Source organism: Panthera leo, chromosome B3 (genome assembly GCF_018350215.1).
Source record: "Panthera leo isolate Ple1 chromosome B3, P.leo_Ple1_pat1.1, whole genome shotgun sequence".
Lineage (NCBI taxonomy): Eukaryota > Metazoa > Chordata > Mammalia > Carnivora > Felidae > Panthera > Panthera leo.
Window position 1 is genome coordinate 172367 of NC_056684.1, and position 140927 is coordinate 313293.

The window sequence follows — 140927 nt, forward strand, 5'->3', positions numbered from 1 at the left end:
GGACCAAAAAGGAAGTGAAGGCAGAAAGGCATCTGAGGTCAATTTATAAGAGGCCTTCAATGCCAGAATTTTTTTCGTCAGTAAGAGGGAGGATCAAAGTGATGTTTTAGGATGGTGAGGCCCCACAATCTCCCAGCCCACGTGTTCCTCTTACAGTGTGGTGTGAATGCTTCCCATTCAGAGGTCCTGTGTCTCCTTGCCTTGCATCTGGGTAGGCCTGTGACTTACACTGGTCGGTCATAAAAGATGATATATTTCTGCCTTGTCCTCTTGGGATGGTCATTCTTAGAATGCAGAGAGGTATTCTGCCACAAGCCGAGACGAGGTCCCAGGATTACCTGCCAGGTATGTGAGTGAAGATTGCTCCAGAAAGTTTTAGTCCCCGTGAATTTCCCTCAACCATCAAATCTCCCTTAGTGCTCAAGTCTTCCCGACTGAGGGCCAAGCATTTGTAGAGCAGAGACAAGCCATCCCAGCGCCTGTCTGAATTTATACCTGCAGAATCCATGAGATAATAAAATGATTGAGATTTAAGCCTACGATTAGGGTAAGTTCTTGGTTAAATTGTCACATGGTAGTATATGTAGCTAGAGTTGTTATCTGCCTCTAGGACGGTGGCTGTAGGTTGGAGAGATTAAGGATAGGAATATCGGAATGTAGGGTTCTCTTGCAGTACAAGAGGGTTTAAGAGCCTGGACAGAAAAAGACACTGGCAAAAGCAGAGTCTCTCTTGTGCATGTGGTACTGATCCCCAAATCTAGGAATGGGTTTTCTCCTCATGGGTTGTAAGGACCAGAGACTGGCACTTGTAGAAATGCACTCATTCCAGCCGTTTATTAAGGGTGTGCTCTGAGGGTGAAATTCAAGATTCAGTTCATTTTTTCTGGTCCCTAATTTCCTGAATGTCAAGCTTGATTAACAAACAAACAAAAAATGGCAGTGCCAGTCTGATTCAGTCAGTTTGATCTCAGGGTCTTAAGCTCGAGCCTCACTTTGGGAGTACAGATTACTTTAAAAAATAAATAAAACAAAATCTTTAAGAAAAATACAATGCCTTAAATTGGGAAGTGTGAGTGCTTTCATGTAAGTGATCTCATTTGATCCCAACACAGTCGTGTTCACGTGCATACGCTTGCATGGGGGGTAGGAGGAGAGGGTTGGGACCCTGGCCCTCGCTGTCTCTGAGCAAATCCCTCATCTGAAAATGGGGATTAGAGGCGCCTGGATGGCTTAGTCGGTTTAGCACTGACTTTTGCTCAGGTCATGATCTCACAATTCGTGAGTTCGAGCCCCGTGCTGGGCTCTGTTCTGACAGCTCCGAGCCTGGAGCCTGCTTCAGATTCTGTGTCTCCCTCTCTCTCTGCACCTCCCCCGCTTACACTCTGTGTGTGTGTCTGTCTCTCAAATATAAACTTAAAAAAATTTTTTTTAATGGGGATTAATCATAGCACTACTTCTCTCATGGGTTTGTTATAGAGATAAAATGAGATAATGCATGTAAAATAATATGACATAGTAAGAAATACAGATTTAGTCTTCGTCCAGGTTCTGGCACAAAGCTTCTAGAACCCTTGTAATCTCCGGAATGGTAGGGGATAAACCCCTATCAACTACACACTAATAGGGCGACTGCAGAGGCAGGGAAGCAACAGCTATTCATATAGACTGAAAGGGACAGCTATTGAACGGGGGTTTGCATGGCAAGGGTTGTAGACTTGAGTCGTCTTAGAGAACGGATAGTTAGACCCACAAGAATAAGTAAACAGACACTTAATAAATCACACTGAAGGAGAAGTGCAGAGAAATCAGTGAAGGAAACAGTGGTATCATTAACATCAAGTATACAGTGAACCACTGTTCACCAACATCACATTTTCCCTTTTTTTTTAATGTTTTTTTAATCATTTTTGAGAGTGAGACAGAGCATGAGTCGGGGAGGGGCAGAGAGAAAGAGGGAGACACAGAATCCAAAGCAGGCGCCAGGCGTCAGCACAGAGCCCGACACGGGGCTCGAACCCTCATGACCTGAGCCAAAGTCAGACGCTCAACTGACTGAGCCCTCCAGGCGCCCCACCAACATCACATTTTCATATGTAAAGAGCCACAAATGAGACAGGTTTGGGGGACATCTTAGAGACTCTCTTAGTATCAGTCGAAAACTGACCGTTGTATTTGTGCCTCGGGAGTCATGGCCCTGCCTGCGTGTCCTCTCACCTCCTTGCAGGTCCGGTATCTTCCAGCATCGATCTCTAGAGTTCCAGCTTCAAACGTCCTCTCAAATGCAGACTTTTTCTCAGGAACACCATCTCTGTTTCCTCCTAAGGCATCTTAGTCTCTGCCTTATCTCCTCCAACCTTTCTTTTAGCATACATGAATTTTGCAAATATTTTTTGAAACCGTGGGAAAGCACTGTATCGGGTGCAAAAGAAAAAAAGACGGGAGACAAAAAATTGTTTCACAGTCTCTGCCCTCAAATAGCTCTTGGGCCACATGACTACGCAGCCATCATCTGTGATACCGAGTGATGTGCCATGGAAAAGACAGTACAGGGTTCTAGAGACACAGAGCAATAGGAGAAGTCTTCGCAGAATTGGTGATATGACAGTGAGGCCTCTGTGCTACACTCGGTAATTTAAAGTGCGTGAACATGTCTACGTTTGTGTTCCTTTCAAAGTGTAAAACAGTCATTGATCTTGGGCTGGAATACATACACCTTGAGAGATTGACTGAGTCAAAACATCACTCTGTGTTTTATACATGAGGCAAGCGAGACCCACAGAAAGACACGCTTGCTCATGGGGCACTTTCTTAGATTTAAAAAGTGGTTGTGAGAGTGCTCGGAGGGTTCATGTGCACCAATCAGTTCTATCAATTCATTTTTCACTGTGCAGGGAAATCCTTCATAGAATTAGATTTGGTCCTTCTGGGTTCTTCACCATCCAAGCTAATGTGAAATTTCGCCTAGTCACATGGCGATCCCAGAGTCGTAGGACCTGGCAGTTTGAAACCAGATTTCTTCTACAGCTTCCTGGCCCATGTCGAACATCTGCTGCAGGTGCTTCCACCCAGTTTTGGCAGTGATCATGAGATATTCTTTGTTCTCCGGGTGTAGCTGGCAAGAGTGTGCAGCTATGACGAGTGACTGACAAAAGCGACCGCACACGAGGAGGAACAAGGCGCCCCTCTCCACAGGTGTCAGTGGGATGACGCTCTCAAATCCGGCAAGGACGTGGCCTCCCACGTGTAGGGGACTCTTGCTCTCAATCATCATGTACATGATGGTGATGGCCACCTCAAACACATAGTAGCCGTAGCTCATGTCACCGAAGTCTAAAATCCCAGACACGTGATACGTGGCACCTTCAGGGGCTGACTTGATGGCCTCCACTAAAATGTTATGGTCATTAAGGTCTCCGTGATTGACACCTGAAAGGAGAAACATTAAGCCACGTGAAAACAGGTATTTAACCGCCAGTTCATTCTTCCCACTTCTCCTTTCTCGGGCATGGCCACTCAAGCAATGCGATGAGCAGTCAGAGGTACAGCTGAATCCTATTTTCCCTGAAATAAAATAATTTCCTCTGAAAAGGAAAAAAGCAGCTAAATTCGGTGGTTGAACTTGCCTTTGCTTCTGATCAGTACAAGGCCAGACGATGGAGGTTATAGTCACTGCGAACACCTGGTTCTGACTGTTAGCGTAAAGGGACAGGCAGAACCACCCCAAACCAGAAATGTTTAAAAACAATACATGTATGTTTGTATTATTATAAGAGGAGTCTAGGAGTGCCTGGATGGCTCAGTCAGTAGAGCATGCAACTCTTGATCTTGGGGTTGTGAGTTGAAGCCCCACATTGGGTGGAGAGATTAAACAATATTGGAGAAGAAGAAGGGGGGGGGGGGAAGCGAGGAGGAGGAGGAGAAGCCGCCACCAAGAGTCCTAGAATGAACTAGATGTGTCTATTTTAACTTAGGATTTCCAAAAAAATTTCTTATGACGGGGCACCTGGATGGCTCAGTTGGTTAAGCGTCTGACTCTTGATTTTGGCTCAGGTCACGATCTCACAGTTCATGTTCCTTCCAGGAATGCGCTGAGTTGCACTTCCCTGTTCCTCAAGATGTCGGTGTATGGCCATGTGACTTTTTGGTCATTGACATATGAACAGAAGTGATGTCACTTTAGGGCAGAGATTTAAGGGCCAGTGTACAGTGCCCTACATTCTTGCTCCCCATACTATAGCAATAGTCCAATTGGTGACAATCCCATCCATCTAAATCCCAAAGTGAGAATAGTAGAACAGAACTGTAGCCAACCCATGATAGGCATGCAGCCTGAGTTAGAACTAAACCTTTGTTTTTGTAGTCCACATGATTTGGGGGCTATTTGTTACTGCAGCATAGCCTTGCATAGCTGATACACAGTGTGGTATGGGAGGAGACCCAGGCAAATAGAACAGGGGAATAAAATGGAGCCCCAAAACATTTAGTTTATAGCAGAGGTGTACTGCAAAACAAAGAGAGGAAAGATGGCTTTTTTTTGAGAGAAAGAGAGAGAAAGGGGGCGAGTGAGGGGCAGAGAGAGAGAGAGAGAGAAGCGGGACTCACCTGAGGCAGGGCTCGTGTTTACCCAAAACGGGGCTCATGATCACCCCATGCAGGGCTCAAGCTCATGAACCATGACATCATGACCCGAGCAGAAGTCAGATACTTAACCAATTGAGCCACCCAGGTGCCCCAGAAAGATGGATTTTTTTTTAAAAAACGTTTATTTATTTTTGAGACAGAGCATGAACAGGGGAGGGGCAGAGAGAGAGAGAGACACAATCTGAAACAGGCTCCAGGCTCTGAGCTGTCAGCACAGAGCCCGACACGGGGCTCAAACTCATGGACCGTGAGATCATGACCTGAGCCGAAGTCAGACACTTAACCGACCAAGCCACCCAGGCGCCCCAAAGATGGCTTTTTAATAAATGTTGGTGGAAAAAAATATCAGCCATGGGAAAAATTCACACCATATGTAAATTCCTGATGATTTATAGACCTATTATGAAATGCAAAAGCTATGACATTTTAGTAAGATCATATAGGAGAATATCTTCATGACCACAGGGTAGAGAAAAATTTCTACACAAGACACACAACACTAACCATAGAGTAAAAGATTGATGTATTTGAAACCAATAAATTAAGGATTGTTCATCAAAATATATCATAAAGAAAGTGAAAAGGCAACAGAATGGGACAAAATATTTGTAACACATATAACCACTGAAGGATTTGTATCCAGAAATCAATGAGAAAAAAATCCCAGTAGAAAAACTGGCAAAAGACTTGCATAGACACTTCACAAAAGGGTTTACCCAAACGGCCAATAAATAGGGAAATGTATAGTAAAACCCCAACAGGAAATCATCACAGGGGTGCCTGGGTGGCTTAGTTCGTAGAGCCTGCGACTCTTGATCTTGGGTCGTGAGTTCAAGCCCCACATTGGGCATGGAACCTACCTAAAAAAAAAAAAAAATCATTACATTCATATCAGATGGGCGAAAAGTAAAACATCTGATGATACCAAGGGTGTAGAGCCATGAAAACTTTCATCCTCTGCCGGCAGTAGCATAAAGTCGACATACAACCACTTTGGAAAACAGTTTGACATTATCTCGTAAAGCTGCATATAGACATGTCCTATGACCCAGCAGTCCTACCCCAGGACCCATGACGTCACACACTCAGTAATCCAGATGAGAAATGAGGGTAGCCTGGAACAAGTGGTAGTAGTTAAGGTGGGGTAAAGTAGGTAAAAATGGGGCACATTTGAAGTTAGAGCTGGTAGAATTTGATCGGATGTGAGGCGTGAGAGAAAGAACAAAGTCAAGGCTGCCAAGTCCTAGGGTTGTGGTCAGACCAGCTAGCGAGTGGTGGGTACATTTACATGAGACAAATATGAGTTGTGGGGACAGATTTGAGGGCAAATCAACTCTGTTTTCTTGCTACCACCTTGCATTGCATGTTTGATTTTCTTTTAAGTAGGCTGCACGCCCAGCATGGAGCCCATCATGGGGCTTGAACTCATGACCCTGAGATCAAGACCTGTGCTGAGATCAAGAGTCAGATGTTTAACTGACTGAGACACACAGGCGCCCCACCCCCTTGCATTATGTTTACATAAAGTAAACGCTATGGATTGAAATGTGACTGCCCCGCCGCCCCAACAATTCACATGTTGAAGCCCTACCCCCCAGTGTGGTGGTATTTGGAGATGGGGTCTTCAGGACGTTGACAGGGGTGAGATGAGGTCATGAGGGTGGGGCCCTCATGATGGGATTTATGCCCTGATAAGAAGAGACACCACAGAGCATGCTTGACACAGAGAAAAGGTGGCTGTGAGCCAGGAAAGAAACTGCCCATGACGGCACCTCAGATTTCCAGCCTCCAGGACGGTGAGAAATAAATTTCTGTTGTCTACGCCCCCTGGTACTTTGTTAACGCAGCCCAAGCAGAGGCCACAAGGGACACGTACCGCCTAGGTTAGGCTTGCTAGAAATGCCCCTTACTTTCTTGTCCTTTGACTAAGGCTTCACGCTCAGTCAAGAGGCTGGTTACCCCCTAGAGAAACTGTTCTCCGTGTCTATGAGGAGATATGGACTAGCGTGCTCACCAGAGCCCCGTGATGTAGCAGGAAAAAAAAAAGGGAACCCACACAAAATTCCATTAACGAAAGAACAAACCAGGCTAAAAAAATTACAGTATGTTCGGGGAGCCTGGTGGCTCAGTTGGTTCGGCGTCTCGATTTTGGTTCAGGCCGTGATCTCACGGTTCAGGAGATGGAGCCCCGCGTCGGGCTCTGAGCTGACAGTGTCGAGCCTCTCTCCTCTCGCTCGGCCCCTCCCCTGCTCACACTCACCCTCCCTCAAAAATAACTAAGTAAAAATTACAGTACATTGAAATAAATGGTGGTACGTACATACTCTGGAATACTATTCGGCAGTTAACAACGGTGAACTAAATGAACTGAACTGCAGGTGTCAAGTGGGTCAATCCAGAGACAACACTGAATAAGAAACGCAGGTTGCAGGGGCGCCTGGGTGGCTCGTCGGTTAAGCGTCAGACTTCGGCTCAGGTCCTGATCTCGCAGTTCGTGGGTTCGAGCCCCGCGTCGGGCTCTGTGCTGACAGCTCGGAGCCTAAAGCCTGCTTCCGATTCTGTGTCTCCCTCTCTCTCTGCCCCTCCCCCTCCCCTGCTCATGCTCTGTCTCCCTCTCTCTCTGCCCCTCCCCTGCTCATGCTGTCTCCCTCTCTCTCAAAAATGAATAAACATTAAAAAAATAATTAAACAAGATAAACTTTAAAGATAAATAATATAAATAGCAAAAAAAAAAAAAAATACTTATTCGATCAGAGGAATACTCACATTCTCGAAAATCACCTAACTTGGTCAGGACCTCGCCCTTGAACAGCTGAATGACCTGTGTGACGATCTCTCGGTTTCGGCTCTGGCCCAAGGCATACAGGTACTTCTCCAGAAGAGGAACGTTTTTCAGATTCCAAATGAAGTTTTCTCGACGAAGGCAACTTAACTTTGGGTGATGGAATTTCTAAATCAAAGGCAAGAAACTCTTTAGAGTCTGGACAGTCGGAGCGACCGCTACCTCGAGCTCCACAACCCCCCCCCCCCCCCCAGTGCTGGTCCCAGGAGCACACGGGAGGGGCGCCACACTCACCAACTCCCCCCATTTAATCCCCCCACAAAACAATGACTGCATATTCGCACAGGACCTTGTAGCTCTGAGGGCACGTGCCCATCTCGCTTCGCGCCCACGATGGTGTGTCAGGGATTAGCCACAGCCTACGGCAGGGCCAGAGGTGGATACAGAGAACCCTATTCTCCCCACATGACCTGCCGGCCCCTCATCACCTCTCTGACTTCACCTTCTGCTGCTCTTGCTGACTGTCCTCCAACCACCCTGGCCTCCCTGCGGTTGGAGAACACGCCAAGCACGGCTCCACCTCGCGGCCTCTGCGTGTGCTGTTCCCTCCTCGTGGGATACTCTTGCCCGGACCTCCGTTGGTCCAGGGTCTTCATTGCTACCAGCTCCTTACTCAAAAACCACCTTCTGTGGAAGGCACCCTGACCACTCCATCTAAAATCTCAGCCCTCTCTCCGATGCTTCAGATCCCTCTTCTCTGCTTGTTTTTTCTTCTTAAGGTGCGGCACGTATTGCTAACATCCACCATACTCCACCCTCGCGCCTGCCTGTCCTCCCTAGAACGTAAGCTCCACAGAGAGGAGTTTTGTGCTTGGTCCCCACGCCTGGAACGGTGCCTGGTACACAAAAGACACTGCTCAAGCAGTATTTGCCGAATAAATGAGCATTCTTACAATAGAAAATTCTAGAACTGCCAGGGCCTTTAGATTTTGACCACTCTATCTGAGGTTTGAAATGGCTTTGACCATCGTTGCACAAAAGGGGAAACTGAGGTTTGGAGCAGGATAATGAGTTACTAGTGGGGGGCTGAGGGAGGGCTGACCTGTCCCAGAGTGGGGGGATCACCGGTGGAATAGTGTTTCTCCTGTGAGAAATACACTTTACATGACAACCCAGGATATTGCCAACACATAGAGAGGGGAAAAAAAGTCCATAAACAATACATAGACTACTATGTGTGAGATATTCTGGTGTTTCTCCATTGTATTCTATTTCTTTAAAAATGTCCCTCTAAATTCATTCTAACGTCCACTCTCGAGCCCTGGGGTTCCAAATCCTTCCCCTGATGTCCCCGCTTTCGCCACCACGTCCTTGAAGTAGCCTCGGTTTCAATACCTCGCACAGGAGGTACTTTTTACCCTTGAACGGTTCTGCCCTCTTCCTTCCGCTGAGCTAAACTGTCTCAGCAATAGCGTCCCTGCCGTGGGCTGTCACTGGGACATCCGTGCCAACAGTGTCCCTGCCGTGGGGTCTCGCTGGGCCGTCTGGGGCCGTCTGGAACACGGTCAGTGCTTCTCCCACATGACTGTCTTCCATGTACTCCCGGACAGGGCTCCTCCCCCTCAGAGCCTTCTCTTCTGCAGAGTCAACCTTTCTGGTTCCTTCCGTGAGTCCTCACATGACAGGGTTTTGAATTCCTGACCACTGGTGTGTTAAGTGCCACTGCAGATCACAAAAATACTCTGCATAGTAAGCACTAAAACACTGTTAGAAGCTGTGCCTTCTAGGGGGTAGAACTGGAACTAAGAATGGAGATGATAGGGAAGAGAAAAAAATGTTCATTTTATGCCTTTCAGTACTGTGTGAAATTTCAACCATGCATATTTCTTACTTTCATTTTTTTAAGTTTATTTATTTTGAGAGAGAGAGAGAGAGAGAGAGAGAGAGAGAGAGAGTGCAAGCATGGGAAGGGCAGAGAGAAAGAGGAGAGAGAGAGAATCCCAAGCAGGCTCTGTGCTGTCAGCTTGGAACCTGACGTGGGGCTCGAATCCACGAGCCATGAGATCATGACCTGAGCCGAAACCAAGAGTTGGACGCCCAACTGACTGAGCCCCCCCAGGCGCCCCTCTAACTTTCATTTTTAAAGAAAGTAAAATATAACACTCTTGCCGGGCTTCCAATGGAGCAACGGTCCACTCGGGAAGGCTCTGAGTCGGCTCCTAAAACGGCGGCACTGTTAGCCATGCAGCCCACAGGAGGCCCTCTCGGCTCCGGCAGGAGAAGTGGGAGACCACCCGGAATCCAGGCCAGGAGTCAGTCACACACGGCTGGGTTTCAACAGGCTCTGCCACTTAACATCTCGGATCTGTTTCCTTGACGGTGAAATCAGAGTATCAACACCAGCCTCCCAATCGTCTCCGATAAACTAAGACGCGAAACAAATCAAGACCTCACACGTAGCGGGTGCTCAGCAAAGGTTTGTTGAACATGAATGTTGCAGCCAACGCGCCCGACTTCTCTGGGCTTTGTCTCCTGGCTCCTCGGTGCGCCACGCCGAGCTCCTGAGGGTTTCATCACTACTGCATTAAATGTAAACATCCCGACTGAAGGGCACAGATGGTTAGACTGGATAAAATAGCAAGACCCATGTACACACTGCTTGCAAGAAGGACTTGTAATATAGAGGCTGTGGGCATAAAGCAGCCAAGAATTTTTTCCACTCAGTCTCAGGAGATTGTAAATATCAAGTCTCTGGGACAGAGGGCATAAAAATCCCCTAAGTCTTATTGTTGGGGTGTTCCCAGCCCCGTCCCATCTCTTAGCTCCTGCTAAGTCTCCACCTTACTCTTCTCGCTAAAGCACCAGCCGGATGGAAAGAAACTGTGGGCAGAAGCAAGGAGTGACTCGGGCAGGCTGACCACAGTAGCCACAAGAGGGGCACAAGGTTAGCTCAGTGGAGGCTGCTCTGCTTCGTCTACGGCAAGAAGCCTTTGCCGGCACAGATCTCAGCACCCACCAGCCCCCATCTCTGATAGTTCTCCTAGTTCTCCCCCTCTTCATCCCTCCTGTCCTCTGCTCCGGGCTACAAAGGCCACCTCGTGACTGATGTCAGGGGAGAATGCTGCCTACTTGTGCGCGGGGCTGTGACCCAGCAGACACAGGTGCGAACCCACGTCTCGCTCAGCCCCTCCCTCTCCCACAGGCTTCACATTAAATCAATCACCAACTTGGCTCTGTCTCCAAAATATATCTTGAACCTTTCCTTCAAGCTTGAGGAGACCTTCAAGCTCTCAATCCGCGTTTATCTGATTATTCATTAGCTTCCTAGATGCACTCCCTGCCTCCATTCTGGCTTTCTGCCAATCCATCCACCACACTGATCCACAGAGTGCTATAAACTAGAATTCTTTGCCTGTTTAAAAACCCTCCAAAGTCCCTAAGCTCCTCAGTATCGTATATGCTGATGTATCTTATAATCTGACCACGGGATGTTTCCAACTTTATCTTTTTTTTTTTTTTTTTCAACGTTTTTTATTTATTTTTTGGGACAGAGAGAGACAGAGCATGAACGGGGGAGGGTCAGAGAGAGAGGGAGACACAGAATCGGAAACAGGCTCCAGGCTCCGAGCCATCAGCCCAGAGCCCGACGCGGGGCTCGAACTCACGGACCACGAGATCGTGACCTGGCTGAAGTCGGACGCTTAACCGACTGTGCCACCCAGGCGCCCCTCCAACTTTGTCTTCTGTCTCCCTCAGGCTTAACCCCTGTGTTCCAAGCATAACGAATTACCAGAAGTTCTGGAACATGATCATTGTACTGGCATGGCTGTTCGCATGCTCTTTCCTCTAGCTAGAAAGCCCTCCCTCCTTCTTCTCTGACTGATGGGTTCCTAACTTTAAAGAACCAGCTCATAAATTGCTTCTTTTTTTTTTAATCCAGTCCTCCTTGAATACCTGCTATGTGTTTCACACTGTTAGACAGCAAGGGAAAAAGATGACTAAGGCATAAACCAGAGGCATCTTGGTGGTTCAGTCGGTTGAGTGTCCGACTTCGGCTCAGGTCATGATCCCGTGGTTTTGGGTTCGAGCCCCACGTCGGGCTCTGGGCTGACAGCTCGGAGCCTGGAGCCTGCTTCGGATTCTGTGTCTCCCTGTCTCTCTGCCCACCCCCTACCTCAAAAATAAATAAACATTAAAAAAAATTAAAAAAAAAACAATTAAAGCATAAACCATCTCTTAAGAAGCTCACTGCTTCTGGGGCGTCTGCGTGGCTCAGTCGGTTGAGTGTCTGACTGATTTCAGCTCAGGTCATGATCCCAGCGTCATAGGATAGAGCCCTGCGTTGGGCTGCGTACTAAGCATGGACCCTGCTTGGGATTCTCTCTCTCTTCTTCTCTCTCTCTCTCTCTGCCCCACCCCCTGCTCACGTGTGCTCTCTCTCTGTCTAACAACAATAATAAAAAGAGAAGCTCACTGCTTCCCATGAACCATATGTAACAGGAAGTGCAAATATGCAATAATTACGATACCATATGTGGTAGACTGTTGTTCTGATGTCCCCTATGAATCATGCTTCCTTTATTCACACCCTATGTAGCTTCTCCCAGTTGACTTTGGGATTAGACACGTCACTTGCTTTGGCCAATGGGGCACTAGCTAGCGTGATTCAAACTGTCTCAATAACTCAATAACAGGCTCAATATTATTGAACATTGTCTGTGAACTGGGATTTGTCCCCTCGGAGCACTCTCTCGGAAACCAGCAGCCATGTTGTAAAGACGCCTCAGCCATCCTGAAGGATGAGACACCATGTGACAAGCAGAGGCCCCATGGAGGACTGAGCTCCCAGCTGGGTACAGCTGCATGAGTGACCCCAATCAATACCACGTAGAGCAGGAGATCCACTCAGTCAACCCATGGAAACATGACAAATAAGTCATTATTGTTTCAAGCCAGTAAGTTTGGGGATGACTTGTTACACAGCACTAGCTGACTGGAACATAGCCCAATAAGTACAGTGATAGAAGGATGTCCAAGTTCAGAAGTAGCAAGAGAAGGAAGTGGTCAATTATGCACAGCACGGGAAGAGAAAAGGTCAGGGGAGATTTCACAGACCTGGGCAGAAAGGAGCCTCACTGTCATAAAATTCATGCATCTAAGACCCTATTTCCTTCATCACAAACCTTAGGAGGCACCACACATAAAAAGGGAGTCTGACACTGGGTCTATCTTTTAAGTAAAATAAATCAAAACTAGGGGCACCTGGGTGGCTCAGTTGGTTAAGCATCCGACTTTGGCTCAGGTCATGATCTCACAGTTCATGAGTTTGAGCCCTGTGTCAGGCCCTGTGCTGACAGCTCAGAGCCTGGAGCCTGCTTCAGATTCTGTGTCTCCCTCTCTCTCTCTCTGCCCCTCCCTCACTTGTGCTCTCTATCTTAAAAAAAAAAAAATCAAAACTAAACAAAAAATTCTTATAAATAAGATAAAACCCCAAATCTTACCTCCAGTGTCTTATCCAATTTGCCAGCTAGCCTTCCAATTTCATACAGTAGCTGGGGGCTGATGGGAATCTCAGCTATAGGCCTTCCTGGGAGGTAAGTCAGCAGCCTCACCAAGTAGCTTGCGATTTCGGAGCCACTATCTAGAGGGATGGAAGGTTATATCCTGTCAACTATTCTCCAGAAAATGGACTTTCTGGCTTTGTAATTATTATCATAGAGAATAACAGAAATCACAGAAGAAGAGAAATGCATGAGCTAACCTAAAACCAGCCAGCAGGATTTTATGAAGCAGGACTGAGCAGATCGGTGCAAACAGAACAAACAAACCTCACAGCCCCGGAACCAGGCACTTACACACCAGCAGTGCTCCAGCCCCAGCTTTGCCGGCCTTGGCACTAAACATAAATTGCCTGGTCTGGCAAATGGACCTAAAACATGTTTTCATAAGTTTATAATTGAGGAAAGTGTGATATAGAGAAATGACAGTTTCAGAGGCTTCTTCAGGGGCAAACGGGGGGGAAAGCCTGTGTGTCGGGGCCTGGATGGGGCCTCACTTGTTTGGAGCCATGCAGATTATGACAGAATGGGTGATCGTATAAGAGGGAAATAATGGTCGAGATTTAACCTTTAACAAATTCCAGGGCTGAGCTGATTTCAGGCTGCTGCTTAGAGAACTCTACAGGTTCAGCTTAGAATTTTGGCAAAATTAGAGGGAAATGGGCCAGAGTCTCACAGACGAGGACTCCAGTCGTAGGAATATCAAGCAGTGGGTCCCAGGTTACATACACAGAAATGACAGAGCTGGGATCTAAAATCCCTGATTTCTAGTCCTGTGTTCTTTCTTCCACACCACAGCACCAAGATACACAGCTGGTCTGATGAATAAAAATCTTTCATTATTTTTCTGTTAAAAACAATTTCCCCTAACTCCACGTGTCCTTAGTGCCTCATCCATCAAGTCCTTCCTAAGGGGAGGAGTTACACCAGATCCCAGCCCTAACCACTCCGGAATCAGAGCCCCTGATCTGCACTCGGGTGATGCTGTGGCCTCCCCCAGCCACTGAACAAATAACCACATCCACACTGGGAGCTATAAGCCTGTTCTTGATATTCCCACCTGTAGCCAAAATGCAGTAATGTACGTGCACAGGCGATGACGAGTGACGTGGTAATTTTTTACCTATGGACACAAGAGAGGTTAGGTTGTCTCCTTTAGTGCGACACACAGAGGCTGTTGGGAACCCAGCGTCTCTCAGAAACATGATGATGTGACTCTGAACTTCAATCAGCTCTGGAGTTTTGCTCGACTCAGTGTTGCTTATTTTGAGGACATACTCAGTCGGGCCATCTGTAGTGTCTTTGGTTCTTGAAACGCATACGTGAAAGTTTTGGTCATCGTAGCTAGGAAGTGGCTGGATCTTGGAAACTTTTAACCCAAATACCGATTCCACTAATGCAGAGGCTTGGGTTTCACTGAAAGCGGGCTTGGTGAGAGCCTGTGACTGAAGATCATCTCCACGTGACATTATGTCTAGAGAAAACAAAAAAACTAGAAAGAGACATATAATGAATATATTTAATGAAGTGATGTTTCTTAAGACAGACCAATAATGTTGCTCAATATTGATTCTATAGTTCTTATTATTTAAAAAATTTTTATTTTGATGTTTATTTATTTTTGAGAGAGAGAGAAACAGAGTGTGAGCAGGGGAGGGGCAGAGAGACAGGGAGACACAGAATCCGAAGCAGGCTCCAGGCTCCGAGCTGTCAGCACAGAGCCCGACGCGGGGCTTGAACCCACAAACCGTGAGATCATGACCTGAGCCAAAGTCGGACGCTTAACCGACTGAGTCACCCAGGTGCTCCAATATAGTTCTTATTATTAATTTTCACTCATAAAGTTAAAAATCACATCAGCAAATGAGATAAAGAAGTGGGCGTTTTGGCAGGTGAATAAATTTCCTTGCACCACAAATTACTTTTAAACTCACCTTGCAAACAGAAGGTATGTTTCCAGGGACAGAATACAGATGAGGAAAGCGCCTGGTATCACCTCATCCAATTCCTGGTCTGCTCCCCCACTTTATTTATGGGGAGATTTGGGTCCTGGGAGGTGAGAGGCCTCACCCAAAGTGACATACGATGTAACAGTAAGGACTCGGCTCTTGACACTCCTAAGCCAGGGTTTTGTCCCTTTGACTATGTTGCCATCAGTTTGGGGCTAAAATATAAACTGAAACACGGTGGTCTTACTCTCCTAGCCCCACTTTGAATTCTAAGGCTCACCCTCCAGCTTACCACGCATGCTCCCGGTACGCAAGTGTGGGCTGGCGCGCAGAGCATCATGGGAGGCACAGGTGGCGATGTGAAAGCGCGCCTAGCGGGCTCTGTAACCCCAGAAACGTTAACTCTGGCTTACAAATATCTGAACAATAAAAAACTTAAGAGCTATTCAAAACAGCAGGTTATAAGGCAGTAAGTAATAAACGGAGGGTGCCAAAGAAACCCTGGGTTAAGTACAAACCTGACGTGTCTGAATTAACACTGAATGACTCCATTTACCTTAACTCGTAAAGAATACATTTTCTACGGCTAAGAGGAATAAGGGCTTGAAATAAAAATGTTACGTGGGGCACCCGGCTGGCTCTGTCAGTGGCGCGTGTGACTCTTGATCTCGGGGTTATAGGTTTGAGCCCCACGTTGAGGGGGGAGGTGAGTAGAGATCACTTAAAAATAAAATCTAGAGTGGGGGCGCCTGGGTGGCTCAGTCTGTTAAGCGTCAGACTTCGGCTCAGGTCACGATCTCACGGTCTGTTGGGTTCCAGCCCCGCTTCGGGCTCTGTGCTGACAGTTCAGACCCAGGTGCCTGCTTTGGATTCTGTGTTTCCCTCTCTCTCTCTGCCCCTCCCCTGCTTGCACTCTGTCTCTCTCAAAAATAAATAAACATTAAAAAAATTTTTTTAGTTAAAAAATAAAATAAAATCTAGGGGCACCTGGGTGGCTGTCGGTTGACTGTCCAATCCTGATTCTGGCTCAGGTCATGATCTTACGTTTCATGAGTTTGAGCCCCACATCAAGCACTGTGCTGACAGTTTGGACCTGGTTGGGATTCTCCCTCCTTCCCTCTCTCTCTGCCGCTCCCCAACTCTCAATGTCTCTGTCTCTCTCAAAATAAATAAATAAAACTTAAAAAAAAAAAAATCCTGGGATCCCTAGGTGGCTCAGTCGGTTAAGTAGCCAGCTTTGGCTCAGGTCATGATATAGTTTGTGGGTTCGAGCCCCACATCGTGCTCTGTGCTGACAGCTCAGAGCCTGGAGCCTGCTTCAGATTCTGTGTCTCCCTCTCTCTCTGCCCTTCTCCCGTTCATGCTCTCTCTCTCTCTCTCTCTCTCAAAAATCAATAAACATTTTTAAAAAATTAAAAAAAAAAGAAATCCTTTAAATTCTAAAAAAAAAATTATGGGCAGTTACGTAAAATGAAGTTACAACTGAGTCTCTAAAATGGTGTATGAAATTAATATATGATAGAGATTCGGAGGAGAGAGAACTGATACAGCCTGAGGAAGACATTCTTGACAATAGGGATCTGAACTGAGCTACTGAGTATGACTTGGGGAGACAGGATGGGGGAGAGTGTTTTCTTCTCCTTGCTGACACGGCCCTCTGCTCACACGCCCGGCACCCCCAAAGCATCTAGTGACACAGATACAGCGATGTGGGGCTTCTGAACACACTTCAAGGGCCAAGTAGTTAGGGTCCTTGTATCCTCACTCCCCTCTTTTTATAAAATAGTTTTATTTCAATCCTCCCTTCGTACTAAGTTGTAAATAATTAATAACATATTGGGGTAGGTTGCATTTTAGGGCACGATTCCGACTTGTTCAAGGGATGTAGTGTCATATAAAAAGAATCTCATGAACAGTTAGCTCTTATTGATAGAAATAAGAAGCTGTTGCTTCTGGCAGGGAGGTGGCAGGAGAAAACTTTCTGGAGGAAAATGTCTATATTTTTACTGTGCTTTGGTTACATGGGTGTATACATTTGTCAAAACTTAGTTTAAAACTTAAGTGAGCGTAAGATCTGTGAATCTCACCAAATGTAAATTTACATGAAAAAAAAAAAAAACAAACCACAGCCTGTGTGAGAAACTGGCTAGGAAGAGGGTTGAAGGGGCGTCTTAGAGCTTTCTCAGAGTCCCCAAATCACCATACGCCTGTTAGTGTGCAATCACTTCAGATCTATGAAACCCAAAGCCCAGCCCACCGCAGTGAGGACAGCGAGGTAAAATTCAGGGAGGCACACACAGGATGTGACCCCTTCCTGCCTCAGCCCAACACTGTTGCCTGATGACTCCAGCAATAACAGGAATATTCGTCTAACATGCCATTCCCCTCCGCGTCCCCGCCTTCCTCGACCCTCTTTCCCGCACTGATTTCTCCCACCTCCAAGCCTGACCCAGCTGCTCAGTTTCCACCACCTGTTATAGTTCCTACGGTCTTGCTAATCACTTCTCATGTTTACTTTCGGACCAGAATATTTGCTTTCAGATTTTGTTCACTAAAGATGTTGTAAAAACTCCTGAATGGCGTTTCGAAACTTAATCTTTGCACCTGAAACCTCTGGGAACCAATATATCCTACCACACTGCATTTGAGCTTTAAAACTACATGAGATTTTGAAATTCCGGACGAAACAGGGGAGTTATTCTGCATTTTCCCTCCTCTCCAGACGTTACCCCAGCGCGCCCTGCACACACCCCCTCCGATTCCTTCTGCGCTGTCCTCGCGCCAGGCCCCGTGCAGGTCTGCACCCCAGCTCCCAGCCCAGCCCCACAGCGCGCCGCCGGGGATTCCGGTGGTCTTCCCGCTGCGGCAGGGGACTGGTGGGGGGGCGCCGAGGACGCGGAGGGGACGAGGAGGAAGGGGCTGCAGCCGCGGACCCCGCCCCTCCGCCAGGGAGCCCCCGGAGCCCCCAGTGCACCCCCAGGCCGGTGGCTCGGCCCAGACCCCTGCCCTCCCCGGTCGGCTCACCCGCAGCGACCCCGGGTCCCGAGAGGACACAGCTGACCCGCACCCAGCAGTCCGGAGTCGGCCCCGGCCGGCGCGAGCCTGCAAACCCCAACTTCTGATTGGCGCCTCGCCATCCCCCTCCGCCAGTCAGTACACAGTGCTGGGGGGCGGGTCCGCCACGCCCCGGCCCGCGAGATCCGGCTTCTGATTGGCCCCTCGCGATCCCCCTCCGCCAGTCAGCGCAGAGTGCTGGGGGGCGAGGCTCGGCCGCCGTCCGCACCGCCCCGGCCCGCGAGATTCGGCTTCTGGATTGGCTCTCCGCAGCTCTGTCCCGCCTTCCCTCGGTGGTGACCCCACTCAGAATCCGCCTACCTCTCACAGAACGGCACCTCTTGTTTCTGATTGGCTTTTGTGGATTCCGCCCCGCCCCCTTTCTGCCCCGGAAGAGCACCTCGCGGTTGGGTCGAGTCCCTCCGCGGCTCAGAACGCAGTTTCCACCAGACTTCGGGGTAATCTGCTTTCCCTCGCCTCGGCCTCCGTCCAGCTGCCGCCGGAGTCCGTTCCCGCGCGGCCCGAAGTTACCTCCCTAGTGCCGCGGGCCCACGCGCCCCTCCGCCGCGCGCCGACCTCACCTCCGGCTGGACTCGGGCCGCGGCTCCAACTTGCACTCGCTCCCAGGCCGGCGGGCCGAGCAGCAGATGGAGGGGGCGAGAGGGCGGTCCCCGGCTTCCCGCGGCTGGGCCCAGGTCGGGCCTGAATCCCCTGCAGGAAACCGCCGTGTGCCCGCGGAGTGGGGATCCCGGTGGTCGGGGGCGCCAGGCAGGACTTCTCGGTGGGTCAGAGCTCTGGCCTGCGGCGCGGCCTCCGTGGTTCTATGCCCCCTCTTGCTCCCTGCGGGTACCGCACCCCTCCCCGTGCGGGTACAGCATCATCCCCCCTCCCCCGTGTAGGTACTGCACCCCCACTTTGGGTACAGCACCTCTCCTCTGTGCGCCTACAGCATCCCCCGTGCAGGTAATGCACCGCTGCCCTGTGCGGGTACAGCACCCCGCCCCCACCCCGTGTGGGATGAGGGATGGGGATGAAGACTGAACCGCCAGAAAATGGGGACAGATTTAGAGTCAGGGCTACTAGCTCCACAATGGCCTCCTTTCCACCCACAGTGTCTTCTTTAGAAACACTGTTATTTTGTCATTTGCCCTTTCATTTTGGGGCTTGAACTCACAACCCCAGGATCAAAAGTTGCATGCTCTAGGGACTGAGCCAGGCAGGTGCCCCCGCCCTTTCATTTTAAATGAGCATCTTTGTCTTTAATAAATCCTCATACATAAATCTTTTGTGCGTTTCCATTTATGTCCTTGAAATACCCTGCTCGGTCCTATCACTGGGTCTAAGAGAATGAACATTTCTAAGGCTTTTCATATATGCTGCCAAGTCATGTTTGTCCTCAAAATGCCAGTACTGGATATCATAATGTAAAAATCTCCACCAGTCTACTAAATGTCATGTCAATGTTGGATGAACAATGTTTTTCGTCTCCACCTGGCCACCTGGGACACTTACGTAGTGGCTCTTAGAGTTCAGTGATCAAAACTTGGAAGGAACAGAATGAACAATCTGTAGGCTGAGATTGCAGCCACGATTTTGTATCATAAGATGTCCTGTCACACATAATAGCCGTTTATGAAACTTTCTTTACAGTATATTGCAGGTTGTTACAAATGTTCAAAACTCAGTGACCCCACAATCGTCACCACACAGTCACATTTTGTGGGGATTACGTAATACAGCTGCTTTTGCAATACATGTTCCAATTTTGAAGTACACTGAACACAAGCCTAACGGTTTGGTATTTTGAAAAATTATCAAACAACTCACATCAAACCAAAACAAATAGGCTGGAGCTACACTAATTTATAATTTAAAACCTAGACTGGCACCAAGTGGAAACTGGCAACAGAGGCACACTGTGAGACTCGCTTTGTGCTCTAGTATCCAAACCGCCAGCCCGTGCCTGTGTGGGATGAGCCTTTGTAATGCAAACTTCACAGAACGCTGAATTGGAATCTTCAGAACATCTCTAATCATGTGCCAATCTTGGTTCCCGAACACCAGATCTTAATAAAGTTGACTCACTCGCTTGGGTTGCTATATTAAGAGTGGTAGCAAGGGCAGGTTATTTTTATTTTTTTTCATTTTTTTTTTCATTTTTTAAAATTTACATCCAAATTAGTTAGCATCTAGTGCAGCAATGATTTCAGGAGCAGATTCCTTAATGCCCCTTCCCCATTTAGCCCATCCCCCCTCCCACCACCCCTCCAGCAACCCTGTTTATTCTCCGTATTTGAGTCTCTTCTGTTTTGTCCCACTCCGTTTTTATATTATTTTTGTTTCCCTTCCCTTATGTTCATCTGTTCTGTCTTAAAGTCCTCATATGAGTGAAGTCATATATTTGTCTTTCTCCGACTAATTTTGCTTAGCACAATACCCTCCAGTTCCATCCACGTGGTTGCAAATAGCAAGATTTCATTCTTTTTGACTGCCAAGTAATACTCCATGGTATATATATACCACATCTTTATCCGTTCATCCTTCGATGGATATTTGGGCTCTTTCCATACTTCGGCTATTGTCGATAGTGCTGCTATAAACATGGGGGTGCATGTGTAAGGGCAGGTATTTTTAGACCAGTGGGCAGCTGACCATATTTACAAAACATCGCTCCGGGACAGAGGCCCACAGCCCTGGCTCCCAGCTCTGGATGACCTGATTCACGGGTCACTAACGAGCGGCCAGCACAGGGAAGAGGTGTCACCGTCAGCTGACCCTAACATAGAAGCCGATGAAAACACAGCATCTCCATCCTGCATCAAGAGAAAGCCATTTCTGGGGTACCTGGGTGGTTCAGTCTGTTAAGGGTCCGACTTTGGCTCAGGTCAAGATCTCACGGTTCGTGGGTTTGAGCCCCGCGGTGGGCTCTGTGCTGACAGCTCAGAGCCTGGAACCTGCTTCAGATTCTCTGTCCCCCTTCCTCTCTGCCCCTGCCCTGCTTGCACTCTCTGAAAAATAAACATTAAAAAAAAAAAGCCATTTCCTCCTATAATACAGTTTATAGCATGAGACCGCCAATTCAGTCCTAAGCGTTCACTTTAACATAAAATACCTCCATAATGAAAGATGTATAGCATGAAAGTTATGTGCAGAGGTCCGACTCCTTCACTGCTATGTATTTAATGTTTACTTTATACATGAAGTGCTTTATGAGGCATAGACGAATCAGGGAGAACCAGAATCGGTAGGTTTAAGTTACATTTTCAGCTTGATATCAAGACTCAGTCAACAGGACAGGGTTGCTTAGCACAGCGGACAGTCTCCACCTCATGAATGTTCAAGAGCAGGTTGCCCAGCTGGCTGTCACCTGTAGAAGGGATCCTGCTGCCACTCAGAGTGCAGGCTTCTCAAGTATAAAATGGGATTCCATGAACTTACGTACCTGTTGAACAACCCCCAGATCGAGTTCAACTTCACCGATTGTTCCCACTGGCGGGCTATGCCCACCGCACACTTGTCACCTCTTCATTCTCCTTGGCCCCAGACTAGAAAGGAAGGCTGGACAGAGGGACAAGGACGACCGTGGCTCACGCTCTGGCAGCCACACTGGGAATGACTAACGTTTAGGGAACATCCTCAAAGAGGAATTTCTGGATGCCATCCTATTTAAGTTATGGTGTTTTAGTTTTAATCACCACAAAACATTTTATAACGAGATGTGATAATACAATTTTCTTTATTAAAAATAATTTACAGCATCAATAACATATACACAATTGTCATCAACTGAACTTTGCCTCCAATATATTTTTATACAATACTTAACATTATTGAATTTAAAACTGTTACACTGTTTTGTTGGCTTTAAATAATAGACAATGATTTATAGTTACTTGAGATACGTGGTTTCATAGCCATATATGTAAAATTGATAGAAACATCGGCACTATCACACTTCAGGGGAAAAAGCCACTAACAGAGCCTAAATCTCTCCCCCTCTTTATTACTCCAAATCAAACGAAGACAGAGTCAACACCCAGCATCTCAGTACCTTCTCCTAAACCTAAAGGCAAAAGACAGATGTCTTTTAAAACCACAGTAAGACATCAGGTCCTAGAGTCGCGTCATCCTGTCACCCACCACCGGGAAGGCGAATTCACGCGACACGGTCACCACGTGCTGGCACCCTCTGCTCTGGCTTCCTCTTAGCTACGTGCACTCTGCCTTTGGAGCCAGGAGGTCAGCTGCCCAGCAAACACTGAGTCGCCGAGGCGACTGGCATCCCTCTCATTCAAGTGTCAGCCTAGAGGCAAAAGAGGTAACAGCAACCACCGTCACCCTGGAACCTTTCCAGCTGTGATAATGGCCAACTCCATGGCTGGACGGGAACCCCCACGCACTTTGCTGCACAGGAACAACGACCACTGAAGGCAGGAAGTATGGCAATGGCAGGTGGCGTCATTTTTTAAAAGATGAAAACAATGCTGCTATTGGCAATACCTTTGAAATTGTACTTTAACTTACAACATTAATTTGCTGCTCTCGTGTGCCTATTATACTTCCTTTCCACAACACTGTGCATTTTTTTAAACAAAATTACTCAAAGATAGTCAACAAAGGAGGTAAATGAAACAACAAAAGCCAATAGACGTCACATCTTCGCCAACAGAGGATGTGGCCAGAGGCAGGACCACGGGGCGCACAGCCGGACTCTGTGCTGAAGGTGGCCGCGCTCCAGAGCCTTCTGCCCGCCGCACGCTGGCGAGGGGCTGAGAGCCCGGACTAGGCGGGCTGGAAAGTGACCGCTCGGTTCACAGTGACCACCTGTGTCATCGTGACCTTGTGTCTCGGCTGCTGCCGATAACATCCAGGCCTCTGCCCACAGCTACGTGATACAGCCCGGCTGAAAAATGACACAGAGGTGTCTCCACGGTCTGGAGTCACCACTTCTTCCAAGCATGTAACAGGTACTTTAACATTCGACGTGTAAACCCTCCCTTCCTAATTCATGTTTTCAGGTAAATTAAAAACACATGCACCGACAGATACACCGGCATAATAAAACATCACGAACACAGTATGAAAGTACCAAAGGAAAACGGTTATAAAAATTTAAATAAAGAAGAAAAATCATTCCGTCGGACTCCAGTCCATGTAACTGTCTACAGACAATCCGCAGAATATTTTGAAAAGATTTCGACTGTGTGATTGTTCGTGTGCAAAGCTCTCCATGGTCACACCCGGCCTGGCGGCTTCGGCACCCTAGTAACACGGCTCCTCCCGTCTGACAGGAGCCGCCCCCGAGCCCCAGCGGCCTCACTGGGTCAGAAGAAGAGCCCCATGTAAAAAAACACCTCTACAATTAAACTTTCGCCTGCTAGGTTCAGTTTCTGAATTTAAAAAAAGGCATAGGACTTTCTAGAATTAATTGCCCAACATTTTTCTTAAAAGTGGCCAAATGTCTTGTTGACAGAACACTTGCTGTGGCAAACAGACACGTACAGAGAGAAAACGGGATATTCAGACAGCAACAATTTAAGTGTTTTATCCTGATAGTCAGCTTTGGTTAAAACAAAAACATAATTAATAGAATCATGCATCCCAGATAAAATAAGGATTCAAAAAGACACAAAACCAATTTAAATAATTAAGAAATAACCAACATTTAAAATATTCTTAAGAGTTGAGCAACCATAGAATTTAGGGTGGATAATTTAAAAGTCTAGAGGAAATAATTTCAGCATTTAACGATTAAGTAAAGTTCTCTTTAACAACTACAAGAGTGTGGAATTTTGGTTAATGATACCTAAAATAATAGGTTATAGGAAGTAACAGTATCACACGAAGTGAGCGAAATAATCTAATCCAATTAATATAATACCATCTGAGGCCGGCCAGAGGGTCACAGGAGCAAATTACTGAACGGTATGTGATCTGTACTTTCGCCGGTAACACGTGATGCTATACAACCAGCTCTGTCTCCGGGCCTGGAGGAACCCTTGGTAACACCGGACAGGGTGATCTGGTCAGGGACAGGTTCTGTCCCTTGTGGTTTGACTGGGACTAGGAGAACCCTGGCTTATAGTACAAACATGAATGCCAACTATGTCCAGTTCGATTCTGAAAAGGAATTAATATATCTGAAAGTCCATTTATGATCAGATTCCAATTTCCACAATTTTAGAGTCTAATCTGGCTTCTTACATTTCAACCCGCTGGTCTTAAACCAACAAACAGTAGTACACAGTTTTGTAGGTGCAAAACTAAACAAACAACTTCAGGAAGGTTATTCATATAAGAATCTTCAACACAAATTCAAATTCTGCCTTTATTTACAAAATGGTCTGATAAAATACCCCCGTACTTACAGCCTCTCCCACAGCACACCTCACACGTTGATTTTAGCAATGTTAATAGCACCATTCGTATATTATTTAAAATCAGAAAGATTTCATCTCAGTCACTATGTTGATTCCTAATCATTTACACCCACGGTGAGATCGGGGAGCGCACGGGACCGTCTGAGGCTCCACGGCCAGGATTCCTGGATCCAGCACAAAAGGCTTTTTGTATTTGCAGTTACCAGTTCGGAAAGGTATCTGTGTTGAGTAGATACTATGAGAATTTTCGTGCCACAAAGTTTAATAATCCTCCATGTTTGTATAAGGTTACTTCCACATCACTTTCAAACGAAGCAATCACGCCGAATACTTTTCCAGTGCTTGTCTTTAAACAAACAGAAACATCTCGTATGAGCGGTGAAACCTTCCCCGTGTCCCTCAGACCAGCTGTCCTCACATTCAATGACTATACCTGCCAGACTCTGTCTGAGAAACCTCCTGCCTGGAAAAGACCTGACATATCTAGCCACGGGCTTCATGGCCAAGTAGAAAATCAGGTCATCTTACCCATATTTCTAAATGACAGTTACCGTATCATCCAGAACACCCAAATGACGTAGATTTTGACTTATAACTCGAGAAATGTTACTGTTTATTTTATTTTTGAGAGAGAGACAGAAACAGAATGTGAGCAGGGGAGGGGCAGAGAGAGAGGGAGACACAGAACCCGAAGCAGGCTCCAGGCTCCGAGCTGTCAGCACAGAGCCCGACGCGGGGCTCGAACTCACGAGCCTCGAGATCATGACTTGAGTGGCTACTTAACTGACTGAGCCCCCCCAGGTGCCCCATTCATCGACATTTTATATTAAATATTCGTTGCATGTTACATCGGCCACTTTTCTTTTTTTCTTACTTGTAAGGTCTGTGTTTCTCTAACCCTGAACACTCAACTCTGGCTTCTCCTGCAGCCACGTATAAGCCTGGATTAAAAGCAGATCAGGACAGGGGCACCTGGGTGGCTCAGTTAAGCGTCTGACTCTTGACTTTGGCTCAGGTCATGATCTCACGGTTCATGAGTTCAAGCCCCGTGTCAGGCTCTGCTCTGTGAGGAGCCTGCTTGGGATTCTCTTTCCTTCTCTCTCTGCCCCATCCCCATTCACACACTCTCTCTCAAAATAAATAAACAAACTTGAAAACAATTAAAAAAACAGATCAGGACAGAAAGAGCGGACAACCAAGAAAAGGGAGTGGGCACGTATAACTGGAAGCCCGTGTGTCTCTTTTTTTTCTGGACCGTCTAGTGCTTTCTACTTTTCCTCATAGAGTACCAACTACATTAGCGTGGGTCTGAATAAACAGGAAACAGTCATCTTAAACTACAATTTATGCTGACATTAGTATTCAATACACAGTGATTGTTTTTATTCAATTTACAACCATCTAGTTACGTATACACCATGTACTCACATACTTGAGGATCTTAGAGATACCTTTATATTTAACGTAACTCCAGGAGATAGTTCTTCAGGAAACGTTAAAGAAAATGTTTCTCTGCCAGAGAGGCCCAAGGAATCTGCATTTTCTCCCGGAAGGAACTGAAGCGGAGCTATGCCAACTCCAATCAAGTGGTCTTTGTGAATTTTTTCATAACTTTCAGCCAAAACAGCTTTCACACCCTGTAACAAACGTGCATTTTATTTCTTCCAATCATCTCTTGAACACTGCCTTCTTGGAGCATTTTAAAGGGAAAAAAATTCTACCTGTAGCCTATGAAACTTTCTTAACCGAACACTGCATACTAAAGGCCAGTAATGTATGAAAGTATTGACAGATTTTTCTGTCTCTTTAAGTAGCTCCCTAACTTCTACCCACCCCTCTGCCTCTCCAGGGCTGAGCTCGGCCATCATCGACCAGAGCGAGAGCCCTGCAGCGGGGCGGCTGCTGGGACTCCGACAGGGCTCAGGAGGGTCTGTTTGATCCTGGCAGACCCCACGTGCACGCTCCCCAGCACTGGCTCTTAAACGGCCCCTAGAACACAGGGGTACACAAGGACGTCCCCACAGCAACAAGGAAACCGGGTGCGTAAATTCTGAACATGCTTAGAAGTCACAGGTAAGTGACTCGTTGAAACCACAGAAATCATCAAGTGTAACATTTAGAGAGTGACATTGATAAGGCTCAAGTCCATTTTCAACAACTAAAAACCTATTCTCTGGAGAAAATAAGCCGGAGAGGCTCTAGCTCCAAGTTGCCCAACTTTTCCACCGCTGTCCTCCTAAGGAGCGCCTCACGGATGCCCACCCCCAGCCGTGACCTCCTCCTCGCCGCCGTGGCTTGAACGCCACAATCACAGCCCGTGGATCTGTTTAAGAACCTTGTGTACACCGGGGCTTTCCACACAGGAGGAGTACAGTTCCCACCCCTCTGTGGCTGCTGCCACCCTGTGGAGAACAGGTGTCCTGGACTGAGGGGCACCGGGCACCGGGGCAGGGGTGAGAACAGCATCAGAAACGGGAATTAGCTGGAAGTCTGTGCCCAGAGTGCTGCTCCTTCTTCGGGAAAACTGGCCTCAGAGAGAACACCTGCAGGTACGGACATACGAGGCTCTCCCAAGGAATCCAACCATCTATGCCAAGGCCCGACAACTGACAAAACCCAGCCCGCACCCCCAGCTTGTAATCAGTATTTCAGTGTCTGACCGAAGAGACAGCCTAGGATCAAATACGAGGAAAGCCTCCAACAAAGAAAATGATGATAAAAGATTTCTGAAAAAAAGGAACCTGTGCTTATAATTAATATTCATATTAGTTATAATTAGTATCTCAGAAAGATAAGACAATTGGGCTCATTCCTACAACTATGAGTATTCACATTTTTAGGGGGGAAAGTAAAGATTCAAGAAGAATGAAGTGCGCGTGACCATGACAGCTATGAGGGCTGTCCTGACCGCCTCTGTGCACGAGAGCCGGGTAGAAAGCACCTGTCCGGACGATCCTCTCCAGCGGACCCCCATCTGTGCTTCGGCAAAGACACAGGTGCATGAGAAATGCCCTCCTGGCAGGCAGCCAGGTGCCATCATCTCCTACTAGTAAAACTGGGCCGCTTGGCCCACTGTCTGAGTCTGTAAATGGAAAGGGGGCCCGTAAACTAGCAGTGGGCACACGTAATCCGTTACAGAGCACCCACCAGTTTCAGACCGGATCTCCTTTCCCTCTACCACACCGACTTCTTCAGTAAGCTTGATACAGGAGTATTACAATGCAACCAGGTTGAGTACAAAGTGATTACTTAAAAAACCCCATGAATATGAGATCCAAATAAGCATGAGAAATCCAAATGAGCAAAATATACTTTGATAGTATGTTACTGATAAAAGGGAAGATCTGAAACTCAAGTTTAAGAAAATAAAACTTAAGGGGCGCCTGGGTGGCTCAGTTGGTCAAGCGTCCAACTTCAGCACAGGTCATGATCTCACGGTTCATTGGTTCAAGCCCCACGTCAGGCTCTGTGCTGACAGCTCAGAGCCTGCTTGGGATTCTCCCACCCTCCGTCCCTCCCCCGCTTGCACTCTGTCTTCAAAAATAAATAAATAAACTTAAAAAAAAAAAAAAAAAGATAAAAGTAAGAATCAATACCAGCAAATATGGTCCTTTGGCAGCCCAGTCTCTTGAATTTCCTGAACCATATTTCTTTCCTGCTAAAATAATCAGCGGGACACCTTCTTTCTGGTACAGCTCTGCCGCCTCAAACACATCTAGCTGTTTAGAACAAACACAAAAATCTGTAACACAAATTCGGATCTAGTTAGCAAGCAGTTGCCTAGATGCTTTGTAAACGTCCTTACCGTCTGTCCCGATGGAAAATGAACTGTTTTGGGAGCTGGTTTCCCAATGAACTTATTGAACAGCTTGATGTTTGCAAAAGTGCCTCTCGTCATGACCGCGTCATTGCCCCTCCGGGCTCCATAGGAGTTGAACTCACGAGGAGTAAGGCTACAAGAGAGTCGTGAAGTGGGTTTCATTCCAGATGGGAAATAATCACACGTTACTGATTTTTAAAACTTACTCAAAAACACTTCTTTTATGATGGAAAATTTCAAGCGTGTGCACAAGTAGAGAAAACAGCACGGTGAATGCCCAGCTGCCCATCATCAAACTATAGCAACCAACCCACTCTCCCCGTCTCCTCTATGATCATCCCCTATTAGACTATTTTGAAGCAAACTCATGTAACGTATATTAACACTATATACCTCACTATTTTTCTTTAAAATATATGAACTCTCAAAAAATATTACTCAATACCAAAAAAAATAGCACAATTTCTTAATACCAATCAAACAGCCAGTCAATATTCCAAATGCCTCCAAATCTGTAATCAACCATTTCTCCAAAAAACGGTGGCTTGTATTGGCTTCCCTGCTGAGAACAGAGCACTCCTATGAAACCTCGCCTAAGTCGAAATGGTGTAAAGGAAGATTATCCACCTCCTTCCAGAAATTCACATTGTGCTGCTCTGCTTTTACCAAAGACCTACATGGTATGTGGGTGGTAACGGCCTTTCCCCGTAAAAGCAAAAACCTTTAGATTTCTTTCAGTTAGAGAAAACCGGTACTACCATCGGTCCTTCATACAAGCGAAGTGCAACGCCAGCTTGCAGGCAGCGGGGACAGCGACACTAGGAAGCAGCAGACACCGCAACCTGGTCGCTATGGGTTTTCACTGCTGCTGGACTGGTCACAACACACGTGACCTTCTAGACACCAGAAACGACTCAGTATAAGGAACAACCAGCAACCGACTTTTAGGAGTCTCTAACCTGGTTTCTTATGTAAAGGCAATACGTTTTGTAAACCCGTACATTTAAATTTCTTACTTCAAAATAGAGATGATGAGAGTTTCGAAGGATCTTAAAAACAACTCTAACTGATGAGAACTATTGGATTAAATATACTGACAAATTCATACCAGAAACTAAAAAACACGTAAAAGTTATGTATGTGCGAAGAGTGGGGACTTTCTTTTGGTGGATGCTATGTCACAATTGTGACCAAGACAGAAATGACGACCAAAAAATATTTAAAAACTTGTATTTCACACCACTATAAATAAAAGCCATGTGTATAACAAACAGATTCACCTTGATCAAGTTATATCAAATGGACTTAACAACTCCTACCAAAAAGTGGCTTTTTAAAAACATTATTTTTATTTTTTTTCATTGGGAGGGGCAGAGGGAGAGGGAGACAGAGAGAATCCCAAGCAGGCTCCATACTCAGTGCAGAGCCCAACACGGGGGCTCGATCTCACGACTGTGAGATCATGACCTGAGCCGAAATCAAGAGCCAGATGCTCAACTGACTGAGGCACCCAGGCGCCCCCACAAAATGCGTTTTAATTCATACCAAACTTAGTTAATCAGAAAAAATTTAAACACAAAAATATTTAAACACAAATTTCAAAATAGCACCGGTGAGATTAGAGTAGAAGCTTTGCAGCATCACTACATGTGCAACCAAGCTATACGGCACTGACGTTTACACGATACTTTGACAAAAAGTCGGCTCTTGAACAGCTCAAGCTTCTAAAGCTAATCAGGCACCAGTACAGGAAATTCTGCCCTTACCAAAACTTTGTCTCTGGTGTCTAAACGGTTCTGGATAAGAGCAACACCGTATTATTAATCATGTAGAAATGAAATAAAATTTTTCTAGGTTTAGATTTCTATCTCCTCTATCAGTGATGTTTACATCCACTTTTAGTAAAAATATAAGCTCAAGGAGCAGAAATTCATTGTCTTTTGATCTGACACAGACCAAGCCTAGCTTCACGCACGCAGGTTTCAGAGTCCACAAAACACACACTTAAAAATTCTGCACTCCGGCAACGGGAGGGTGTTCCAACCAAACCATCAGACTTCGTGTGGTGGGTCAAACCAAGCTGACTGTCTGGCAAAGTAGAACTGAAAAGACAATTCTTGTTTCCAATCAGGTGTTAATTTAGACTACAAGGGCTTAATTTAAAACAGCAATTTCCATTCCTAAAGTTAAAAGCAAGAACAGGCCAGTTACTGCTGAAGTCAGATACAGCGACAAGACACGGTCTGTGGTGATGCCTGTGCAGCTGAGCCCTGGACAACAGGGGGGCTGGGGAACCGACCCTGCACAAAGTCAAAAGTCTGGCTCCCCAAAACTTAACACCCTTCTGTGGACCGGAAACCCTACCCGGAACAGAGAGTCGATGAACACCTGTTCTGTGTTGGATGCTTTCTCTCCACATTCTTACAAGGCAGCTAGAGAACAGGAAGTGCTACTCAGAGCATCACAAGCAAGAAAAAGAGACTTACGGTGCTGAACCATGTTTATCAAAACAAATCGGAGCTGTTCAAGGGTCAACTGTGTCTACCGGGCAAAGGAACGGGCCCAGTACGTAAGCGCTCTTCGTCAGCGAGGCGGCTGAGTGCGCGCCCGCGGCCACACACCTACCCTCTGTGGGTCAAGTACTTGGCCGCCGAGCTGCTCCTGGCGATGCTGCCCGCGGGTGAGATGTGATCTGTCGTCACGGAGTCTCCCAGATACAGGAGGACGTGGGCATTTTCAATAGGCTGGAGGGCAGCTGGCTCTTTGGTCTAAAAGGTGAAAACAGTTCAAGGCATTTACTCCTGATGAGGTCTTTTAGTTCGTAACAACCCTGGAAAGATCAAATAGTAAAATCGTACTCACAAGCTTGTCGAAAAATGAAGGACATCGGATATAAGTAGACTTCGAGTCCCACGGAAACAGAGTGGAATCCGGTGCCTCTAAGCAGTTCCACCGCTTGTTTCCCACCTGTGAACGTGGTTTGGCGGGTGAACAAAGAGCAGAGCGAAAATGGAGTCACAGAAAAGAGGTTTATGAAAATGACTGAGAGAATTAAAAGGCACTTACGTTAGAATGACCAAAAAAAGGCCTTATTCATTTGGAAAGGAAGCTAAGATAGTGCATTCTATAAAATTAAGACATTTTCGGACAGAATGAATGAAAATCTGCTCAATGAATTCTAGCACTCTGGATTTTCATGAGTCCCTGAAGACTAAGTTTTAATATAAACTGGACATCGTTTACAGAATCCAAACAAACGTAGAGGATTTAGAAAGAGTCCTATGTGCAGCTAAAGAGAGACTGTGGTGGGCACACTGCTGGTCTTTAAGAACGTCATCACGGGAAGGCCTGGGGGGCTCAGTCCGTGAAGCGACCGACTTCAGCTCAGGTCATGATCTCGCAGTTCGTGGGTTGGAGCCCCGAGTGGGGCTCTTTGCTGACAGTATGGAGCCTGCTTGGGATTCCCTCCACCCCCCACCCCTCTCTCTCTCTGCCCCTTCCCCATTCTCACATGTTCTCTCTCTCCAAAATTAACAATGAAAACTGTATGTTCAAAATCATGTAATTTTAATTTTTTTAAAAATATTTGAGAGAGAAAGCACAGTGAGTGAGTGAACAGGAGACAGGGAGGGGCAGGGGCAGAGAGAGAGAGGAGAGAGGAGAGAGGAGAGAGAGAGGAGAGAGGAGAGAGAGAGAGGAGAGAGAGAGAGAGAGAGAGAGAGAGAGAAAGATGGGAGAGAGAGAGAGATTGAGAGAGAGAGAGAGAGAGAGATTGAGAGAGAGAGAGAGAAGGAGGGAGGGAGGGAGGGAGGGAGGGAGGGAGGGAGGGAGGGAATCCCAAGCAGGCTACATGCTGACAGTGTGGAGCCCAACGCAGGGCTCGAACCCACGACTGTAAAATCATGACCTGAGGAGAAACTAAGAGTTGGATGCTCAACCAACTGGGCCACCCAGGCACCTCATAATTTGAGTTTTTATTAAATTCAGAAAGACACACGAAATAAAGAAATACTGCCATTTATTAAGCTATTTAAGAAACAGATGAGCCTCTTACCTCTATTTTCTCTTTCAATGTTTTAAACATGGGCAATATAACACGCTCTTCCTCCATCTGATGAACTTCCTCTCGACTGGGCCAAATATCCTGCAGGTAAATGTTCCTGCCGGTAGCGTCAGTCCCTGGTGAAAAAATTGTAATACGAAATTTGGTATAAAAAGCAATTCCCTCGGGGCACCTGGGTGCCTCAGTGGGTTGGGTGTCTGACTTCAACTCAGGTCGTGATCTCGCGGTTCATGGGATTGAGCCCCACGTCGGGCTCTGTGCTGACAGCTCAGAGCGTGGAGCCTGCTTCGGATTCTGTGTCTCTCTCTCTCTCAACCCCTCCTCTGCTTGCGCTCTCTCAAAAATAAACAAACATTAAAAAAATTAAAAAAAAAAAAAAAACAGAAAAGCAATTCCCTCAAGGTGTTCACATCTTCTCACCAATCTATCATAGAAACCAAGTAAATTATTCAACACCAGAGTGAGTGCTTCAGACATAAGCAGCTAAAAAAACTAATTACTTGCACATTTTATTATTTATTTATTTTTTTAAAAAGTAAGCTCCACGCCCAATGTGGGGCTTGAACCCATGACTCTGAGATCAAGAGTGGCACACTCGACCCACTGAGCCAGCCAGACACCCCTACTTCCACATTTTGTACTCTTCATGAGTACAGAAATGAAGAGTTGCATGATAAGATTTCCTGAAATAATTCAGAGTGGACGGTCTAAGGAGCATTTCAGAAATATAACTTGTGGAGAAAAGCGTGCGCAGGTTTGTACGTAAAGGCAAAAAGATACCTAAGGGCTCCGTCTGGAAATCTATATTCACCGTGCCGGCGATGGCGTATGCCACCACTAGGGGTGGGGAGGCGAGGTAATTGGCACGCACACAATCACAAAGCCGACCTTCGAAATGTCTGTTTCCAGATAAAACTCCGCAAGTGACCAAATCACCCTGAAAAAGAAATGTATGTAAACAAATATATATTCAACTCAAGACATGGTAATCTATGTTTTGGATGATCTATGTGTAGAAGCAATCGAAATATTGTACGTGTGAGGGCAAGATAACCAAAAGCATATTACCACAACTGTTATGTACAGAACTACCGAATCCTGTAATTCAACTAAAATAATTGCTTACATTACTAAGGGATTATTTCAAGGACCTAAAAATGATTTTTTCAATCATTTTAAGATGGACTCTTCCCAAGAGGTGCAAGGACTACAGAAATACAAATACATCAATATATATATTTTATAATTTAATAATAAAAGACAGTTATGAAAACCCCTCTCCGTGTCTTACTGACCCATGGATAATTTTACCTGTTTTATTGCATTTAAAACTGCTTCTGATAAGGGTGCTGTATTCCCCACACATGTTGAACATCCATAGCCAACTATTTCAAATCTGCATTTCAAAAAATAGATGTTATTGAAGAGAACATTCCAACACTTGTACCGAAAGCACAGGTCTTCATCTCCATCACTGTAATGAGATCACCTGAGGGAACGTTCCTGACCCTCGGATCGCCCCGTGTCTACCTGTCTCACGGCTTCTGAGCAATCCAACCTGACCCTCAGGCATGCCACCTGTACTGGACGCCCGAACCCCGATATTTAGAACATTCCCGAGATCTGGTGACCTAAATCCGCCACAACACCTGCACCCTGCACAAGACAATTACCCAAATATCACCGTCAGGGCTCTAAGTTGACCATTTAAAAACTGATACTGTACTTCTATCCAAAGTCCTAAGAGGGACTGGTGGGAGGAGTGCAGCAAGGCCTCGGAAGGGACACCGTGACGGGAACCCCAAACAGTAAACCGCTTGATTCTCAACCAACCAAACTCAAAGAAAGTCTCTGACAAAAATCCCAAGACGACAGAACTAAAAACTTACAAGCAAAACCCTCAAAATTACTCTCAGCCACTCTTCTAAAAGCGCAATTTTTAAATTTATCACTCTTGCAAAGGAATTGATCTCTGTAAGTTAACAGGTTCCAAAATACACCCTGAAAACAGAGGAGGCCTCCGTTATGTTTTTTTTTTCGAGTATGTAAGAAATGAACGAGTTCTCTCCGAAGTTCAGGGACAGACGAACCTGTGCTTCACAGGGCCAATAGCCTCACAAAACACCAACTAAGACAACCTGCCCCAGTAATAATGCAGCTGGTATATTTCACTCTTTCCGAAACTGACCTGCCCCTCGCAGAAACTATGCACACTCGGTGCCATTCCTCAAACCACCCGTTACTTGGTCTCACGTTTGTCTTCCCACCCTTCAAGGAGCTAGAGACCACGCCTCCGACCTCTTGGCAGCCGACACGCTGCCTCGTTCCTGGAGTCTGCCCATGCCCAGCAAATTTCTGCCGAGGGAGAAGGCATCAAAGACTGTGTTGGATCGGCAAGGTAACAGGTAGAACAAAGCGTATTTTTTCTATCTTCTCTTTGCCTATGAAAGGTTCTAACAAGTGGCTCCGATCACTGCTGAACACAAGGTCGATATAAATAGCAGACCGTCACTTACCCAAGCTTACTGAGATATGGTAATACTCCGCTCGAACTGAGGTAATGTGTGACCATCCCACTGCCTGGAGATAAACTTGTTCTTATGTAAGGGTTAACACGCAGACCGGCATCTACGGCCTTTTTAGCCAGAAGACCTGCACGGTAAACAATGGCGTATCAGGGCAGCACCCACAACCTCCAATTCGTGTGAGGGTAAAAGTCCGAATTCATCAATTCGCTGCCATTATTTTGCCCATCCTATCATGTTGATTTGTTTCATTTAAAACAAATAAAAAACTTAACACTGTAAATTATTCAGGTACAGCCTGATATCATGGCATCCTACACACACATACACACACACGGAAAAACAGGATACATAATTAACATGACACACACAGGTAATACCTATCACTAGCTGAACCATTTGTTTACTTTCTAGTAAATGAACCATTTTAAATTCCCCCGTAAGAAATTAAAATTTCACATTTATTATACAGGAATCTGTACAATTAACGAATTGTTTTATGAACATACAACTAATTTCATTTACAATCCTTGTCAATAATCTTTTACTTCCTTTACATTCTCAGTGGACTCTAGCACAGTGCTATGGTAAACTTCTAGTAGATTATCAAGAGATTTGTTAATTAGCTATACTTCTAAATTAACAGAAGAAGCAGATACAACCTAAAACTAACAGACATGTAAGTAATAATAATAAGAATTTACCTTCTGTGTAATAAAACTAATAGCATAAGTCAAAGTCAGGCTCCTTTTTTTTTTTTTTAATATGAAATTTATTGTCAAATTGGTTTCCATAAGGTCAGGCTCCTTAAGACCCAATTAAAATCTCAGAAAGTCGGTTGAGTGTCCTACTTGGGCTCAGGTCATGATCTCAGGGTTCATGAGTTCGAGCCCCAAGTCGGGCTCTGTGCTGAGGGCTTGGAGCCTGGAGCTGCTTCAGGTTCTGTGTCTCCCTCTCTCCCTGCCCCTCCCCTGCTCAAACTCTGTCTGTCAAAAAATAAATGTTAAAAAAAAAATTTTTTTTCATCTCAGAAAATCTCTCAATATCAAACAGAGACACTGATATACATGCATAATCTACGACACAAAGCATCACAGGAAAGGAACAAATGGCCGTAAGCGAGGCCTACCTGCAGCGAGCATGACGGACGGGTTGCAGTTATTGGTGCAACTGATGACCGCGGCAACGACCACAGACCCATGGCACAGCCTGAACTCGCTTCCTTCGTACTGAATACACACAGTATCGTTCTGCTTTTCAGCTGCAATCTGGAAGCCTTTAAACCCGACCTACACAAGTGTGCACATAAATACAAATACTCTGGGTATGTATAGAAAAAAAGACTGGTAGAAACTACAACAGATTCTTGACAAATGACATTTAACACTTTAAGTTCTGACTACGTGTGAGTGGTGTTGAAGCTGACGTTCAGTAGCTGTAACTCAGCTGAAGCATGAATGTGACAGTCACGATGGAAGTCTGCTGGCACTCGTAACCACCCGGGATCCAGCTCTGTTTTTCTCTACTCCTCCCACTTACGATAATCCTCAAGAGATGATGCAAGGTCTCTGTTAAAATGGCCCTGACAACTGGATTCAACAGGATCCTCTGGGTGAGAATGTGTGTGGAATGGATGAGACAGGACTGACTATGACTTGGTAACTGCTGAAGCAGGTATGTGGGAATCCGTGAGACCACTTTATTCCTGCACAAGTATGACATTTTCCGCAATAAAACAACAACATAATTTAAGAAATTATAAAAAGAGGGGCGCCTGGGGGGCTCAGTCGGTTAAGCATCTGACTCTTGATTTAGGCTCAGGTCATGATCTCAGTTTGTGGGTTCAAGCCCCGTGTTGGGCTCTGTGCTGACACTGAGCCTGCTTGGGATTCCCTCTCTCCCTCTCTCTCTCTGCCCCTCTCCCCATTCACACAGGTGCGCTCTCAGAATAAATTGTAAAAAAAGAAACGATGAAAAGGCTCTGGGAAGAAAGTCAGACACTAGTTCTTAGAATAGAGAAAGTGTTAACATTTTAGCCACACTTTTCAGACAGAAAGTACAAACCCAGAAAGTCAAAGAGGTCACGTGCCATTCAGTTACATTTACCAGATTTTATGAGAATAACTACACAGTTCAGAAGTCGAGAACAGTGTGCCCAACAGAACTTTCTGTGAGGACGGACACACTCACGATCTGAGCTAACACTAGAGCACCATGACCACAGGTGGCTAATCAGCGCTTGAAGTGAGGCGACCAAGAAACTCCATCCTTAACTTGAAATAACAGATTCAGGGTCTGATCGTCACAGCAGGCCTGGGACCGAGCTAATCAAATGACCAACTCGCACATGGGACGGCAGGAAACCGAGGGGGCTGCCAGTGCCAACATGCGAGAGCACAGTGGCCGACGGTGGTTCCGGGCCACCGGGCGGATCTTTACCCCTGAGCACAAGACGCACAAAGACAGTGGCGAGGAGACCTGCCTTTTCATTCAAGCAAGCCTGGAAGTCACGTTTCATATCCGCCACGGCAACTCTGTCCTGAGGTCTCTTTGGACCGCTGACGGACGGAACTATTGAATTCAGATTAATCTGGATCACCTAGGGAACGAGAGAGAAGAGGAAGACGAGGAATTAGAATCTGTTCAGTACAGACTGCAATTCAGCACTACTTTCTGAAGCGCAACAAGTCCGTTCATGTTTGCTGTAACAGGACACACACCTCCAGAAATAAAGATTTGAAAACAACCCAATTTATGAAACGGAACACACAAGCATCTGCTAAAAGCAAGAGTAGCAGATCGGTACGCAAACCACCCCAACACGAATCAGCCGGTCTACACAGACTACGGCGTCCCTCCCCATCTCTCTCCTCTGTCATCCAGATGCCTGACGATTAAGACAACGCCTGTGCCAGCCACTGATCTGCGGCCTCCAAGCTCCACACGCACCCTTCCTTGCTCTGTGACGATGAAGGTGGCTCAGGAAACACCGCTCCTTCCTCAATGTGCTCAACACAGGCTGCTGGAGGGACACAGCGGGACTTCTCTCTTCCTGGTCCCCAAGTATCTAGCTGGGCAGGCTCCTGTGAGACCATGCTTTCATTGCTTGGGTTAAAAAATGGTATTTTCTTAAAACCCAACCTCCCAACTAGGTTCCTGTGTTTCTACCATTTTCCTCTGTCCGTTTGGGTCTTATCAGTTTAAATGAAGTTTGCCTACACTATGCCTTTCACCAAGATTTAACCGCCCTGCTTACCCTAATCAATCGTAACTGCTACGCCGCTTTGCTTGTACATCACTTCATGGACCCAGTGATTCTCATCTTTACATACTTAGCAAGTTTACCTTGAAATCAACATGCTAATGGGTTTTAGTTTTATTTTTTTAATTTTTTTTCAGTTTACATCTAAGTTAGTTAGCATATAGTGCAACAATGATTTCAGGAGTAGTTTCCTTAATGCCTTTACCCATTTAGCCCATCCCCCCTCCCACAAACCCCTCCAGTAACCCTCAGTTTGTTCTCCGTATTTAAGAGTCTCTTCTGTTTTGTCCCCCTCCCTGCCTTTATATTATTTTTGTTTCCCTTCCCTTATGTTCATCTGTTTTGTTTCTTTAAGTCCTCATATGAGTGAAGTCACATGAAGTTCTCGGGCTAATTTCACTTAGCATAACACCATCTAGTTGCATCCACGTAGTTGCAAATGGCAAGATTTCATTCTTTTTGATCGCAGAGTGATACTCCATTGTATATATATCTACCACATCTTTATCCATTCATCCATCGATGGACACTTGGGCTCTTTCCATACTTTGGCTACTGTCGATAGTGCTGCTATAAACATGGGGGTGCGTGTGTCCCTTCGAAACAGCACACCTGTATCCGGTGGATAAATGCCTAGTAGTGCAGTTGCTGGGTCGTAGGGTAGTTCTATTTTTAGTTTTTCGAGGAACCTCCATACTGTTTTCCAGAGTGGCTGCACCAGCTTGCACTCCCACCAACAATGCAAAAGGAATTCTCTTTCTCCGCATCTTCGCCAACATCTGTTGTTGCCTGAGTTGCTAATGAGAGCCATTCTGACAGGTGTGAGGTGGTATCTCATTGTGGTTTTGATTTGAATTTCCCTGATGATGAGTGATGTGGAGCATTTTTGCATGTGTCGGTTGGCCATCTGGATGTCTTCCTTGGAGAAGTGTCTACTGTTCATGTCTTTTGCCCATTTCTTCACTGGATTATTTGTTTTTGGGGTGTTGGGTTTGATTAAGTTCTTTGTAAATTTTGGATACTAACCCTTTATCTGATATGTCGTTTGCAAGTATCTTCTCCCATTCTGTCGGTTGCCTTTTAGTTTTGCTGATTGTTTCCTTTGCTGTACAGAAGCTTTTTATTTTGATGAGGTCCCAGTAGTTCGTTTTTGCTTTTGTTTCCCTTGCCTCCGGAGACGTGTTGAGTAAGAAGTTGCTGCGGCCAAGGTCAAAGAGGTTTTTGCCTGCTTTCTCCTCGAGGATTTTGATGGTTTCCTGTCTTACGTTTAGGTCTTTCATCCATTTTGAGTTTATTTTTGTGTATGGTGTAAGAAAGTGGTCCAGGGGCGCCTGGGTGGCTCAGTCGGTTAAGCGTCTGACTTCGGCTCAGGTCATGATCTCACGGTCCGTGGGTTCGAGCCCCGCATCGGGCTCTGTGCTGACAAGCTCAGAGCCTGGAGCCTGTTTCAGATTCTGTGTCTCCCTCTTTCTCTGACCCTCCCCTGTTCATGCTCTCTCTGTCTCAAAAATAAATAAATGTTAAAAAAAATAAAAAAAATAAAGTAAAACCCTCAAAAAAACAAAAAAAAGAAAGTGGTCCAGGTTCATTTTTCTGCCTGTCCCTGTCCAGTTTTCCCAGTGCCATTTGCTGAGAAGACTGTCTTTATTCCACTGGATATTCTTTCCTGCTTTGTCAAAGATGAGTTGGCCATACGTTTGGGGATCTATTTCTGGGTTCTCTATTCTGTTCCATTGATCTGACTGTCTGTTTTTGTGCCAAGTTTTATTTCTTAAATTTGGTCAAGTCTTTAATAGGTCAAATTATTCTTTTTTATTATACAATGCAAGGTTTTTCATTTAATTTTTCTTATTCTTTCCCTTTATGTCTTAAAAAACAAAACAAAACAAAACAAAACAAAACATGGCACTACAATAAACAGAGCTGAAAGGGACCAGAGAACGAGGAGCTCACACAGGTGCGCTCCCTATGATCTGCTCTGGCCCTCCACACACCTAGGTGGGCTCACATATGCACCCAACAGTCACCACTGTGCCAGGCGCACCAGGGCGGGGGGCACGGCACCACACAAAACTGAGCGTTCCTCTCCTCTTACTGGCATTCTGGCAGGGGAGGCAGGCAGACACGTATAGAAATTAATACATTTCAGGCAAGGACACATGCTATGAAGAAAAATAAAGCTGGGTTGAGAAAGTGGATAACCAGACCTATGACAACACCAAGTGCTTTTAGATGCTTAACACGCTGCTAGAAAATGAATTGTATTAAAATTCAGACTTCCCTGAAAGTGAATTTTACTTACTTCAATATAAATTTCCAACAGGTAAGAAATATTGGCTTAGACTGATCATAAAATATCTTTAACATGTAAGACCATATAACTGTATACCCCTTTCATAACATATTTTTATAAATACAGACATTAACCAGGCAGGCCTCATCAGAATTGATATTTTCAGAGGATATCTGACTCTTTTTTCATAAAGTAGAAAAAAAATTAATTTGACAAAATGTTGTAAAACTACTGAGTAAAATCTAAGCAGGGTCATAAACAACATTTACTCGTTAAATGTTAAATAATGATAGCTGACACTGAGCACTTTCTGGGTCCCTAAAACCGTTCGAATACATTCCTATTTAATCCCTTAAGAATACCTTCCTATTTTAGAGATGAGGAAGCTGAGGCAGAAAGGCTAGATAACATGCCCGCAGCCGTCCTGCCGGTAAGTCCCAGAGCTGGTACTCAAACCCGGTGGCTAAGCTGCAGAACACACACCCTGACAGCGACGAGGGGCCTCTCTGCACACACCTGGGAGTACTCAGGTTCTCCTGAGTTCTTCTGGTCATTTCGAAACAACTTCACAGCTTTAAGGTATGTTTCCATCGACTCGAGTTTGGCTTTGTCAAAACCTAAAATGAACATTAAGAACAACAAAAATACAGTAAGAGAAATCTTTGGAGGTGCTGAATTCCAATGATGAGCAAGACACAGACATTACACATTACTACTCAGAACAGATGTCTTTACAAACTACCACTTGATGCTGTTCTCAAGAGCAGTAAAAATTTTGCCCTTGGTGAAAACTCTGCTTTATAAAATACACACCAGTCCCCCTTTAAAAGTTACTCAGAGACAAGATGAGAAATACGGAGCCAATTCTAGAAAACTCACAAAAAAACAGTTTGCAGAAGATAAATCGATAACTACACTGAATATAACAAATTATCACCCACCACGAAGGACACTCATTACTTTTCCTAAAAAACAAATACGAATAGTCAAAATGAAAAAATAAGTGAATGTTAAGAAAGGGTTCACAGAGCAGTGAGAGGGATCTAACAGGATCTTCCAGAAATCAAAACCATCAGATGGTTAGCAATAAGAGCTCCAGTTAAATATTTGGGCAGCTCTCAGCCAGCATGACTAGAAGTAACTGTGGCCAACTGTATTTCCAACGGCTGGTGCAACGGCACACACCCAAACTGTGTTCTCACAATGTGCCATCGACAGCCCTCCATCAAGAGGCAGAGATCGGCCCTTGAAACTGAGCCACGGGACTCTCGACCGTTGGCAAACACTCTCTCCCAGGTCAGCCACCCTTGGAACGCCGCCATGTAAGCGAGCCCAGGTTACACGGAGAGAGCACACATGGAGGCTGTGGCTGACAGTCCCCGCTGAGCACCCGCTGATGGCCAGCATTCAGTGCCAGACATGCGAGCTCGCAGTTGTCAGGACTGCGGGCCTGAGCCGCCAAGTTCTGCGTCTGACAGCCTGGACCCCATGGAGCAGAGACAGGCGGTCTCTCCGTCTAAACCACGGGCTTGCTGAAACCACACGGCCACACGTGATTATTGCCGGTTTGGGCCACTAAGCTTTAGGATAATTTCTTACGCAGCAACACGTCATTACTACACAACTCATATTAACGTGTAGGAAGGAGACATCTCGACCATTTCGCTTTCAAATGTTCTAACAAACAAACCCAGTTTAGAGAAAGCTCCGCATTCAGTGAGAATCGTTCCCTCCAACGTTCCAAGTGACCAAGTGTCCATTTTGCCATTTGACTTACGGATTTATAAAATCTTCCCCCCAACTGAAGAATACTAGACCTCACCCCCCCAAGTACACTTATGACGAGAGATTAGTTCAGCAATGGCCTCTTAAAAAGGGAAGTGGACCACATAAAAAGGAGAGCCGGGGTCTTAAGAAACATGAGCACATCCTGGTCTTACAGGTATTTCTACATTAAACCGTCAATAGAAGACGGTCAAACGTCTTGCTAATCAATAAAAAAGATTTGGAGCCTGTAATCCTAGGCTGCTTTTCACAAGATTATGTGCTTAGTCTTCAGACAGGGCGCCGGTCCCCAGCCTTTGTGTGGTGGCTCCTCTGTTCCTGTTAAGGGGACAGCTGCACACATGCGCCAGCCTGACTTCCACTAAGCTGCAGCCTTTGTCCCTAAGAAGGGTGTGGTGGCCGTCATTCCTGGAACAAGTGAGGTGACGATCTGCAGTTTGAGTAATTCCTTTAAAATACTGTAGACGGGCCACAGGGGACCAGGTTTTGAGAACACAATACTCTTTCAAGAATGCGAGGCAGTTTATTTGAAAGCCAGATGCAACGTAACAATTTCCTGAATATTCAATAACCTGCACAAGGTAGTTGTTTGTTACAAGTTATTTCAGACAAACACGCTGGAGACAGTAACACGCTCGCCCTGCCGATATGTCATCTTACCTGTATGTTCTAAATGTTTTAATGTCACATTGTCAACAGGGAAAAAGCTGAGGGTAGCACCGTACTCTGGACACATGTTTGCTATTGTAGTCCGATCCACTATAGATAACTGTGAAACTCCACTTCCAAAAAACTCAACAAACTTTCCGGCCACTCCTACTTGCCTGAGGTGCTATGTAAAGGGATACACAGAAACGCACACAAAATTAGTAATGAGAAGACTGGCAAGGATTCTCTGAAAACTGCAAAATCGAATGTTTAACCCCTACCAGTGACAGTGAATGAGAGAGGTTCTCTGTTGTTCTTACCAAACATCAACTCGTTCTGGGTTTGCAGGTATTTTAAGCAAAAGGTCAACAGAAGAGTGGCCCAGTGTCACTGTCAGGCAGGGTCAAAAGGTCTTACAAGCTGAAAATGGCTAAGATCCACACGTGCACGTCCCCGAAACGGAGGTGCACTCGGGACTCGGCGCGGCTGTTAGCTTGGCAGCCCTCTTTCTTTCACAGCAGCACGTAAAACCGTGGTGCTTCTAAGTGCGGATGGCATCTCGCATTTAACGGAACACTAACACACTGATAAAACTGTGTATTTAAATACAAAAACATGGGGGCGCCTGGGTGGCTCAGTTGGTTAAGCGTCCGACTTCGGCTCAGGTCACGATCTCGCGGTCCATGAGTTCGAGCCCCGCGTCGGGCTCTGTGCTGACAGCCCAGAGCCTGGAGCCTGTTTCAGATTCTGTGTCTCCCTCTCTCTCTGACCCTCCCCCATTCATGCTGTCTCTCCCTGTCTCAAAAATAAATAAACGTTAAAAAAATTAAATTAAATACAAAAATATGTACTGGCTATAAAAATTCTTCAAATTCTAACCTTGGTCCAAATATTTACAGCTTCGTTAATTATTGGTAAGTTTCATTCTGACAGGACGTCACGTGTGGCTTCAAACTTCGTTCCTTGTCAAGCCACGTTTGTGAGTTATCACCAAACAGCAGCAGCCTCAGCCTGGACGAGGACGGCGCCCAGGGAGGGAACTGGGGACAACCTTCAACCCGTGAGTGATACTCAGTCCTGACGGTCTAGAGGTGCTGGGGGCCACTGAATCCAGACTCTTTCATAAAAGGCTAAGATGTTTCTTTACGTTGCCGGCTCCAGTTGTGAGGATCCGAGCAACACAGGGAAGATACGCCAAGGCAAACGCTACGCCACCAAGTCAGTGAGGAACAACAACATACATGTGGAAAACAATACACGACTCATCCTATAAAAATCACGAATAGAACAGAACCTCAAAAGAGAAATAAAGTATTTAATAAATGAAACATACATGAAAGATTTAATTCTTCTATCAATATACCCAAATTTAAAAACATATAATACCGTTACAAGGAACAAAGCCAGGGGCGCCTGGGTGGCTCAGTCGGTTAAGTATCCCACTTTGGCTCGGGTCATGACCTCACGGTTCGTGGGTTTGAGCCCCGTGTTGGGCTCTGTGCTGACAGCTCGGAGCCTGGAGTCTGCTTCACGTTCTGTTTTTCCCTCTCTCTCTTCCCCTACCCCACTCATGCTGTCTCTCTCAAAAATAAATATAAACATTAAATTAAAAAAAAAAAAAAAAAAAAACAAAGCCAGAGGGGTCTAAAAAGTGGCATTTACTTTCAGGATGTCCACAGGAGAGTGTGGATTTCTCTAAACCCATAATGAGATATTCCTTTTTCTTTAGAAATGACCCTGCAATTCTCAATTTAACTTCTTGATCTTCTGGGGCCATACACTGAATCAATCATTTCTGCAAGGCGTCAGATTTTTCCTAATTAGGGAAGAAGGATCGACACTAAATGCTAAGAAGGAAGCAGGACCATTTTCTTCCTCTGCAGAGAATTTCGAAAGCCTTGAGACCAACAATCTAACCAGACAAGTGGAGGCTCCAGGATCTGAATTGGAGCCATAGGTGGGATATTTCCCATGTGCATTTATTTAACAGAATGGACTTAATCATTAAAATAGAATTAGTCAAGGGGCATCTGGGTGGCTCAGTCAGTTCAGCGTCCCACCTCGGCTCAGGTCATGATCTCACAGTTCATGGGTTCGAGCCCCTCATCAGGCTCTGTGCTGACAGCTCAGCCTGAAACCTGCTTCAGATTCTGTGTCTCCCTCTCTCTGTGCTCCTCTCCTGCTCGCACTGTCTCACTCTCAAAAATAAACGTTGAAGAAACAATTTTTTAATAAAATAAAATGTAACTAGTCAAAACCAGAAATTTAGGGGCACTGCCTGGGTGGCTCAGTTGGTCAAGTGTCCAACTTTAGCTCAGGTCATGATCTCATGGTTCATGAGTTTGAGCCCTGCATGGGGCTCTGTGCTGATAGTTTGGAGCCTGGAGCCTGCTTCTCATTCTGTGTCTCCCTGTCTCTCTGCCTCTCCCCTGTCCACGTTTTGTCTCTAAACGTTAAAAAAAAAAAAAAAATTTTTTTCAAAATCAGAGATTTAGGATGGACAGTTACAAACTGCTGTTCACTAGGAAACTCTAGAGTACGTGTACTAAATGCACGCAGTGCATCTGAATTTTTAAAATTCAGATGAAGTTTTTATAAAATCCTTCTAAAGTGTTTAAACAGCCAAGAGAAAATCTTGACCCTCCCACACTTCTACAGTCTGTATTATCCAGCAGAATAGTTTCTCAAGGGCAAATGATTCATTTAAGTATTCAAAGAGATGCGGGGGGCACCTGGGTGGCTCAGTCGGTCGGGCGTCCTACTGCAGCACAGGTGGTGATCTCACAGTTCATGAGTTCAAGCCCTGCGCTGGGCTCTCTGATGTCGGCACAGAGCCTACTTGGGAGGCTCCGTATGCCTCTCTCCCTGCCCCTTCCCCGCTCACACACGTGCACTCTGTCACTCTCTCTCAGCCATTAAGAAATAAATAAGAGCTTTAAAAGCAGCATTCGAGGAGAGGCAATTATTCTCCTAAACACAATTTTCTAATCCAGAGGCAACGAGCGCTTACGAGGCAACATGGCTGAGAGCCCAGGGCCGAGGGCCCGGCCTGCCCGGTAGGGACCTTGGTCCACCTCCCACCGCTCGGCCCAGTGTCCCTTCCACGAGTCACTGAGCCCAAGGGTACGTCCGTTTTCTCAGAATGGAAATGGGGACAGTCCTAGGACCGATGCCACGGGCTTGTAATGAGGAACACGCGAGTCACCGTGTCACGTGAACAATGGCCCGACACCCTAGCCAAAGCGAGGCTTCCCGACCGCTGCCGTGATTGTGAGGACAGCTGCGAGGCCACGGCCAGGGAGGCCAGAGCCCCGAGGGTGTGGCAGCAACTGCAACCCTGCCCTCGAGGGGCCCCGTGCTTCAGGCCCACTGAGTCACACAGGTGCCACAATTACCTTCGTGATGCCAAGAACAACATCTATGGACGTAACAAACGGGTTTGACGAGCCAGTTAGCTCACATCCCACCACCTCCGGTAACGTAAGAGAAACGGGCAGGCCAAGCATAACTGCTTCTGTCTCGATGCCTCCGACCCCTGAAGTGACAAAGACAGACGTTAGCGTGGCACAGTTCAGCTGTGGTTCTCTCTGGGGCACCAAGCGCTCTGACCATACTCGCTCTCACTGTGCATGTGGACCCAAGTCCTAAGGAATGACTCCACTCACGTGGTTGAAAAATATTGGTGTTCACCTTCCTATCAAATTCAGTAAACGGTCTTTATTACGCTAAGTACCGCGCTAGGTTCAAGACATAGATACGAACGGAACCCAGGACCGCCAACCTCAAGAGGCTCCGGCCAATGATAGAGACTTCTCAACCCGGTAAGGAGGGCATGTGCCCTGCCAGAGGGACAGCCTGGGCAAAGCCACGAGGCGTCCAGTAAAAGCACAGCCCACGCTGCGCAGTAAACACTCGTGTGCAAGACACGCGTGCACGAACGGCCGGGAGCAGTCACACAGGCCTAGAGCACAGGCCTAGGCCGCATCGCCTTCACAGACGACGTTCCGCCACGGCTGCTCCACGACAGCAGTGCCCGGCCGGGCGCCGCACACCGTGTTCATAAACCCTCCCTCGCGCCACTCTGTCCGCAAAGGCTAACACTCGTTTTTGCTGCTATGACAGATGAAGAAACAGCCTCGAAGAGGCCACAGAGCCCGCCGACCTGCTACGTATGCTCGTTTGCAGTGTTCCTGAATCATCTCCCCCCACCCCCAAATTAAATATATTCAGTCATCTACTTACCCCACCCCAGAATCCCCAATCCATTCACCATGGTTATATGAGAGTCTGTGCCGACGACGCTGTCCGGGAAGAGGAGGTCTTTTTCTTCGAAAACCACTCTTGACAAATACTCTAAGTTAACTTGATGAGCCATCCCAGTTCCGGGAGGGATTACAGCCACATTCTTAAAAACTCTTGAACTCCACTATATTATGTTTGCATTTTAAAAAATCCAAGCGTTAGTATATCACCTTGTGCTCACAATCAAAATGCAATATTGACACAAAAAATACTTTACCGACATTCAATATGGTCAAAGTTGATAGCATACACGTAAAAACAAATATGCAAATACTAACCCTAAACATACTCATTTTGCAGATTATTAAATCAAAATTAGGTCAAAGAAAAATGATCTAGTAAGTCCAGATAAATGGTAGTTTTCTGTGTCCTAGGAACCACAGTGAATTACAGTCCCTTAGTTTTTATCTTGTTTTATACACTGGGGTTTCCAACAAGATCTTATTTGAAGGAGGAAAAGGGATCCGCTGCTACAAAGCATTTAAGAACTACTAAAGGACATAAAAACCGTACTCATCACTATTTTATAAATTTAAATATAAAAATTTCCTCAAATCATGTGTACCTTGAAAAATTGAAGCCTCTCTCGATTTCTGCCAAATTCTACTTCTTGGTTTTTTAACACTGTTTCAGGTCTAAAAGGAAGAAAAGCCAGCATTACACGTATGTATTACACAGAAGACTCACCGTGTTTCTAAGAATTCATTCTCACGAGCACACACACACCTTAAAAACTCCTCGAACAACAATTTACCAGAGAGACTTCTCAGAATCAGCTGCTTTCTCGCAACACCGAAGTTCAGTTTTAAACACCACACCAGAAAGCTATTCCATCCCAGTGTCCCGAACCGTACCGACTCACTGCGTGAGCTGGCTCAACGTATCAAAAAGAACAGAGCAACCTTTCCTGGATTCCCCTCAGCAGGAAGAGGGAGGGCAGTGGTGTGGCCTGCACCCAGCACGTGCACTTCCCTTCCCCCCGCTGGGCCCCGGTGCCAGCACGGCCGGGCGGCGTGGACTAGTGTGGCACAGTGGTGACCGTGGTGCGATGCCACTTCGCGCCTAAGAAACTTTCAGCAAAAACCTTGTATTCAACTCACCCAAATTGGAAAGTTCTATCTTACGTAGAAGTATATGGACTATAAACATATCTTACATAAATCATATTTAAACTAAGAGATAAAAACAATCCACCTCCAAACAGTAAACACCGTGCCACTTTTAGAAAGCTATTTTTATCTAACGGACATTTAAACAATGATCTCTAAGGGCGCCTGGGTGGCTCAGTCAGTTGAGCGTCCGACTTCGGCTCAGGTCATGATCTCACGGCTCGTGCGTTTGAGCCCCGCGTCGGGCTCTGTGCTGACAGCTCAGAGCCTGGGGCCTGCTTCTGCTTCTGTGTCTCCCTCTCTGTCTGCCCCTAACCTACTCACATTCTGTCTCTGTCTCTCTCAAAAATAAACATTAAAAAAAAAAAAATTTTTTTTAAATGATTTCTAGCAGTGTTAAGTTACTTCGCCTGCCAGCTGGCGATTGTTAACTAGAGTATCGATACGACTTAAATTATACACGTTCTCCAGGGTCCAGAAAATTACAGTTGTTTGTCAACTTAAAAAACAAACAAACAAAAAGAAACAGGGCTCCTGAGTGGCTCAGTCAGTTGGGTGTCCAACTGCGGCTCAGGTCATGATCTCATGGTTCATGGGTTCGAACCCCACGTCAGGCTCTGTGCTGGCAGCTCAGAGCCTGGAGCCTGCTTCGGATTCTGTGTCTCCCTCTCTCTCTGCCCCTCCCCTGCTCACACTCTGTCTCTCTCAAAAATAAACAAACTTTAAAAAAACTTTTTAATAAAAAAATGAGTAAACATTAAAACCAAAAAAACAGACGGGCGCCTGGTGGCTCAGTCCGTTCAGCATTCGACTCTTGATCTCGGCTCAGGTCACGGTCTTGCAGTTCATGAGATCGAGCTCTGCGCCGGGCTCTGTGCTGACACTGCGGAGCCTGCTCAGGATCGTCTCTCTCTCTGACTCTCCTCTGCCCACGCTCTCTCAAAATAAACATTTTAAATTAATAAAAATAAACAAAAAGAAGTAAAATAAAACAAAGGTCATGTTGCTGCATGGTCACTCGAAGCCACAGTGCATGTCTATGCGCTTCTTCTCAGGGCTCAGGGAGCACAGCTCAGTTCCCACAGCGAGCAAGGCTCCAGGGCACCCCCCTCGTTAGCTCGGAGCCGGACTTCAAGTTAGGCGGCAGTTTCAAGGGCCAAGTGTACACTCTCAGCTCTCTGGCTGGGCCTGTGAGAAACACCTCCCTGGGACACCGACGTGCACAGAAGGGCCACTATGTTCATACGGCCAGGGACCACAGTCAGCCCATCCGAATGCTGTGTAATCTGGACTCAAAACTGAGGGGAAATGTTACAAGAGATTGGATTTTTAATTAAAAACAGACCATCTCAGCACTTTGCACTGTGCCAATTACAAAAAGGCAGTCCAAAAAAAATCAATGGTGTTTGAATCAGGAAGTCTTCCTTTTCAGGAAACTGATTTCTGTGTAAGGAGAGATGTTAATCTCAAAAGTCAACCTGTATCTCACCATCAGGACAACCAGGTAGCAGGAACAAGAACTGATTACGTAAAACTGTCATAACCTGATGGTAAAGGACCCAGAGATCATCCTGAATTCTTAGCAAGGAAGAGGTCACTACTGACTGGAGGCCTCATTAAATATTGAGCGCCAGCTTGTACAACTACCAAGAATTTGAAAGATCCAATTTAACGTATTAGTGGTGCTTAGGATAAAGTATGTGTGGATATTATTCTTAGCTATTCTAAATCTTAAATGTGTTAAAATTTTTAAAATTTGAAAAAGTATGTCATTTTTTTTAACTAAAAAAAAAAAAAAAAAAAAATTTTTTTTTTTCAAGTAGGCTTCAAGCCCCGTGCGGAGCCCAACGCAGAGCTTGAACTCACGACCCTGAGATCAAGACCTGAGCTGAGATCAAGAGTCAGACACTTAACCAACTGAGCTACCCAGGTGCCCCATAAATTAAAAAAATTTTGACAGTCTCTTGACAATGGGGTAAAACAACTCTTAAAAGTAAGAGTTAAACTTTGAAAATTTCATAGCATATAAAAACTGAGGTATAGTTTTTTTAAACAATTACCTATTAGGAAATTTTATTTATTTTTGGGACAGAGAGAGACAGAGCATGAACGGGGGAGGGGCAGAGAGAGAGGGAGACACAGAATCGGAAACAGGCTCCAGGCTCCGAGCCATCAGCCCAGAGCCTGACGCGGGGCTCGAACTCACGGACCGCGAGATCGTGACCTGGCTGAAGTCGGACGCTTAACCGACTGCGCCACCCAGGCGCCCCCCTATTAGGAAATTTTATCGACTCCTAAGAACAGAATTCTTTCCTGGGCAGGTCCACTACTTCCCATGGCACCACATTAGGCAAGTATTTACCTCAGAAGGCTCATTAAGTTTGTAATCTACAACAATCCTAATATTCTTAACACCGAGCTCTTTATGCGATTGGAAAAAGCAAGAGGTCTGAAACTATAAATAGGGAATTCACAGAAGAAACATGAAGTATAGTGAGCACACGAATGGTACAAATTCACTAAAATAAGAAATTCAAAGTTTAAGATGAGACCCCATTTTTCTGCCTACATTACTCACAAAAATGAAATGTATTTACAGAAAAACCTTCAGAAAGGTTCTGTTCTTCCTAAGGGGAAGTAGGTACTAGTCTTTAGAGACTACCATTTTAATTAACTTTGCTTCTCTCAGCACAACAGGAAACACACGTATGGAAGTGAGGCTACATAACAGGGACAGAAGGGAAGGAGACTGGTGAGGTTTCCTTAACTAAAACATAACCTGGCTCGGATCAGTATGTTTAGAAAATCCCATACTCAGGCACTGGTTGCAAATGAAAAGGACATAGGATGGGTGTGTTCTCAATCTGCGAAGAAAATTTTCCTGAGCTCCGGCCTGGTTCTCCAGAATCACAGGATCCTCGGCAGGCGGTCTGGCCTCTGCAGGGAGCCTTCTTAGGCTGCGCTTTGAGTGGAGAGAGCTTTCCTGCTTTCTGCGGCTCACCACCTCCAGGATTTGGAGCATTCTGTATTGCACTAGCATTCCAAAAGAGGAAACAGAATAAAACCATCAGAAAGTGACACAAATGTAGCTTTTCAAAACGCACACAGTTTGCCAATGGTATGTGGAATTAACTAAATGTTGTTCAATGTTAATACAGCATTTAATTCAGGTTTCAAAAGCAAATCTCAGCTTGCAAAAATATAATAATAATAAAATAAAACAAAAACAAAAAACTCAAATAGGTCATTTAAGTTTACGGAGATGACAGCACAACTCTGCACGCCCAATAAAATCATTTCACACACTTCCGTAACAATCGAGCTTCTAGCAAACACCTAACTAGGTCCTTTTCCCATCTATCAACTCAAGAGCAGCGCAGAGCCACAGTGCTAATCTCGAGGGCGAGAGCACTCAGGGGCTGGGACAATCCCGTCTCGCTACCAGGCTCCAGGGGGTGAGAAAGCAAAAGCCAGCACATCGCAACACAATCAGGTCTTCTCTAGTTTGACCCCGGTCACAGGGACCTTTCACACAGAACATATGTATTTCAGGGGAAGGAAAACAGAGTTTTAGCAAGCTCTGTGATTCTAATCACCAATTATCTAAAGACATTCATGGCTCACATCTTTAGATTCTCTCTCGAAGGCCAAGTAGGTTAAAAAACAAAAGAAAATGAAGACGAATTCAGACGGGCACTCCACAAAGCAGGTTCTAGGCTCAAACGTTTCTATCAAAAATGGCAGAATTCTACAAACATGAGTATCATTTGAAATTCAGACTGAGTTAAAAAAATTCACCAGTATGTACACTTCGCCAGCTTTTCCTTTCATACGTGAGTGGATACTACCTCGCGCCCCGTACTCAGGCTTAACTGTCTCTACTCCCCTTCTTCTCACCGCACAGCCCCACCGGGCTGGCTGTCGATTAACTCGCACGGCTGTCCGCACAGGTATCTGCTCTTACCATTTACTGAAGTCGATCTGTAAAGAATGGTCAACTGTGAGATCTGTCGGACGGGCAGGGTGGACTTTCTTAGGGTCGCCTCCAAGAACTTTCACTGCCTCCCTCATAGCAGCAAAGTCCACCATTGCTGGTATTCCACTACAAAGTAAAGAAATGAAAATTATGGCTCACGCTCTTCTTTCATATGCTCAAAGAATACACATCGATTCACTTTTACGTTTGAAAGTATCCCTTTCTGGTTTGCATTCGTGTTAGATCATGTACTTGTTACCCAAAGTTAGACGTACCCTGTTTAATGAGAATTAAACATTACCTGAGAACTTGAGTGCTTGGGGGCCGACACACCAAAAATAACGAGACGTGATTTTTAGAGGCATACGGCAATTTCAAGAACTGTCTATGGAATTCTCTCCCTGTTTTAAATTCTGACACCCTGCTCCCTCCCTTCGCCCTGGCCCCACGCCCTTCCTCTCAGTGCCTGTCTACTACTCCAAAGCTCTCCACGAGACACACGTATCTCCGGCTGACCACACAACAAGCATTCACCGCATGCCTTCAGCGTGCCAGACACAATGACACAGGCTGGTCAGAGACAGCGCCTCCTCTCAGGAATCCGCTCAACAGTAACACAAGGACTAATATGGCAGCAAACAGAGGGTACAAAGCAGTGGCACACGAACCAGACGTGGGTGGGGGTGAAGGAGATGTTCTTAATTATCTAGCTAACTTCTATACCTCCCTTGAAACTCAGTTGAAGGTTAACTCTTCCAGTTACTAATCCCTGGACACCCAGATCAGGCAAAGTCTTTCAAGCCGGGGTCAAACGTTTTCGCTTGAATTCTAAGTGTGACGGAAACCCACTAGTATATGGGGGCGTGACGCGACCCTAGTTAACATTTTTAATTAAATCACAATATGCTGTGCAAAGACAACTACAGACTCGGAAGTGTGCAAGCAGGGACACAGGCTAGAGACTGTAACAGCTGTAGTCCAGGTGAGAGAGAACGGGGCCAGGACCAGGAGAGTGGTGGAAACGGTAAGAGGACACGTCTGAAAGGTAGAGTCCGTGGAACTTGTGGACAGCCTGGATTACACACAGTGGGAAGAGAGGGGTCAAGGTCAACCCCTGGGTCTCTGCCCTACATGCATGGAGGCTATAGGGCATTTCCTGTGACAGAAGAGACCTGGAAAGGGACAGGCGTGGCTGCTGGGCAATCGATCTCTGGATGTGCTAAGTCTGACAAGCCACTCACTAGCTAAAGACAAGCAGGCAGTTCAGCAAAAAGAGTTTTTCGACAGAGTGTGTAAGAAACAAGTGCCTACTTTTTAATGAATTTATTTAGTTTAGAAAGGACAATTCTTTAAATTTATAGACTGATCTTCAGAATTAAAAACTGCAGAGCCAACCATCACGGAGTTTGAATTTTAAGAAGGAAATGTTCAGAAGGCCTGGATGGCTCAGTCGGTCGAGCGTCCAACTCTTGATTTCAGCTCATGTCCTGATCTCATGGTTCATGGGCTCGAGCCCCACATCAGGCTCTGCACTGTCAGCTCAGAATCTGCTTGGGATTCTCTGTCTCTCTCCCCCCCCTCCAACCCCCCTCCCAGCGCATGCTCTCTCTCTCCCTTTAAATAAATAAATACTTTATAAATAAATAAAAAGGAAATGCTCTACCACTCACGTAAAATCTTGAAGAAGAACACGGGCTGGGAAAAAGGGCACTTCAACATTGCGTTGTTTGGTTTTCCAGTCTAAGATGTTCATGACATCCTGTTCTTTCATCAGAAAGCCGTCACAGTTCCGCACAGCAGCTTCCAACAGGACCCGTATTGAGTAAGGCAGGACATCTGATTCAGGAGAGAAGATCACTATTAACAAGGGAACAGTCTTACCTACATACTGTAAAAATCACAACAGCAAAAAGTTAAAGACAGGGATGCGCTGTTTTCTCAATTAAAAAAAACTGAGTAAACACGGAGGAAAACACTGTTCATGTTAATACCAGGTTTTCTATAAATTCAACTTTCCTATATGTAAGCCAAGGCTCTGAAGAAACTCTTCATACAAGAGTTGCACTGATTTGGGTACACGAGCCAGACAAGTATCTAATATTCAGGGAAGACCAAGAAAAACTGAAAAGCACAGAAAATGAGAATTAAATACAATAATTAAAACATCCCTAAACGGTGTAAAAGTCTTTTAACAAATTTTTAAAAATTCCCATTGAGGGGCACCAGGGTGGCTCAGTGGGTTAAGTATCTGACTCATCTTTTTTTTTTTTTAATTTTTTTTTAACGTTTTATTTATTTTTGAGACAGAGAGAGACAGAGCATGAACGGGGGAGGGGCAGAGAGAGAGGGAGACCCAGAATCGGAAGCAGGCTCCAGGCTCTGAGCCGTCGGCCCAGAGCCCGACGCGGGGCTCGAACTCACGGACCGCGAGATCGTGACCTGAGCCGAAGTCGGACGCTTAACCGACTGAGCCACCCAGGGGCCCCTGTGACTCTTATCTTGACTCAGGTTGTGATCTCACAGTTCTTGAGCCCCAGGGCAGGCTCTGTGCTGACAGTGTGGAACCTGCTTGAGATCCTCTCTCTCGCTCTCAAAATAAATAAACATTTAAAAAAATAATGTAGAAAGTACTTTTGTTACTATGGTTAGAAACCAAAATTTTCAAGAGTAATGATACAGAAGTATAAAATCAGAGTAGCTAAGTTAAAAAAAAAAACAAAACACCTTACATTTCAATTGAACTCATCTTTTTCTCTTTCTAGAAAAATATGTATTTCCTAGCTCTGCTCAGTGCAAATGCCCCCAACGACGATGATCCAATAGTAATGCACCCCCAACCATTCAGCCTGCTGTACACTAAATGCTATTTTCCCAATTGGAAGAAGACACCCGAGTTCCTTGGAGAAACGGTCAGTCCCGCGTTTGGGAAAGGGCACGGACAACGCGGGCCCAGGACGTCCTGTGTCAGAACCAAAGGAAGCAAAGGAAACTGATGAGTCAGTTTGATAATCAAAATGAACAATGACAGAAACTGCATCAAATACAAAAACAGTCCTTAGTTCATAATGACTCTTCAGCCGTGCAAGCTGCTAGAGAAGTCATTACCCTGAAAACTCACAAAAGGGAGAAAGTCACTCATTAAGCTCGTCCTTCCTGATTTCAAGTCACCAAATAGTTCACGAAGACCAAGTCCCTCCACGCAGAAGTAAAGCTAATAAAAACAGAAGGGGAGTGACAGAATTCGACAACGCCCAACGAGCAATCTAGACAAGGCTCCGGTGCTCGGGGATACGGGAGCGGAACTCACAAGGGACCGAGCAAGCGGATGTCAACTCTGACCGCTTAGCATCACCAAAAGCAGGGCGTTAGAGAGAGACATCTCCTGCCTCCTGAGGAGAAAACACACGCCCCAAGTGACAAGGGTTCTCGCGAAAATGCACACGTACACGAGCCTGGTCCAATCAGCCAGCCCTCACTTCCAGCCAACGGGAGACACAGCGGTGGCGCCACAGTGAAGCGAAAGCACGAAGAAGCCATCAGCCAAATCCAGAACGCAGTACCTTCTACGGAGGAACAAACGTGGTTTCTTCCACATAAAGATGGCGTGGAAAAAGGAAAAAGGAAAACTACAGACCAAAGGAGATTTAAGAGATGGAATAACCAAATGCTGCGTGTGGCTCCGATTTGGACACCGTGTGACCAAATCAACTGTACAAGTTTATTTTTGAGATAATCAGGAAAACCTGAATACGGACCAGGTTTTACGTCCTATTAAGAAATTTCTGTTAATTTTGCTAGGTATAATGAAGGCGCTGAGTGTTATTTAAAAAAAAATGTAATGTTTATTTTTGAGAGAGAGAGTGTGAGCAGGGGAGGGGCAGAGAGAGAGAGGGAGACACAGAATCGGAAGCAGGCTCCAGGCTCCGAGCCGTCAGCCCAGAGCCCGACGCGGGGCTCAAACTCATGAATCATGAGATCATGACCTGAGCTGACGTCAGACGTTTAACCAACTGAGTCACCCAGGAACCCTACTGAGAGTATTACCTTTTAAGGTCCTTTTCAAAGGTCAGAGATATAGGTTACACAAATGGTGAAATATTTTTTTTTTAATTTTTTTTTTTTTTTAACATTTATTTATTTTTGAGACAGAGAGAGACAGAGCATGAACAGGGGAGGGGCAGAGAGAGAGGGAGACACAGAATCCGAAACAGGCTCCAGGCTCTAAGCTGTCAGCACAGAGCCCGACGCGGGGCTCGAACTCACGGACCGTGAGATCATGACCTGAGCCGAAGTCGGCCGCTTAACCAACTAAGCCACCCAGGCGCCCCAAATGGTGAAATATTTTAAACAGAAGATCGGCAAAATGTTAATAGGGAGCTGACAAATACATACTGGGTTACTGTTTTCTCCCTACTTTTAGGATTGAGATTTTAACTCCACAAGTTAGAGATAATGAAGTTGTAAGGGAAGAGACAAGGGCCACACAGCCAGAAACAAGACTGAGAGCCTGTATCCGCTCTTACTATAGGTCTGACCTGAGGACAGGGACTTGAGCGGATTCGTGTTCTGCCTGACAATGGAACACCAGACACCTAACAGAGATGTGGGCATCAGGCTCACGTGCAGCCCTCAACCCTACAACAAAGAGTAGTTCTGGAGAAATGTTAGTTCTCATCCTACCTCAGTCAGAAACAGAACAAAGTCCCCCAAATCAAGAGGAGCTGCAGGGGAGAAAATTTTCTATTAGAACATTTGGAAATAATGAGAAGGGAAACATCACAAAAGCCAATACACAAGATCAGTCTTGGATACAGCTAATTATTCCGGAAAAACAGTATCAGGAATATTTTTTGTTTGAAGATCTTCATAGAAAGCATTTAATCACATTTGTAATAACATATGACAAACTCCAGCAAGTATCTCCATTTCCTTTGAAACCCATTGAGATAATAATAAAGAGATAAAATTATGAACAGGAACAAAGAGAGAAGCAGAACCGAACAAATTTATGAAGACAGCGCGGGCACGATGGACAGATCCAGAGGAGGGGCAAGGTGAGCACTGGGCCGCAGGCAGCCCGGGCCTTCCCAGGGGCAGCGTGAGGGGCTCAGAGGCAATGGCACAGAGCCTTCCGAGCTCCCAGTGAAGATGGTCTCCGACCTAGAGCTCTCTGCGCAGGCCAGCCCTCAATCGAGTGTGCAGGCGGCAGACGCCATCCTCCCCAGGGGAACACAAAAGCACACAGTCCGGGACATGGGTCTGTAGCACAGGCAAGAATGGGGACCCTTCCGGGCCAGGCTGTGGCCGTGCAAGTCACTTGACTTGCGGTCAGTGTCCCGTGGGGCAAAGAGCAAGGCCAGGTGGGACGCTGCCAAGAGGAGGGGAAAACTGGGGAGCCTGGCTGGTTCGGTCGGTGAAGTGTCCGACTTCAGCTCAGACCGTGATCTCACAGTTTGTGGGCTTGAGCCCCACATCAGGCTCTGTGCCTGTTTCAGATTCTGTGTCTCTCTGTCTCTCTGCCCCTACCCTGCTCATGCTTTCTCTCTCAAAAATAAAAAAAAATAATAATAAAAAAATTTAAAAAAACAAGAGAGAGAGAAGGGGAAAAATTAACTGCCAGACCGCCTAAGGGTAGGGTAGAGGGTAGAGTTCTTCTGGAAGTTGTGGAGGGGAATTATTGACAAAGACTCCGAAAACTCAGGGAACAAAAAAAGACCATCATTACTTCCAGGAAAAAATACAAAGTCGCAAGAGACGAGACGCAGTCATCACCTGCTACGTGGCCTGGCCGGAACACTTACAGCTGTGATAACCTAAGTGTGGACTACAGACTTGGCCAAAAACTGTAACTGTAATAACTAAGAAGTACATGGGATATATGGAAAAGAAAAGTGCCGACTTCTTATTTTCCACAACAGAAAGTTAGTGAAGTCTAAAATTGGAAAATCAAAAAACAGGGGCACCTGGTGGCTCAGTTGGTAGAGTGACTCTTGATCGCACGCTTGTGAGTTTGAGCCCCACGTCGAGTGTAGAAATTACTTAAAAAAAAAAAAAAAAAAAAAAAAACTTTAGAAGAAAAAAGAAAAAGAAAATAGCTATACAAGCAAGGCGATTTAGTAACGCGGAGGAGATCATGGTAAGAAATAACCATGGGAACGAAAGATCTCCGCAGAGCAGAAATGGAGGGCGGCGCAAGGGGCTACTGTTTAGTCATAATCTTAGTGACCTCCAGGTTTTTAGTTCTATCGTTTGAACGTTAACATTAAATTTAAAAGCAGCTGTCAAATAAGAGTGCTTTAAAAACGAAAGGAGTCACAAACGTCAACTGGACAACTGTCACTAACAAACACTAACTTGCACATTTGCCTGAATCTGTAGTTAAGTACCAGCGGCCGACTGTGAGAGACAGACGCGTCCCACCCGTCCCTCCGACAGAAACAACTGCTCATTTCTCTCCGGCCTCACTTCCGGCTGGTCCCCAAGACAGTACTAGGATCCCCCCCCCCCCTCCCCCCCCCCCCCCGCCGGCATCCACTGTCGCGCCACCTTCCACACCGGAGACCGGCTGTCGTGTGAGCCGCAGAGCGTGGCGGAGGCCACAGCACGGACTTCAAAGGCCACCTACGAAAGTTCTCCAGCCTCGGCCTTGCTCTCCCGGACTCACTCCGGGGGAAGCCAAAGCCCGTTCGGAGGGCAATCCCGCGGCAGCGAGGAGGGGCCCGTGACGGATAAAACCGGGGCCCGGGGCCCAGGGCCAGCGTGCGAGCGGGGCTGCACTGCCCCGGGGGCAAACCCTCCGGCCCCAACCATTCAACCGAGCCACCCTCAGGTCCTGACCCACAGGAGCCAGGAGAGGTTAACGCGCGTTTACGCACGTCGTCCTTTAGGCACAACGCTTTCAGGCTGTTAGGCGGTAAAAAGTCCTACAATTCTCTTCCCCAACTACTCTAACGGTGACACATGCAGCTATTTATTCAGGACCCACTCAGGAGAGGTTGAGGCGCTCTGCCTACGTCATCTCGTTCAATCCTCAGAGCAAGCCTCTAGGTAGACAGCCCAGAGCCAGAGCCACGGCCACAGGGGGCAGCCTAGCTGGTGTGGAAAGCCGGGTGCAGACGCTCTAGTTAGCCCCACACCCCCCTCTGAAACAGGTGCAAAGCTCAGGAAGGCCCCCAGGGTCTCCTTCCCTTTCTCCCTACCCCCTCCACGCGCACACTCCTGCTCCCACCAAACCATCTTTAATTCAAGTCCGCGCACCTCAGGGCCTTTCTGATCCCCACTCACCCGGGCGGTTCTCCAACACCGGGGAACTTCACCTTCTCTGCCCCCCGCGCCGCCCACCCACGGACCCCCTCACCTTCGCACTTCAGGCCCTACTCGCTTCCCAGACCCCCACTCGCTCGCCCCTTCATTCTTTCATCCTAGCGGCCGCCAAAACACCAACGTGTCCTTCGGGCAGCGAACCCCACACCACTTCCTAAGAACTCTTCCTTCTGTTTCAAACATAACATCACCGTTGGGGCGCCTGGGTGGTTCGTCCAGTCGGTTGAGCGTCCTACGCTTGATCTCGGCTCAGGTCATGATCTCAGAGTTTGTGAGTTCGGGCCCCGTATCGGGCTCTGCGCTGACAGCGCAGGCTGTTTGGGATTCTTTCTCCCTCTCGGCCCCTCCCCTGCTCACACTCTCTCAAAATAAACTTAAAAAAAATAATAACGTTACTGAGGCATATTTTGCCCATCGTGAAAATCACCCTCTCCAAGCACAAAATTCAATCCTAGATTTACTGAGTTGTACAATCAGCACCTGTTCTAGAACATTTCATCACTCCATCGGCCCCTCCCACCCATTGGCAGTCCCTGTCCTCTCCTCTCCCACCTCAGGAAACCACACAGCCACTTCTGTCTCTAGCTCTGTTGTCTCTGGCTCATCTCATACTGACAGACTCATACAATCAGGTCTCTCAGGGTGTCCGGCTTCCTTCACTGAGCGTGCTCCCGAGCGCGTCCACGCAGTAGCACGTATCTGGAGACAATTTCTTTTAACTGCTGAAGAGCATTCAAGGTGTACATGCCGAATTTTGTCCATCCGTTCACGCGCCGAGGGACAGTTACACTGTTTGCAATTTTTAGCCATCATGAATAACGCCACTCGGATCATTTGCAGATCTTTGTGTGGATAACTGTTTTTATTTCTCTTGAGAAGATTCCTAAGAATAGAATTGCTCGGTCATATGGTAAATGTATGTTTAACATTTTGAGAAACCGCCAAGCGGTTTTCCAAAGGGGCTGCACCGCTGTACGTTCCGGCAATGTACGGAGGTCCTCCATCTATTTTTTACGGAATACCCATTCCAGGGGGTGTGAGACGGCTCGATGTGGTTTTAATGGCGGTGACACGTGGAGGAGGGAGAGAAAAAGAAACCCACAGTAACGGGATAAACTGGAAGCAGCGTGAATATGTGCTGCAGCCTCGGCTGGGTCCTCCCCGTCCACCCAGAGGTTCTGCCGGGTCTCTCACGCCCGTCCCCCCGATCTCCCCAATAATCCGCGCGTCGTCCACTCTCCTTACGTCTACTCTCCGCTTTCCTCGTCCAAGACCCGGCCCCACACCCCACCGCAACCCGTCCCGCGACACCCACGCGCACGGCCACCTCGGGGTTACTCCTCCCTCCCGAGAGGGAGACAGAGAGACTCCCAAGAAGACGGCTGCGCAGCTCCCGCTAAGTGCCGACCTCCCTGGAGGAGCTCCGCCTCCCGTCCCTGCGGGCACACCTCGGCACCCCGAGTCATCCGTCACCCTGACTCCCTCGCCTGCGATCTGGCCCTTTCTTCCGGGTCCGTGCACTTCTCTAGACTTCCACACTGTTCGGCCCACGCCAATCCGACGCCTACCCTCCAACGCCGACAAAACAGCCCCTCTCAGAAACGCTCCACGGGGCTACTCATCCCTCCCTCCCGAAACTCTCCCCGACTAGTTCCCACAACGCCATTCCGCTCGTCTCCGTGTCTCCCGCCTCACATTTCGGCATGACTCCCGAGCACACGCGGTAATGGTTCCAGACCATTCTTTAAACAACGGTGAAACCGTGACTAGCCCTGGAAGACAGACAGCGCCTCCTTCTGGAGCAAAGGGCAGGCACGCCTACTCCCCATTACAACAGACCTGGGCCCCCGAAGTCCGAGCTCCCTTTCTGAAACACAACCATTCCGCGCGCGCCATCACCTGGCCCTCTTCAGAGTCACCTGTAGGAACAGTGGCCTGCGTGCTGGTACCACGGATCCCGCTTTGCTGGGGGTAACGAGCCACCTGCTGTCTCTGAGAGCCTCGTGTCTTCCGTCAGCATCTATGAAAGTACGTCAGGCTAACTTGTTAACTTGAAAGGGGGGTAAATTTTAGATCCTTTCCAGTCCTTAACACCTTCTGGCAGGACTGTCTGGGTTTCCTGGCCAGACTCTACTCCTCTGCCTGATATATATACATAATATATATATATGTATGTATGTATGCAAAGCAAGCTCTGGGTACCAACATGGAGCTCAAACTCACAACCCTGAGAACAAGAGTCACATGCCTGGGGGCCTGGGGGCGCTCAGTCGGGTAAGCGTCCAACTCGCGATCTCGGCTCAGGTTGTGATCTCGTGATTCACGGGATCGAGACCCGCGTCAGGCTCTGCGCTGACAGAGGGATCCTCTCTCTCTCTGAATAAGCAAATAAACTTTAAAAGAGTCACACGCTTGGGGCGCCTGGGTGGCTCAGTCGGTTGAGCGTCCGACTTCAGCTCAGGTCACGATCTCACGGTTCGTGAGTTCGAGCCCCGCGTCAGGCTCTGGGCTGATGGCTCGGAGCCCGGAGCCTGCTTCCGATTCTGTGTCTCCCTCTCTCTCTGCCCCTCCCCCATTCATGCTCTGTCTCTCTCTGTCTCAAAAATAAACAAACATTAAAAAAAAATTAAAATAAATAAATAAATAAATAAATAAATAAAAAATAAAAGAGTCACACGCTCTATTCGCTGAGCCAGCCAGGCCCCAGTACCTCAGACTGCAGTCCAGACTGAGAAAGAGGGCTAAGGGGGTGGAGAACCCACTGGAGTAGCTAGGGGCTGGACCTAAAAACCCTGGTCAAGGCCAGAGGCCTGGACCAGTTCTACGAAGTCTTGTAACCCCCTCAGATCTGGCAACAGGATTAACTCCTATCTGTGTCTGATTAGAGTCAAGGTATCGTTTCTGTCTCTAACTAGTACTAGGCTGGACAGATTTCCAATAAAGAACTGTGACCCTTAAAACACGCACACACTACTGCCATGAATGAAATTTAAGAAGGCAGAGAGAAGATTCCTGCTTCTTCGAGACTATTTTCGCCACTAACTGACAAGGTGGAGAAAATAAGAAAAGCAGCACCTATTATGGAGAAAAACGCACACACGTGCACTGTCCTCAGGCACCCCTGGCAGGCACACAACCTGGCACCAGCTGCTAACCTAACAGACATGCTCTGTGACACTGTGCAAACCGCCACCCGTGGCACGGACGGCCCTGTGTCCCAGGACCTCCCTGGCTGCTGCACGCAAGCGAGAGCCAGGGCCGGACAGGTCAGTGACCCACAGCCTGAGGAGAAAAAAATACCCTAGGACAATGATGTCCCTGTCCCAGGGATTTGCAATCAGGACACAGAGTGACCAGAAAGGTGTTAAGAGCTAAGCTAGAGACTGAGGCTGCCATTTGGGGCCACATCTCAAGTTAGCGGGCAAAGGACGCTGGGTTGCAATGAAGCAGAGGGGGCAGAAGATTGGAGATAAATAAAGAACTTCCTCAATTCTGGCCCGTGTGCATTTTCTTCAGATACAGCCACCTTTCACCAGCCAGGGAGCTCTGCACTATTACGATAAATCTTTCTTCACTTGAGGTAGCAGGGGTCTGTTCTGTGCCACCTAAAAGGCCAAATCTAGAACACAAAACGTCAACAAAAGCAAAGTTAAAATCAACAGGCCCTCGGACAAAATGTGGAGGGGGAGTGAATATGCAGCTGGACCCTGAACAATAGAGTCACGTTAGGTAAAAGTAACCCTCAGAAAGTTCCGCACCGTGTGTAAACTTTACAAGCAAACTATTTTGCCGCTAACCCAACTCACGGCCCTTTCCAGAGTCCAGTGCAGAGACAAGATCAGAAAACACGGACTTGTGCCCCTTCTAGCAAGAGAACTACTCCAGCAACAGACCTGTGACAAGCCAGCCAAGCTAGGTTAAAACTATAGGCGGAAGAAGTCAACCACAGGTACAGTCTTAACTGGCTGGTAAAACAATCATCATGTAACGACCAGCCGCGGCTACACTGGGCATCACATAAAATGAGTAAGTGGGCTACAGAGACAGACGACTAGAGGGTACACATTCAAAAAGAAACACAGATAAAAAGACTGGCAGCCTTCAAGTGACATTCAAAAAGAAACACAGATAAAAAGACTGGCAGCCTTCAAGTGACTGACGGCTTTCTTCCTTCGTCTTTGGATGTGTGGAAACCACATCTTTCCTTGAGTTTTTGTTCCTTAAGTCAAGGGTAAAGCCTGGAACACGCAGTACACAGCGAAAAAGAAAAATGCTGATGAAGGTGAAGGGAATGGCACACTTTCAAACCAATGAAGCTAATGACAAGCTTGCATCAAAATTTAAATATCACACACACACACACACAGCAGCTTTATTTCTAAATAGGGAAGAGCTGGTGAGAAGCTCACCAAACTATTATGCATTCACACAGGCAGTACGGTGCAGCCGCCGGAGGCTGCTGAAGAGTATAGGTATCCTTGCTACCTGAACTCACGCTCCCAGACTCAGAAACCAGAGGATCAGATAGCAAGGGATACTCGTATTCCAAGGCATGGAAAGATGCTCGTGATACAGCAAGTAAACAAACAAAAAAAGGCTACGAAACCACACACGCCGTATTTCTCTTAAAAGTAGCACATTTATATGTATCTGTACCCGCACGTTAAAATGACAGTTTCTGCACTGCCTGAAGTGTTGTCTTCTTGCGTTTCCCATACCCAATCTAGTTTCTTATAAACAATAAAAACTCTCCTAAAAAATAGGCTTTTTCAGAGGCTAGGTTGGGATGTGGAAAAGTAAGCCTCGGCTCTACTACAGGACAGTAGTGAAGCAGTCAGGAAGGGCAAGAGGGTGAATGAGCTGGCCTGAAATAAAGAAGGGGCCCGGGGCTCTACTCGAGCCAAACACCCCGTGCTCAGCGACGGCCGCTCTGAAACGCTCACCACCGCCAGGCCAGTCTTTGCACTGTCCTCCCCCTTCCTCAACACTTCCCCTTCCGTTTGTTCTATTAACGGCTGACCGTTCTCACTCCCTATGTGCTGACTGTCCTGCATGACCCGTCTGTTCAGTATTAATTCAAGTCCTAGTTCCTTCAGAAAGCAGTCTGACTGTCCCAGGGAACAGTGATTTCTCCCCTCCTTGGAAACATCCAGAGATCTATGTAACAGAGTTACTCAAAATCTCGAAGGCTGTAGGCATCGGAGCGCCTGACAGGCAGCTCCCAATCACTAAAAAGGCGATTTGCCAAGGAACTTATAGAAGATCGAAGTGAAATCAATGTGCAGGACGTGTCCACTTCCATAAAGACACCATGAGTATAAACCTGGGGAGCAAAAAGATCAAACGGCAATAAAACAAAAAAAACCCCACAGAAGTGAAGTCATTTATGTTGTGCTCTATGGAAAGACAGACCGAGTAAGAAGAAACCAGGCTGGCTCACTCCCCAACCACTTCAACCCTTTCTCCCTTGCCGCATCCACTGTAAAAGCTGGAAAGCCACCTGTTCTGACCTTCAGCCTCCCCGAAGTGGACAGCGGCCACCGACCTGGCCAAGGAGATACAGGCAAAAGCAGAGGGCTTTTCTCCCTCTGCTGCCCTTCAAGCTGCCGAGGACATGGACAACGTCTGGAGGTGCAGTGGCTCTTTGTGACCAAAACAACGGAGACAAAACAGAAAAAAAAAGAAGCCTGGATCCTTGCTGGCACTGGTGCTGTAAGGTCCCCGTCTGCCCAAATCTAGAGTTCCTGTCACACGGGAGAAACCACCTGTTTGCTGAAGTCACTGTACAGCAGGTTCTCAGCTCAGGAGAGGGGCTCGCAAGAGTTAAGTCATTACAGCTGTCATTCTCCACCTGGCAGGCATCAGAATGAGGGACAGGAGCAGAGAAGACTGTGGTCCCAAACCCCGGTGACTACGAAGCGGGGTCCCCTAAGCACATCTCTGGAAGGCCATCCAACATGGTCCCTCCAGAAGTGCAACAAAGCCTCTTTGTTCTGATGATAAACAAGCAAAACAACCCTCCACTGAAGCGACTCCTCTCTTCCCAAGTCACTTCTTTCCGATTTTATTCCCCCAAGTGAGGACTAAGAAGGTACTAATTATTAATAAACCTTTCCTAATAACCACTCCATTAATAAAACAGAACTTTAATCCCATGGAAATAAAAACCAAATTTCTGTTTTGAAGGCATTTGTATTTACAGGTGTTTTATTATTTTTTTCATGGTTATAAACACCTCGGTGTTCTGGAACTCAGTTATCCGGATGGCCACGAAAACTTATTTTCCAGAGAAAATTTAGCTTTTGTGTTATTAACCATTCTCTTTCAAAACATTTTAGTTATTTTTGATAGTTTCCTACTGATTGTCTGCATTTTGGAAATACAGGCCGTTTTCAAATGGGCACATTTCCACAAATTATCCACAGAAAGAATTCATACTTAATTTTTAAAATATCCGCACATATGTTCTTTCAATCATTAAGCTATAAAATATGGGTTAAGAAACTTCTAGGCCAGAATCACTAGATATTTGAAAGTAAAGGGAAACAGAAGATCTTTCTTATACATAAGCACTTTAGCTGTTCCCTGTTCAAGATTTAAAAATTCACCATCACTGAAAGAATAAAAGAAATGTGAATTAAAGACATATGACACTAAGAAAACCACCAGCCTCTCCTAATACAAACCACCGCACCCAAAGATGTAAGGTAAAGGGTACTGCTCCCATTTTGGAGAACCTTTTATTTTTAAAAGGCAACCTGGTTCTAAGACAGGTTTCTTCTCCAAAAATTGAAATATTCTCATGATGGACACGAAAAACTGCCAGTGGCAGTCTACAATATTTAGACACATCAAAATCTACAGGAAAATCACAAAAGCAATCTTCTTAAAGACTATAAGAAGAAAAGATTAAAAGAAAAGCTCCCTCCAAAATGCACTGCAATAGATTTCGCATTTATCTTTTCAGTAGTTTTCACTGAAAAATCCAAACAAAAACCACTCTTCCAAACAGGTCTTCTCTTCATTGGCTGGTTCAGTTTTCAATTGTCCATAGAGTCAAGACTTCCATCAGATACCCTAGGGTTGAGGCAAATTCAGTCTTCTGAGCTCTCAGTGAAGGGTCTGACCGTGGTCAGGCACCTGCAAAGGTCTGGCAACGGTGCTGGTGCACAGGCCAGGGCAAGCCATGCCCTGGAGAACAACTCACATCAGCGGGCCCTGTTGACGGTTCCGATTCAAGTACAGCAGGTAAAGAATGGTGGGCACTGTTCACGCGAAAAACTAAAGCATGGGTATGATAGGTATAGAATATCATCAGTCAGGTTTTGTGGTTTTTTTTAAATAGTTTCTCTGCGGAAAAAAAACCCACTGCTAAATGAACTTACATTTTGAAATGAGAAGTTAAGGTATGGACTTATACCCTCCCTCAAACAAAAGTCCCAACAGGAGATTTTAAAATGTTACAGGTATGTGTAGGCTTACCTGTTACAACATGGTGGGAGTAAATTTAAAATTTCTTCAGCTGAGCTTAACAAATGCAGTTTTATTATTGGAAACTAAATCCCTCCCCCCCACCCCGAAAATTTAAGCAACATTACCATACTTGGTGCCTCCAAGTCTAGGTACATTGAAGAACTTCTTACGTGAGTTGTCATTTAATGTTTCGATAAGGTACTCAAAGGCGTATCCTGAAAAAAAATTATAGTTTCATGAAACACAGCTACTAAGTACCTTAATGCAAAGTGAAAACAAACAGAAACCAGCTTTGTCCGTTAAAATCTTCTGCAATGGTGGAAACGTTGCATATTTGCAGTGTCCAATAAGGGAGCCAATCAGCCACATGTGGCTACCTGAAATGCAGCCATAGCCATGGAGGAAATGAATTTTAAAACTTAATTTTAATTAATTTCAACCTAAATAAGCACGCACGGCTAGAGTCCACTGTATTGGACAACAAAGTTCAAAGCATGATTCTTGTCACATAAAAACAGGTGAAGTAACGAACTCCCGAAAGGTGGCAACAAAGAATATCCAGAGAGGAGAAATAAGAATGATTTAAATGATGTACAGGCGTTTGTTTGGGGGAGGCCCTGTCCTGAAAAATGCTAAGTACAGATAGAACACTCTGAGAACGCCACAATGACAAGGGTTGGGGTTTTTTGGTTGTTTTTTTGTGTTTTTTTTTTTTTTTTTTTTCAAATAATCGAAAGAGATTTTTACAGAGTGTTGGGCAACATGGATAAAATCAAAACCACACGAAAACAAGAAACTTGTCCGGTAAGACCCTGCCAGGTCTGCAGACCCAAAGTACAAACGAACAACAGAATTTCCCCCTAAAGGAGAGTGAAGCGAACCAAGAAGTCGGAGACCCGGGGGTCTCCGCGGAGCGTTCCCAGCTCGCACCGTTCCCGGGAGCAGAGCCTGCGGATCTTTTGTGCAGACTCATCGCGGTGGGTGGGCAGGACCCTCGGCGTTAGCACCCCGGCCCACTGTGGGAGCGGGAGCGCGTCCTCCCCCGTGGAGGACGAAGACGGGGGAGGGGGGGGGAACCCGCGCCGCAGTGGGTGCTCCGGGACCGGCCGACCGGAGCCCGGCCTTGACCGCTTCCCCCTCCCCCCACCACCACTCCGGGCCGGAGCCCGCGGCACAGGGAGGGGCTCAGCCGAGCGGCGGGGGTCCACCCGCTGAGGCTCGAGCCCCCGGCAGGGAGACCCCGCCCCCACCTCGGCTCCGCGGACGGGGGCGGCCGGAAGGCAGGCGGCCCCTCCCGACCCCGGAGCCGCCGAGCAGCGGCCTCGGGCAAGCGGCGGGCCCCGCGCAGGCCGGCCGGCCGGGGCGAAGGCAGCGGGCCCGGGGCGCGCGGCCCGCCGGCCAGGCCCGGGCGAGCGGAGCGGGGAAGCGCGGCCGCGGGCGGAAACTGACCTGCAGCTGGGGCGTCCATCGCCGGAGACCATAGTATCCCTGCGGGGAGGGGGCCCGCGGGGGAAGGCGGGGGAGGCCGGGCGGGGAGAGGGAGGAAGGCGGGCGGGCCGGCGGGGGAGCAGGAAAGGGGCAGTCTCGCGCAAACACCGCGAGAGCCGCAGCGCCGGGCCGGCCAGCGCTCGCGGGATTTGCCGCCCAACTGTCGCGAGATCTTCGGACGAGGAAACAAAGAAAGACAAGGGGGCGGGGCTCCCGGAAGGCGGTTCTCCTGGCCCCGGAGCTGGAGTTACGGGGTTGTGGCCGCCTCGGGTGTCCTACTGGGCGTGTGGGGTCGCGCGGCATGCGGGTTCCCGTGGGGAATCCCGGGAAACCCCGGGACACCAGGCGCAGGAAAGCCGCCTTGCCCTGCACACTGGCCTGGCTTCACCTGGGCGCTCAGGTGGAGCCCGCGCGCCTTCCAGGAGCCCCGGCCCGGCCGACTGCGGAGCGAGGTCTCTCCCTGCGTCCCTCCACCTCCGCTCCTCGGGCTCTTGGCCCCCTCGGCCGCCGTACCAGCCTGTGGCAGCCAGGGCCCCGGAAAGGGCTGCATGGGCTCGTCCTGCCTCCCTCGCCCGCCCCCCCCCCCCCCCCCCCCCCCCCCCCCCCCCGCTACGGCCCTCACCCCCGGAACTGCCGGGTCCAGGTCGCGTGGCTGCACGTGCTGACCTCGGTTCTCCAGCCTTCCTGTCCTGAGGGGTGCCCTTTCTCCGCCCAGCTACTGAACGTCGGGGAATAAACAGGGCCCTGCTCTTGCGCCCCTTCTCTGAGCTCCCTGACCCACCTCACCGTTTCCCTTCCATGCTGATGCTTCCCAGTCCACCTATAACCCAAACACATCTCCGAAGCCCAGAGGTGTGTATACTAGTACCTACTGGACTCGTCCACAGACACCCCAGACAAAATCTCCAAAACTGAACTCCTCCTTTCCCCCCTAAAACCCACTATTGTTTTTGTACTGCCTGTCTCACTAAACGTACCACCATCCACCCAGTTGCCCAAGCCAGAAACCCGCCTGTCATCCTTGACCTCTGTACCTTTGATTCATGACCCAAGACCTGGCCATGAGTTTATTCACCTCTCCAACCAGACTCCCCTGCTACCACTGGGGGCTAGATTTGAACGTTTCCTGTCTGGATGACTGTGACAATCTTCTCAAAAAGAACCCAGGACATAAGTGCTATTGTAATCTCCCTTTTCATGATGATAAACTCAGAGTTAAGTAACTTACCCAACATTATCCAGCCGCCAGGTGCCTCAGGACTTGGACTCAGTTCAAATGGAGGAACAAGTCTACATGTTTAACTTAGTCCTTCATGATCTGGTTGGTATCTCATACCTATTGTTCATACCCTTTTTCAGGGAGCTGATTTAGGCAGAGTCACTTGTCTGTCACTGCAATAATTCAGGGTACATTAAAACTATACCCAAATTACTTTTATTTGTAAATGGGGTTAACTTTTAGGCTCAGATAATTGTAGCAAATCTGTTATTATTTGTGCGTGTGTGTGTGTGTGTGTGTGTGTGTGCACGCGTGTGTCCCATCCTAAACATCTGGGAGTGTGTTCAGTGGGGGAGGTTGTCTGATTCTTGTGCAATTCTGTCCTGTGGAGCGCAGGTAATCTAACATTCATTAATTGCCAAAAGTGTGCCTCCACCATGGTAACAACCAGGAACACACTCCCATTTTCTGAATGTCTTGCTGAGAAGAACTAACTTAGATCAATCACCATGTGTTTGTGGCTGGACACACTGCCTTTCTTAAAAAAAAAAAAAAAATTATTGAGATTCAATTCACCCACTTTAAAACCTTTGTGATAATTATAGATTTAAATGCAGTTGTAAGAAGTAATAGAGACCCGCATAGTCTTCACCCAGTCTTCCCCAATGTAACAGTACAAAATCAAAATAGGAAATTGACATTGATACATTCCTTTGACCTCATTCAGATCTCAGCAGTCTTACATCGTCCACACCTTTGCCAGGTGTACGTGGTTTTATCACCCGTGTAGACTCGAATGACCATGGCCATACTGAAGATACAGAATGCTTCCAAGGATCTCTCTTGTTGCCCTTTTATAATCACACCCATTTTCCATCTAGGCTGTACTCCGTCATTCCTGAGCCCCTGCTCAACCACGAATCTGTTCTCCATTTCTATAATTTTGACATTTCAAGAATGTTATACTAATGGAACCGTACTGTATATAACCTTTTGGGATTGACTTTTTTTTTTTTAAGTTTATTTATTTTGAGAGAGAGACAATGCAAACGGGGGAGGGCCAGAGACAAAGAAGGAAACAGAGAATCCCAAGCAGCCTCCATGCTGTCGGTGCAGAGCCCGACGAAGGGCTTGAACTCACGAACTGTGAGATCATGACCTGAGTGGAAATCAAGAGTTGGATGCTCAACCAACTGAGCCACCCAGGCACCCTAGGCTTTTTTTTTTTCTTCCACTCAGCATCATTCCCTAGAGGTCCATCCAGGTTGTTGTATCATTAACTTGTTCCTTTTTATCGCTGAGTAGTATTCCCTCGTACGACTGTTCCACAATTTATCCATCCCTCGTTGAGAAACATTTGGGCTGTCTCCCATTTGGGGCTATTATGAATAAAGCTGCCGTGAGCACCTATGTGCAAGTTTTTGTATAAACGTACGTTTCTATTTCTCTGTAATAAATGCCTAAGAATACAACTGTGGAGTTGTAATTGCATATTTTGTGTTTAAAGACACTGCCAAACTTTCCTGAAGTGACTGTACCATTTTACATTCCTACCAGCCACATATGAGTGATCCATTCTACATTCTTGCCAGTGTTTGGTGATGTGGCTATTTTTTATTTTAGCCATTCTGATAGGTGTGAAGTGATAGCTCACGTGCCTTTAATCGGTATTTCCCTAAGGTCTAGTGAAACTGAATACCTTTTCATGTGCTTAATTGACATCTCTGTATCTTCTTTGGTGAAATGCCTGTTCATGTCTTTTGCCCACTTTGTAATTAGAGTGATTTTTTTTTCTTTTCTTTTTTTTTCTATTGACTTTTGAGAGTTCTTTATACATTCTAAATGTAAAGTCAAAATGTGGTCTTTTGTCAGACATGTGGTTTGAAAATATTTTCTCCCAATCTGTAGTAATGTTCGTTGCTTTTTCTCCCTCACACACTGCTTTTTGGACAGAATTGGAGTTTTCATTAGCAAGGAAGAAGAGGAAATAACCGTAAGACTGGGAACCCCCCGTGTCCGCCACGTAGCACTAGCCTATACCCTCCACGAGGGCACATGCCTTATCCGTGTTATTTCTTGCTACGTCCCCAGCATCTAAAATAGTGCCTGGCACAGAGTAGGTACCAAATAAATGTTTGTGGAATGAATGAAATGACTTGTTCAAGGTTGTACAACGGGCAGTACCAGATTAAAAAGAAAAGCTAGTAATTTGGTTCTTCTTTCAACATTTAGAAAATATGTATTCAGTTTTTATTTAGAAGAGACATGAAGAAGTTGACAGGGAAAGAGAAGAGGGCCTCCCCTAACAGGCCAAACGCTGACAGGAACTGTCCGTTGATCCTTCAGCCGGCCCGTGGGAACCTCACCTCTCTGCATCAGTCCAAGCATTTTTTCCAACCACATCCATATTCTTCAAAGACAATTTTGCACAACACATTTTTTTCAAGTTTCCGTTCTACGAAGATGTCTGGCGCTACATCGGCGTCCTGGGCAGGATCATCCGTTTTTTTCTTTAATTAAACGTTTTATTTGAGAAAAAATAATTCAAGGACACAGGAGTTATGAGAAAGTTACAATAGACTTTCTTGCACACGTCACCTAGATTTATTTAGTGCTAACATTCGTTACGTTTGCTCTACCTCTCTCTATGTATCTATATATTGCACAATAAGATCCCCAATATTTGGGACACTTGTTTATTTTTCAGCTTGAGGTGTAATTGACGTATAACACTGTGAAAGTGTAAGGTGTACAATGCGACGATTTGATACACATATATATTTGGAAATGATCACTACTGTAAAGTTCATTAACACATCCATCACTTCGCATAGTTCCCTTTTTTGTGTGAGAACTTTTAAGATCTATTCTCTTAGCAACTTTCAAGCAACAATAGAGTATTGCTAAGTATAGTCACCCACCCTCGTGATTTCTTATTCTCATTCTTCCTGAACCACCCGAGAGTAAATTACACAGATGACAAGCCCTCAGCCCTAAAAACTGCACCATGTATCTCCTAAAAGCAAGGAAGTCTCTTACGCAGCCACAGAGACATGATCACCTTCAGGCAAGTTAACATTTTATAACGCTATTCTGTAACTGATAACACATATTCAAAATTTGCCAGCTGTCCCAATATTGTCCTTTCTAGAAACTTCTTTTAATAATCCAGGATCCAATCTAAGCTCAAGCATTGCATTTCGATGTCACATCTCTTTTGTCTCCCGTAATCTGGAACTTTCCCTCTGTTTCACTTTCCTTTACGGCACCGACACAGTTGAACAGTAACGCCCCCCCGTGGGCTCGCCCAGCTGTTTCTTTAGGATTAAATGTCGCCCATGTGCCTTTGGCAGGAAGGCTGCATGAGTGATGTGTCCATTTTACCGCAGCATATCACAAGGCACCTGATTTCGTTTAGTTCCCGTTTAGTAACCAAGCCATCTCTTATCTAAAACCAGGTCACCTATCAAGTGTGAGTCTGTGAGGTTCTAGAGCCCAGGTTTTTACCCATCTGCAGCTTTGTGGCTTGGCACAGTTTCACTTATTGTGAGGGGGGGAGTGGAGGCCCCCACGCCTTTCTGAATCTTCTCAGGATGGCCTCTCAGTCCCTGAGTCCTGAGTCCTGCTTGCTCTTCCAATCTACGTTTTAATTCTACACACGGAGAGCCTCTTCGGTTCTCCAGAGTTCCAAAACAAATGCCGTATCTTGAGAAACCAAAGCCATGATGCGCAAGAACACCTGTCATCCGTGGCTCACCTTGGAAGCCGGTGCCGAGTCTGACTGCCGGCCGCAGCCCACGAGATCAGAAGGGGCCGTTGTACACGGGGGCCGGTCACTGTGTGTTCTGCCCATGTGGCCAAGTGGGATGCAGTGAAGGGCTTCTCCCCTTAGCTGCTAAGGTTAGACCACACATTAAAACGTTTTAGAAACTCACAAAAGCCCCCGTCTATTGCCAGTATGTGGTAAAGACGGTCAGTGAAGTCTTGCAGAACACTATTCCTTGCAACTGTGATAAGATATAAAATAAATAGGAAAGGTGACTATTTCTCCTAAAGGAAAAGACAGAATTACCATCAGTAAAATGAGGAGGAGCATAACCCTCATAAATACTGTTATGGGTTAAATCGTGTCCCTCCCAAGTTCATACGTTGAGGTCCCAGCCCCCGGTGCCTCAGCATGTGAACTTATGGGGGAACGGAGCCCCCGCGGGTGGAATTATCTAAGAAGAGATCCCATCAGAGTAGGGTGCGCCCTAGTCCAATGGCTGGGGTCCTAAGGAGAGAACGTAGGCACACGGACACACAGAGGCAGGCGGCCACGTGAAAAAGCGGGACTCACACACCGAGAACACCGCGTGAGCATGAAGGCGGGATTGGGGTGGTGCCTCGACACGCCCAGGAGACCAGGGGCAGGAGCAGGCTGTCCCTCCCAGCCCCCCGGAGGACGCAGCCCTGCCCACCCCTTGGAGTCCGATGTCCGGCCTCCGGGAGGCCCCCCGCCCTGTGGTGCTCTGTTTTGGGGCCACGTCAGGGAACTGGTAGAAACCTTCTTGGAGTATCCACAGTGTGGTGAAGATGATGCGGCCCAGTGGCCAACCCAGCCAGCCCCAGACTCACCGTGTCACCGTCCCCAAAGGAGTGACTCCACCAGGCTCAGCTGCAGATTTATGGTTGAAGGAAATCTTCTCGTTCCCAAATTCACTTCATACCTGTTCCTACTCCAGGCACAGGCTCTGTTCTTTCCTCCGTCATCAAAGAAACCATAAGGTCCTACTGCGTCAGAATCCCTAAATACCTCCTTTACTGCTGCCTCCGCTTGGGCTGGGGTCATCTCTTACCCGGACCAAATTGATGACATTTGGCCGTGTTCTGACCTAAACAAAAAGGGTTTTATATGGTTCAACCCAATAGTCATTTCCTAGTGGGTCTTCTTGCCCTGCTGCCCTGATCACCCTTTACAGCCCTCGGAATATTCTTCTGAAAGGCAAGTCTGATCGTGTCGGCTGAAAATCCTTCAAAGTCTCCCCCAGTACCTGCAAGATAAACATCTGAATCTCCTCCACAGCAGTTGAGGTCCTTCTGGACCTGACCCTCCCCCACTCGCAGTCTTACCTCCTGACGCAAGTCCCGTCCTCTCAACACCGTTCCCATACAGAACGAGCTTCCCTGGGTTTCCCTGGAAACAAGCTGCATCTGACCTGGATCCGTGCACATTGACCGGCTGACGTCCGGCCGGCCTTTCGGAACGGTAGAGGCTCCTGTTTGTGAAGCATTCACTGCTCGCCTCTGCGTCCCGCTCCCCAGCCTTGGGCTCCTGCTTTCGTGCCCCCCTAGCCCCTAGGGCTTGCCCCTCCTAGCACCCAGCTCACCGGGCTGTAATTCCGGGTTTACTGTCTGTTCACTCGCTGCACCGTGACTCCCTGAACACAAGGACCAGGTTTTTACTCTGCCTCCCTTTCTCCTGGCACAGGGCCTGGCACATGGCGGCTGCTCCAGAAAGTCCCCTCGAGTAAGCAAATGGATGCGTGAATGAATGAAAGACACCCGAGCGTGCATCTGTAACGGTTCCCAAACTTGTGCAACAGGCAAGTTAGACATAAATGATTCAAATTGCGAAAGGATTACTCTTTAAATTTTTTTTTTTTCAACGTTTTTTATTTATTTTTGGGACAGAGAGAGACAGAGCATGAACGGGGGAGGGGCAGAGAGAGAGGGAGACACAGAATCGGAAACAGGCTCCAGGCTCCGAGCCATCAGCCCAGAGCCTGACGCGGGGCTCGAACTCACGGACCGCGAGATCGTGACCTGGCTGAAGTCGGACGCTTAACCGACTGCGCCACCCAGGCGCCCCTAGGATTACTCTTTAAAAAATAACTTTCTAGGGGCGCCTGGGTGGCTCGGTCGGTTGAGCATCCGACTCAGGCTCAGGTCACAGTCTCACGGTCCGTGAGTTCGAGCCCCGCGTCGGGCTCTGTGCTGACGGCTCAGAGCCTGGAGCCTGTTTCAGATTCTGTGTCTCCCTCTCTCTGTGACCCTCCCCCATTCTCTCTGTATCAAAAATAAATGTTAAAAAAATAAAATAAAATAAATAAATAAAATAAAATAAAATAACTTTCTACAGGAATTCTGTAAACAGCAAGCTATCCTAGTGAATTGCAAAAGATGACTTGAATTTAAAAATTCAATTGGTAGAAACTTGACTCTTGGACGGTTGGTACCCTGGACACTTCAGTTCGGTTCAACCACCATTTAAATATCATCTGTCACGTTCCAGAATAGCGAAGTGGAAAGTACCCGCATTTGAGGAGCTCATCAATAGATGTGCTAATACAGGTGCCAATAAAAATCATAATGGCCAACACCTGTCCAAACTAGTGAAGTGCTTTACACGCCTTATCTCACTGAGACCTTTGTAGCAGCCCCCTAAGGCACTAGTTAGGGTGTTTCTAGCTACAGGAAATATGCAGCTCAGACTGGCTTTATGTGTTTATTATTTTCTAATGTTTTTATTTATTTTCGAGAAAGAGAGAGAGAGAGAGAGAGAGAGTTCGTGAGCAGGGGAGGGCAGAGAGAAAGGGAGACACAGAATCTGAAGCAGGATCCAGGTTCTGAGCTGTCAGCACAGAGCTCGACACGGGGCTCAAACTCACCAGCCATGAGATCTTGACCTGAGCCGAAGTCAGGTACTTATCGAAGTACTTATATTTTCTCAGGAGCATGGGTATCAGGGAAGCTCCCTTCCAGAATCAGAGGCAGGTACAGCTTGAGTAGTATTCCTGGAAAGAGCAGCCCCAGGACAGCAAACGTTTCCCTGAGGCTGATCTCAGCCTGGCCCCACGCTGGGGCTGGGCACACAGAGCAGGTTAGGACAGCTCCAGGCTGATCTCTTAGTCTAGGCAGGACACAGGCCCTTTGACAATGTGTCCAAAGAGCCAGAAAACAGTGGTACCAGGAGGCAAAAGTGTTTAAACTCCGAAACCTTGTGGATAGGGTATTTCTCAGCCAGCACCGTGCACATCTGTTATCTATTTTCTGTTCCTTCTGCCCCAACTACTATGATTTTCCTTTGGGCAAGTCAATCCTTTCCCACTCTTCATTCACAGACCCACCACTGGACTCATTATCTGGCTCAGGAATCAAAGCAACAAAGTACAACACTTTTGCTGACAAGGGAAGTTTCCTTTTCTCCTCTAGAAGTCGTGGGGAGTAAGGTTGTGACATCTGGAGCTGCTGCAGCCATTTTACCACCACGGGGGTGAGCCCAGAGCCACGGGGTCCACTGTGCAGAAACTAAGAACGAAAACAAGAGTGTGGAAAACAGAATAGATGGAGAAAAACTGGGTCCTGCGTGTTAATCCTTTTAGCTTGTGGATCAAGCCTTTCCTGTTCTCCACAAGAACTTCCTCTAAAGTTTTTTTTTTTTTCAGTTATGTGAGCCAATAAACCCCTTTATAGTTTAAGCCAATTGGTGTTTTAATTTGTTTTTGGTAATTTGCGTCAAAAGATCTAACACTACTTACTGGCTGTGCAATTTAGGGCAAATTACTTAACTTCTCTGAGCTGCACTTTCCTCAGTGGTAAAGTCGGAACGGTAACAATGGCAATGTAGATCAATTCGTGCTGTAAAATGTGTGTGAGGGTTGTGTTAGTCTTCAGCAGTGGCTGTAACAACCACAAATTTAGTGGTTTAAGACAACACGATTTCATTATCTTGTAGCTGCAAAGGCCAGAGTTCTGACACAGGCCTCACCCGGCTAAAACGGAGGTGTCGGCAGGACTACGTTCGTTTCCGGAGGCTCCAAGGGAGAACCCATCTCCTTGGCTTTTCCAACTTCTAAAGGCCGTTCTTACTTTCTCGGCACGCACCCTGAAGGCCCAGGGGTCCCCGGGGCCTCTGCTTCCAGCCTTACATCTCCTGGATTCCTCCTGCCTCCCTCTCTCACTTAGAAGGAGATTATGATTCCCCGGGGCCGCCTGGATCAGCCAGGATAATCACCCCTTCTCAAGGTCAGATGATTAGCAACCTTAATCCCCTTGCCCTGAGGTACGCACGGGTCCAGGGATTAGGACACAGACATCTTTGCGGGGGAGTCAGAGGGGACTGTTCTGCACCCCAGGAGTCTCCCCCGTGTGGACCCATACCCAGTACTCCCTGCATTATTCCCACAGAGTCTGAAGCACAGATGAACCCACTTGGGGGGACAAAGTTTCTGAGGCAAAATGATGCCTAAGTTGAGTCCACTTTAAAATAACGTCTGCCATTGATCAAATACCTCAGACACGGTGCCCGACAGTTTGCGTAAAGTCTTTGCAATCTTCAGTAGATTCAAACTGAATTCCAGATACGTAAGTGAAGTTAAATACAGTAATATTAGCCCTGTTTCTCAGATTGAAACCCTGAGGTTCAGAGATGGGGGCTCTATGATCCCTCGCTGGCTGGCAGGGTGGAGAGGATTTGACCAGGGCAAAAGAAAACACAAGGTGGGACGCCCCGGGGGAGGGGAGGGGCGGGGGGAGTCAGGAAAGGCCCAGAAGGGGGCGGCGGAGGACAGCCCAGGAGAGCTATCCGGGGAGAGTAAGGGGATCTGACGCAGAAACTACACTCCACTTGGGATTTCATCAGCTCTAAACTGTCAGCGAGAAGGGGGCTTGGAACCCCTCCAGTGTTGGGCTTTCTCTCCAGGCTCCGCGGGGAGTTATCCCGCCAGACGGGAGGGCCGGGCCCGCCCACCCCCTTCCTCCAACGCAGGCACCGCCGGGTCACGACAGAACCTTCAGGACCCCCCCCTCAGTTCCGCCCGAAGAACGCCGTTTGCGCCCCAAAACCCCAGCGAGGTTTTGGGGAGGGACGGCGTGGGTGCGACGCGACGCGGAGCCTCTGGGGGGCAGCAGCGGGGCCTCTGTCCCTCCCAGCGGAGGAAGCCGAGCCGCCGAGGACGGAGCTCCTGCTGGGCACCGGTGGTTACACAGGAAAGGAAGAGTAAGGCAGCGAGGCTCCCAGTCGCACCCTCTAACATGGTAATAAAAACAGATTCGTTTTTTCACTCTTAAGACACCCAAAGGGCCCTTTCAGCGCAGCCGTCCTGCCAGCCACGGGGTCTGCCCAGCTCACAACACCGCAGCCTGGGCTGCACCAGACGGCTCAGGCTTAGGGGCGAGCGTTCGCTTTGGGAGCCGTTCATCTGAGGCTCATACGTTAACCTCTGGCCTTCCCTCCCCAAACCCCAGGCGCCCTGGGCCTTGGCCCCTACAAACTTCCCATGTGTCGCCCTGATCTACAGTGGCCTCCAGTCTCAAAACAGCCTCCCGAGGGATTCTGCTCAAACGGAAGCAAATCCAGAATTCGGTCCTCAGAGTAGGACGTTCAGAGGGAGGAAGCCGAGCACATACGCGTGGGTTTGCCTCTAACCGGCTATGATTTTGCTCTGAATGCACAACCCAGCTCACCAGTCCTGAAGGTTGGCCTACCTGCCCTGTAGAATCCCTCCCAGGCTAAAAGTCAGTGACTCTGCGGGAAACCCCGTGCACGGGCCCCCGTGATACCTTCCCGAACCACGCAGGCTGGACCACTAACGGCCACATTTCCCAGACTCCCTTGCCGGCTGGGATCTGGTTGTGATTTCTATTTTGAAACTCTGACTCAGAGCTGAATTTTGTGGGAAACGGGCATCCGTTTGCCGGGACGGGGGCGGCACAGCTCCCGAGACTTCCAGCGAGGAGAGCCTCGAGACGGCCACCTACAGCTGCCTCGGTGGCCCAGCTGTGCAGGGTGGTTGCCTGAACGGTTCCCCGAGTCCCAGCGGTATCGGCCAGGGCGGCAGCACAGCCCGCGTCCAAGCAGGAGCCCGGCCCCCCGTGGGAGCGACTCCCCAAGGCCCAAGGGGGCCGCTGACCAGGTGCTGGGGCGCCAGAGGACACCCAGGCTGCCGCCATCCGGAAGCTTCTAGGATTATCCAGCCCTCGCAATCAGGATGCCACCTTGGTCAGAAAACGCAACCGTGGCTGGCACTCCGGGGTCGCGCGGGGCCTGCTTCGGTGGACGCCAGCGGGCGCCAGGGGCCTGGCTCCCCTGCACTCCTGAACCTCGTGGCTGGACGCTGGGACCTCTGCGAGGGCGGCGGACAGGCCACCAGGTGCAGGGACCCAGGCTCCCCCGCGCCTCACACCCAGCCGCCCTGCTCCCGGGGAGCCTGGGAGACCCTGGCGCCAGCTTTGGAGGAAGGGGGAACCCGACGCTAAGCACCGTCCACCATCCACGCCCTTCCCACCCAAACCACCTGGGACAGATTCAGGGGTCAGGCGTCTACGCCCGAGAACCCTGGCCCACAGCTCCTATCGCTGGTGGCAGGCCGTCGGCCTTGGGCAGGTGCCTGTCCGGCACGGGACAGTCCGACTGGGGCACCTTCGCTTCTCCGTTGAGCTGAAGCTGCGTCCTTGCCGCTCTGCGTTCGGGGACCCGGCAGAACCAGCTGGCTCCCGTGTCCCCCTGCGTGCCCTTCAGGGATCTAGGGACGCTGAAGGAGACGCCCCCAGAACCGTGCTCGGCCGTGTTGCCCAGGCTTCCCCACGGAACCTGCTGAGGACGTGCAGGCTCCGAGGTACAAGCGCAGAAGCCGGGGCCGAAGGGGCGGCAGGGACCCACCACCTGCCTCGGGAGGACCGTGTTCGGTGTCTTAGCAAAGGCAACCCCCAGGCGGCTGTGGAAAGCGATCCATTCAAAATGTACTAGAAACGGTCCACGAAACTGGTCGCCAGGGGGAGTCCGGAGACGAGAACCGCCAGGACGACAGTGCCTTCCGCCGGCCTTTTCCTCCTCTTCCCCCGGAGCCCAACAGGCCCCTCGTCACCACCCCCCACCGCCTCATTAAGGACAAGTGCCTCAGGAGCCAGCAGGTGGCCCGGCTCGTTATCCCACCTTTCGGAGAAGGGCACCGAGAGGTCAAGTGACTTTTTTTCACATCCCGCTAATTAAAACCCTCTGTGGCTGTTCCCCCCGCAAGTCCATGGGCTCCCGGGACGCCGAGTCAGTGACTCTAAAAGCCCAACTCGCTCACCGACTGCTGTGACACTGCCATTAAGGAGAGGGGGTCAGAAAAGAGGCAGGTTCCCCGCATTTTTGTTTTGTATGACTGTCAGAGAGTTTGGTCAAAATAGATTAACTGCCTTTGGCAGAATTTATTCATTCATAATGCTTCTTGATTTCCTACGTCGGGTAAGTATTATGGACAATACGGCGACTGAGAGCTTGACCCCAAGAACCAAACAGTCCAGCTGGGCAGGGCCGAGTGCGCGGGCCAGAGGAGGAGAGAGCCGTTCTGGAAGGGCAGGGCGCTGAGGGACAGGAAAAACAAAACAAAGGAGTGGGCATTCATTCCTCACCCTGGGAGCAACCCTGAGGGACCGGCCCGGAGTCCTGGAGGCCCTGCTCCTTGTGCCGGCTCTGGCTCTTCTCCCCAGCCTCCCCGCAGACTCGGGCAGCCCCGTGTCCTTCTGGGAAATTCCATCTTGGCTTAAGCTCACCTGAGTGAGCTCTGGCTGATGAAGAGAACTTTCTGAGTGAGCAAAGTCCCGGAGAAAGACCAGGCCCTTCAGGGAACAATGGAGCAGATTTGCAATGACCAGGTGTGAGCCTCCAAATTTTCCTTTTATACGAGGCCCTTGCCCCGATGGCTACACATTTAAAAAGTGTCCTGCTGTGGTATACACTGTCGCCCTAGGGGGAAGCTGGGTAGAACCTCCCCGTATGGTTCCCCAAACTTCTGTACATCTGTAGTTATTCGAAAGCAAAAGTTTTTTGGGGCGCCTGAGTGGCTCAGTCAGTTGAGCGTCCGACTTCCGGTCAGGTCGTGATCTCGCGGCTCGTGAGTTCGAGCCCCGCGTCGGGCTCTGTGCTGACGGCTGGGAGCCTGGAGCCTGCTTCCGCGTCTCCCTCTGTCTCTCGCATTGTCTCAAAAATAAATAAACGTTAAAAAAAGAGAGCAAAAGTTTTTTGTTTTGTTTTTTAAAAGCTCATTGCGGTTGCTATTACTAAAGGAGTCAGCGTCTGAATTCCCGTCTCCCCTCCTAAGGGGAGTGAGCGGGAAAGGAGGAAGCCAACACCAGACGTGTCAGTTAGACCCGAACCACGGGGGACGGGGGCCGTGCGGGGAAGTGGGGGAAGTCCGGGGCCTGAGGCAAGAGTCAAGCAGCTTCAGAAGCGGGGGCGAGGAGGGCAGGGCTGGGGTGAGCGTGTGGGTCTCCCGGACCCTGAGGCGCCAGGAGCCGCACCCCCCCAGCCCCCGTCCCCACAGGTCTAGTCGAAGTGTCCCCGCAAGGTCCCAGAGACGCTCATCAGGCCACCTCACCCATCCTACGCAAGCTGTGAGCTGCGCGTCCTGTACCGCGGGACCCGCCAGCCCGGCCCAGCCCGGCCGCTGCTGCCATGTCTGGACCCAGGGGCAGGTGCGTCACTAATTTTGATGAATCCCGCCCAAACGGCCCTCTGCGAGCACACTGGGTGTTCCCAGTTCTGCGATCTCGGGGTCGTTTCTAGAAAATCTGATTATCGAGCTGGTATAATTTACATAGGACACTAGGGTGGCTTGAGTCACACTTTCCCCTTTAACAAGGGGGGCCCTATTTGATATGTTTTGTTCGTTTTTGCTCTTTGTTGTTTTGAGAGCGCGCGCACACGCTAGGGTGAGAGGAGCAGAGAGGGAGGGAGGGTCTCTGTGCTCAGCGAGGAGCCCATCTCAGGGCCCGATCTCACGACCCTGGGGTCACGATCTGAGCCCAAATCAAGAGTCAGACGCTCAACCGACTGAGCCACGCAGGCGCTCCTCTACCTAATACGTTTATATGATGGGATGATGTTAGGTCCTTCAAAGAGTTGTGTGTCCTGCTCGATGTCTGACCGTCGCACACGTGCTGCGTTTGTGCTCCTTCTCTATCCCTGTTAAGGCCCAGCAGTTGTCACTTGGGTCTTTACTGGTTCTGAGGCCGAGACTGCACGCGCTTCCTGTCCGTCATCCTGTCCAGTGCCCACGGTCCCACGAGGTGGTCGTAACTGTCTCCATTCCAGGGGTAAAGAAGCAGAAGACACAGCGAGCCAGTGGCATCCACCTCTTGGTTTTGGCCGGGGTCGTGATCCCAGGGTCACTGGGCTCTGCACTGAGCATAGAGCCTGCTTAAGAGTCTCTCTAGGGGCGCCTGGGTGGCTCAGTAGGTTAAGCGGCCGACTTCGGCTCAGGTCATGATCTCGCAGTCCGTGAGTTCCAGCCCTGCGTCGGGCTCTGTGCTGACAGCTCAGAGCCTGGAGCCTGTTTCGGATTCTGGGTCTCCCTCTCTCTCTGTGACCCTCCCCCATTCATGCTCTGTCTCTCTCTCTCTCTCAAAAATGAAATAAAATCAATAAATAATTAAAGAATCCTGGTCTTTTGAGCCCATGGCCCCTAATCTTCTGACTCCCAGGTCTGGCTTTCCAGACTTGGAGCCAGACCACCAGGATTTGCACCCCAGCTGCCATGAGTTGCTCTGAGACATTGAGCAAACCCCTTCCCCTCTCTGGGCCTCCGTGCGATGAATGGCTGGAGTTGCTAATTTCAACGGCCTGGGTGGAAGAAGGGGCAGGAAATAACCCAGACTGAGCAGACCCCGATCTCGTCACTGCCCTTGAGAACGAGTGAAGCAAAACGTGGGCAAAGCAGGACCCCCCCTCCCCGGAACGAGGCAGCCGCGAGATGGCGCAGCACCGAGCCCCGGGGAGTGGGAGGTGAGGGGGGAGGGTCCATTTTCAAGTGTTCATCCAGCGGGTGCCAGGCAGCCCAGCCTTGTCAGGAGGCGTCCCTCATCCCAGGAACACACTGCAAAGGCAGGTGGAAGTGGTTATCCTTGTTGAGAGAAACGGGGCACAGGAACTGGTTCAGAGGCCCTGCGAGGGGGTGAGAATGAGAACCAGACTCTGCAGGCTTTCGGGCTGCTGTGTAGTCTCAGATCCCAGGGCGGGGGGGGGGGGGGGGGGTTGCATTTTAGAGGCAGGAGAACGAGGCGTGGACACTCGAGTGTCTTGCTTCAGGTCACAGAAGCTTTAAGACTTGAACGCAGCTCTCTCCGTTCGGTGTCGCCGCTCCCCGTCTCCCCACGCCCCTGCAACCGGCCAGTCTGCTTTGCCCACCAGCCCACCAGACAGGGAGGCTTGGGAACGCCCAAACCGCCGGGGAGGAGACATTCGAGTCTTGCTAATGCCTCTGCCAGGCCTCATGACTGGCCTTTTATTACTTGCACATTGAAGATGTCGTTGCGAACATTAACTCTGGACGTTCAGCTACAATGACTGTTTTGCTCCACAATTTGCTGGAATCTGCAGACACAGAGCTTTGCTATAAAGGGGAAAAATGGAAAATTCCAAAGATGTGGTTCAGCCTGGAACACATGATTTTTACCCGAAGCTTGTAGAACATCCCTCCATCCCTTCAAGCCCCTCTCATCCGCGGCAGCACCTGCACTTTGTCTCGTTAGGGAAGCGTGGCGAGCAGCAAACTCTCGGCCGCGTGCCCCTGGTGGGTCACAGACGGGGCCGTGCTCCGCTGCCCACGTGCTGCTGCGCACCGGCTCAGCCGCCCCCGTCCCCGCTCTCCGGGGCCCCGGGCTGCTGACCCCGGGAACAAGGGTTTGGCCTTGACCGAACCAGACACAGAGGCTGAGTCCCACGGCTTTGGAGTCCACGTGAACCTGGTTCGAATCCCAGCTCTGCCAGCAGCTGTCGACCTTGGGCAAATCGCTTCGCTTCTGAGTCTCATTTTGTTGGTTAGCAGAACATGAACCATAACAGTGCGGACATTACGGGGCCGTTGAGAGGATTAAATGTGGTAACATATATAATCGGATTAGCACAGTATGAAACTCAGTAAGTGATAGTGTGGTTATTACACACGTTCACCAGATCTACGATGCGATCGGTTGTGAGAGGCACTGTCATTTTATATACCACACACAAGAAATTACGAATTTAACTATGGCACAAGGCTTTCTCATGAGGAATTTTTATCGTGTACTCGTGAAAAACCAGTCACAGTTATGCAGACATCAGTGTCTGACGATATATCACTTTTATACACATATAAACAAATGTAAGCATAACGAATTCACTTCAGAAGGGTACAATTCTCCAGAGTCAGTTTTCCATTCAGCAGGACTAACGACCATATTTTCACATAACGGTATGAGTATCACGTGCTTCCTTTTTTTTTTTTTAAGATTTTAACTTTTTTTTTTTAATTTTTCTAAATCTTTATTTCTTTTTGAGAGAGAGAGACAGAGTGTGAGCAGGGGAAGAGCAGAGAAAGAGGGAGACACAGAATCGGAAGCAGGTTCCAGGCTCCGAGCTGTCAGCGCAGAGCCCGACGCGGGGCTCAAACCCATGACCTGTGAGATCATGACTTGAGCCGAAGTCGGACGCTCAACCGACTGAGCCACCCAGGCGCCCCAAGATTTTAACTTTTAAGTAATCTCTACACCCAACGTGGGCTCAGACTCGCAACTCTGAGATCAAGAGTCACACGCTCCCCCCCGAGCCAGCCAGGAGCCCTGACACGCCCCGTCGCAAAAGGGGTCTTCTCTACCGTACCCAGAATCTCCTTCCCAGCCACCAGTTGCCACCCCCAAGGCCGAGTCTGGGGGCCACCCGCCAATCGTGACTTCAAGGGGCAGCCTGAGTCCACAGGTTCAAAGTGGGGAAAGTGTGCATTGAGAATCCACAACACGTGGCCTTACCAGTGTGTTACAATCAGTCGTGAAGTGCATTGGGAGACATTTGTAACTAGCAATAATTAGGGCTTTGGAGTCCGTGAACGGCCTCCCTGCTCTGGGTATGACGTTCCTCTTCTTCAGAGTTACTGTTCCTACCAGGACACAGTCTCTAGGTGACCTTCACTGGTGTAAATTACCAACACGTTTACTCCTCACGACAACCAAATGAGGTAGATGTAATTATTATGATCATTTCGCAGATGAGGAGGCTGAAGCACAGAGAGGTGAAGTCATTTGCTTGAGGTCACGCAGCTAGTCTGTTTCTGGAGTCTTCGTTCTTTTTTTTACTTTATTTTTTATTAAAAAAATTTTTTTTTTACATTTTTATTTATTTTTGAGAGGCAGAGAGAGACAGAGTGTGAGCAGGGGAGGGCCAGAGAGAGAGGGAGACACAGAATCCGAAGCAGGCCCCGGGCTCTGAGCTGTCAGCACAGAGCCCGACGCGGGGCTTGAACCCACGAACCGTGAGATCACCACCTGAGCCGAAGTTGGACACCCGACCGACTGGGCCACTCAGGCGCCCCTGGGGTCTTCGTTCTTAGCGACTACACCAGGGTTTCTCCATTTGGGCCCTACTGACACTGGACCAGACGAATAGTGCGGGGGGCGGGGGAGCTGTCTGCGTATCGCAGGCTGCTTAGGCTCTGGATGCCGGTGGCACCCCGCGTCCACCCAGGTATAGAAGCAACCGTGTCTTAGATGCTGCCAAATGTCTCTTGGGGGCAAAATCGTCCCAGTGGAGAAGCACCGCATTACAGCCGGCCCTTTCCGGCGGCCACTAAGGAAGCCAGACCCCAGGCCGCTGCAGGGCCTTCCCCTCAAGTCCTGAGACACCAGGAGAGCCCGAGATTCCGGGCACACTCTGCTCAGTCTCCCGTGCACCGCACAGAGCACAGGCCTGCAGACGGCCAGGTGCCGCGGGGTCTGAGGCAGAGCAAATGGTCAGTATTCGGGACAAGGGGAGCCCAGAGAATCCGAGGGTGCACTGGACGCAAGTGAGTCAGCAGCCTTCTGGAGAAGGTGACCCCCTCGTCCTTCCGACCTCTCCTCCTTCTCAGGGACGACGGTGGGCAGGGAGGCACAATCCTTTCATCGGCTTTTTACCCTCTTGCATTCATAAATTTACACGCACCAGGGGCGCCTGGGTGGCTCGGTCGGTTAAGCGTCCGACTCTTGATATCGGCTCAGGTCACGATCTCACGGTTTGTGAGATCAAACCCGTGTCGGGCTCTGTGCCGACAGCACGGAGCCTGCTTGGGATTCTTTCTCTCCCTCTCTGCCCCACTCACGGGCACGTTCTCTCTCTCAAAATAAATAAATAAACCTTAAAAAATCTATATGCAACTATGGTAAGTATGTAGTACGGCTTTCTCTACTTGTAAACCTATACAAATAGGATTTTAATTTTGTGTCCTACAGCAATTTTGTTTTCACTCGGTATGTTCTAGAGATCCCTCCATAAAGATACAGATAGCTTTAATTCATTCCTTTTAACTGCTATGACGTATTCTATTGTATGGCTTTATCCCACTTGGCCATTTTCCTGTTGGTTCATTTCCAGTTTTGTGTGATGACCAACCCTCGGTGGGGACCCTGCGCACAGAGGTTTGCTGTGTGCGAGCTGAGCTCTTAGCTCACCGCACGGACGGACCCGCAGGCCCACAGGGAAGGCCACGGGGACCACGTGCTCCAGCTGCCCAGGTGCCGCCAAGCCCTTCTCTGTTGGGTCCGTAGCCCTTTACGGGCCCATCAACACACGGCCAGTCAGCCTTCTCCGTGTCCTTACCAACCGTCATCCTGCCAGCCTCCACCGTTTTTGCCCCCCTGGGAGGGGGGCTGTTCCCACTGGGGGCAGGCCAAGCATGGGGACAGGCATCGCGCATCGCACGTCTCAGAGAGGAAGAGGCTGAGAGTCAATGGGTCCACGAGAACAGCCACGTGTGACCTCGAACATCACACTCAGGTTAAAAGTCGACGAATTGTTTAACGAGCCCTCATAGTAATTCACCTTAGCCAGTGAAACACAAAGTGCTCTTAAAGCAAAGCGGTCACATCGACCGCTGCGATGAAAGCAGTTTCCAGCGGATTCCATAACTGTGGTCCGCAGCCTGCCCAGCAGGTCCCTGCGGGTTGCCTTGGCGACGGAGTAACAGTGAACCCCGGGGGTCTGCCGTCCTCTACGTGGCGCTGCCTATGGGGGAGGGCAGGTGGGCGACGGCCTGCGTCCCAGCCCACTGGGAAGAAGCCAGGCTTGGCCCTGTTTCGGGACAGCCTCCTGCCCTGGGTCTTTCAGACCTTCCTGGCTCACTGCCCCCCACCCCAGAGTCACAAAGGTTGGGGCTGGTTCCACCCCTGGCCCAGGATCTGATGCCTCCTGAGGTTGGTGTCGGGGCAGGACCTTGCAAACTATCAAGTGCTGTAGGCGGCAGGTTAGGTGGGGGGCAGTGTGGCTCAGTGGGGGAGGCTCCAGTCTGGCTGTTCAGTGGCCTAGTCTCCCCCACTTAACCAGCTGGGTAACTTCAGGAAGTCTCCTCCGGCTCTGGGCCTCAGTCTCCCCATCTGTGAATTGGAGCTTTGGACTTGACTGGCATTCCTAAACCGTGTCCACAGAGGCTCAGCGTGCTCCACGGCAAAAGGGCTCCGTTGCCCACGCCCGGGAGACCCTGAACATGGACACCCATATGGCCCTGGAGGCCCCATCAAGGGTAGCATTTAAGGGTTCTGAGCCACCTTGCAGGAAAGACCCTCGGTATTTCCCAAACATCTTTGGCTTTGGAACCCTTTTTCTGTGGAATGAATACCATTTTAACATCTCCGAAATCAAGGATACGTCTCACAATTGATGTATCTTAGCGGCTTTGAAACACGGTTTAATAACAGCTAACGTATGTCAGCTAATGTAGATGCTGGTACAAAATATTTAACATGTTTTTATTTACTATTCCCAGGGATCCTGTCAGTTAGGGACTACCGTTATCCCCGCTTTGCAAACGGGGAAACGGAGTCACAGTTAAGCGGCTCACGCAGAACCACATAGCTAATAAATCGTGGAGTTGGGCCTAAGCCCTGGGGACCCTGAACACTTAAACACAGGTAACCCTGCCCTCTCAGGTCCCTTTAGAATGAGGCTGTGATTCAGTGCCCACGAGGGACATAAGGCCTGGGAAGTACCCTGTCCTATTAGAAAGGGCAGAACCGTATGCGGGTACTTGTATCGCAAGGCAGGACAGCAGGCCCATGAGGCCCTCAGGTTAGTGTCTGAGTAGAAGGAGCAGAAAACATGGCGGTGGCGGGGGGGACCCCGATGGGGCCTCCCAGCGAGGGGCGACATGAGGTGACCTCGCAGGGCGGAGGCATCAGGCACCTGGCCTACGTGACGCGAGGATCGCATCCTACGCTGTGTCCCGCTCTGAGCCGGCAAACTGCTTCCCACCCTGATGGTCCTAAACGCACGCCCACGAGGGAGCGGGCAGGATTACCGTCACCCACGAGAGGTTGCTGGGCCCCAGGGAGACAGAAACTCAGAAGTACCTTCTTGCCACTGTAGTCCAGGGGCGCCTGCGGGACCCTGTTCTCCGGAGTCTGCAGAGAAAGCGCGGGTGGTACTTCACCTTGGGAAGACAGGGCCGACCCGTCCGTGAAGACGGCCATTGCAAGGGCACACACTTCCCTTCCTCTCTCTCTCTCGCTGTCTTGTGTCGCGGTGGAAGCTGGTGACTGCCACCGGGGTCCTCACACCCTGCTTCCCGGAAAGGACCCGAGAAGGGCCTCCGACTCAGATCAGCTGTGTTCCTCACGTGAGGGGGAACCTGCGGCCCGTGGTGTGCGTACCAATCCTGCAGGCCTTGTTAAGATGCAGAGTCTGAGTTTGTAAATCTGGGTGAAGCCAGAGATTTCTGCACAGCAAGCTCTCAAATGATGCTGAGGCGGCTGGTCCCGTACTCTGAGTAGCAAAGGTGTAACGCCGGCCGGAGAGCCTGGCGTCGATGGCGGCCTCTTCCTTCCCCTCAGCTGACTTTGGAGAGCCACCCGCTTCTAGCCTTACTTTTTCCACCTGTAGAATAGTAAATATCTATCAGTGTTCAGTAAATACCAAAATATTAGTGGAAACCTAAAACGGCAGTACCTACCTAAAGGAATTGTGGGATGAATTCAATGAAAACGCACATACGGGGCACTCAGCCCGGAGCCCAGCACATATCGACCCTCACAGACAAATACCAATCCGAGGCCCCTGTTAAAGGGGGTGGAAAGGCCAGTCTGGTAGAATCCCCAGCTTGGAGGGGGATGGGGACGAAAGAGATTCCCTCTGGTGTCGTGAGGGTGAGACGTTCCTATCTGCCGGGACACCTCTCCTGTAATTCATCTCCGCTGTTCTGCTGAATGGGACCCTGGGTCACCCTGGGCACACCTGACGACGGGTCGGGCCGCCCGTCTCTGCAGCTTTGTCTCCTCATGAGCGTCTCCGCAGGGGGCACTCCGGCCTGCCCAGCGCCCCCTTAAATCACCCCGTGGTGAGGGCTGAGAGCAGCCCCCCCAGCCGGCCCAGCTGGCCCCGTGGAAGGGGAATAGCACCCGTTGGGCTGTTTGTCTTACCGCGACCTGCTTTCTGCACAGCGTCTGCATTGGGCATCTTTGCAGGCTCAGAAGCCATCAGGGTTTTTGGTTGTTGTTGGTGGTGGTGGGGGGGGGGGGGGGGGTTTGGTGACCCTTTCTGGGAGTGAACTGGATTCATGAAGATCCGAGGACAGCTCTCGCCTGCGTCTGGAGAGGCATGGTCTCCTTCTCGTTCATCCTCGTGTTCCTGTCTCTCAGACCCAGTCACGCTCAGACCAAGGAAGCCCAGGGCCAGAGCTCAGGGGCGGGCCTTGTCCGACCAGAAGGCACATGCAAACGCCCTGAGGTCTTGTCAAACTGCAGAGTCTGATTCAGTAGGTCTGGGGCCAGGCCTGGGATCCTGCATTTCCAACAAGCTCTCGGGTGGTCTGACGTTGCTGGTCTGTGGCCCACACTGTGAATCGTCCGTCGGTTCTCCAACGTTATCGCATGTCAGCATCACCTGCTGGTCTGTGTGAAACACGTATCGCTGGGTCCCACCCTCAGAATTTCTCATTCTGTAAGCCTCAGGTGGGGCCAGGGAATCTGCATTTTTACTAATGCTGCGGAGCCGGTACTGGGATTCGCCGAGCTCTGTGACTTTTCCCAGAGGCCTCCAGTCTCAACTACCTGCCATGGTTCAGTCCTGCCGGGAGCCTCTGTTCCGTCGTCTGTGATGCTGGCAGGGCCCCAAATTTGGCCAAACACACCCTTGTGTCCCTTACACTCTGGCTTGACTTGCCTCACACCCTGAAAGTTGCTGGCCTCCTTTTCCCACGCGCAGCCTCTCCTGGTCCTGACCCGGGCCCACCACACACCTCCCGCTCGGGTCTTCGGATCTGTGTCACCGCTCTGCTGGCCCCAGACTCCCGGCCGTGGCTGCCCTGGGCGAGCAGTCCAGTCCTGCCTGCATGCTGGCCCACTGCCCTGGGGGACCCTCCTCTTTTCCTGGTTCCTCTAAGGGCACCAGGCAGCTGCCGGGGGCCTGGCATGCACGGCTATACCCGAGGGAGGCAGTGGCCATGGAACTAATTAAACCCACATGGACACAGGGTCCCGGAACTCAGGGGCCTGCCCGCTCCTGCCGCCCCCAAGTAGAGCTCCCGAGCTGGAAGGAATTAGTTTGACCCACTCGACTGAGGCAGTTAGTGAGCCGGTTGTGTGATGCTTTGTTTAGCACGATTGGCTTCTGGCCCCGGCCCAAGGCCCCGCTGGACTCCGGCCCCAGCCCGCCCGTTCCTTGAGCCTCACGCTGGCCAGGGCCCCCTGGACGCCCCAGGCTGGCACCTTGTCGCCAGCTGCCCCGAACTCCTTCGCCTCCCCTGACAAACCCAGGGGCAATCCCTCGGACCTTCCTCTGGAGCCCCATCTCTGAGAAGCTTTCTGTTTTACAAACTGGGTCTTCCTGCCCGGAGACTCTGTTTGTATAGTTTGAGCAGAAAGGAGCAGGCTTTTCAGGGCCCTGCCCAGCAAGATGAAGGGACCGCCTGAGGGCCTGGTGGCCATACTTCTGTGACTAAGAGGAAGCTTTGCCTCAAAGACGCAATATTCTCCCATCCTTGCTAGAGTTCCCAAAGTTCCTCCTAACCTTGTACGACAACTCCTGCCTCAACTGTCCCGCATCACCTTCCCCGAGCCCCGCACGCTGGGAGGGCTGAGGCTTGGTGTCTGGCTGGCCTGGGTACAGATCACAGCTCCACTGCTTTCTAGCTTTGTTACTTTGGGCAAGTGACTTAACGTCTCTGAGCCACAGTTGCCTCACCTGCAAAATAAAGAACACGGTTCCTAGGACTAGTCTAGGGGGTGAGAGGTAATGGCCCCAGGACAGTGACCGCACTTAGGGCTCTTACCGGTTACCCCCACCTGACCCAACACCCAGCAAGGGGCTTCGGATGGCTCAGCTCTTGAGATGGGGAGTGAGCGCGTGGGGTTCCAGGCTGGCTTAGTTCTCTCGTCACTCTAATCTGAGGGGGTGGCAGGGGGCCTGAGACCTAGGCCTGGCCGAGTCCCCCCCAGCCTGTGTGACACCAGGCAGCCCACCCTCCCTTTCTCTGCCCTGGTGGTCGCACCAGTAAGAGACAGCTTGACTGTGACGCTCAGGTTCTCTACAGCCCTCTGGTTTTAGAGCAGACACCTGATTGACTCAGTAAGCACAGCGGGGCTGCTGCGGCCTGTGGAGGCCCCTGAGTCCCTGCCCTCCCCGCCCCCCTTCCCGCCTGCCCCCGTAAGGGCCCAACAGGTCTCACCCCAGGGCCACCGAGTCTCCATCACACGACTCCCCGGCCTGACCCATCTCACCCCAGGGCCACTGTTCCTGCCCCGTCTCCATCACACAACTCTCTGGCCCTACACTTCTGAACTGGGCTATTTCGGAATCTGTGCTTTTCCTCTTTCTCTTCTAAGTGCAGCTTCCTGGTGAGCCCCACGAAGTCAGAGCAGCCACGCCTTCCAGAACCGGTAGGTGGTCCCTCCCCAGTGGGCTTTTAATCACTTCCCGGATTCCAAAGGCTCATTATGTGAAATCCAAGCTGGAGGGCCCAGCGGGTTTTCTTCCCGTATCTGGGCTGTCAGCGGGGGCTTGAATTGTTCTGGGGCTGGGAGGCCTGAGGCCTCTCCCCATCCTGCCCCGCTGGGGTCTGCCCTCTGGTGCACCTGCCAGCCTCCCGGCTACAGGGTGGAGAGTTTGACTTGGGCCTGACCCTCCCATTGTGGGTGGGGACTGTGGGGCAGAAGAGGGGATCCATCCGGGGAGGACTAGTTAACAGCTTGCTCACAGGACCAGAAATGAACTTGAAATGGGTGTAGACAGCATCCCACCATCCCTTCTAGAAAGAAACACCAAACAGCTCCTGCAAACACAGAAGAGGTCTGTGGGGGGTTCAAAGAATCCCGCCCATAAAGAAAGACAACCTAGAGAGGTTGGCAAATGTCATCCTCTGTTCCTTCCCTCTGTTCCCTCTGTCCTGGCTCCGAGCCCCTCCTCCTGCCCTCAAGTTCTGGATAGAAATGGGTATCTGGGGGGGGGGGGGGCACGTGGGAGGGCTGAGGCTGAGGAGGGCTGTCGTGCTCCTACTCCCTCCTGCAGGCTGGTGCTCACGGATGGGAAACACAGCCTCCGCCCTGGGGCCACACAAGGCCCAGCACACAACTGTGAGGGTCTTTGCTAAGTGCCCCCCCAAGGTACGGAGCACCAAGCAGGGGCTCGTCCCTCCCGGTGAGGGTACCAAGGGTCCTCCCCAGAAGCCCCAGGGTGCCTGGAAGGGTGGAGGTTTCTGCAGCTGGAGATCAAAAGGAGGGAAGGATAGGTAGTGACAATGCGAGGGAACAGGATGTGATCAAGGAACAAGTTCGATACGAATTAACCAGGACAGATTCTCCTTTTCTTAATAGCTGTGTGGTCTTGGGCAAGTCGCTTAAGTTCTCTGGGCTTTCTTGCTTCGGGTTTACGACGCAAAGAAGGCAGAAAGCCCCTGCGAGGTCCTGCATTCGTAGAGCAGTGAACAAGACAAAGTCCCTGCTCTTGGGGGACCTCAACCCTCACCCTAAGGAAGGGAGAGGAGACAGTTTAAAACAGGAGATCGGGGAAGGCCTCACTGCTAAGATGACAAGTGAGCCAAGACCTGAAGGAGGTAGACGTGGAGCCATGCAGGTACCTGGGGGAAGGGCCGTCTGCACAGAAGGACTAGGGAGTGCAAAGGCCCCGGGGTGCTTGCGAGCATGGTGTGTTCAAGGCCCAGTGAGGAGAACCACATGGCTGGAATGGAAAGGAAGAGCAGGGGGTCTCCATGGAAACTGGCTCCAGAAGGATATATGAAGCTGGCCTTTCCGCCAGGGCTGAGTCCCATTGTGTGACCAGAAACAGCTTGATTAGGCTGCTTAGCAGGAAGCACATTCAATGCCGCCATCAGCATCTGGCCGAGGGCCTAGGGTGCCGGGTGCACCTGCGGGCCGTGCTTGGCTGGACCAGCTGGCTAAGCCTGAGAGCATGCTTCCTGACACACCGTGGGGGTTCTCAGGTGCCCCTGCCTCTGACCCAGAGGGCTCTGCCGGTGTCTCTGGGGTGGGCGGGGTGGGTGGGGGCTGTAGCCCTCATACCTCTATTCCCGTGACCAGGCCCCCACCCTGGGGTCGAATCCTCAGCAAGGTGGCGCGACAGTGTGCGGGGAGAACATCAGACATCTTAACTGGGTCCCCGTGTCCCCCGTTCCCGACATTTCCTTCTGCCCCTCGACCCCCACTCCGTTCCACCGCGGACAGGATGTGTCCTGTGCTGCTCCAGGGGAGAGATGACGCACCAGAGCCCTGGGGACAAAGAGGGCGAGACCCCGGGGGGTGACTGAGGGGTGGTCTCAGCTCCCCCGAGGAGAAAAGACATCACGGCAGCGGGGTGGGTGGGAGGCAGAGGGAAATGAAAACTGGGCACTGGGGGCCCACGGACGGGAGCCCGTGCTCTGCCCCTTCCAGGTCAAGTGCCCAGCGGGGACTGGGTGCGTCCCGACTGGGGTCCGGGAGAGCCTTCCCCACACTCTCTGCGGCCACCGCCCCACTGTCCCGCGTGCCTACAGGTGACCTGAACAGGACCTGGCGTCTGGGAACCGAAAGGCCAGGCCGCTGGGAAAGGGTGCAGGTGGGGGTGACCCCATCAAACCCGGGCACACAGAGGAGTGAGTGCGGGCCACACGCAGCATTTGTCCCAAAGCACTGCCCGCGCAGCGGCTCGTCGAGCCCTCGCAGCAGCCCGGTCGGGCAGACGCGACTGCTAACCCTCTTACAGACGAGGAAACTGAGCCTGTAGGAGGCTAACTTACTCGCTCAAGGTCCCAGGGCCAGGAAGGGGACGCTGGGAGCCGAACCCAGGCAGCCTGGCTTCAGGACCCGCTCTCCTCCCCACCCTGCTTCCCGCCGTGTTGCCAAGGCCAGGCTGCCACGGAGATGATGCCCACGCGGACCCTCGACCGCCCTGAGGGCCACACTGCGTGTTGCACCCCAGCCCCGTGGCTCTCCAGACGCTTCCTCTGCTTCGGTGCGGTCAGACAACACAGGGACGGGAGATCCCAAACTGACCGAGATTACGCTTCCATCGCCTGCCAGAAGGAGGCTCCTCAGTGAAATTTAGTTCGGCTGTAGATTAATGAAGAGTTGGTACACTAAGGGTCATTCCTGTTGAAACAGCCACCCAGTACTTACGTGCTACTTCCTGCTATGCTGCTGCTCCCACCACAGTCACCACCATCGGGCCACTCATCCTGGCCATGAGACGTGCCAGGAAAGTGCGTCACCGTCCAGGGGTGAAGAGCAAAGATGGACCCACGACTGGGCACGTGGCTTCCTCTTCCCCAGTCAAGGGTTTCCAGTTCCTGGATTGAGCCATTCCCGTGGGTAAGGCCCCGTCAGAACGGCTGCGGGCATCAACACCCTGCTCGCTGACCCAGCCCGGCCTGTCGTACGCTCTCATCTGGAAGGAATGAAGGCAGCAGAGAACTCAGGTCGCCTGATGCAAACCCTTTGTGCAGTCAGAAGGAAACGGGCATGACTTTTATGGACATTCCACTTCTCGTGCAAGAGGCCAGTGGCCAGTCTGGAGAGAGCAGATCATTTGCAGAAAAGGGGCATTTCCGCGCAGGCGGGATTCATTCATTCTCCCGTCACCATCCCTGGACCTCCCCGGGACCCTCAGCTCCCTGCAGATGGGCTGTGTGTGTCAGCTCAGTGGTTTTAGAAATTCCAACGGGATGACTTGGATGCCACCTTCATTCCTTTTTTCTTTTTCTTTTTTTAATGTTTATGTTTGAGAGGGAGAGAGCGTGAGCAGGGGAGGGGCAGAGACAGGGAGACACAGAATTGGAAGCAGGCTCCAGGCTCCAAGCCGTCAGTGCAGAGCCTGACGCGGGGCTTGAACCCAAGAACTGTGAGATCATGACCTGAGCTGAGGTTGGACGCTTAACCGACTGAGCCCCCCAGGAGCCCCAGCCATATTTATTTCTTACAGGGCACGGCCACAGACGCAAGGACACATGTGACACATCAAGGAATATTGGAAGGGAACTTTGACAGTTACCACCCTGTTTCAGTAGGTGTGAACTCCCAGAGGCAGGGGCATTGAGCGTTGGCCTCCACCATGTAGCACAGGGGCATCGGGGGCAGACACACAGTCTCCCCTCATCTCCCTTCCTTCTCTGTGCCCCTGACTCTGCCATTCAGCCACCCTGGTCCTTCCTCTGCCCCCGTGGACTGCCAAGTACTGTCCTGCCACAGGATCTTTGCACACGCTGTTCCCTCAGCTTAGCTGGTCTTCCCTCCTCCTGCGTTTGCCTGGTTAACTTCTCAGCCCAGTCAGCACATCCCTTGGGGAAGTGGGCCCTCCCTGACTCATCAGCCCCAGGACAGATTCTCATTATTCTCCAAAGCTCTCCTTGTTTCCTCTGTCACAGTGGTCATTTCATACTTTTTCATGTGAATGTCTGTCCCCCTCTGCACACTGTCAGCACCACTGCCTTACAAGTATGGAGCCGGGGGACTGACGTTCATCGGGCACCTGCTACTGTGTACCAAACGCTGAACCACCCTGAAAAATAGGCATGATCCTCCTTTGGCAGTCAACTGAGGCCCAGAGAGGAGAGGAGCCTTGCTCAAAGCCACAGGGCTTTGAGAGTGGTAAGGGCCAGAGTCAGGCTCTTCTGACGTGGGCACCAGCTGCATACCTACTGGTTAGTGGAAGGGTTAACCTTACTGTGGGGAACAGACGGCATGGACCTTGCACGGGAATCCACAGACATCAGGCTCTTGTGCCAATGTGTCTGCAGAGTCTCCGCCCGCCCGAGAAAGGAGGCTGCCAGTCTGCAGCCTCAGGCCAGCCCCTCACTGCTCAGCCCGACAGGGAGGGGCCCTGAGCTCTGAGGCGGCCGGGAGGGAGCTTCCTGGGCCCTGGGCTCCGTGCGGGTTCCGTGCCTCTCCCCGTGATTGCTACAGCTGGCCCCACGTTCGCCAACTGCACGTTGGGAAATCGCCCCGGGTCCTGGTTCACAGAACTGCCGGGAAAACGACAGCTCCGGGTCCACATGAAAGGCATTCTTGGAAAACCTCCCCACCCTCCCTCCTTCCCCTGCCGGAGCTCTTTGTGCTGTGCAGGGTTCGTGGGGAGGAGGGGGCCGGGGTTCTCTGCTTTATTTGTCCAATGTGTGCAGAATCAACTCTGAAGAAGAATTTCCCTTCTCCCCACCTCCTCGGGAATTAAGATGGTCAGAGCAGTGGAAGCAGCAGACAAAGGGCCTGCGAGCTCCCCTCCATATTTCCAGACCCCCTAGCAAAAGAGAGGGGGAGGGGAAGGCGGTCGCATCCCCACACACTGCTTCCCCCCCCTTGCCTCCCACACTTCCCACCGGCACAACTCAGCAAGATGCACATACAGCAGTGAGCCTGGCCTCGCGGAAGAGGAATAAACCCGCGCAAGACCGAGGACTCCACCTGCACAGAACACACATGGTCCTCAAGCATTTGCTGCCTCGCAGAGTTTTGTCTGCCCTCGACCACTGCAGGGGAGCTGGGACCGAACACACCACACTTCGGGGGTTAGATTCCCACACCTTCACCCTGGACAGCAGCGGTCCACGAAGCTTCCTGGGATGATGTTCTGGACCCATGTTCCCTCTGCCACAGACCCTGGCCACACGTGGCTGCTGAGCCCTGGAAATGTGGCCAGTGCGACTGAGGAACGGAATTTTTTATTTCATTTAATGTATTTAAAAATGTTAAGTTTACTTAATTATTTTGAGAGAGACCGAGCGAGAGCAGGGGAGGGGCAGAGAGGGAGACACAGAATCCGAAGCAGGCTCCAGGCTCCGAGCTGTCAGCGCAGAGCCCGATGTGCGGCTCGAACTCACTGAGAGATCAGGACAGGAGCCCAAATCGAGAGTCAGACGCTTAACTTGGCTGAGCCATCCTGGTGCCCCTAATTTAATTTAAATACCCACCAGTAGCTAGTGGCTGTCGTGTTGGACAGGGCAGTTCTGCAGTTACTCGAGGTGTGGTCCCGGGACCACAAATCAGCATTCCCCCCGCCCCCAGAACCCCAGACCTATTGAATTAGAAGTGCAGTTTAACAAGGTCCCAGGTGATTGCTATGCAGATTTTAACCTTTGAGAAGTGATCTCTGGAGTACAGCCAAGAACAAAGGAGGGAGGGAAGGGAGGGAAGGGAGGCAAGGAGCCAGCTGGTGGGGGGGGGGGGGTTGTGGGAAACAGCTCTCCTGAGCCCTCCAACCTCACGGAGGAGGTCTGTCGGGCTTGCAGGTACTTACTGTGGACCCAATTCCAGCTGCTTTGGCTGCGGGACTGGCTTCCAGCCTGCAGACTGGAAGCAGCTGGATGCAGATGAGAGCGTCTGATGGCACTTATTCAATCAGCACGAAGTGCCACGTGAAGTAAAAACGTGGCTGCCAGGACCACTTTGGAAGGTGAGGTCCAGAGCCTGTCTCCAAGGCCGCGCTGGAGTCTCCTTGTGGGAATTCTGCAAGCCAGGGCAGCGTTCCAGAATTCCGATTTTAAGGACGCGTCGGTGTCTGCTATAATGAAACACATGCTACAGACCGATGAAATTTAACGTTCGAGCTGAACGATAGAAGGTTTTATTTATGGGCAAATTTTACGTCTCCCTGCAGAGATGAGTTAGCACACAAGCCCTTCCCACTCCTGCAGGTCTGACATCGCAGGGGACGAATGGGGACGAGGGAGGTGTTCGTCTCTCAGCCTGTGGCAGGCTAGCAGAGAAGGGAGTTAAACAGGACCAGCTCCTGAGGTTGACTGATGGGGAGGGCAGCATTCGAGAATTTTTTTTGAAACTGTCAAGAGACCACGGGCAGGTCTGGCTGTGCTGGGGAGGGTGCCCAGTGCTCACAAACGTACCCTTCACTTCCATTAATTCAGGAGCCCGTCGGCAAACAACGGTTGAGCTCTGTGTGCTGGGCATTGTTCTAGGTGCTGGGGATTGAAAAGTACAAACCAAATCGGAGGGCTTGCCCTCAAGGAGCCTGGGTCCCAGCGGGGCTTAAAACTGCACACTAGGAACTTCCAGAGTGAGCAGAGAGGTGTGGCAGTGGTCAGAGAGGGCTTCCTGGAGGAGTGAGATGAGTGAGTGAGGAGGCAGGTCCTGAAGGCCCCAGGAAGGAATTCCAAGGAGAAGCAGGGGGCTGGCGTGGTGGGGTGGTGGGGTTTTATTCCAAGCGAAGCAGGAAACCAGTGAACGCTCGTGTCTCCTGAAGAGGGGTCTTTTCCAAGGCTCACTCTGGCCGCCACGCGGAGGAAGGACAGCAGCTTTGGGGAGGAGGCTGTGGTCTCCCAGAGGCCGGACGATGGAGGCAGGGAGGGGGTCAGAGGGGAGGTAAGAGAGGGAGCGGACACGAATGCGCGGGCAGAAGCAGAGCTCTGTTGTTGGAGCCACCGGTGACCCGTGAAGGAGGAGGGTCAGGGACGGGCAGGCTGAAGGAGATTTAGCAGTATTTCTGTAATCGGTATTTCTGCAAGTTGGAGATGCCGCTTCAGTAGGCAAGACGAACGTCATTTAGGAAGGTGGGTAGGGTCCGGAGCTCTCGGACTGGAGTTCTGCAAAGGTGGTCATCAGCACATCGGCACACGGAGGGTGTTTGGGGGCTGCAGGGATAAGACTGACGACGGCGGTGGCACAGCCACTGCTGAGTCTTTGAGAAAGCTGGCCTTCGGCCCCACGGAGGCCACAGTTTGGGCATCTGGTTACGGCACCGATTCAGAACGCTGCAGCTGGTCCAGGACGGAGTGGGCGGTAAAACACAAGAGCGGGGACATCAAATCTAGATGAGCTCTGGGGACGTTTTGCTGGGAGAGGGGAGACAAATGGCTTGATGTGGCGTCGAGGAGAGCAGCCCGGCCGAGATGGGAAATGGTAGTGCAGGATGAGAGCGGACAGTTGCGGGACGGCGGGACGGGAGCCAGGAGGCGGCTCATCTCGGGGGCAGGAGCGCCTGTGGGAGAAGACGCTGGGGGGGGTCGGGAGGAAGGAACGTGTGACAGACGTCCAGGGAGCTGCAGATGTCCTAGGGCCGCAGGGAAACGTTTACTTGGTGACACTGAGGGCCCGCTGGACATGTGGGGTCACAAGACTGAAGTGTGATTACTGGGGGAGAGGGCGGCTCTGGGAGAAAGGGAGGTGGTCGCTTCTCTCTCTTGGGCCCGCCTGCACGTGGGGGTCTGCCCCGATTCTTCTTCAGCAGAGAGAGCGCGTGACCCGTGCTCCTTTGGCTCCTGGGTGCTGGTGGTGGTGAGGGTTGGGAGGACGGAGACGTGTGGGTGGGACAGAGCTGCAACTACCAGGCATTTAGAGCAGCGCCTGGTAGCAAAGGCCTGGCTGGTTCTCAGAGGAGCTGCTGGTGATGGGGTGATGGGACGGATGTGGATTTGGGGTGCTGGCTTCAGACGTTGGCACTGGTTGGCAGTGAGAGCAGGTGGGTGTTGGGCGTTGGCACCGGGCTGTTGAAGGGCCAGGGGTTGCTAGGGGTGCGCAGAGCGTGAGTGGCCCTGAGGGACAAGAGGGCTCGCACTGTGAGGAACCACCCAGACTGGGTGATTAGAGGGGCACAGTGAAGCCGGGCTTCACCGCAGAGACACGACAGACCAGTGCTTGCCCGGGCTAGCGGTGGGACTGGGGATTAGGAGCAACCTCGCCCTTTGGGGTCACAGAAGTGTCCCCAAAGGCGATGGTTCTATAACTCACTATATTAAAAACCACTGAATTGTATTCCTGAAGTGGACAAATCTTATGATATGGAAATTATGCCTCAATAAAATTGCGGGGAAAATGAAAGAATGACCTAGCGTCAGGCCCGGCACATAGCAAATCCTCAATAAATAATTGGTAAGTGAATAGTCTCCTTGCCAACCAGGCGGGCCCTGAAACACCAGGCACGGTTTGTACCATGAGCATGCACCACCCTCCAACGGGAAGAACACAGGCTTCCGAAGTGGTGTCCTGCCTCAGTCCTCTGTCCTTGTCATTCCCAGTATCTTTCCTAAACCTGATGTTTCCACTTTACCAGTCGGCTGCCAACGCCACACAGCCAGCTCCTCTGCGGCCCGCTGGTCCCCCGGCCTGGGGTCCTGTGCCCCCATCACCTGCCAGGGGCCCCGACCGCCCTGTGGTCCAGCCAGCATCCTGGGGGCACCCCGCCCCCCCCCCCCACTGCATCCACCCACCCCCAGGTCCTGACCTCCTCTTCCTCCCCCCCCCCCACCACCCTCCTTGGTCTGTGGCTCCCCGTCTCCGCCCTTCCCCTAACCCTGCCTCCACCCCCTCCACGCTGCAGCCAGAGTGACCATCCCAAAATGTAACACTGGTCACCTGACACTCCTTCAATGTCTCTGAGCCTCACAGTTTCCAGGATAAAGTCCAAATTCGCAGCACAGGCCCTTGAAGGTTCTCCGCCCATCTCTGTTCACTGCTCTCTGGATCCCCCCGCACGCAGCCTGGACACCTCCAGCCCCTTGGGTCTGCTGTTCCTTCTGCCTGGACCGCCCTCAGGCTTCCCCTGGAAAACCACCCCTTCTTCAGGGCTCAGCCCACCTGGGTGAGGCATGATTCCTCGGGGCTCCCTCAGCAGGGTGTACCTACCCCACCCCCCATCTCCCGGGCGGGGGCCCTGCCTGTGCAGCCCCAGCACCCAGCACTGGGCCTGGCACAGAGCTGAACTCCTACTTGTTGGCAACCTGCCTGGGGTGTCCACAGCTGGGCCTGCCCAGAGGCTCGATTGAGAGAGGACATGTGGCCTTCGAGGGGGCCCTGACCGGGCCCTTGTGGGCACAGACCATATCCTCTTGTTCTGTGCTGTCTCCTTGCCCAGCGCAGGGCCTGGTGTGGTAGGGGCTCAGTAAGTACTTGCTGAGGGGCCAGAGAAGTGCAGGTGTGAAAAAATGAACCCAGAGGCAGAAGAGGCCCAGGGATAGCAGGGCCCAACCCAGGCCACCCACATGTGCCCCAGCAACTCACAAAGGAAGAGGCTGACCCCAAGGAGAAACTGCAGACTCTTACCCACAAAGACTATTAACCAGGTGTCCCCGCTGGGTCCCAAAACCCACAAAGACTAGTAACCAGGTGTCCCCGCTGGGTCCCAAAACCCACAAAGACTGTTAACCAGGTGTCCCCGCTGGGTCCCAAAACCCACAAAGACTGTTAACCAGGTGTCCCCGCTGGGTCCCAAAACCCACAAAGACTAGTAACCAGGTGTCCCCGCTGGGTCCCAAAACCCACAAAGACTGTTAACCAGGTGTCCCCGCTGGGTCCCAAAACCCACAAAGACTAGTAACCAGGTGTCCCCGCTGGGTCCCAAAACCCACAAAGACTGTTAACCAGGTGTCCCCGCTGGGTCCCAAAACCCACAAAGACTAGTAACCAGGTGTCCCCACTGGATCCCAAAACCCACAAAGACTAGTAACCAGGTGTCCCCGCTGGGTCTCCATCCAAAACCCACAAAGGCAAAGGCCTCCAGGAGCAGGTGGGCTTGTCACTAACGCCACCCCAGCCTGAGCACGCGCGGTGTGGCAGCTGGGCGCTGTGGGTTCTCCTGCACCCAGCCAGGCAGTCCTATGCCAGCCCTGGAAGGAGGCGTGGTTGTCACCTCATCTTACAGCCGATGAGATGGGACCAGAGCTCCTGGAGGGACGGGGTGGCGAACCCTGATCCACCCTGACCCCAGCACTGGTACTCTGAACCACATGCCCTGCACCAGGATGGCTTGGAAAGGAGTGCCTGGTGGGGGTGGGGGGCTGAGCTGTGTGTCCCACGTTGGGGAGAAGGCCCCCTCTAGGCCCCGGCCTGGCCTCTGGCTCCGGGGGTGGAGCTGAAGAAGGGGCCTCCCCTGCTGACGCCTTCTCCAGCCCTGCCTCTGCTGGTCTCCAAACTGCGGTGGATTTCAAGGGGGTTGAGTCTGAAGGACGCCCATTTGGTGCAGAAGACGTGGGCTCCGAGGCATCGGCCCCTGCGGAGAGCTTACCGCTATCTACCCCAACCCCCACGTCCCAGTAACTACACTGGGTGACTGTCCTCCATGTCGGGTGTCAGAGAGACCAGGGTTTTTGTGCTGAAAATAGCAGGATATTCAGGACCCACGGAGTCAGGAGAAAGACTTCAAGCCTGGAAGCGTACCACAGGGCAAGTGTGGACATCCCTCTGCCACGCAGCCAGGCCACGGCCGCTTCACTGGCAGACAGTCTGCCCTCTGGGCTGCAGCTGCACTCACCGTGTAGTAAGCTGTTAGAAAGAAAAAATACCCATCTGCTGTTTTTGAAAAGTCATCTCTGTGGATAATAGGAATGAGATGGTCGCAGTCATGTCCCCATTATGGTCTAAGAGCTATGAGAGCCCATTACAGAACAGAAGGCTCATTTCCCACCCTCCGGCTGAACGTGGCCTGTTTGCAAGGGCAGGCAGGGACACCGTGCACACTATAAAAAGGCACGCTTTCCGCAGCCCTGTGCCAAGCGGAATGGCTCGACGGAGGCTGGACACTGGCGAGTGGGGTCGGGAGGCCAGATCCCTTTGAACACTGACAACATGCGCATCCGTACACCGTGGCCCTGCTTTCCCAGAAGCATCTGTATCCTCCCGTCTGTGTGAATTCACTTCACGAGAGGCCAGTGTTCACCTGCTCTCACTCAGGCCCCACAACAACCCTGTGAGACGGGCCACAGCGCACTGTTGTCCTGTTGTGGAAGTGAGAACACTGAGGGGGCGCCTGAAGGGCTCAGTCAGTTGAGCCTCCGACTTCGGCTCAGGTCATGATCTCATAGTTCGTGGGTTTGGACCCCATGTCAGGCTCTGTGCTGACAGCTGGGAGCCTGGAGCCTGCTTCGGATTCTGTGTCTGCCTCTCTCTCTGCCCCTCCCCCGCTCACACTCTGTCTGTGTCTCTCTCAAAAGTAAATAAAGGGTAAAAAAAATTTTTTTAAAGTGAGAACACCGAGGCTGAAAGATGTGAATGATTTCCTAGTGTCACTGCCTAGTAGGTGATGGGGCTGGAGGGAGACATGTCCTTCTCATGACACTCCTCAGAGCAAGGTGGCCCTGGGGGGATGGGCATGCGCTTCAGCCAGCAAGGGCACCTGCAGCCACCCTCAGGACTCTGCCTCTTCTGTCCCTTGTGAAGACACTCAGCAAATACTCCCACCCCCTAATTACACAGCTTCTGAGTTACAGCTCAGGGCAGATAGGCCACGATCAGGATCAAGTACTTAGAGGAGTGAAGGAGTTAGCACACCCTGAATGGATTCTGCCCTTAATTTACAGCCAGTGCCTTTGCTGTGGGCCTAGACTGAGGGCCGTCCCCCCAGGGCGGGAAATAGCCGGCCTTTCATGGAGCATCAGAGCCAGAAGTACAGGAGGCTCAACCCCCAGCAGGAGGAACAGGCATTCCCTCTGGATGATCTGGAAAACAATACGGTGCCTCACTTGGGTGTAACTGGGAAACATGGGCTCCGTCTGTGCTGCTCAGCGGTGCCCTAGGCTCCACTTGCTCCCCAGAGGCCCCTGGACATCCCGCCCACTCCTTGTTTGTAAACCTGCCCTCAGGCCGGCAGCAGAACCCACCTGGAGATTTACGGAAAGACACATGCTAGACCAAGGGACCCACAAGGCCAAGGGACCCACAAGGCCAAGGGACCCACTGGATCAAGGGATCCACAAGGCCAAGGGACCCACTGGCTTCCTGGAGGTCACTGACAGGAGCAGGGATTCGCAGACAGAATTTTGGGGGGGGGGGGTGTGGACTTAGATCACAACAAACAAGGACGCCTTTATCTCCCTGAACCTCTAGACGAATTGAGCATTTCCCTTCATTATGAACGCAGCCAACAAGCCAGCCGCACTAGCAGCCCTGGGTTCTGTCCCCACAGAAATCACTGAGGGTTCGTATCATGCTACAGTTGCTGTAGGTACCTTAAGATACGGCTTCTGCTCTTTGCGGCTTCACCACGATGGTAGCTGTCAGACGCGCTGCCGGACCTCAGCTGATGGGCTAATAAAGAGATACCACATTGCAATTAAAAAAATAATGCCGATAACCGTATTTCAAAATAATGATTTCATCCATAACCCATATATTTCACATATTTACGAACATTCTGAGAAGGTGTCTATAGCACCAAGAAAGTAACAACGTGAAGATCTCAGACACCCACAGTAACCTTCACAGCGGGCGGAAGTGACAGGTCATGCCCCCCGGGCGGGCGCAGAGGGCTTTGTAGTTTTGAACTTCAGGTTCCGGGGGGCCTCGTCACAGGGTAGCCTGCTCTACGATGGAGTGCAGGGAAGTGCCTTTGGGATCAGTACTCGTGGAAGAGCCAGGAGGGAATCAGGGTTGGGCAGAGGGCGAAGACTGAGCTCCGCGGAGGCCTCCCTGACCCCATGTGCCATTCTGAGCTGTCCCGAGTTGGCACAGGGGGGCCAGGTCCCCTTGGCGTAATGGGGTCCACCCCATGTGGGCTGGTTAGTGGGTGCAATCAGCCCAGGAAAGGGACATGACCTTGGGCAGGGCTGCTCTCTCCAGCAGAGCTATTTCCCATATTGGGCCAACGGCGGCGCACCGCACCTCCCAGCAGCTGGGGGAGAGTCACTTGTCCCTGCCGTGGCTCAGGGTGGTGGCTCACAGTCACCACAGCTCCCACCCTGGGCCTACTGCAGCTGAATCCCTGGATGGAGTCCAGGGTCCGTCATCTTTAAAGCTCTCCCAATGATTCTGATGCTCTGCCAGGCGTGGAAGCCGTGATCCCAGGTGGTAGGAGGGGGAGGGTCTCCAAGATCATGGAATCCAAGGGACTTTGGTCGAGGCTATCCAGGCTGTCGGTGGCAGAGCCGCCCGTGGCACTTCTCCATGTACTGATTTCACGTGACAAGTATTCGAGACACTTACACACCAGGGGCTCACAAATCTCTCAGCGCAGGGCCTGCTCGGGCTGGCACGTCGCCTGGGGGGGGGCTGTGCGTCCACACGGTTTTTCTGCGGGGCAAGCTAAGCTGGCATCTGTCAAAATCCCAAATGTGCCCACTCAGCACTTCTACTCCTAGATATGTGTCCTGAGGAGAGACCTCCGCACGGATGACATGACTTGTGCCCAAGGATGTTCACCCAGAAGTTATTTTTAATAGCAACACCTAGAAAAAGTCTCCACGTTCATCATGGGGACTGCTCAAACAAAAGGAACCCTATGTGGCCATTAAAAAACACAGGGAGCTCTGTCTATGTTGATACAAAAAAGTAACAACAACCCCACAAGGTGCATCAGTAAGCACAGGAGGAAGATGCAGAACCATGTTTAAAAGTCACAATTTGGGTGGAAAAAAAGGGAAATACTTAGGTGAATCTGTGAGAGTTCGCAGTTAACCGGGAGCTTTAAGAAAGGGGGAATCGGTCTGATTAGAAAAACAGATTCCATTCAAGGTTTTTCGGGCTGAGAGAATTTAATTCAGGAAACTGGGTTGGGCAAGTGGTACCAGAGTTGAGGAGGCAAGCCGGGGGTGAGGGGCAGCCCCGGCACGGGCCACAGAGGAAGCCGCTGTACCCTAAACGGAGGACAAAGCAGAACGAGGCTGCTGGCAGAGCTGAGGGGCTGCAGAGCCGTCCCCCATCCCTGGAGGACACACAGCTGCGGCTGGAGAGGCCACCCAACGCGGAGAGAAGGGGAAGTGAGGGCTTTTCCCCCCTACCCCAGACCTCCCGCTGTGCCTTGCCTCCGCTGAGCCCGAGCCCAAGCCCAAGCGGCTGCCCCAGGACCCTGGGAAACGGGGGCCTGTAAGGATCGGCCTCTTGGGGTATGGAGAAGAGCAGGAGGGGGCACGGAGTGCAGCTGGGAGGCAGCACGACCGACCTTGTGGCATGACAAGTGTCTTCAGGAAATGCAAAGAACCTCCCCGGGGCCACATAAGAGGTGCTAACAGGGCTTGCTTCCAGGAGTCAGGGATCTGGAGGGAGACCTAGTTTATGTTAGGGACCCCTTGGGGCTTTTAAATTTTGCACCATGAGCACATACGGCCTATTTGAAGCAAGATGCTTGCCTGACATTCACAGTGGGTCCACTGGAAAGGGCAAGGCTGTTGTATTTTCTCACTGGAAAATATCCCGCCCGCTAAATCTCCCCCCACACTTCCCGTAACGGCCCCCGGGGGACAGCGCAGCAGTTCTTGTGGCCTCTTCCGCCAGTGTCCTCCTCAAACCGCCCCTCTCCCCGCCGGGCTGGGTGAGGGCAGAGCGGGGAGCACGAGCTGGAGGGGACGCATCCTGCCCCACCATCTCACAGCCCGTTTCACAGAGACCTGCTCGCAGCCCAGAGCCTCGGGTGGCCCGCAGACACGCTCTGTATTCACCACTCCGCATGGGGGGCAGTGGAAGGTCCACCTGAAACCCTTGTTTACCGGATGGGCTCTGGGAGCGCCACAGAGTCAGGCTCACCCAGGTCTCTCACTGGGGGACAGGAGCAGCGGGGCCACCGGCCCAGGGGTCTCTGCCCATCCACACTGCCCACCCCCCCCCCGCCCCGCAGGGGACCCCAAATGGACTGCAGCACCCCTTACTGAAACCCCGTCCACCGCAGCTTAGTTGGCTACAAGGCAGGACCGCGAATATCTCATCAGTTGCAATGAGGGTAAGTGTCGACAACTGTAAAACAGCTTCTGGCTCAAATACGAGTCCCCTCTTCCTCGTCTTCAAGTGTCCCCGTCCTGAAACCTCACCGGCCACTCAAGGCTCCAATGAGGGCGCCCACGTGTCTGGCCAGGGCCGGCCTGGGACGTGGGCTCCGCGGGGCCAGCCCTTCTGTCTCGAGATCGGGGTGGAGACCTGCCTGGCCAGCTCCCTCCGAACTCAAGGCAGGTGCGCAGTGGGGTGAACCGTCCGCTACCACGTTCACGGGACTCCTTTCCGGCTAAATTCCAAGTGCGCGTCCGGAGAGAAGAAACTGACAAGCTCCCTGGGCCTGAGCCTGCAGCTCCTTCGAGGCGGGGCTCTCCAGTCTGTCGGCAGATGAGCTGTTGGCACAGCCTCTGCTCAGCAGTCCAGTCACTGGGTGCCCTGCAGGATCACGACAACCAGATCCACGACCGAATGGTGCCCCTCATGCCTTTGTTTCTAAGGGGAGTCCAGGAGATGACCCAGGCAGGGCTCCTGGCCCCAGATCTCTCCTCACCACATGCCGGAGGCCACTCCACCCCCGTGGGGCTGATGCCGCCCACGGTCGTGCAGACGGGAGCCTGCGGCTGGCACTTACCTCGCTGGCTTCAGGTTATCCTGCCGTGGGCCTCACCGTGACCCCCAGTACAGAGTGTCACCTCTAGGTGCCGGTAGGGTCCCGTAGCGCTCCCCTGCCTGCGTGTGTCCTGCTGCCTGGGTCGGCGGGGCCTGCACAGAGCTTCCCCAAGCCACCCTGTCTCCCTCTCCCTCTGCTAGTGCTTCCTAAGTGCAGCCCCCGGGCATGGAGACGGACACACGTGCCTACCTCCTATCCCCTGGTCCCTGACCTCCCTGGGACTTCGCGGTCCAGCAGAAGAGACAGGCACGTAATGAAACAATTGCAGCTGATGTGGTCAAGGCTCTGCCAGAGCAACGCGTGAGGAACTCCGGGGAGGGAAGAAAAACCGAGGAAAACACACTGAAGTTTTCCTGGACGAGTCAAGGCTCAAGTTCCAGTCACCTCTTGCTCCAGAGCAGCCTCCGTGTGCTTGCAGATTCTGTGGCTTAGGAATCCGGACCGGGCGCCGTGGGGCTGTGCCCACCCTGCTCTGTGATGTCTGGGCAAGATGAGGCTGTGTGAAGAGTGGGCCCGGCTGCAAGTGTCAACCACAGGGCCCCGTGTGGGCTCCTCAGCATGGTCTCAGGCTTCGGACATGGCGTCTCTGGGACTCCAGAACAAGTGCCCCGAGTGAGCACGGTGGTTGCCGCATGGCCTTTACGGACTTAGCCTCAGGAGACACAGCATCACCTCGCACACTTAGGAGTGGTCAAAGTCAGTGTCAGAAGACCAACCCGACCAAGGCATGAGGACATACGCACGCCTCCTGACGGGAGGAGGCTGGCAGTTTGCACCCGCGGTTTCACACTGCCCCAGGTGTCCTTCAAGCTGAATTTCGAAGGCAGACTAGAGGTCTGTCAGATGACAAAGCGGGGAAGGTGTCCCAGGCGGAGGGATGGGCACATACAAAGGCCCCGGGGCATGAGAGTGGACTGCCTTACACGAAACGAGAGCATCAGATTTCCCAGGAGCTCACCAAACACCGTCTTCCTGCTGACTCACTAGGCAGCTGTCTGCCCCTGGTCCTCCCCAGACACCGGGGCCCTGCTGCGCCCCAAGCTCAGACACCAGCCCCTCAGCTGAGGGTCAGCCCCATCGTGGGTGGAGAAACCAGCCCACGTCCCAGCTGCCTGCCCCCCTCCCCTGGCTCTGGGGCGGCAGTGAGTGCACAGGGAGTCGCCACCTGGGCAGGGCTGTGAGTGGAGCCCCATCCGGTCCCCACCCCTATGTTCTCATCCCCGGCTCTCAACGTAGAAAGCCTCGAGGCCCCCAGCCAGAGCTTTCTTGGTTTGGGTTTTCAAAGCACTAAAGGCTCTGGGTCCACTGGCTTGAATCCCAGCAATTCTTTCCATAATGGTTAGTTCTTCTGATTGTAGGCATAAAAACTCAAACTAGATTAAACAAAAAAGAGAAATTACTGGTTCTTGTAACTGGAATGTTCCAGGAGCTAGTTTAAAGAGTATCAAACAATACCAGAATTCTCTCTTTCTCTCAGTTTCTCAGCTGTGTATTTTTCTGTGTTGGCTTCATTCTCAGACAGCGTCTCCCCAAAAGTAACACCCGACGGCTCGAAAGCTCCAGGCTTAACTAACACGCAGAGCCGGCAAACCAAAAAAGTCAAAAGAGGGCATCTCTTTCCTGAAGGCTTGGACTGCAGCCCCAAAGAGGGTTCTAATTGGCCTAACTTAGATCACATGCCCTTCCCAGAACCAGTCACCCCGCCCATGAAGATGCGGTATTCTGACTGACTTTGACGGGATCAAATGCTGACCCCAGGTCGGGGTTAAGAGTTAGCCTCACTGCAGCCACACAGAATCACTTCATTTAAAAAAAAGGGGGGGGGGGATTCCACAACCAGAAGGGGAAAAGAAAACGTGAGAGGAAGACAAAATTTAGCTGTCATGGCCCAGTTGCACACTTCGCACACTGCACAGTCAGGGGACGGGATGCCTTCTGTGTCTGCCCAGAAGGGGCCCCTCTATCTAATTCAAGTGGAGGCGGCCGTGTGGACTACTGCTGGGGTGCCACCAAGTCTACCACACTTCCCTTGACCTGGCGCTCCAGTACTGCGTGAACCCTCCTTACCCTTTATCTCCTAGTTCAAACGCCTACTTCTCCGTGAACTGGCGGCCATACGTCAGAAGTTATTCGTGTGCCCACAGGTTCACGGCTTCTGCCTCAGACACGGCCACACAGCTGTCCCGATGTGATTCCTCGTCTGTGTCATCCGGCCCGAGACGGACTCCACCAGAGCAGCAGGTCTGGCCAAGCTGCCCTTCCAGGCTGGCGGAGGACGTGCAGGGGAGAGCACAACAGTGCGACGATCCCAGAGGAATGTGAGCCCTCCGTTTTGGTCACGGGAGGCTGTCGGCCGGATCCCCTGGATCTTCTGTCCGCGTCCCTTTGCCCAGCCGCTGGAGACACTGCCCAGAGGAAGGGGCCTTGAACGGCGCCTCCAGAGGGCCACTACCCGAGGCCAAAGCTCTTTCCCCAGGAGACCTCTGGGGACGAGGAGGTGGCTGGGCTCCATCTGGGCTGCAGCTCCTGATTAAAACCAGATCCCGGAGCTGGGGGCCTTTGGAGAAACTGGATACCTATCATCGTAGGCAAAGGAAATCCACCACGAGAGGGAGGGAGGGAGGCTGGCTCGCGTCCCGGCACGGCTGAGCCGGGCGGTAAGGCTGCGCTTTCCTGCACGAAGGCCCCCGGGACTCCTTGCTGTGTGGGGCGATGACAGCCCCGAGACACAGGCGCCCCCGTGGAGCCTGAGGAACGTTTCCACTTTTCCTTCTCCCCACCGCCCTGCTCTTGGCTTGCCTTCAGCTGATAGACCTGGGTTCAGTCCCACTAACCAACTTTTATTCAGTTAGGGCAAAGTTATTTAATCTGAGCCTCAGTTTGGCCGTCTGTAAAATGGGGGTGAAAACAGTACCTTCCTGGCTGCCTGCTGTAGGATTAAAAGGGATGCTATGAAAAGCGCTTAGCACAGGACCTGGAACACAGAGAGCCCTCAGTAAACGTCAGTTATGCTATGCCTTCTTCCTCCCTCCTTTCCCCCCTTTTCCCATCGATACCATTAAACCACAAACGCAATCCTCGATGACCATAGTAAGGAAAATATTTCACGTCCCTGATGGCAGACGCAGTGGAAAACGCACTGGCTCCGGGGCCAGACAGCCTGAGGTTGTAAATGGTCGCCATTTATCAGCTGGGCGACTTAACCACTCTGAGCCTGAGTGTCTTCATGCAAACGGGGACACCGGTAATGCCTGTCCTGCCCCAGGACTGCTGTGTGTGTCACACGGGGCACCTGTGTGAAGGGGGCGCTGGAAACGGGGAGTCGAAACAGTGCTGTCATTGTTCGTGCTTCCAATACTATGCCTTCTGTCTTGCTGTCTCCTTTTCTTGTTTGGTCCTTCTCTTCCTATTTCCAAGGTCACAAGTCAAATGAACTTGGGGGGGCGGGGGTCAAGTCTTGGAGCTGCAAGAGAACTCCAGGACATTGGTTCAGTCGTTCTATCTGAAATCACTTAGAAAACAAAAAATTCATAAAAATTCAGATTCACGGGTTCCAACCCACACGTACAGGGTCCGACTCTCTCACTTTTTAAATGAAAAATGTGTTTAAAATTTCAAAAGTGATACATGCCCATTCTAAATGAATTCCAATGATACAGAAATAATGAGTAAAAAAGGCCAGTCCTCCGAGGTAACTGCTATTAACGGTTTGGTGTGTCTCATCTAGGGTTTTGTTTTTCCTGGAAAGGGCTAAGCATATAGTTTTTATTTTTTCCCATAAAGCTAGATCATCACTCATTTTCTTCTTAAACTTAACATAGCTTGGACATCTTTCCACACCAGCACACATATGACTACCTCATTCTGTTTAACAGCTGGAGAGAATTCCATGATTGGGCTTATCGTGGTCGACTTAACCATTTCCTTATGGGTGGACACCGCGGGCTCTCGGTGGCGGATCCCACGCGGCCAGTCCAGCCTCTGTCCTCTGTATGGCACAGAGGGGCAGTCGGAGGCCCAAGGAGGGATGTGGACCGGCCAGGATCACGCAGCAGGTCAGGGAGCCGGGTTTACAGCTCTGGTCCCTGATGTGCTCTTGGCATTGAATCACACCACTGGTTTATTTTTTTTAAAAATGGTCACAGGGAACTTAGTATTTTTCTGAACCTACTCCTGATGCTAGGGAAGAGAAAAAAAACAACAACCAATGTTAACATTATTCCATGTATCTTTGAGAATTGAATTTTTGCTCGAACTTTCTCAGAGTTTTCATTTTTCATTATATTCCTTGCAAGAGTTCGTGAGTCAATAAATATTTCCCAGACATTGTTTCTGAAGCTAATTTTTTTTTATGCTGGCATCCCGAAATCCCCCTTCCGCTGAGTGTGACTGTTCTGAGACCGAGCCAAAGTCCACTTCAGGAACGCCCCAAGTCCCTGCCCTTCATTCACCGTAAGTGAGGAGTTTCCTCTCTTGTGGAACAAATGGAATTAAAAAGTTGTGACTGTCATCTATTTTTTCATTATGTAAATTTCTCCAAGTCCTGTCGGTATCTTTTCCAGAAAGATAAATTACCCAGCTGGCAGAGATAGAACACATAATGTTCGCAGAATTCTTGTGCGAATTTGCTCTTTGCCCAGAAATTGTGCTCAATATTCCCAGCAAGAAATGGAACAGTAAGCCCACCGCCCATGAGGGAGAGAGTTTGATTGGAAGCGACCACTGTCGGTCAAGTCACACCCTCTGACGCAACTGCCCTCAGAGCTCGGTGCTGAGCCGCCTGCACATGTGTCCAAGTCTCCTGCCTCCACCCCATCCCGTCACAGAGGGGCTGCTCAGAAACCGCTCAGATTTCTGAGTAAGAAGGAAAGGAGCTGGCCGGCCAGTGTTGTAACATCTGAATGTTGTTTAGCATCGTCCTGGGCAAAAGACAAAGGGAACAGAGGACTATGGAGTGGCTCTTTTGTTGGTGAGCTGCCTCTTGGGTCCTAAAACTCTGGCTTCTGTCTTAGAATCAAAAGTAGACCCCTCTCCTGGTCCCTCGATTGTGCCTCCTAAAAGCAGGGCTCCTAGGACAAATGGCTGGTACCAGGTCCGAAGCAGGAAACGTACCAGATGAACTCGGGGCATCTTGTCACTCAAGTGGCAAGGAAGTCATCAAAGACAACTACGGTCCTACCAGAAGGCTGAAGAGTGAATTCGAAGAGGCTCCCACTGGCCAATACGGACCACCTCTCACACCCACTAGGATAATAACTGTAGTGAAGTGAATTGTGTCAGGTAGGTTTCAACCTACAAATTCATAGTGATATCCAAAGAAAAAGATTAAAAATAAAACCCAAAACACATTGGTCACCTGTGAAGAATGCCAGGAGAACCAACTTATTACTTTGAAAACCAGTCGATACAGGAAAGAATCAAACATCTATTGTGCTTTTCTTATTAAACTACACTTCAGGATTACCACACAGTAGATGAGGGTGAGTAACTTCTTATGGAAGTATTCTAGCTCATAAATGAAGAAATGATAGAATATCCCCATGTTTTAACCTCTAGCAAGCACATGGATCTACTCTCCAGCGGCTGCTGACATCATAGAAAGAGAGGAGCTGGACATACGGTCCTCCAAGGAAATATAGCACACCAGCCCTGCTATACTCTTGCCGGAAAAATCCAACCTGAATCTGACTGGACTCCTAGACCTAACTATCAATTTACAAAAATACAGTGAACAACACTGTGGAAATGTAATCATCAAGATCCGACTACAAGCAACTCTATGGGACAACCAGTCTCTCTAAAAATATACATAAAAAACAAAATGAGGGAGAGGGGGACTTATACACCAAAAGAGACTTAAAAGGAAAATCAACTGATCACAAAATATGGTTATTTCCAATCTTGATTTGAATAATCAGGCAAAGGAAGTTATGAGACAATCAGGAAGATTTGAATATTGACAGGATATTTGATGACATTAGGAATTATTTTTAATCTTTAAGGTGTGATCATTGTAATTTTTAAAAAAATTTTTTAACGTTTATTTATTTTTGAGACAGAGAGAGACAGAGCATGAATGGGGGAGGGTCAGAGAGAGAGAGAGAAAGACACAGAATCTGAAGAGGCTCCAGGCTCTGAGCTATCAGCACAGAGCCAGACGCAGGGCTCGAACTCACGGACCGCAAGATCACGACCCGAGCGGAAGTTGGATGCTTAACCGACTGAACCACCCAGGCACCCCTCGTTATAGTTATTTTTAAGGTAATTATCAACATCTAGAGACATACGCTGAAACATTTCTGGGTGAAATCATAAAATGTCTAGGATTTGCTTCAAAATAACTCAAGAGAGGAAAGAGTGAAACAAGATTGGCCTTGAAGGTTGTTGAAGCTGAGTGGTGGGTGCATAGGGAATCATTCTATGATTCTCTCTACTGTTACATATGCTCGAAGTTTTCTAGGAGTTAAAAGAAATGATAATAATAATAAAAAGACAGGGCAGTGCAGGGGGGACACCACGGATCTTGATAAGCACCCGAAACGACCCTGGGTGATTCAATTCCTGGGTTCCCTCTCTCCACACCTGAGATGCTTAAACGCAGAGGGGCTCTGATGGATGGGGAGAAGCACAGCTGTCTGTCCAATTTAAGAGTCTGCAGTCAAAGGGGATTCCAAACGCACTCTGGGCTGCATGTTATGAACTCTTTGCGGACTTCACGAAGACTCATTTTCACCAAGGACATACTGCATTTCCTTCACCCTGGGGCACGGTGTTTCCTCGACAGTAGGGAGGGCAGACATAGGTGCAAGGGATGTTTTTGACAGAACTGAGGGCTTTGCTGTCTACGCGGTTACGGTAACAGTGCCACGGAGGCAGGAAAATCCCTGGAGAGCAATCGTACAGGGCTGATGTCTCTGAAAGGTGTGGTGGGCTAGGTTGGCAGTGTGAAGGCTGCATTTCCAGGCTTGTTTCCCCACATTTTCTCCGATCACATCCTTGTTTACTCCCACACGCTGGCGATTATGGTGATAAGAGGCTGAAGTAAGAGGGGACTGAGAAAGATGTCACAAAATGAAGTGCATCTTGCATAAAATGTTTCAACGTTACTTTTTCCTTTGAGCAGGATGGCACATTGTGCCGGTGTTCCGTCGCACTGGTCGTCATCATGAAGACAAGGTTTCCTAGAAATCTGCAAGCAAGACAGGCCTCTGTCCTTCTTTCCATGACTCGGTTTATTAGTTAGGAACACTTTTACTTTCAAGAATGGAAGCCACTGCATAACTGGCTTAAACAAAGAAGGGCTTTTTTTCTTTCTTTCTTTTTAAATTTTTTTTTTTAATGTTTATTTATTTTTGAGACAGGGAGAGGCAGAGCATGAGCAGGGAAGGGGCAGAGAGAGGGAGACACAGAATGTGAAGCAGGCTCCAGGCTCTGAGCTGTCAGCACAGAGCCGGACGCGGGGCTCGAACTCACGAACTGTGAGATCATGACCTGAGCTGAAGTCGGACGCTCAACCGACTGAGCCACCCAGGCGCCCCTTTCTTTCTTTTTAATCACAGCAATACCTCCACAGAGAGGTAGGGACTGTATCATCCCAACGACTTTGGGTTGGCATCTCCGAGATTCTCTTGGCCGTTTCCTCATGGGTACAAGATGGCTGCATCAGCTCCAGGCATTGAGATCTCACACCAGGCTCAGAGGCAGTAAGCAGCAGGTAGCTTCTGGGGCTCTCCTCTCTTATCAGGAAGAAAACATTTTTCCCAGAAAATCTCACTGGCCGAAATACTGTGGCATGGTCAACTCTAGTTACAGAGCAGCTTGGAAAAACAAGCCTGGACTTTCTGGGGCCTCTCCTGGGGGAGGCGGGCAAGGGAGAGGGGCTAGGAAGAGACCCGGCAGGCAACATTTTCACTTTTCTTTTAAATGGGGCTTGGAATCCCTGCCCGACTGCCTTGGAGACCGAATACTAACGGCGCGCCGTGCCCACCTGAAGGGCTAGCCTTGTTGTCAAAGACGTGCTCCCCCACGTCTGCCTTGCCTTGAGGACATCCGTTCAGGGAGGCCTGGATGTTGCAGAAAATTCCGACTTCCCATCAGTCAGATAATCAGCACGTGTTTACAGAGCACCCCCATCGCCAAGCGCTGCAGGAACGGAGAGATGGTTCAGCAGCCGTCCTGGCCTCGGGGACCACACATGCGGGCAGAACAGGACAGAGACCCCGGCAATGTGCAGTGACGGCACAGGACCACCGCAGGAGCCCTGTGAGCACCAGGCGGGCCATAACGGCGAGGCCGGCGCGGGGCCGGGACAGCGAGGTGAGGCCCCGAGGGCGGCCATCGCGGACACTAAAACCGGAACGGTGCGAGAGGCCCAGGCGCGGGAGGGGGTTGGGACCCTGGCGGCTGCAGGGCTAGGCTCACTGGTGTAGGTAAAGCCCTCGGCCCCCCGCGAACCTCCACTGACCTAACCTTCACCCCAACCAGCCCAGGCAGGCTTCCCGTCCGCCCCAGGGGAGAACCTACCCAAAGTCGGGCCAACTTCGGCCCACTTGCCGCTGCCTTCCGGCCTCCCCGACAGACTCGGCCCCGCCTGGCGCGGTCACATGACGCGGCCTGGCCAATCGCCCCGCCCCGCCTCCAGCGGTGATTGGTCCACGCGGTCATGTGACCGGAACCGCTAGCAGAAAGCCAAAAGGGAGCTGGCTTCGCGGTGGGCCCCGCCTGCTCGGCGTCTTCGAAGTCTGGGCAGAGCACGTTCCTTTCTGCTGAGACTGGCTGCAGGGGGGTTTCTGGCACTTGCGAACTGAAGGTGTGCCCAGGAGGCGGCCCTTGTGTTTTCTATTTTACCGGGTGAGGCCAAATCGGGGAAGGCCTTGAATGCCGGGCAGCTGTTTGACCCGGGGATTGCCGAGCAGCGGAGTGTCACGTGCAGTGTTTTTTTTTTAGTGAGATGAGTCCGCTGACAGTGATCTTTGTGTGGGTTTTCATCCTACACGTGTGTAAACTCTGTATCCTACACAAGGTGTGCACACGCTTAAGACTGCAGCAACAATTCCCGGATTGCGTTCCCTGGAACACCAGTGTCCCCTCAGGGTGTGCCAAGAGGGAATGAGAAACGCTGTGCCTTTTTTTCCCGGAAAATGAGAAAGGAACAGGACTTAGGAGAAAGAGGCTACAGCGATGTTCTGAGTGAACCACTGGTGCTGTGACCGCACGTCGTCACCCGGACGGACGTGCCCTCGTGCCTGTGGGCTGACGTGGGGGGTTACAGCTGGTAGCCTCCGTCACTGTACCTGTGCTTCACCTCCCGAAAAGACAAATCAGAAGGAAACACACGTGCCCTATGGGACGTGTCCTAAAGAACAGGACGGAAATGGATGCTCCCGTCAACCAGGACGCGGGACGGGCACCGAACGGCGGGGGCAGTGTCCCTCATGCAGCAAATCCAGGTCTGGAGAAGCCGGTGCTGCAGCAGGAGCCAGGAAGTGTGTGTACCAGGGTGTCAGGCCTTGCTCAGGCGGCCCGTAGGGAGGAGCACTCAGTACCCGCCGGTGGAGTCCAGACGGGCCAGCCCTTGTCCGTGCCGCCAGCTTGGTCCCCTCGCTTCCCTCGAGTCTAGCACCCTCGCACGCGGGTTGGCCCTCCACGTGGCCTTCCTCTCCACTGCTTACCAATTCCGGCACCCTCCCCACCCTCACAGGCCCCACTCCAGACCTCTTTCCACAAGAAGCCATCGGGCAACGTCTCTAGTGCTTGCTCTCTGCCACAGGACACTGTGTTGTGCAGGGTACTGAGTGTGCGCTTGGCTGTCTCTAGCGAGTGCTTAAGCCCCAAAGAGCAAAATGGAAGGAGTGTCCTGGCGTCTGTATCCACTGTCGAGGGGGCACTGGGGCTGTTTTCATGAAGGGCTTTGAGAAGTTCTGGGGACATGCAGAGGTGGCTTCGGGTCCCAGGAGTGTGTACGGCCCAGTGTCAGTCTTTCTCCTCCGACCCCAGCCCAGCCCTTGCTCTGATACTTCAGGGCCTGGGAAGCAGGGCTGTTAATGGAGCCACTGGTGCTTTCGTGGAGGGCAGCACGACAGAGGAAGTCCACAGAGGGCCAACGGGCAGGCTGCGGATGTGAGCTCTATCGAGCCCTCCCGACACAGTTCCGTGTCAGCAGCAGAGTATTAGGGAGGGGCTAAGCTCCCCTGTTGCAAAGTGGGGCCCTGGACTTCGGAGGTGTGAGGTTTTAGGTAAATTTGTCCTCATTTACACTCAGGGAGTGGCCCCTGGGCCTCAGGGTCCGCCCCATGAGAACGTGAGCTCTTTGGGGGTCACCTTCTGGCCTCGTCCATACCTGTGCCCTGTTGGTCAGCTAACTCTAGCCTGGCCCCACCAAGACCCACATACCTAGGACAGCAAGGAGAGATGCCCAAGAAGCCAGGAAAACAAAGTAACTGAGGGCAGGGACGACGATGGCAGGGTCCGCGGAGTGGTGGACTGTACAAGTTCCACTTAAAAGGGGGGGGAAGTTGTCAGCTGTGACCCTGCGGGAATGTTGGTTCCGGAATGTCAGGCTTTCCCAAATTTCTCTTCAGGAAATAGAAATCCAGAGTTTTATGTGAAATCTGATTTTACAATGTAAGAGTTGGCAACTGTGGAGTGCTGTCCACCTACATATCCTGACTCTGTCCTGGGAGGGGGGACAGCCCCTCAGCACCCCTAGGCTCCACTTGTGTTTGGCCAGTGGGTAGCATAGGCAGATCAGAGACTGAAAGCTGGGAGGTCAGGATACTTAACCCCCTAGCTCCGAGCCAAGCTGAACCCTCCACCCTCCATCCCCCACCCCCATACATGGGGGCCATGGTTGGGCAGTGACTACATTCTTCTGTGCACTGCCACAGCTCCCACATGGTGGTCTCCCTTCCAGGCTATAGCTCTTCTGGTCTGGGACCCCTCTGTCCCAGGCGCAAGGGAGTAATGGCTCCCCCAGTTCCAATCTCAGTGCTGCCCTGTCCTTTGTCGATTCCCTTCATCCTGTCCTTGTAGATGCCTGTGTAAACAGTCCCTTTATTCTGAGCTCCCCTCAATTAACCTTTTGAATGTGCTCCCCCTTTCCTGCTGGGAACCACCAGTATACAGACTAATCCAATTAGAAAACAATGCCATGAGGTCCCAGCACACCTGGACCTGTAGTCCGGACCCAGGTGGAGGGGGCCCAGCTTCCACCCCTGCCGTATGCACCCGGCACGGGACTAGGTGGCAGGCCGAGGCTGCAACCACGACACAGAACACGTAGTGCTAAGACAGCAGGTACACGGTAACCCCGTGCTGAAACTGAAGAGGCAGTTCAGAGACAGGAAAAGCCTTGAAATGTGGCCAACCAGTTTAATGACTGACAAACCATGCGATGCCAGACTACGGAGCGCCAGGGACTCAGAGGTACAGAGGCCTCGGGGTCGGGGGGGAAATACTACCACAGTGTCGCAGGGAACATGGGGTCACCTAACATTGATATGGGGTAAGGGAAGGTCCACTGGCAGCTCAGACCTATGACATTTCTCAGGGAACATGCACCCCACCCCCAAAGCCGCAGGAAGCCGGCCACCTTCACTCCCGAACGTAAATCCTCGTGCAGACCACGTCATCGGCGCCAAAAGTCTGCAGAAAAGGAAAAACCATCAGAACAGATGCCTGTGAAAAACTGTTTAAAGCATATCGCTAATAAGGCCACTTACTGCCCTGTTAAAAACTCTTGGTAACAGACATTCAATTTCCTGTGCCATGTGCTCATGCTAACGGCCAAGGTCTTTTTTTTCTTCTGTTTTTCTCTCTTAAGCTCCATGCTGGCAGAGAGGCAGCTGGGGAGCAGAATTGTGCGCAGTTTTCCTTTGTTTCTGAAGCCTGTGAATGCTGACTTAAGAAATGTTTTGGTTTTAAAAATTAAACTGAAAGCGGGGAGAAGTCATATTGGACGTTTCAGGGGTGGTTCCGTCTTCTCAGGAGAGCAAGGGGCCGGGACAGCTGTAGCCAGTGGGGGGGCGGGGGGGAGACGGGGGACAGCCGGGCAGGACAGCACTGGAGGGTATAAAGAAGCTTCCAGGAAGTGGCTGCCCACACTCAGTCACCTGCAAGCTAGAGAACTGGTCTGAGCAGCAGCGGATTCCAGACCCCGCTCTGCAGCACATGGCTGGGAAAGCCGGGCACGCACGTCCCTGCCTCCCTTGCTGGTTTGGAGTGGGAGGGGTGGAATAGAACAAGACGACCCCAGAGGCTCTTTCCAGCTAAAATTCTATGGCTCTTTGTTTATCTGTTTGCTATGGGGAGGGCACAAATCGCTCCACAGACAGAGATTTTCCTTCTGGGCCCTGAGATGGTATCACCCATAAGTTAAGTTTATCTTAACTCTCCCCCAAAGTAGCAGTTATTCACAGGCCTGCCTCCTGGGCTCTCACAAGCGGTCAGAACAGGGAAAGCAGTATGTTTTAACAAAGAAAACCAAAAAACAAAATTCTCCAGTCTGAAGACCTGATGTGGGCATGTCTGCAGACATACACTTTTGGGGGGGGGGGGGCTCCTATCTCTCAGATTCTCAGAGGGGCCTGAGGCCCCAGAGAGGCTGAGAGCCTGGATAAACCTGGGCCTTCGGGTCTGGGCCCATCAGCTGACCGTGAGATGGCTCTCAGGGAACACGTGCTAGGACATTATCTTGATGTGCGTTTCAGGGAAATACCAGTTAGGAGTGACACTAAGGAAGCAAATGCCCATCACCAACTTCTTTTCCAAGTAGGGGCTCCTGGTCACACGGGCACAGCTGTCCTGTGCTCCCTGCTCTGGACACCTCCTCTGTCTGCAGACAATTCTCTGTCCGGGGAAGGAGGGCAGGGGGCCCACCGAAATTCACCTCTACATGTGCCGACCTTTCAGCTCTACGGCCACGGAGTGGTTGGGGGTTTGACTCTTTCCGCGTGCTGTGACCACCCTAGCATCTGACACCTCACCCAGGCCAACAAGTGGCTTCATGATTCAAGAAGCAAATTACATTTCCAATCACATCTGGGATGTCTTTCTCAGCCTGCAGCCATGCTGAAAGGTTCCTGAAAGAAACTCTAGAATGTTCCGGAGTGGTCTGAGGGAAGATACTGTTTCACAGAAGGCGGCTTACAGCCCCAGGGGACGATTTGCTGTTGGCACTGGAAAAGCTTATTTCAACTTAACTAGGATAATTTGCCTCTTGTTAAAGAGACAGCATCTCCCTGCATTTTGGTTTATTAATGATAACAAGCCTTGAAACAAAAGCCCGTATTTCAGGTCTCAGATGCCAAGAATTCATGCTCCCTCTGAGGCTCCTGGTCGTCAGCTGAGCCAGAGAAGGACGCACAGCGGAACGGGGCGGGGGTGGGAGTGCTGGAGTCCTTCCAGCAGACCGTGCTCTGGCCGCTGGGATGTTACAAGGTTAATAAAATCACACTTTCTTGTACAGCAAACCGGCCGGCCCTCAGCCATGCTCCAGAACTCTGGAGGTCTTTGCTGGCTCTGGTACCGGTGACGCTTTTGTTTCTTCTCCTAAACTCCCATGTGTCAGCCTCAGATTGCTCCCCCAACCCCATCAAGTATTCCTTCCCTGGAAACAGCATTAACCAGGTTGCAAAGGAAGCCAGTGCCTTCTCCATAAAAGCAGAAAGTACTTGGATCATTGCGGGGGAAGGACAGGAGAAGCCAGCTCAAGCAGCCTCAATGAAAGTAGCAGAGACAAGATCAACATGCAATTTCAGGGCTGAGGGCGACACCGGGGTCACGTGTTAGTGTAAGGCCTCATTCTACAGCTTGGGAAGGGAAGGACCACGCCCAGGTCACACAGGGTGGCTGTCCCACTCTGCTGGCTCCCTACCCAAGACTACAGGGTGACATTTGCTAAGACGGGCCGAGGAGCCGAGCCGTCTTAGAGGGGAGATGGTAACAATATGCATGATAGAGAACAAAGGAGGGGGGGTGTGAGGTAGTGGGGGGTGGAGTTATTTCAGGGAAAGCTTGGTCTCTTCTGAAACATAAAGAGACAGTGACATGAGCATTGCCCTGTCCTCCCTGTCTTCCTTTGCCCCCAACACCGAAAGTTAAGGAGAAGGAGGTGTGTGATTCAACTACAGGGGTTTCTAACTTGGCCTCACCAGGTACATTTTGTGTGGCCAGGAATGTTTAAATTGTTTTAATCTGAATACTTTAAGTTGAGCCCACCTTTTCCAGTTTTAAAGACCCACCGCCACACTGTGTCACACTTACACTCGGACACTCCCCGAATTAGCATTACGTGCGGGGGCTCCCTAAGGCCAATGCAGTTTGTGAGTAAGTCTAGGGGTAAAAATGCTCTCAAAGGCTCCCAGTGCTGACGTATTAAAATTCCTGAAATCTTTCTCCGGCAGCAAAATGGGGGATGAGGAGGGGGAAGGAAAGAAAAAAAAACAACTCTTCTGCAGAGTGAAACACCCTGCGACCTCCCAGAGCCCAAGCACTCTGGCTCAGAGCGAGCCACCGCGTCGCCATGGGGATGCACAGCGCGGCCACTGCAGCCCGCCTCTGGCCCTGCTCTGCCTCTGCACTGTGCGCCTCCCACACGTAACAATGATTTCCTCTGACTTAAACTGTCACCTCAAGCCTTCCGCTCCAATGTTAACCCAGGGCAAACGGAGTCCCTCTGGGTGAGGGAGGACCGCGTTCTCACGGCCCGCTGTGGGCGTCATCTGGGGACTGCGGGCTCGATCTAGGGCCCAAGCGCCTCACCAGGATGAGCTCGTCGTTGGCCAGCTCGCGGGTCCAGTAGGTTTTCGGGCCGTCGCCCTCGAGGAGAGTTTGCGTGCAGTGGATCTTGTTTTCATTCTCCCAAGTGGCCAAACTCTGCGGGTGGGAAAACCATTAGTGACATTAATTACGGTCTTGGCAGCGGGAGCAGAGACAACAATGAACACCAGAGTCACTGCTGTGGAGAAAAGCAACACATGGTCCCTGTCAGCGGGGCACACAGCCCTGTGCTGCACCCTGTGGAGTCCAGATCCAGAGGGCTGGTCACGGATTTTATGGGGTATAAATATACCTTGTATCCCACCCCTGCACTCACACTCACACGCCACTGACCCATGCTTTACATCTCCAGGAATAAAATTAGAGGATGCAGGGTTTCATTTGTGTCAAAATGGACTAGCCCTTCAAGCAATTGGGATATTAAGGACAAGAACCTTCACATCCGAACTATACAATTTTAGAACTGCCGAGACACCATATTTATAACCACACCCAGAACGAACAGGCCAGGTGCTCCTCCCTGCACGGTTCTGGGATAACATCTTCTTTTCTGTTTGCCCTCAGATCGCTCTGATAAACCCGGGGATCTCCGGCTCTGAGGGTAAAACGCTGCCACTTTCCAGGTTACATCCCTCTAGGAACATGGAATCATGTTGGAGGTGGGAGGTGAAAGGGGCATGCCCTGCAGTTTCCCCAGTATCTGCACAAAGCAAAATGCTCTACAGCCGGGTAGGGCAGGGGTGGGGGGGGGGGGGGGGGGGGGGTAGGGGGAGGGGGATATGGAATGTGCTCACTTTCTATACTCTTTCACATACTTTCTATACACTTTCACATACTCACTTTCTAACTAGCATCTGGGGAACAAAAAGCCCCAACTTTCCAGGCTGTTGCGTGAGCCTTTGAGTTTTTATAGGAATCACTGTCACTGGCAGTAGCCACCACCGATGTCCCCAGCTGAGCCCTGCTGACTGCCAGGCTGTCTCCCAGTGACTCCCAGACCTTCACTGTTACTACCTCTACCCACTCTTTTGTTTTTTACAAACGGTACAGTGACTAGAGGCTCAGATCCTGGCAGCTCCAACCCCGGACATCGTTTTCTGGCCGCGCCAATTCTGTGGGCCAAATATTGTCACGTGGGTCACCTCCTGGGGGCTGCGTCTCTGTGTCCTTCTCTCAAACCCAGTGCCCAGAGAGTCCCACTCTGCAGATGAAATAGGCAACACTCAGGAAAGGTGAAAATCAATTTCTCACTTTCTCCCAACTTTTTTTTTGTTGTTAACACTGTAATAGGAGGGAGACTTTTTAAAGAAAAGGTAGCAGCAGCGATTTTTTTTTTCCATCTGTCCCCCCACTCTATTCCAGAGATTAATGATACGCAATTTTTGCCCATCTAAAAAAGGAATGTACAACCGCTAGCTTCAGTCCGCTGGTTCATCCCTGGGGCCGATATACGTAGAAATACAAAAGTCTTGCTCTTGAGGATTAAGAAAGCCCTTCTCCCCGCCAGAATCTGCCTTGCTTTTGGAAGGATTCCGCCTTTCCTTTAAGACAGCAAGCTGAGGGCCGGAGGGAGAGGTGCCTGCCCAAAAGGCTGCCTAAGCTGGATCCGGAGCGTCCCCGGGGGGCCCGGGGACCCGGGGGGGGGGGGGGGGGGGGGCGGGAGGCGAGCGCTGCAGCTCCACCTGCGACAGGAGACGTGGCGGCGGCGCAACCCGGCCCTGCGGACCCTGCAGACCCTGCAGCTACCTCCGCACCGCAGCGCCAGCGCCTGGGCACGCACCCGCACACGCACCCGCTGCGGGCGCCGCCGCCCGGGGTCTCCGGCAGCTCCCGCGCGGCTGCGAGCGCGGCGGGGCGGGGCGGATCGGGGGTGGGGTGGGGTGGCGTGGCGTGGCGGGGTGAGGGCAGACCCTCTCCCCAGCCCAGGGCAACCCACTCGCACAAATCCTCCCTGCAAACAGCCTGTGCGCGCGCTGCAAGGAAAGCGCGCCACAGGCTGCGGCGGCCCGGGGGTGGGGGTAGGGGTGGGGGTGGGGATGGGGGGATCCGGAACGCCGCCCGGCTGCGGGGCCTCACCCTGCACTTGCGTCCGTCCACAGTCTCCTCCTCGAAGCCTTCTCCGACCTTGAAGTTGATCTCGGTGGTGCGCACCGTGGTGGAAGTCTTGATGTAGAACTGATCCCCGTCCTGGCGGATCTCCACGTGCGGCTTGGACGCGGCCGCCACCGCCACTTTCCGCAGCATGGCGTTCACACCTGCGCGGGACCGGAGGGCCGCGCCGCGGGCTCAGGTCCCAGGGCCGGCCCGGCACTCTCCAAACCCTCCGACCACAGACAGGGACCTCAGGACGGACCCACTCCTCTCCCGACCCTCGCCCGGATTTCCGAGATGAGACGCTGAGGCTCGGGGTGGGGGGTGGGGTGGGGTAAGCGGCTTTTCCCGAGCAGCACGGTGAACTCGAGTCTCCCAGTGTAAAGGCCCGGACCCGTCCCGGACTCCGGCGAGGATCCCCCCCTTGCGCGGCTCCAGCACGAGACGAGGCCGAACCGTCGGGGAAGGCGCCCAGCCTCCAGCGCTCGTCCGCGGGGCGCGCGGCTCCCGGGCTGCCCTCGCCAGAGCTCCCACCGGGTGGCCCTGGGACGCTCCCCTCGCCCTCGCCCTCGCCCCGGGGGCTCCCCGCTGCCCGGGCCGGTCCCGGAGCCCACCCCCGCGGGTCCGGGGCGCCTCGGGGCCGCTCGCCCTCGCAGGCGCGCACCGACCGCGGCGGCTTACCCAGCGCCTTGAGGAGCTCGTCGAAATTCTCGCTGCTGCGCATCTTCCAGGTGCCGGCGAAGTTGGGCATGGCGCGGGCTGCGGGCGGCTGCGGACGGCTGCGGGCGGCGGCGGGCGGCGACGGCGCGGCGGGCTCGCTCCAGCTGCAGGGCGGAGACTGACGCTCTGCGCCCAGCCCGCGCGCCCGAAGTCCCGGGGAGGGCGCCCCCCGCCCCGCCCCCGCCCCGCCCCCCGCCCCGCCCCCGCCCCCCGCCGCCCTACCCGCTACCCCGCTCCCAGCCCGCGGGGCCTCGCGCCGCGGTCGGCACCCCGGTCTCGGTGCTGCGCCCCCGGAGCCCGCTCTCCTGCAGCCGGGGGTGGGCCCTGGGGGCGCGTCGGACGCTACAGCACTGGCCCCGGAGCGGACAGTTGCCGCAGCGGGGCGGTGGGGACGTGGGGGAAGCATTGCATCAGCCTCTGTACTTGTGTGCATGCTTGAGAGTAACTATGATATAAAGTTGAAATAAAGTGCGTGGTAGGGCTGTCTGGGTTGGGAGCCGCGCCCTCCCCACTCCCGGTCGTGCCTTCGGGGTGTGCGCAGCCGGTTTCCTACCGCTCCAGTGCGGGGGTCCTATTCCGCACCCCTCCCACCCCCACCCCACCCCCACACAACACTGGCGCAGGACCAATGGGAGCGAGTGGCGGGAAAGGCCCGGCCCCGCGCGGCCCAGGCCCTGCGCGGAACCCGGGGTCCCGCGGGGTTGCTGGCCCTCACCGTCGGCGTGCCCAGGGCAGGAGGCGGCTCAGGCCGCAGCGCCACCGGACTGCGGTCGCCAGGGCTGGACACAATGACCCCGGAGCCCTAGGCAGGAGCAGGCTGTTCTGCCCAGAAGTGTGGCTCTGCACAGTACAAAGGAAGTCCCCCTTCTCCCTTTGCTCCCAAATACACACCAACCACGTCTAAGTCCCCGTAGTGTCTCCAGCAAGGGGCACAGACACTCCACCAGCCCTGTGAGCCTCCACGCCAGACGCCGAGGTTTCCTTCCGGTCTCTGTCCGCTGTTCCTTGGGGCCTGTGCCTCAGCCAGCCTGCACGACTCGGGGTTCTAGAAGCCGCCATGCCTCTGCTCCTGAACCCTGTCCCGCAAATGCCCTTCTCCTCTCCTCTCCTCTCCAGGTCACTAAAATCCATCCTCGTGCCGTCTCTTTTGTGATATTCACGTTCCCAATCAGATGTGATGATTTTTCTCTCAACCCACAGGATCCTCGTTTGGCTTTGCTCTTGTTCAGGTTCATCCCGCCATAAACTGAGCTCGTGCGGTGCAGTGACCGAGTGTTCGTTCATCAACCTGTCCTCTCTCGCTCAAGCTCAGCCAGGTGGGGCTCCATAAATAAGCATTGGTTGGAAGAGGGTGTAAGTGTTGTATAGCCCTGAGGAAGTGGGGAGGGGGCCCCCAGAGGGCTGCAGGAATCTGTGCCCACTCCCTGCTTGAACGGGCTCTGGACCTCTGGAGGTGGCTGGGGTTGGGCTCCTGCCCTGAGGCCCTGAGGCCCTGAGGCCCTGAGCCCCTGAGGCCCTGAGGCCTTGAGGAGCTGTCCTAGAAACCCACTGAGGGTAGGACAGGGGAAAGAGACCATCCCCGCTGGCAAGAGATGTGGGCAGGGCTGGCCTTACCAGTGTGAGGCATGTGCAGTCACACAGGCCCCTGTCCTCAGGGGGGCTTGGTGGTTGGTTCAATGCTCTGCAATGCAATTGCCATCTTGAAATCCTTAATCATTTTTGAACAATGTGTCCTGCATTCTTATTTTGCAATGGGATCCACAAATTATGTAGCTGATCCTGAGTGTGGGAGGCAGAGGATAGGCTTGCTACACACTCAAACTCACTTCACAGAGTCTCTGCTGTCTCTACCTACAGTGAGGGAGAAAAACGGGGGTGCCATCCAGCTAATGCAAGCCTCCACCCCCACCCGACACTGCTCCCCAGCAAGTTTTTTCAAATATGTTTTTAAAGTTTATTTGTTTTGAGAGAGAACGTGAGCAGTGGAGGGGCAGAGAGAGAAAAGAGAGAGAGAGAATCCCAAGCAGGCTCCGTGCTGTCAACACAGAGCCTGATGTGGGGCTCAAACGCACAGGCTGTGAGATCGTGACCTGAGCCAAGATCAACAGTTGGACGCTCAACCGACTGAGCCACCCAGGCGCCCCTAGGCTTTTGCCATCTTAAGACCAGGGCTGGGGAGGGGCTGGGGAGGAGCTGGAGGGGCTGGAGGGCAGCAGAGTTGGGAGTCAGGACCATAGGGAAAGCCCCTGAGGACAGTCAAGGCTGTGGGTGAAGCGTGCACGTGACTGGCAGGTCTTGAAGCAGAGGCAGTGGGTAGGCAGAGGGGGAGAGGAGAAGAGGAGGGAGGAGGTCGTGGTAATAGAATGGAGGGATGGGGCGAGAGGGACCCCGTGAAGTCGTCCACCCTCCAGCTGGGGCTGCCGTGACGGGAAGACAGTGGTTGGTGCATTGTCCAAGCACCAAGGGTGGGATCAGGGTCCAGGAATGGGGAGGGCACAGCCAGTTCGGCATTTCTGGGAGAAGTGGGCCTGGGTCCTTGTGAGCCTATGGTGCTTAGTCATGACGTTTGAAGGTGGCCCGGCCACACAAAAGGGGCTAGGGCTTCTTAGGAGCCCCAAATCTCATCAGGGGGCAAAGGGAGGGGAGGGCAGGCTCCTGTCACTGGGCCTGGGGGGCCCAGAGTGAAGAGGGCAGAGAAAACGCTGCCACCGTGGTGCCTCTGTGGACCTAGCCTCAGGATCCATTGCACGGTCCCTGCTGGGTAGGGATCCAGCTCAGGCCTGGGCCTCAAACAGGTTGGCAGAATCGCCCTACCCCTCTGAGCCTTCCTGCCATCCCTCATCCCTTCTCCAGTTTGACTCTTCTGTTCACCAACTCCTGCCAACCACCTTTCTGAGCTGGGAACTGGGCTCAGATCCGGGAGCAGTGACCACTGAAGGTCCAGGTCCTGTCTCGAGGGTCCAAATGTTTAACCAGGGCGGGGGATCCTAAGCCATCTGTGATCACTGCTGATCGGGCTGCTGGCGCCCAAGAGGCAGGCGGTCGGCCTGACTTGGGTCAGGATGCAGAGCCCATCCAGAGGGGCGTGATCAGAAAGAACCACGTGTGTTGAGATGGGAGCTGTGAAACAGTGCCTGTGTTTGGGGGACCACATGTCTTCCTGCGTGGCTGGAGTGCACAGCCTGAAGGGGGTTCACAGGGGGTGACGGGAGGTGAGCAGAAGCACACGGGGCCACGAAGCAGTGTTCCCGGAGTGGAGGCCCGTGGAAGGGTTTTGAGCAGAGGTGAGCTGTGGTCCTGTTGCCCGTTTGCGAAGCTGCCCCAGCCTCAGTGTCGGGAACGCATGGGAGGGTAACACTGCCAGGGCGCCGGGAGGAAGCCCACGCCACAGCTCCCGGACCCCAGCACGCAGAGGGGAGGCGGGAGGGCACGGTGGCAGATGTGCGAGCCAACAGACGGACGCAGGGAGACAGAGAGGACAACAGACAGTGGGGGCCAGGGTCTGGGGCCTGCGCATCCTGTGAGGTTGGAGAGCGTGTGCCCTGGGGCTGCTGGGGCGGCAGGGAGGCAGGCGGAGATGAAGGCTGCCATTGAGGAGAATGAGGGAGCCCTGCAGGTGCTGATACACATCAGGAATCTCCGAGGGGCCCTCGGCGTGCGCATCTGCCTGCGGTGCTTGAAGCCCGCATCCGTGGAGCCTCCTGCAGAAGCCGCTTTGGTCGATTCCGCAGGAGGTATTGTAAGAAGCGACTTGGTCAGATTGCGTCTTGCACCCGTCCCTCTGGCGGCCTGTAAGGAGGACGGACGGAGGCTGGCGGAGAGCCCAGGCGCTGGCCTGTGAGGAGCTGGATGCAGGTCCAGGCCGAAGATAAATGGGCTGAGCTCGGGGAGGGCCGGCTCGAGCAGTGCCTAGACGGGAAATCGGGAGATGGGGAAATTGGCAGGGCCCCTCATGGCTCCCACGGGGGCAAGTCCGTGAGCTCTCTGCGGACACCTCAGGGTCAGGCACCTTGGGATGCAGGGACCCCAGAGTCCAGGCCAAGGCGGCTGTCTTCAGCTGGCCGCTGTTGCCTCTGGGGTAAGGCCAATTCCTGGAGCTTCCTCCCCTGAGGCAGATTTCTCAGAAGCAGGAGCTGGGGCCTGGGCCCTCTCTCCAAGACCCCTTTGTTCTCTGCCTTTGCAGACCCCTCGTTTCCAGCTCCCCCCAGGCCACTGACCTGCCTCCGTCCTGGCCTTTTTGCTGAGCTTTGCTACTTTTGCCTGGAGGCAGGCCAGAGCCCCAGCCTCCCAGGGGCCCGTTGGCCTGGCCCCATGCCCTCAGGCAGGCCGAATTCATGCCGGAAGAATGGGGGTCAGAGTTCAGTCCCTGAAAGCTGGGGGCTCTGGAGAGGGTCCCAGTGGGGGTCTTCAGGACAGCTCTCTGTGTGTGTGTGGGGGGGGGGGGGAGGGCTGGGGACACTGCTGGGACAATCTGGGAGTCAGCAGAACAGGACAAAGAAGACCTGGATTGTGGGGCAAGGCCGGGGTAGGCGCCCACCTGCCCTTCTGGGCGAGCTTCTTCCAGGTTAACGGAGTGCAAGGAGCACTGGATGGCGGGCGTCACCAGGCCGGCGCTGGTCCTGGCGACCACGGAGTCCCACAGAGGAACAAGCACAAGTCCTTAACAGTTCTTGGCTTTTACTAAGTATCAGGCATGGGAGCAAGTGCTCCATGAATACTCACACACGCAGCTATGGGTTCATCCCTCCTACACCGCTGTCCGTGAGTACTCACACGCGTACACGTGCATTCATTCATCCTATCCCGCTGTCCCGTGAGTGGCACTCAGTCATTGGTGAGGAGACTGCAGCACAGGAGGTCATCAGCTGGTTGGGACAGATCTGGGCAGTGAGCCCAGGAGGGCTGGCCCCAGATGTGAGCTCTTACCACCCCACTCTGCTGGCTCATCATGCACATGGAGGGGGCTTCTGGGCCCGGGCCAAGCGATGAAGTGGAGTGGGGCCCTCATCCCTGGCTGCCGGCCCCAGGCATCAGGCTTGTGGCGATCTCCAGGACCTGGGATTTCTGACCTTTGAACCTACAGAGAACAACTCTGCTTAAAACCCGGAGCCGGCGGAAGGGGTGTGGCAGGTCCAACTCTGTCAACCTGGGCATTAGTCCCAGACTGCCATCGAGAGCCCATTCCCTGTGGAGCAAGTCAAAGCACGGTGAGCCTCAGTGTCCTCCTCTGTGACGTGGAAACGAAAATCCCAGCCATGTCTGCCCTGAGAGGTAAAAGGAACTCATGAAAACCAAGGGCGGTGCACCCCTCTCAGTCCTGGCTCGTCCACCAGCCCCCATTGGAGCTCTGGCTTGTCCTTGGAGCGATGGTTTCACTCATCCATCAAATATTTATGAAGCACCTACTTTGTCCAAGGGCCTGCAATTCTCAAACTAACCCAAGGGGGTTGTTATTACACCCACTTTATAGATTTGGAAACTGGGGGTTAGAGGTTAAGTGACTCGCTCAAGGTCAAAGAAGTCAGGGCGTGCCATCCAGGGTCTGAGGCTCCTAAAAGCTGAGGGGTGAGGCTGGCCCCCAAATTCCATGAGGTGGAGGGGAAGAGGGAAGTCGAGTAGCAAGCCAGCCCCTAGTAAGAGGGACAGGCCCAGGGACAGAGGGACACGGGAGCATCCACGTGATGCAGGAGCAGGAAGGAAGGACTGTGCCAGGGTCGGGCCGGGAGCCTTCAGGGAAGGAGACACCTAGGGAAGCTGGAGGGCTCTGAGTTCGCCGGGTGAACATCTCGGACCGAGGCAGCAGCAAGAGCACAGCCTGGTGGCTCGAAAGGCAGGGAAAGGTAAGGGGATGTCCCGTAGGCTGCAGCAGGAGAGCAGGGGTCTGAGAGCTGGGAGCCAGCCTGAGGGTGTCACAGAGGAGCTGGGAAGGCTGCCTCTCCTGCTGGAGGACACCCTGTCGGGGACACAGCTGTCGGGGACACCGCCTGTCGGGGACACCGCCTGAGAGGGACACTGACTGCCTGTCGGGGACACCGCCTGAGAGGGACACTGACTGCCTGTCGGGGACACCGCCTGAGAGGGACACTGACTGCCTGTCGGGGACACAGCTGTCGGGGACACCGCCTGTCGGGGACACCGCCTGAGAGGGACACTGACTGCCTGTCGGGGACACCGCCTGTCGGGGACACCGCCTGAGAGGGACACTGACTGCCTGTCGGGGACACCGCCTGTCGGGGACACCGCCTGAGAGGGACACTGACTGCCTGTCGGGGACACCGCCTGAGAGGGACACTGACTGCCTGTCGGGGACACCGCCTGAGAGGGACACTGACTGCCTGTCGGGGACACCGCCTGTCGGGGACACCGCCTGAGAGGGACACTGACTGCCTGTCGGGGACACCGCCTGAGAGGGACACTGACTGCCTGTCGGGGACACCGCCTGAGAGGGACACTGACTGCCTGTCGGGGACACCGCCTGTCGGGGACACCGCCTGAGAGGGACACTGACTGCCTGTCGGGGACACCGCCTGAGAGGGACACTGACTGCCTGTCGGGGACACCGCCTGAGAGGGACACTGACTGCCTGTCGGGGACACCGCCTGTCGGGGACACCGCCTGAGAGGGACACTGACTGCCTGTCGGGGACACCGCCTGTCGGGGACACCGCCTGAGAGGGACACTGACTGCCTGTCGGGGACACCGCCTGAGAGGGACACTGACTGCCTGTCGGGGACACCGCCTGTCGGGGACACCGCCTGAGAGGGACACTGACTGCCTGTCGGGGACACCGCCTGTCGGGGACACCGCCTGAGAGGGACACTGACTGCCTGTCGGGGACACCGCCTGAGAGGGACACTGACTGCCTGTCGGGGACACCACTGAAGGACAAGCACTACATGCAGGTGTCGGGTGTCTACAGCGTGGTGTGGGGCCCGCCGCGGTTGCTCGCTCCTGTTCCTCCAGCCCCGAAGCGTGTCCGTGACATCAGAGCAGGGACCACGTCCCACTGGCCACTGATGCGACGGCTGATTTCCCCCTTTCTAAGATGTGCTTGGCTTTTGTTTCAGTGGTGTAGGTGTAGGTGTGTGCACGTGTGTATGTGCACGTGTGTGCGTCCCAGCCTTTACGTGCCCGTCCCCGGGTGTGTGCGGGTGTGAGCTTGGTCTCTGCTCTGTGTGCGACTCAGTGTGTCAGGCCACGTGTGTCTGCGTGTCTCCGATTTGGGGTCACCAGCGGTCCTGGTTTGCCTGGGACCGAGGGGTTCCCGGGACCCGGGAGCTTCGGAGGTGAAGTGAGAAAGTCGTGGACAGGCCGGGATGAACGGGTCACCCTGCTGTGGTCTGTCCGGATGCACCGGCTCCGTGACTGTGTTTTCTGCGCTTCGTATGCTGTGTTTCCCCAGCTGCAGACTGTGTGCGTCCACGGCGTGTTCCGGTCTGTACTCTTGGCACCTGTGTGCTCTGGGGAGTTCTCTCTGCGTGGGCCATGTCTGCTCGGGTCCCCGAATCCTCCCTCCACCTGTGAGCCTGTGTCTGAGGGGGATGCTGCGCTCCGGGGTGGACGCTGGGCCCTTTCCAGGTGACCCACCCGGCCGTGTGTGTCTCTGCTGGGGGCCTGCTGCCCAGCCGGCCCCTCCTGCGGCTCAGCTGCCTTCTCTCCAGCCCCAAAGCCCACTGATGCTTCTTCCCAGGCTAGGCCCCAGGCCTGAGCCACCGCAACAGACAGTTTAGCGTCCCGGCCCCTGGTCCTGCGGGCGGTGCTGGGACCAGCCCTCTGAGCTCCTCGTGGCTGGTACAGTTCCCAGCTCTTCTCTCAGCACCCTGCACCCTCCATGAGCCCTTCCTCTGTCTCCTTGCCTTCCAGGTGCCCCTGTTTCTCCCCTACACCCCATGCCCTTACAACCCCCGCTCTTCCCCAGACCGTATTCTTTTTAAAAATTTTTAAATGTTTTTATTTATTTTTGAGAGACAGAGTGCGAGGAGCCAAGGGGCAGAGAGACGGGGAGACACAGAATCTGAAGCAGGCTCCAGGCTCTGAGCTGTCAGCACAGAACCCCCGATGTGGGCCTGAACCCACAAACAGAGATCCTGACCTGAGCCAGAGTCAGACGTTCAACTGGCTGAGCCACCCAAGCGCCCCCCTCAGCCCCTATTCTTGAAGTCGTACCCCTCGTCTCCCGCTGGCACTTCCTTCCCTGTCCACCCCAGGTGGAGTCCAGCATCCCTCCTCTGCCTCCCACGGTCCAGGGTGGGCTCGCCACAGGCAGCGGGGGCAGAGGAGAAAGAGGGAACTCACCATCTACTGGGCCGCCAGGTGCCAGGCACCGGGCTTGGCCCTGTGCTACGTGGACACGTAATTCCTACCACCGTCCTGGGAGCTAGGTGTCCTCGTGGCTCCTTTTCAGGTAAAGGAACCAAGACTCAGAGGGGCTGAGCCCCCGGCCCAAATCACACAGGAGGTGACGGAGCTGGGTCCAGAGTCCAGGCTCCTTCCAGCAGGCCCCCTTGGCACCTGTCATGCGTGCTGGTGTGTCTGTCCAGCCCGCTTGCAGGCCGAGACCACGCCGGTCTTACAGTCAGCACAGGCCCGGGCACCTAGCGGGCACTCCGTGAAGGTTTGCTGAATGAATGAATGCCCTGCTCTTGAAAATGACAGCCTCAGCTTTCACCAGTCTGATTTATACGAGTGCTGGGATCCTCCGGGCTGCAGGGCCGGGGGCCGGCGGCTATAATTTATCAGGAAACACGGCAACGGTCCCAGCCTCCCGTTCAGTGCAAAAGGAGAGGGTAAATTGATGGCCAGCAGCCCCGCACCGGCGAGGGCCCCGGCCTTGCTAACAGGGTAGAGCAGGCGACAGAGAGGCCCTCCGACCGTCCGCCACGTGGGCCCATCCACCTGCTGCCTGGAGGTGGCCACAGGGCGGTCAGCTGCCTCTCATCGATCGCCCGCTCGGGATGCCAAATGGTGCCTTTGAAAGTCCATAAAGAAAGAGACACCCATTCGTCCCTGATCAATCACCTCTCGCTGCCCCTCGTGCGGCACGTGCAAGCACAGCACAATGCCTGCTCCTCACGGGGGCTCAATCACCGGCTCGGGATTAATGGTTTTTCAGACGAGAGCGACGCCCACCTCCTCCTCCCCCGGGTCTCCGGGACAATGCTGCCGTGGCTGGAGAGCCTCCCCCATTCCCGCGGCCCTCCTTAATCGAGACTGACGGATGTGGGGCGTGTGGGTCCTCAGAAGCCCCCGGGCTCCTGCAGCTGCCTCAGCCTCCCCACATGTCCGGGGGCTTCTGTCCAATCAATGAGGCAGCTGGGTGCGCTCCGCGAGCCCCACCTGAGGGGCCGCGGCCTCCGGCCTCTGCCAGCCTAGGTCTGCAGGCCCGATGGCCCCTCTGGGGAAGGCGGGCGCTGGGGCGCTGGCTTCCTTCTCCCCTCCCCCCCAGCGACAAGGCCCCTCTTCCTCCCCAGCCGCCCCAGCCTGGGCTGTGAGTGATGAAGAGGGCTTTCCTGGCCTGTGATGGTGATTGCATTACTGCTGATAACTCGAAATTAATCACTGTAATAAGACCCGCCAGGCTGCTGAAGGAGCCCCAGGACAGCCTGCATTCCGGCAGCACCACACTTCCTGCCGGGCACAATCATGTCCTCATCCTCAGGGCTCCCTGAGGCCCTGCAGGATGTGAATATTTAATTAACGTCCCTCCCCTGCTCACTGGAGTGTTTGTAAATATGATTCATGGGCTGTATTGTTACCTCAGCTGAGCATTCCCAGCCTCCCTCGGCCTGCCAGCATCTCCCGGGCAGAGCCAGCCGCCTGGCAGCTCGACCCCTCCCAGCGCCGCCCATGCCCCAGTGCCCACGCAGGATGGGGCATCATCCCAGGGGGCCCTGGGCACAGCCCACCTCCCCTTCCCCGGAGCCCAGGCCAGAAATCACAGGCCACGTTGTTTGGACCCGCAGTTAGTTGAGGGGCCTCTGAGGATTGGCCCCCCCAGGGGCAGAGGCCTGACCAGGCTGGCTGTTCCAGGGAGCAGGGAAGGACCCCAAGGGAAGGCATGACTCCGCCCCACCCCCCACTTGGAAACAAATACGCACACGAAAACCGGACAACTGCTGGGCACCTTCCCACCAGGGTGAACGAGGCGGATACCATCGCTCTGACAGGGGCAGATGTGGGAACAGGAGACCGGGGTCCTTTTCCAGGCTCTGACGTGTGCTCGCTGACCTTGGCCGGGTCACTGGTCAGTTTTAGCGTCCGTCTTGTGCACACGGTAATTGCTCACAGGGTGAATGTGGTTGTATGCGCAGGGGGAGGTGGGACGCGGTCAGAGCTGGGAACTCTGTCCCTGCGCAGGTGGGGAACCAACACCCCGAGGGAAAGGGACTTGCCCAGCAGCAGTGGAGGCTGGCAGGTACGGTGCACCTGCCGACCCTGAGCTACGGCCTTTTTCTGCCGCAGGGTTTGGAAACGAACCACTTGACTCGTTCAGCTCCGTTCCCTGGTTTGCTTGAGGGGATTATTAGTGTGGGAACGAAGGGAGGGCACTTCTCCGTAGCCCCCCCCCCCCCCCCCCCCCCCCCCCCCCCCACTGGCTGCCGGGATGCTGCAGCCATGGCTGCTGGCCACGTGGTGGGGAGCGGGGACAGCTCTCCAGCACATCCTCAGTCCGGGGGTCTACCTGGAGCACCGTCAGAAGCTGCCCCCGCACCCTCACCAGGGCCCAGGCTGACCTTGTGGGGCACCACCCGACACACAGACACGGGCTCCGGGGAGAGGACGGGCCTTCCCTGCCCTCACGGGACTGGCACCCGTGTCCCCTCAGCTGCTGCCCCGGTGGCCTCGTCCTCATTCTCAGCAAGCAGCCTCCGCACCCTGAAACCGCTCCTCAGTGCCCCAGCCTCAGAGTCTGCCCTGGCCCTGGCCCCAAGGGCCTTCGTGACCCTGCATCCCGCCTGGCCTCAGGTCCCCCACGGCCGCCCCCTGAAACCACGTGCCCCTTCCATGCTTTGTGCTGATCTCCCTTCTGTCTGCCTGGCAAACCCCTCATGGTTCAGACCCGGCTCACAGGCCCCCAACTCCGGAAGCTTCCCGACACTTGCCTCTGGCCCTCCCCACAGCCCCTGGCAGACCCGAGCGCTCGCCCTATTTATTTATACGTCCACCTTGCCCGCAGTCTGCGAGCAGTCTCTGGGCCCAGAGCCCAGCCGGGCCTGCTACAGAAGGGACCTCAGTGACGGCCAGCGATGCGGTTCTCAGGCTGGTTGCACACGCTCGCTCGCCTCTATAGCAGCTGTTCTGGGGGCTGCGTACTTCCCTCCCTCCCCAGGCCTTTGTCTGCCCTGTTCCTCACCGGGGTGGGGGCGGGGGGTGGGTAGAGGAGGGAGAAGGGGAGGTGGAGGCCTGGATGCTGTGCGTCTGCAGCCTGGTCCCAATCCACGCAGCTTCTCGGGAGCCCGGGCCCCGTGGGAGGCCTTGGGGTCTGAACAGCCTAGCAGAGGCCTCATCTGTCCCCTTCCTGGGATGGGCAGGTGGTAATGATGGTCAGGGGGCCTTTGTCTGAGGCTTTGGATCAGTCTGTGCGTCCTGCCTTTCCGTGGTGGAAAGAAGCAAACTCATAGTCCCAGGAAGTTCTGCGGGGAAGTGCCTGGCTTTGCAAGGTGAGGGAGGCACTCAGGGTGGGGTTCCTGCCTCCACCCAAAGAGGGGCCCTTGCCTGCCTCCTTCCCCTCTTGAAGTGATTGATTCTGCCTTTGGCTTGTTCCTAATGAGGCTCTGATATTTCTGTTCTCCCCCAGCATGCATGCCTCAGAGACGGGGAGAGTGGACCTTAGGAGATGGGGTGGGTGTCCCTGCCACAGTCATTTTGGGGGCACAGATGAAGGATGGTGTGGTTGGACTGTCCATCTTCAGGGAGGCCGGGCCCAGCGGTCATTAGAGCCACCCGCCCCCCAGCCCATGATGGGGACTCTGACCGGCTCATTAAGGACGACCCATCCATCTTGTCTCTGCCCTGACTCATCCATCGCCCCTGAGGGCTGACACAGCGGTCCTGGAGGCTTTACCTTGTGTGTGGGGTGGGGGTTGTGGTGGGAGAACCGTGTCCGCCTGGGAAACGTCTCTATTGTTCCAAGCACTTCAAAACTGCAGAACGCCGTGGGGTCGGGGATGAAGCCTGGGGGAGGCCTGGTTGGACGCGGGCTGCGTGGCTCTCCTGCCACGTGGCTTTGAGCAGGTCACCACCCCGCCTCGAGCTGCCCCAGGGTCCCCTCTGTGCAGCTTGGCGACCAGCCCCTCCCCCGATCAGGTGTTTGCAGTCTGTGAGACCAGGATGGTCACCAGCACTGTTAACCTGGAAACAGCCACGCAAGGGGCCAGCCCGACCTGGAGGTTCACATCGCAGGCCACGAGGTCTTGTGTGCGATTTGTGAAGGGGCGGGAGGAGGTCAGGAGTCCACGAGCGACTTCATGTCCCCTGTGGTCTGCCGTCCCCCTCCCTGGACGGGGCTCTGCTCTCAGGGAGCTGTGGCCGCTCTCTGAGTCCACTCGGCCTGGCCCCATCCCCCAAGGCAGCCCTCGGGGGCGAGTCCCACGGGCTCTGCGTCACACAGGCACAGAGGGGCTTCTCAGCTCCGTGCTGGAACCTCAGAGCCACAGGGTTCCAGGCTGGACCGGACCCACCAGGCGCGCCGGCTGCCAGCATCCTTCCTCAGCCTGCTCTCCCTTTGGGGGATATGCCAAGGTTTGTCAGTGTCCCCCTTTTAACAAATATGTCTACGTATTTTAAACACTAAAATATTCTATTTTCCCCTTCGTTATAGCGTAAGCAGTTATGCCATATGGTGTCCTCGTCACTTTGTTGTTGATTTTCAGAACTAATACTACGATGACTCAATCCATAGATTGGTTCTCTCGCAACAACACGCTGCAAATTCAACTGGAGCCCAACCCGAATCCTAACAGGATCTTTGGCAGGTTGGCTCTACAACTCATATGGAAGAATGAAATACCAGGATGAGCGAGACGGCTTCGAAAAGGAAGGGCAGAGAGGAGGGGCTGTCCCGCCAGGTGCAAAAGGTGAGCGTAAGGCGGCCTCCTGAGACCACGGAACCTGACGGGGGAGGAGCCAGCAGGTCGGCCTCGCCCCTGCAGCTGTGCAACCACAGCACGAGCAACCTGGCGCTTCAGGCCCAGTGCAGCCGTAACACCGACCACTCTAGAGCCAACACGTCCCCGCCGCTGTCCCCGCCGGCTTGGGGTCCCCCGCATGAACGCCAGCAGGACACATATCTGTTTACTTACAGTGAGACCTTCCATTGGACACTTAGCGCTCGCCCACTGCTAACGGCATGAGGGGCGCTGGGTGGCACATCCGTGTCTCAGAGGGTTTTTCCTTCTGCGATTTGGGTTGTTTCCTTAAGAAACTGTCCCAGGACGGAGATCGCTAGGACGGAGGGAAGCACCCCGTGAAGGTCCTCTGCAAGCACGCCAGAAGTGCGTCCCCAAAGCGTTGGGCCCTTGGCGGTTCGATTCCTCCCTCCCTTTGTTCACTGGGCACCTCCACCGGCGTGGGGACCGGGGAGCCGGTGAGGCGTGGGTGTGTGATCCAGTGGGAGGAGAGACATGGAAGGGGGGCTCTCAGAACCCGGGGAGTGAGGTCACCAGGGGTCAGCGTTGGGAACAGTGTGCGTGAGTCCAGAGGAATGGTCTCCAGCGGCTGGACCAGCTGCCCTCGCAAGGTGGGTATGGGAGGGGGGCAGAGGACGGTCACAGTGGGCCTCAGGAGCCAGGCCAAGGGGTCGGGACTGTGCCCTGCGACCATGGGGAGGCATGGAAGGTTGGTGACCACCGAGTAGGTCTCCACCCATGTTGTAGCAGCTCCCCGGTTTTGGGCCTCCACGTCCCCTCACTGCGGCCAGCTCTGCCCAAATCTGTGAAACAAGACAGCTCCCTGCATCCACAGGCCAGCCCACCTTCAGGCTCAGCCCCTAACACCTCAGCGATGGGCAGGAGCCCCATTCTTGCTCCCAGAACCTTCTCTTCGAGCCGTCACCCGGTGGGGGAGGTGTCTGCATGTCCTGGCCCTGCTGCTGATTCCTGAAAAGATCTCGGGCCTGCCCCTGGCCTTCTCAGGCCTCGGTTTCCCCACCCCACCGTGAGGCATCTACGTCGGCCTGGACTGAGCACAAGACAGAGGGGACCCCCGGCTCCACAGGTTCCATCAGCTTCGGGGGGAATCCCGGCACAGGTGGGCAGAAGCCCCTCCTGACTCGTCCGGCTTTGCTGGCTTCCTCTTCATTCCCGCCCCCTTCAGCTATCTCTGCTCAAACCTGTTTGATCTGGTTCTGTCCACAGAAGTGAGCGCAGGCCACTTTCTACTCGACACCCAGCCCGAGGTCTGTCCCCGGCCCCTGATGTCCCCCAGGCGGCAGAGGCCTAGACAGGCCTCATTCATCTTCCCCACCACGCCCGAGACAAAGGGCCTCATGTGTGTGCAGATGGGCCGACCCCCATCACCCCCGCATCATCCCTCCCAACCCACACCGATAATGGGCCTCCAATGAGTCCCCTGTGGGCACCCGCTGACTGGGGGGGGGGGGGCAATGACACACGCAAACACAGGGGCTAATGACAAAGCAAACCTCTCGGGGAGGGACTGGAGAGGGAGGCATGGCCGCAGCCCCGTGGAGAATCCCATAACTCATTTCTGACGTGGACATATTATGCCTCTCAAAGACCACTTGCCCCGGACACCGAGCTGCCAAATTAACTGACAAGGGGTCTACTGAGGCGTCCGCTGCCGAGTGGCAACGCGGTCCCCAGAGGCCCAGGGAGCCACGTGAGGGCAGAATGATCTCTGGCCAGGCCAGGGCTCAGTGCCCTCTGGGTCAGAGCAGAGAGTCTGCGGACGTGTGGCCAAGGACACGGGGTCCCAGGGACAGCTGTGACACGCACACAGCAAGGTGGCAGCCCTCCCTCCTCCACCATCCCCCT

The 140927-nt window shown here is 51.7% G+C and overlaps 4 protein-coding genes across 9 annotated transcripts; all 4 read right to left on the reverse strand.

Moving 5' to 3' along the window:
- Nucleotides 1–2015: 2015 nt before the first annotated feature.
- On the reverse strand, nt 2016–18035 carry HYKK (hydroxylysine kinase). Of its 4 annotated transcripts, none has more exons than XM_042940751.1 (5): nt 17998–18035; nt 14042–14473; nt 12925–13064; nt 7408–7591; nt 2016–3426 (listed from the first exon to the last, which is right to left on the reverse strand). In XM_042940751.1, the coding sequence occupies exons 2-5, from the start codon at nt 14448–14450 to the stop codon at nt 2966–2968; spliced, it is 1194 nt and encodes a 397-aa protein (XP_042796685.1). In that variant the 5' UTR covers nt 14451–14473; nt 17998–18035; the 3' UTR covers nt 2016–2965. The 4 variants fall into 4 exon arrangements, with proteins under 4 accessions (XP_042796685.1, XP_042796686.1, XP_042796687.1 ...); XM_042940752.1 differs by having other exon boundaries at nt 14042–14455; nt 17955–18030; XM_042940753.1 differs by having other exon boundaries at nt 14105–14473; nt 17955–18013.
- Nucleotides 18036–21703: 3668 nt separating this feature from the next.
- Nucleotides 21704–68497, reverse strand: IREB2 (iron responsive element binding protein 2). 3 transcript variants are annotated; one of them, XM_042940755.1, is made up of 22 exons: nt 68393–68497; nt 67069–67158; nt 53818–53983; nt 52136–52273; nt 50986–51204; nt 47628–47697; nt 47003–47186; nt 46156–46295; nt 42773–42944; nt 40844–40944; nt 37255–37371; nt 35902–36061; nt 34764–34899; nt 33559–33643; nt 33028–33184; nt 32239–32363; nt 31047–31151; nt 30810–30952; nt 28170–28317; nt 27961–28083; nt 25816–26001; nt 21704–24710 (listed from the first exon to the last, which is right to left on the reverse strand). In XM_042940755.1, the coding sequence occupies exons 1-22, from the start codon at nt 68409–68411 to the stop codon at nt 24600–24602; spliced, it is 2895 nt and encodes a 964-aa protein (XP_042796689.1). In that variant the 5' UTR covers nt 68412–68497; the 3' UTR covers nt 21704–24599. The 3 variants fall into 3 exon arrangements, with proteins under 3 accessions (XP_042796689.1, XP_042796688.1, XP_042796690.1); XM_042940754.1 differs by lacking the exon at nt 68393–68497 and adding an exon at nt 67874–68037; XM_042940756.1 differs by lacking the exon at nt 68393–68497 and adding an exon at nt 67825–67874.
- Nucleotides 68498–101398: 32901 nt separating this feature from the next.
- Nucleotides 101399–118079, reverse strand: LOC122221366. The gene is made up of 5 exons (XM_042940650.1): nt 117891–118079; nt 116869–116935; nt 104984–105062; nt 103197–103301; nt 101399–101933 (listed from the first exon to the last, which is right to left on the reverse strand). Exons 1-5 carry the CDS (start codon nt 118077–118079, stop codon nt 101747–101749), a joined length of 627 nt encoding a protein of 208 aa, XP_042796584.1. The 3' UTR covers nt 101399–101746.
- Nucleotides 118080–119695: 1616 nt separating this feature from the next.
- Nucleotides 119696–126056, reverse strand: CRABP1 (cellular retinoic acid binding protein 1). Its single transcript, XM_042940757.1, has 4 exons — nt 125896–126056; nt 125200–125378; nt 123106–123219; nt 119696–119988 (listed from the first exon to the last, which is right to left on the reverse strand). The coding sequence occupies exons 1-4, from the start codon at nt 125963–125965 to the stop codon at nt 119938–119940; spliced, it is 414 nt and encodes a 137-aa protein (XP_042796691.1). The 5' UTR covers nt 125966–126056; the 3' UTR covers nt 119696–119937.
- Nucleotides 126057–140927: the final 14871 nt, after the last annotated feature.

Coding starts and splice junctions, on each gene's coding strand:
- CRABP1 (XM_042940757.1), bottom strand. CDS start 125,965: ATGCCCAACTTCGCCGGCACCTGGAAGATGCGCAGCAGCGAGAATTTC. Junction 123,220..125,199: donor TGGACGGACGCAAGTGCAGG/GTGAGGCCCCGC, acceptor TCCCACCCGCAG/AGTTTGGCCACTTGGGAGAA. Junction 119,989..123,105: donor CCAACGACGAGCTCATCCTG/GTGAGGCGCTTG, acceptor CCTTTTCTGCAG/ACTTTTGGCGCCGATGACGT.
- LOC122221366 (XM_042940650.1), bottom strand. CDS start 118,079: ATGGCTTCTTGTGGAAAGAGGTCTGGAGTGGGGCCTGTGAGGGTGGGG. Junction 105,063..116,868: donor CGAAGTTGGCCCGACTTTGG/GTAGGTTCTCCC, acceptor TCTCTTTATTAG/CCCATCAGCTGAGGTCCGGC. Junction 103,302..104,983: donor AGCAGAAGCCGTATCTTAAG/GTACCTACAGCA, acceptor TCTTTCTAACAG/CTTACTACACGGTGAGTGCA.
- IREB2 (XM_042940754.1), bottom strand. CDS start 67,916: ATGAGTCTGCACAAAAGATCCGCAGGCTCTGCTCCCGGGAACG. Junction 67,159..67,873: donor AGGCTCTGCTCCCGGGAACG/GTGCGAGCTGGG, acceptor ATTTTTTTTCAG/GATACGCCTTTGAGTACCTT. Junction 34,900..35,901: donor GTCCGTCATGCTCGCTGCAG/GTAGGCCTCGCT, acceptor TTTACCGTGCAG/GTCTTCTGGCTAAAAAGGCC.
- HYKK (XM_042940751.1), bottom strand. CDS start 14,450: ATGTCACGTGGAGATGATCTTCAGTCACAGGCTCTCACCAAGCCCGCT. Junction 7,592..12,924: donor AATTGGATAAGACACTGGAG/GTAAGATTTGGG, acceptor CCTTTGATTTAG/AAATTCCATCACCCAAAGTT. Junction 3,427..7,407: donor GTTAGGTGATTTTCGAGAAT/GTGAGTATTCCT, acceptor TTCTCCTTTCAG/GTGTCAATCACGGAGACCTT.